Source organism: Loxodonta africana, chromosome 27 (genome assembly GCF_030014295.1).
Source record: "Loxodonta africana isolate mLoxAfr1 chromosome 27, mLoxAfr1.hap2, whole genome shotgun sequence".
NCBI classification, from domain to species: Eukaryota; Metazoa; Chordata; class Mammalia; order Proboscidea; family Elephantidae; genus Loxodonta; species Loxodonta africana.
Window position 1 is genome coordinate 10,094,038 of NC_087368.1, and position 117,519 is coordinate 10,211,556.

The 117,519-nt window shown below is 45.8% G+C and overlaps 1 protein-coding gene across 2 annotated transcripts; it reads left to right on the forward strand.

The window, feature by feature from the left end:
- The first annotated feature begins 31,823 nt into the window (after positions 1–31,823).
- SH3BP5 (SH3 domain binding protein 5) lies at positions 31,824–114,294 on the forward strand. 2 transcript variants are annotated; one of them, XM_003420927.4, is made up of 9 exons: positions 31,824–32,013; positions 33,934–33,996; positions 64,202–64,330; positions 98,588–98,752; positions 103,805–103,935; positions 106,083–106,125; positions 107,251–107,470; positions 109,954–110,214; positions 110,694–114,290. In XM_003420927.4, the coding sequence occupies exons 1-9, from the start codon at positions 31,873–31,875 to the stop codon at positions 110,906–110,908; spliced, it is 1,368 nt and encodes a 455-aa protein (XP_003420975.1). In that variant the 5' UTR covers positions 31,824–31,872; the 3' UTR covers positions 110,909–114,290. The 2 variants fall into 2 exon arrangements, with proteins under 2 accessions (XP_003420975.1, XP_023395800.1); XM_023540032.2 differs by lacking the exons at positions 31,824–32,013; positions 33,934–33,996; positions 64,202–64,330 and adding an exon at positions 70,590–73,361 and having other exon boundaries at positions 110,694–114,294.
- Positions 114,295–117,519: the final 3,225 nt, after the last annotated feature.

The following is a 117,519-nucleotide window of genomic DNA, read 5'->3' on the forward strand; positions in this document are numbered from 1 at the left end:
GATAGTGCAGGCCACACCCCAGGGAAACTCCCTTTACATTGGCTCTGCATAAAGGTGGTGTTACAATCCCACCCTAATCCTCTCAACAAAAAATTACAATCACAAAATGAAGGACAACCACAGAATACGGGAAATCATGGCCTAACCAAGTTGACACATATTTTCTGGGGGACACAACTCAAACAATATGTCATGATTGCTGGTTCCGGAGTCTTTGGTCTCTCAGAGATGCAGCTGACCACCAGTCCAGGTGCCACTGGGTTGTTACTCAACATTTATCTGCTGGTATTTGAAATACTGGTGACATAGCTTTCAGCATCATTCCCATTGCCCGTTGCCATCAAGTCAATTCCCACTCATAGCAACCCTATGGGACAGAATAAAACTGCCCCATAGAGTTTCCAAGGAGCGTCTGGTGGATTTGAACTGCCAACCTTTTGGTTAGCAGCCATAGCACTTATCCACTACACCACCAGGGTTTCATCACAGCAACACACAAGTCACCACAATACCACAAACTGACAGAGAGGTGGTGGTTAAAGTCAACTTAAAAAAAAAAAAGGTTACCTAAAATTTGGTAGGTGTCTTAATTGGGTTCCTTAAAAAGAGGGCCCAAGGCAAAGAATTTGGGGCATATAGTATATTTGAGAGGTGATCCCAAGAAGTAGAGTGGGGAAGTAAAATTTGGAAGGGAGAAAAGCTAAAAAGTCTAAGTTAATGACTAGGTTGCCACTGAGCGCACCTGGGGCTCCATCCTGCTAGGGTCTCCCTGGGAAACTGTGTAGGGCACACCCTCAAATTGTCTCACCAATGGGTCAGCACAGGGTGCTAAGGGGGAAGCCAGTATGTACAGGAAGTGTCCTCCAAAGCCGCAGGTGCCCTGGCAGATGGGACATGGATAATGCCTGCTTCAGTGCAGAGGGGCGGGACATGGATAATGCCTGCTTCAGTGCAGAGGGGCGGGACATGGATAATGCCTGCTTCAGTGCAGAGGGGCGGGACATGGATAATGTCTGCTTCAGTGCAGAGGGGCGGGACATGGATAATGTCTGCTTCAGTGCAGAGGGGCGGACTTACACTCAGTTGCTAATAATAAGCTAATCAGAAATAAAACAAATTATTTTTTGCTTTATTCGGTTAAAAATCTGACCAAAAGAGATTTGGCCTTAACCCTCGTCTTTCAACTTCTTCCTCTCCACCCAAACTTGTCACAGTCAGGGATTTTCATGGCTGGTTCTTTTAGCAGATTATGTCTGGTTTAGTTTCTCAGGGTGTGTTAATTAGAAACCCCAACCACACACTCTTCAAAGCCCCCATATTATTATGGATAAACTTTCCAACGCTTTGAAGGGGATAGTCAGAGGGTGTTCATTATTTGGGTGCCTACTTATTACCAAAGAGCCCTGGTGGCCCAGTGGTTAAGCGCTTAGCTGCTAACCGAAAGATTAGCATTCGAACCCACTCAGAGGCTTTGAGGGAGAAAAGACCTGGCAATCTGTTCCCATGAGGATTGTTGTTGTTAGGTGCCACTGAGTCGGTTCCAACTCAGAGCAACTCTGTACGACAGAACGAAACACTGCCCGGTCCTGCACCATCCTCACGATCGTTGCCATGTTTGAGCCCATTGTTGTAGCCACCATGTCATTCCATTTCATTGAAGGTCTTCCTCTTTTTGGATGACCGTTTACTTTACCAAACGTGATGTCCTTCTCTAGGGACTGGTCCTTCCTGATAACATGTCCAAAGTACATGAGATGAAGTCTTGCCATCTTTGCTTCTAAGGAGCATTCTGGCTGTACTTCTTCCAAGACAGATTTGTTCATTCTTTGGCGGTCCATGGTATGTTCAATAATCTTCACCAACACCACAATTCAACGGCATCAATTCTTTGATCTTCCTTATTCATTGCCCAGCTTTCACATGCACATGAGGTGATCGAAAATACCATTGCTTGGGTCTCAGGCCCACGTTAGTCCTCGAAGTGACATCTTTGTTTTTGAACACTTTAAAAAGGTATTTTGCGGTAGATTTGCCCAATGCAATACGTTGTTTGCTTTCTTGACTGCTGCTTCCCTGGGTGTTGATTGCGGACCCAGGTAAAATGAAATCCTTGACTTCAATCTTCTCTCCATTTATGATATTGTTTATTGGTCCAGTTGTGAGGATTTTTGTTTTCTATATGTTGAAGTGTAATCCATACTGAAGGCTATAGTCTTTGATCTTCATCAGTAAGTGCTTCAAGTCCTCTTCACTTTTAGCAAGCAAGGCTGAGTCACCTGCGTAACGCAGATTGTTAAAGAGCCTTTCTCCAATCCTGATGCCCTGATCTTGATGTAGTCCAGCTTCTCAGTTTATTTGCTCAACATACAGATTGAATAAGTATGGTGAAAGGATACAATCCTGATGCACACCTTTCCTGATTTTAAACCATGCAGTGTTCCCTTACTCTGTTCAAACAATTGCCTCTTGGTCTATGTACAGGTTCCTCAGGAGCACGATTAAGTGTTCTGGAATTCCCATTCGTTGCAATGTTATCCATAATTTGTTATGATCCACACAGTTGAATGCTTTTGCATAGTCAATAAAACACACGTAAACAATTGTATAAACTTAGTAAAACTCATCAAACTGTGAATTTTATAACATGTAAATTATAGACCAAAGCTGTTTAAAAAGGAAAGAGAAAGAGGAGCGCTGGGAATTGTGCCCTACCACAATATGTCTAACATGTAAGGAAATGACAAGAAAACAATTCCTGCTTTCCATGGAATAGCAAAGCTTGCTGACACTGGTGATGTTCACGGAGTTTTGGGAGGGCTTTAGCTCCAACCCTACATAACCTCTACAAATTAAAAAAAAAAAATTGCCTTGGAGTCAAGTCCAACTTATTGTGACCCCATGTGTGTCAGAGAAGAAAAATGATCCATAGGCCTCTGGATGGACCTGAACATCCAACGTTTCAGTTAGCAGCCAAGCACGTTAACCATTTGCAACACCTAGGGACTCCAGCCTTTACAAACAAACCTCCCCAAACACACACTATAGTGAAAAAAACTGCACTTGCTTTGCAAACGAACTTCAAGACAACTTGCAAGCCTCCCAACCTCCCTTCTAACAGATTGTTCCCCTAATACCATATTATAAGACAGCCGAGAGCAGCACTGTCCAATAGAAATATACTGGGGACCAAATATGTACTTCAAAATTCTCTAGTAGACATATTAAAAATGTAAAAAGAAACAGGGGAAATTAATTTTAGTAATCTATTTTCTTTAACCCAACCAAAATATTATTGTTTCAAAATGTAATGAGTATAAAAAAATTAAATGAAATGTTTTATATTTTTTACACTAAATCCTCAAAAGTCAGTGGGTATTTTACACTTAACAGCACATCTCAGTTTGGACTAGCTATATTTTAGAAGCTCAATAGCCACATATGGCTATTGGCTACCATATTGGATAGCGTGGGCTAGAGACATCCTGATTGATTGATGGTAATCCAAAAGCTTTAAGATTATGTGAAAAGAAAGGACAGTTTCATGCAAAGATCCACTACTAATTAAAAAACAGGAAGTAAAATAACCAAAATGTCCATCAACAGATGAATGGATAAACAGCATGTAGTATATACATACAATGGAATATTACTCAGCCGTAGAGAGAAATGAAGTCCTGATGCATGCCACAACATGGATGAACCTTGAAAACATCTGAGTGAAATAAGTGAGTCACAAAAGGACAAATCCGGTGTGATTTCACTTATATGTAATAAGCAAATACATAGAAACCAAAGATTTCTAGGGATTACTAGGGGTGGGAGGGACAGGAGCCCTGGCGGCACAGTGGTTAAGCTCTTGGCTGCTAACCTATAGCTCTGCGGTTTGAACCCCCCAGCTGCTCTGAGGGAGAAAGATGTGGCAGTGTGCTTGTGTAAAGATTTCAGCCTTGGAAACCCTATGGGGCAGTTCTAGTCTATTCTATAGGGTCGATATGAGTAGGAATTGACTGGATGGCAATGGGCTTGGTTTTTTTGGTGGGGTAAGAGGGCGAGGAAAGGGAAATTTGTATCTCGGGGCCACTGAGTTTATGTTAATGGTGGCAGAATGGTTTGGAAAGGGATAGCAAGAATGGTTGCATGACTTGAAGAATGTTATCAATGCCACTGAAGCGTACATGTAAAAATCGCTGAGCTGGTATATGTTTTGTGTATATTTTCACCACAATTAAAACAAAAGACAACGAGAGATATATGTTGATTCTGATCTATAAAAGCACATTCAGCTCTGTGGTTCTGACTTTATTTTTCACAAGGCCCTGAGTAATTTTTTTTATATGTACTCAATGAATTTCCTTTCAAGGTCTCGGCAGTTAAATTGTTATGGTAAGCACATACAGCAGGTGTTTAAAATTAATGTTGCACAGAAGCCGCTTTGAGGCTAGGACTGATAAAGCATGGATTTTAGCTAAGATTAAAGGTTATGTCCTTCAGCAGGAAACTGCATTCTATCATTGCAAAGGGACAGCCGTGAGGACCTACAGTAATACGGCGACCTGATTAGTGTAATTATTAAACTGTATCTGTCTGCAGCCATCTAGAAATTACAGCGTCCCAGGTAAAGACCGACAGTCTGGGAGCGTCTCCCGTGTCCAGCGTGGGCTTTTTGGTTTGGTTTGGTTGGAGGTGGGATAGAGGTTGTCCAGTTCTGGATGGTACAGCTATTTGAAGTACTGTCAAGATTCTTATTCTACAGATTCATCGGTGGATTCTAACCTGCTATTAATTGCTGGAGAATCTAATTTATTTCACAAAGTATTCATTGTCCAACTTTCACAACTGTACTTGTGGCTGACCACCCAGCTTTCTTCTGGAATTAAAATTGCTCTGCAGCTGCACCTGGAAAAATATTTCTTTCCACAGAAACACTGTAACTACGTCTACTCTTAGACCCACAAATAAGAAAAAAGCGCCTTTGTAAAGTCAGCAGGAAGGAGGGCAGGTGATGGTTAAGATTTCTCGGTTATTGTTGATTGTCCTTGGAAATCCCCCTTTGGTAATGCTGTCCTTTTGTTCTGCTCTTCCTTTCCCTGGGTTAAAATCGTGCCCTTGGCATGCAGGTGTTCTGATTGGGCTCAATTGCTTTTTTATCCATGTCTCTTTCTGGTCATTTCCTTCTCTTTTCCTCCCATACAATTCGATTCACGGTGGGGAGTGGGAGCAGTTGATATTAGAGTTACTGGGAGTATTAAGGATATTGTTCCATGGTAGGCCTCACACAGGGTGCCCTGTTGGCTCAATGGTTAAGCGCTCAGCTATTAACTGAAAGGTCATTGGTTAGAATCCACCCAGCGGCTCTGCAGGAGGAAAGACCTGGAGATCTGCTCCATAAAGAGTACAGCCAAGAAAACCCTATAGGGTAGTTCTACTCTGTCCTATAGGGGTACTATGAGTTAGAATTGACTCTACTGCACACAACAATAGGCCTCACACACGGCAGGAAGGGATAGTAGCTGTTACCTTGGCCTTCACCATTGGTCCCTGGGATTAATCCAGACCACCTCTTGCTTCACAAGTCATTTTACCCTCTTTGTTCTCTGACTCTGTAACTTCAGCTCCAGCTCCCCAGGCCTCCATGAACTGTTTTGAACATGAGTCTCTGCCTCAACCCACAGCCTTTTCCCATTCATGCATCGTTTCCAGCCCCCAGCACTAGGACGGGGAGTAAAAAACACTTCCTCACCCGGAATTAGCCAGACTGTGAATTCCTCCCCAGACCTCAGTAGATCCTGGCCTATGTTAACAGTTAAGGCTTAACTTTGTTACTCATGGTTGGAACTGAGTTCCTGCTTCTTCATTTTAAAGAATAGCTCTTCTTCCCAATAGTGGCAGGGTCTTTTTTCATTCTTGTTCAGTAAAGGAGCAACTTTAGTTCTGAGTGTTAAAAAAAACTCCTATCACCAACAAATCCAATCTGACCTGACCACCACCAAAAAAGAAGAGCTGGGAGCAGAATGTGTCCTTTGGATCTAGGATCCCTGTGCTGAGAACTTCCTAGACCCAGGGAAAGATTGATGCCAAGACACATAGAGATCTACAAGGAACGCTGGGCCCACAGGTATTGAAAGGAGACAAGGACCTTCCCCCGAGCCAGCAGAGAGAGAAAACCTTCCTGCAAAGCTGGCACCCTGAATTCAGACTTCCAGCCTCCTAAACTGTGAGAGAATAAACTTCTGTTTCTTAAAGCCAAAAAAAAAGAAAAGAAAGAAAGAACACTCCCATTGTGCTTGTAAATGCATGTCTTAGTTTACATTTTCCTGATTACAAAACCTCAGATAAGAACTTTAGCACAGGTAGTTTAAGTGTTCAGCTGCTAACGAAAAAGTCCGGGGTCTGAACCTACCAGCCACTCTGTAGAAGAAAGATTTAGCAGTCAGCTTCTGTAAAGAGTACAGCCTTGGAAACCCTGTGGGGCAGTTCTACTTTGTTCTACAGGGTTGCTCTGAGTTGGAATCAACTTGAGGGCCCACAACAATGTTTATTTGGGAGGAGAACCTAGGAAGCAGGAGTGAGGGAGTTGAGAGCATGAGACCCTAGAGGAGAAATAAGCCAGTGATAGGATATGGTGTTCCACTGGGCATGGGCAACGGGGCTCATTCCTGCTGAAAACCCTCTGAGAGACTGTGTGGAGTGCACCCAGAATTATACTGCTGATGGAATGGGGGCTGGAGTACTTTTCTACTGACTTTCCATTCCCCTAGTGGTTAACGGTTGCTCTGAAAATGTTAGCACCTCCCTGCCCTTAGGATTATTCTGTGTATGGGCTAAGTGAGCTACTGTAGCTTCAAAAACAACTGAACAAAACAACCCTGAGGTGGAGAAGTTGAGGTACTCCAAGGTGCTTGAGGTGGGTGCTGCCAGTGAGCATGGGAAGAGTTCACCTGGATGTAGCGAGAACTGAGAACGCTCATCAGGCTGCAGCGAGCACAGAGAACATTTACCCTGCTGCAGCAAGCATGGAGAATGGTCACCTGGGTGCAGTGCACATGGAGAACGTTCAACCAGACGCAGTGAACATGGAGAATGTTTACCCAGACACAGTGAGCATGGAGAACGTTCACCCAGATGCAGTGAGCATAGAGAATGTTCACTTGGCTGCAGTGTGCACGAACATTCACCTTGTTGCAGTGTGCACGGAGAATATTCACCTGGCTGTAGTGTGCACAGGGGATGTTCACCGGCTGCAGCGTGCATGGAGAATGTTTACCCAGACACAGTGAGCTTGGATGTTTACCAGGATGCAGCTGAGATCCCAGATGGGCTGAGGGGATGCAGCGTAGAGTACAAAACACATCTATTTCTATTCATGAACAGGAATATAAAGCCATCTTCCCCAAACCAAAACAAAATAAAAACCCGTTGCTGTCAATTTGATTCCAACTCATAGACCACCACTCAAAAATAAACACAAAATATTAAAAAATATCTCCATGACTTTATATGGAAAGGAAAGAGGCCCAGAAAAGCAAAGCATTATTAAAGAAGAAGAAAAAAGTAGGAGGCCTCACACTTACTGATATCAGAATCTACTATACAGCCACTGTAGCCAAAACAGCCTGGTACTGGTACAGCAGCAAACACATAGACCAATGGAACAGAATTGAGAAACCAGAAGTAAATCTATCCACCTATGGACAGCTGATCTTTGACAAAGGGTCGAAGTTCATTAAACGGGGAAGACAAAGTCTCTTTAACAAATGGTGCTGGCTCAACTTGATATCTATTTGCAGAAAAATGAAACAATCCATACCTCACACCATACACAAAAACTAACTCAAAATGGATCAAAGATCTAAATATAAAATCTAAAACTATGAAGATCATGGAAGAAAAAATAGGGATAATGCTAGGGGCCCTAATATATGGAATAAATAGAATATCAAACATAACTAAAAACGCACAAACAGCAGAAGATAAACTAGATAATTGGGATCCCCTAAAAATTAAACAGTTATGCTTATCAAAAGACTTCACCAAAAGAGTAAAAAGAGAACCTACAGACCGGGAAAAAAATTTTGGCTATGACATATCTGACAAGGATCTAATCTCTAAAATTTATAGAAAACTTCGACACCTCAACAACAAAAGACAAATAACCCAATTAAAAATGGGCAAAGGACACGAACAAACACTTTACCAAAGAAGACATTCAGGCAGCTAAAAAACACGCGGAGAGATGCTAGCTATCATTATTCATTGGAGAGGTGCAAATCAAAATTACAATGAGATACCATCTCACCCTGGCAATAATAGCAGTGATCACAAAACAACAAATGCTGGTGAGATTGTGGGGAGATTGGAACTCTTATACACTGCTGGTAAGAACATAAAATGGTACAACCACTATGGAAAACAGTACGGTGCTTCCTTAAAAAGCTAGAAGTAGAAATACCATATGATCCAGGTACATATCCTAGGGAAATAAGAGCTGTGACAAGAATAGAAATATCCACACCCATGTTCATTGACGCATTACTCACAATAGCAAAAAGATGGAAACAACTTAAGTGCCTATCAACAGATAAATGGATAAACAAAGTATGGTATGGTACACACCCACAATGATCTACTACACAATGATAAAGAATAATGATGAATCTGCAAAACATCTCACAACATGGATGAATCTGGAGGACATTATGCTGAGTGAAATAAGTCAACCACTGTCTTAAGCTGGGTTCTCTAGAGAAGCAAAACCAGTAAAAAGTATAAATATCTATATACCAAAGACAAAAACCAAATCCACTGCCGTCAAGTCGATTCCGACTCACAGCGACTCTGTAGGACAGAGTAGAACTGTTCCATAGAGTTTCCAAGGAGCACCTGGCAGATTTGAACTGCTGACCTCTTGGTTAGCAGCCGTAGCACTTAACTACCACGCCACCAGGGTTTCCAAAATGTATAGACAGGTTTATATAATGGAAATGGCTCACAGGGTTGTAGAGGCTGGAATGTCCCAAATCCATGGGTCGGTCTGGAAGCTTCTCCTGATTCACATAGCCTCAGGGGCCGGCGAACACAAGATCAGCAGGTCAGCAGCAAGGGTCTTGCTCCCAGGCTGCAAAGACCAACTTAATACCAAGATCAGCAGGCAAGACTGCAGGTAAGCTGATAGCTCAAGTCCCCAAACCAGAGGTCAGACGAACAGGAGCCAGCTGCAGGATCCAGCATGAGCAAAAGCCCATGCACCAGCCTTGCCAGAAAGACCACTTACATTCAAGGCAGGCCATACCCCAAACTGACTGGCCAATCGCAGCAGATCCCGTCCCGGAAGTGATCACATCATCATATGACTGCCAAACTACATCATAACTACCAAACCACTGAGAATCATGGCTCAGCCAAGGTGACACACAGCTTTAATGATCACAATCACAAAAGGACAAATATTGTATGAGACCGCTATTAGAATAGTTGAGAAAAGACTCACACACAGAAAGAAACGTTTTTTGATGGTTACCAGGCATGGGAGCGGGAGGGAGGAAAAATTACTAGCTAGGGAGTAGACAGTGTTAACTTTCATGACGGGAAAGGCAATACACAATATGGGGGAAGTCAGCACAACACGACCAAGGCAAGGGAAGACACTGAGAGGTGTGCAAGAATAAAAGGCAATGATGGTAAATACTATAACATTCAATCCTGCAACAACGGTAATAACAAACGGTAATTTACAAGTGGATACATGGGTAGATATGTATGCTGAATCGGTGTGGGATGGCGTATGGGAGTACACCCACGTGCACATATAGTTTTGGCTATGGATATTTCTACATACATATTTATATGTGCTGCACATATTTTCATATCTATAATGGAGAACACAGGGGACACAGTCATGGAAATATCCTAGACATAACCAAATACCTTGTGGGACTGAATTATGGGGCTTGAAGGCTAGGGACCATAGTCTCAGGGGATATCTAGGTCAATTGGCATAACAGTTCATAAAGACAACGTTCTACAACCTACTTTGGTGAGTAGTGTCTGGGTCTTAAAAGCTTGTGAGCAGCCATCTAAGATACAACTATTAGTCTTTTTCTGTCCAAAGCAAAGGTGAGTGAAGAAAACCAAAGACTCAAGGAAACAATTAGTCCAAGGGACTAATAGGCCACAGGAACCACAGCCTCCACTAGCCTAAGACCAGAAGAACTAGTTGGTGCCTGGCTACCACTACTGACAGCTCTGACCAGGACCACCATCGAAGGTTCCAGTTAGAAAGGGGGAAAAAAAAAGTAGAACAAAATTCACATTCTTAAAAAGGACCAGATTTACTGACTCAAAAGAGACTGGAGGAACCCCTGAGACTATGGCCCTCAGACACCCTTCTAACTTGGAACTGAAGCTATTCCCAGAGATCATCTTTTAGGGCAGTACTAGACAGGCCTATAAAATAGGCATGAGGAAAGTGCTTCTTAGAACAATCAACTATATGAGACCAAAAGGACAACATCTGCCCAAAAGCAAAGATGGAAAGGCAGGAAGGGACAGGAAAACTGGATGAATGGAAAAGGGGAACTCAGGGTGGTAATGTGGGGAGTAGTGACACATTGCAGGGATTGCAACCAATGTTGCAGAAAAATTCTTTTATAAACTATTGAATGGGAGACTCATTTGCTCTGTAAACCTTCGCGCAAACCACTATATACATGTATATATGTACACACACACACACACATATATATGTCTCCATGACCAGATATAACTTCTGCTGTTTCTTCATGTCAAGAAGATGGGATGATCAAAGGGCAGAAAGCTTATATATGGTCAGGTCTGGGCCAATGCAAGGAACCATTTTATGGAAGTTCCTTATCTCCCAGCTCCCACGAGTTCCTGGAATCCCTGAGTGGTGCAAACAGCTTAACACATTCAGCTGCACCTTGCAAGAAAGGCCTGGTGATCCACTTCTAAGAAATCATTCACTGAAAAGCCAATGGAATACAGTCCTACTATGACACAGATGGGATCACCATGAGACAGGGATCAACTGGATGGCAACTGGTGTTCGTTTTGTTGTGTGTGTTCGTTTGTGCTCCTAAGTTAAACGTTTCACTGCTATTCATAAAGCTTTCAATGGCTAATTTTTTTTCAGAAGGATATCATTGCTGATGTCAGATGGATCATGACTAAAAGCAGAAAATACTAGAGAGATGTTTACCTGCATTTTACTGACTATGCAAAGACATTCGACTGTGTGTATCATAACCGATTATGGGTAACATTGTGAAGAATGGGGATTCCAGAACACTTAATTGTGCTTATGAGGAACCTGAACATAGATCAAGAGGCAGTCGATCGAACAGAACAGGGATACTGCTTATTCAATCTGTATACTGAGCAAATAATCTGAAGAGCTGTACTACATGAAGAAAAACAGGGCATCAGGATTGGAGGAAGACTCATTAACAACCTGCAATATGCAGATGACACAACCTCACTTGCTGGAAGTGAAAACTTGAAGCACTCACTGAGGAAGATCAAAGGCCACAAACTTCAGTATGGATTACACCTCGACATAAAGAAAACAAAAATCCTCACGACTGGATCAATAAGCAACATCATGATAAACGGAGAAAAGATTGAAGTTGTCAAGGATTTCATTTTACTTGGATCCGCAATCAATGCCCATGGAAGCAGCAGTCAAGAAAATAAAGGATGCGTTGGGTAAATCTGCTTCAAAAGAACTCTTTAAAGTGTTAAAAAGCAAATGTGTCACTTTAAAGACTAAGGTGCGTTTGACCCAAGCCATGGTGTTTTCAGTTGCCTCATGTGCATGTGGGAAACCCTGGTGGGGTAGTGGTTAAGTGCTATGGCTGCTAAGCAAGTGGTCGGCAGTTCAAATCCACCAGGTGCTCCTTGGAAATTCTATGGGGCAGTTCTACCCTGTCAAGGGTCGCTATGAGTTGGAATTGACTCGATGGCAGTGGGTTTGGTTTTTTTTTTTTTTCATGCGCATGCAAAAGCTAGGCAATGAATAAGGAAGACCAAAGGAGAATTGATGCCTTTGAATTATGGTGTTGGTGAAGAATATTGAATATACCATGGACTCCCAAAAGAACAAACCAATCTGTCTTGGAAGAAGCCAGAATGTTCCTTAGAAGCAAGGATGGAGAGACTTTGTCTCACATACTTTGGACATGTTATCAGGAGGGACCAGTCCCTGGAGAAGGACATCATGTCTTGTAAAGTAGAGGGTCAGTGAAAAAGAGGAAGACCCTCAATGAGATGAATTGACACAGTGGTTGCAACAATGCGCTCAAACATAACAACAATTGTGAGAATGGCACAGGACCGGGTCGTGTTTCTTTCTGTTGTACATAGTGTCACTGTGAGTTGAAACCAACTCGATGGCACCTAACAACAACAAGAAGTTTAATGAGTGTCACTAGTTCATGTCAGGTAGAAAAAGATGGCTCTATTATTTCTCTTCATCAGAGTGGTTGAGGAAGTTGACCCAGAGGAATGGGGGGCTGGATAGAACCTTCCCTCTCCTGTGTGAGCTAGGCTTTGGAATATAAAGCCAAGGTGCAAGTTGGTTCAAACTGGGGCTGATGGTGCAGGTATTTCCACAGCAGAGTAATTCCCAGAGTGATGCCTTCAAAGCTAGAGAAGACTGCGGTAGAAGTGAGTTCTCAATGGGACAACCAACGCAAGTCTAGATGACTGCGAAGGGCTTTGGGAAGGTGCAGAGGAGAGTCTGGGGGGCTTAGCAGGGAGCACTTAGGGTACCGCTATGGGAAACACTTAACCATGTCAACAGATGACCTTCCTTAATCCTGAGACTTGAGAGTATTTGCTAAAATTTTGCTGCCAACCATAGGATTCCCAAAGCAACAAGATCATTCTTAAAGAGATAGACAGATATTCTGGAATCTGTCCTAGGATAACCCAGGAGTTTGGGGAAACTTCTTTATACTTTGTGGCATAGTTTAGCCTTTTCAATAAGGATAAGGTATACTCACCACTATTACTCTTCACAATAAAAAAAACCCAAAAAACAAAAACCTATTGCCATTTAGTCAATTCTGACTTATAGCGACCCTATAAGACAGAGTAGAACTGCTCCCGTAGGGTTTCCAAGGATCAGTTGGTGGATTCGAACTGCCAGCCTTTTGGTTAGCAGTGGAGCTCTTAACCACCGCACCACCAGGGCTCTGAAGTAACCTTAGTGCTCCCTTTTAGGAAGGAAAGTGTTTCTTGCTTTCTTCATGATAAAGCTACCATTTATTGTATTCAGAGTACGTACACAGGCCTTTAGATTAATTCGTTTATTTAATACATAAGTCTGCAAAGTAGATTCCATTATCATCAGCTGACAAATGAGGCAACCATGGCTCACAGGGCTTAAGTGACTTACTCACGTGACACAGCTTCATAAGTAGCAGCGCTGGGATTTTAAACTAGTTCATGTGCAGAGACAGAAATTTGGCTCCTGTTGTGATTATATATTCACCTTTTTATAGATCTAGGAAGACAGATATCCTTAAGGGGTCAGCCTGCACTTCTCCAAAATCATATAGCAAACAGTTCAGATCTCAGACTTTGGGACCAGACAATTTCTTTTATAGACCATCAGGGAGTAGAATTAGATACAAAATTGTCTCCCATCCTTCCTCACAGCCTGTGCTTAAATATTGTTGTTAGGTCCCGTCAAGTCGATTTTCAACGCCTAATGACCCTGTGTGACAATGTAGAACTGCCCCATAGGATTTGCTTTGATGTAATCTTTATAGGAGCAGATTGCTAGGTCTTTCTCCCACAGAGTCGTTGGGTGGGATCGAACTGACAACTTTACAGTTAGCAGCCAAGTGCTTAAAGGTTGTGCCACCAGGGAACCTTGTGCTTAAATATTAATATTTTAAAAACAATAGGTTCTGTGGGTGTGAGCATTTGTTTTTTGTCCTGGATGTAGGTCATAAGAATCTAAATGTCTCCCATAGAAAAATAACAAAATATTGGGACAAAGATGACATTTTGGCTCCTTCCACAAGATGCACTTACGTCCTGTTTACAAAGACGTGTCCTGTTTTTTTCTTTAGGCCACACATTTATACTTGCAGCAAATGTCAGAAGCTCTCACGAACAAGCTTCCTTGGAGAAGTATGGAAGAAGAGTTTGTGCACACACCCAGGAGAAAAGAAAACGCTGGCTGTTTGTGTTTGCAGGCTTCCCTACGAAGGGGAGAAGACTCCACGTGGTGGCAACCTCTACTTTTCTTTCTTTAAACTTTTAATACGGATTTCTGCTGTGCTCTGTTCAACTTCCCAATAAGCCACTAGGAAGAAATTCCTTATTAGCATCACAGTCACAAAGGCGCCCTGGTGGTACAACTGTGAAGAGTTCAGCTGCTAACAGAAAGGTTGGTGGTTTGAATCCATCCGGTGGCTCCATGAGAGACAGATGTAGTGATCTACTCCCATAAAAATTACAGCCTAGGAAACCCTGTGGGGCAATTTACTCCGTCACTTGGGGTTGCTATGAGGTGAAAATCAACTCAATGGCATAATGGGCTGGCATATAGTTAGTGCTTTGCGAAATGAAAACTCCTTAGCATTGAAAAAGACTTTAAAGGCCATTAAAGCTACAGTGGACATCTGTGGTTTTCACCTGTGTCCCCCCAAAATATCTGTCAGTTTGGCTAGGTCATGGTTCCCAGTATTGTGTGACTGTCTACCATTTTGTCATCTGGTGTGATTTCCCTGTGTGTTGTAAATCCTGTCACTATGATGTAATGAGATGGATTAGTGGCAGTTACACCGATGATCTACAAGATAAGATAGTGTCTTAAGCCAGTCTCTTTTGAGATATAAGAGAGAAGGGGGACCTCATACCACCAAGAAAGCAGTGCCAGGAGTGAAGCGTGTCCTTTGGACCTGAGGTTCCTGCACTGAGATGTTCCCAGACCAAAGGAAGACTGATGCATCACAAGGACCTTCCTCCGGAGCTGACAGAGAGAGAAAGCCTTTCCCTGGAGCCAGCATGCTGAATTGTGAGCTTCTAGCCTACTGGAGTGCGAGGGAATAAACTTCTCTTTGTTAAAGCCCTCCGCTTGTGGTATTTCTGTTATAGCAGCACTAGATGACTAAGACACCTGTCCACTTTGCAGCAAAACTTCTCAAAAGAGTTCTTTATATATTTGTTATTTCTACTAGCCAGCATCCCGTGCTTCTCTCAAACCTCTCTTGCCAGTGCTCATTCCCCTCTATGCCACTGAAATTGCTCTTGGTCAAGATTTCACCGAATTTGGTGGTCACTTCTCAATCTACCTCTCCCTCAACCACCCAGAAGCACTCAACACAGTGGACCACTCCTTCCAGCCTGAAAGAGAATTCCAGGGCTTTCATGAAACCACCATCTCCTGGCTCCCTCCTGCCTTACAGCCATTCCTTCTTAGTCTCTTGCTGACTTCTCTGCTGCTGATGGCCTCTAGTTTTTGAGGGCTCTGGGGCTCTTTCCATACCCTTTCCTTGGAAATATCACTTCCAGGCTTCTGACATTAAATACCATCTGTTTACTGATGACTCTCAAATTTGTGCCCTGAGGTCCAGGTTCAAGAATCTAACTGCTTACTTGACTTTGCTCTTGAATGTCTGACAAACATCTGAAACTTAGTACGGGCAAAACAGAACTCTTGATGCTTTCTTCTCTCAAGCTGTTCCTCCCCAGGTCTTTCTTTTCTCAGTTAAACTTATCACCATTCACCCAGTTGCTCAAGCCAAAGACTTAGTAAGTCATCCTTGATTCCTCTCTTTCTCTCATCCCATATCCAATGGCTCAGCAAGTCCTGTGGGCTTCCCCTCCTCAATGCATATACCAAATTCATCTACTTCTCCCTGTTTTCCACCTATCATCTCACATCTGGATTACTGCCATAGCCTCCTAACTGGTCTCCCTGTTGTCACTCTTCTCCTATAATCCATTCTTGAAGTGGATATTTTAAAAATAGAGGTCATATCATGTGACTTGCTGGTTTAAAACTCACCAATGGCTTCCCATCACATGTAGGATAAAATTTAAATCCCTCACTAAGACCTACAAAGCACCCCATGATCTAGCCCAAACAAAAAACCAAACCAAACCCATTGCTGTCAAGCCGATTCTGACTTATAGCAACCCTATAGGACAGAGTAGAACTGTCCCACCGGGTTTCCAAGAAGTGGCTGGTGGATTCGAACTGCCGACATTCTGGTTAGCAGTCAAACACTTCACCAGTGCGCCACCAGGGCCCTGATCCAGCCCAGGAATCAATAAACTTTTCTGTGAAGAACTAGGTAATAAATAATTTAGGCTTGTGGGCCACTTCTCTCCATTGCAACTACTCAGCTCTGCTGCTATAGCATAAAAGCAGCCATAGACAGTATTCAAGTAAATGAATGTGGCTGTGTTCCAATTAACTTTATTTATAAAAACAGACAGTGGGATGGATTTGGTCCAAAGGCCATAGTTTGCCCATCCCTGATCTAGCCCCTTCCTACTCTACCAACTGCATCTCATACCACTGTCCCCTTCACTATGGTCCAATCACACCAGCTGGGTAGTCAACCTCCCAAGATAGCCGCCACTTATTCTTTCCTTCCCTATATACACTCATGCCATGCCCTTTGAATGTGCTGGCCCTGTGACTTCCTTGGCTAATAGAATATAACAGAATTGATGGCCTAGGACTTTTGAGCTGAGGTCTTAAGAAGATTGGAAGCTTCTGCTTCCTGTCTTGGAACCCAGCCATCATGCTGAGAGAAACTCAAGTCACACGGAGAGAATCGAGGAGCTCTGGGCAATAGCCCTAGATGAACCTTCAGCTGACAGCATCAACTGGCAGTCATGTGAGTGAGACATCTTGGGTGCTCCAGCCTAGTCAAGTCCCAAGGTGACTGCAGCCCAGCTAACATTACGTGGAGCAGAAGAACCAAGAACTGCCCAGCTGGAGTTCAGTCATCCCACAGGATTGTGAGAGTTAATAAAATGGCTATTGCTTTAAGTCATTAAGTTTCAGGTGCCTTGTTCTGCAGCAGTAGATAGCTGAAACACTGGTCTACTTTCTGTTTCTTAACCCGCCTAGCTCATTCCCCATTAGCAACAACTGCTCCCTCTGTCTGGGAATATGCTTCCCCAGACCTTTACGTGGCTGGTCCATCTCATTCTCATTGTTCAGGTAGGCCTATTGCACTTTAATTTTCCCTTAGAAGCCAACTTTTCTTCAACTCCACCCATGAGGCTGAACCTCCAACCTCCCTCCCTCTCTTCTGGACTCCAGGGTCAACTTGTAATTAAGGCCAAGCCAATCAGTAACTCTCTTCCCCTTCCCCTCCCCCCTTTCAGTATTGATTCAAGAATGGGTATGTGACCCAAGTCAGTTCAATGACGGTCAGTCCCAGGAATTGGTAGTGAGAACAGACTCTTAGCTGAGGTTGTTATGCTGGTGTAACACAAGTCTGGAGCTTCTGGTGGCCAGTTATGCACCACAAGATGTATGAACAGGCCTGGGAATGGAGCCAACAAAGCAGAAAGCAAAGCAGAGAGATAAGAGTAAGATGTCTCCTAGAACTAGCCATGACTGAAGCTAGCTTTTCCTTGGACTTTTCAGTTACACGAGACAATACATCCCTTACCACACTTTCAACCCTCTCTTCCTTTGGGGCCCTGGCTCTATCCTGAAGGAGCCTTGGTGGCACAGTGGTTAAGTACTTGGCTGCTACCCAAAAGGTCATCAGTTCAAAGCCACCAGTTGCTCTGCGGGAGAAAAGTGTGGCAGTTTGCTTCGGTAAATATTTATAACCATGGAAACCCTATGGGGCAGCTCTACTCTGTCCTGTGGGGGTATCTATGAGCTGGAATCGACTAGGTGGCAATTTAGTTTTAATTTTTACAGGAGCAGATCACCAGGTCTTTCTCTCCTGCAGAGCCTCTGGGTGGGTTCGAACCGCCAAAGACACAATGAGATGCCACTTCACACCCATTGAGATGGCTACAAGAAGTCCTGGTGGTGGAGTGGTTAAAGCGATTGACTGCTTACCAAGAGGTTGGTGGTTTGAAGCCACCAGCAGCTCTGAGGGAGAAAGACGCGGCAGTCTGTTTCTGTAAAGATTTACAGCTTTGGAAACCCTGCGGGGTTGCTATGAGAAGGAATCAACCTGACAGCAGTGGGTTTTGGGTCAGGAAAACTACAATCAACAAACAAACAGACCAGAAAAATAAGAAGCGTTGGTGAAGATGTGGAAACACTGGAACCCTTATACGCTGGTGGTGGAATGTAAAATGGTGCCAACGAATTTGGCAGTTCCTCAATAAATTAAATATAGAATGACCATATGACTCAGCAATAATGCTCCGAAAGAACTGAAAGCAAAGACTCGAATGGATACTTGTACACCAAAGTTCACTGTCGCATTATTTACAATAGCTAAAAGGTGGAAACGACCCAAGAGTCCAGCAACAAATGAACGGATAAACAAAATCTGGTGTGTGTGTGTCTGTATATATATGTACACACACACACATACAATAGAATACTAGTCATCCATGAAAGGAATGAAGTACTGATATATGCTACAATGAGGATGAACCTCAAAAACATTATACTGGGTAAAAGAATTCAAACACAAAAGGTCACATATGGTATGCTTCCATTTATACAAAATATTCAGACTATGTCAACCCATAGAGATAGCAAGCCGACTGGTGGTTGCCAGGGGCCTGGGGGGAGGGGGGATGGGAAGTAACTGCTTAATGGGTACAAGGTTTTCTTTCGGGATGATGAAAATGTTTCGGAACTAGGCAAAAATGCTGTTTGTACAACATTGTGAATGCACGAAGTTCCACTTTAAAAGGATTAATTTTATGTGATGTGAATTTCACCACAATTTAAAAATAAAAATCTCCCACCCTTTGCCCATTAGGTCAAAGTTCTTTGCCCATTTTTCTTTCTATCGTTGTTATACAACAACATAATGAAAATATAGCACCAAGATCTTTGTGAATCATAACTGTGCAGCCCAGGGTACCCCTTCCAGCGCTGGGCCTTCTGCAAGTTTGAGAAGCACGCTTTCTCTACATTCATCTAAGCCGTTACTACAAATGTTGAAAATGATGGAGCTGAGAATCAAGTCTAAAGGAATATGTACAGTTTGACAGTGATTCATTAGCCTTTAAGTTTGGTTGTCCAATCAGTTACAAATTCCCTAACCTGGGTTAGCAACCATCCCTGTGTTTCTCAACCTTGTCTGCACAACGTTGTGTGATATCAGATAAATATCTTGCTGAAATATATAAGGGGTTCCATATTACTAGGTATTCATTCTCCCATTCCTGAAGTTAAGTAGAACAATATATAAATTAGAATAGGATAAGCCAGGATAGCAAATAGACTCAAACTGGCAATAGCTCAACACAGTGGAATTTTCTTTCTAGCTCAAACAAGAACAGCTCAGGGTAGGTACTGAGGTTGGTAGGTGTGCTCTCCTCCACACAGGTTCTAGGTTCTCTCTATCTTGTGGCTCTGCCATTCTCCAGGGCCTCATTGTCATCTGCATCCAACTACAGAAGAGGAAAGAGCGTTAAGGACCACATGTGGGAATTTTTTTTTGTGTGGGTTAGGCCTGAAAATGGCACATACTTCTGCTTACTTAGTCACAAAGCCAAAGAGTAAGTAAGAAAGTGCTCTTTAGCCACGTGCCTAGAAAAAGGAAGAATGGGTTCAGTGGACAACTAGGGGTCTCCACTCTAAGAAGCTGAGCGTCTGACACAGAATCACTAATAGACTGACTGCGTATCCCTCCATTTTAAAACCAAGCTTCTGCCCTGCCTACTGGATCAAAGTCTTTGTTCATATTCTCTCTAGAATTCTCAGGATCCAACAACATAATGCAAATACAATGTGAATAAAATAAAAATTGACGGCAAAGTGAAACTGCCGCCCTTGCAAAAGATTTCGTGAAGATTAGGAAAGCAGTTCTGGGGAACTGCTCTAACCCTTTACGAAGCCGTTGACAAATGAAGAGACGGCACTGTTAGATCAGAGAAAATCCACCAGGACGTGGACCAAAAAGACACTTGAAATGAGAAAGGCTTGAATATCAAAGGAGTAGGAGAGACACCTGGGAAAATTAACAAAGAGCTCAAATATTTTTGCCAAAATTATGCTGCTTATAGTTGTACTATGGAAGTAAAATCTTAATTGAAGTATTTCATATTATATGGTCATGCAATTTTATCAGAAAAATATGCCAAAAATTGAAAACAAAAACGGGTGATTAGACAGTTGAATTAGGTTTGGGGTTGTTGTTGTGGCCATACTAAGAATTAGCCGATTGCAGTCCTCTTGTCCAGCTTCTTTCCAAGGCTCAACCTGCAAATGCTGGTGTGCCCCAGAGCCTCATCCTGGTTCTGTTCCCGTCCACATCACCCCTCTCCTAAGTGATCTCATCCAGTCCCTTGGCTTCAAATATCTACCAGCAGTTGACTCGCAAATTCATATCTCATCTCCAGTCTCAGCCTGTTCCCTGAGCTTCAGAAATATATCCTACTGTCTATTCGACATCCTCCGCTTGAGTGTTTAATAGCCTCTCAGACTGAGGTGTCCAAAAACAGACCTCTTGATTTCAAACCTGTTCTTCAAGTCTTCCCACCTCACTAGGGAAAAAGCAGCATCATTCAGCCACCAAAATCTCAAGACCCACCCCTGATGCTTCTGTCCCCACTCACCCCCACATCTAATGGATCATCGAGTTTTGTTGACTCTACCTTCAAAATATATCCCGAGTCAATTCTACTCCATCTCCTGGCTGCCACCTTAGCCCAAGTCACCACATCTCCCACCAGGGCCCCTGTAACAGCCTCCTAACTGGTGTTTCTGTAGTTCTCCCCACAGCAGCCTCAGTGATTTTTAAAAATTGTTTTACCGTGGTAAAAATATATACAACAAAATATTTGCCAATTCAACATTTTTTACATTACAATTCAGTGACATTGGTTATGTTCATTGTGTTGTCTATCCACTATCCATTTCCAAATTATCTCACCACCATTAACAGAAACTCAATGCCCCCTAAGCAACGACTCCTCCTTTTTCCCTCCCTCCCACCCCTGGTAACCACTGTGGTCTCTACACATTTGCCTATTCTAGATACTTCTTGTAAGTGGGGTCATACAGTATTTGTCTTTTTGTGACTGATATATTTCACTCAGCATGATGCTTTCAAGATTCATCCATGTTGTAGCATGTATCAGGACTTCACTTATCTTTATGACTGAGTAATAATCCATTGTGTGTACAATCACATTTTGTTTATCCATTCATCTATTCATAGACATTTGGGTTGTTGCCATCTTTTGGCACAGTGATCTTTTAAACATGCAAATCAGATTGTGCTATCCTCAAATTAAATGTTTATAATAAAATCCAAACTCCCTCCTGAGGCCTCCCAGGCCCCACGTCATCCGACTTAGACCTACTCCTTGTACCTCATCTCACCCCGTCCTCCTCCTCGCTCACTCTGCTGTGGTGCCAAGGGCTTCCAGCTGCCTCCCTCAGGGCCTTTGCTGTCTGGTTGCTGTTTCCTCCAGAACATGGCTGCCTGACTCCTCATCACCCGAATCTCAGCGCGAGTGTCACACCCACAGAGAGGCCTTCGCAGAGCCCCCATGCTCCACGCTCTCTTTATTTACTCTGTTTTATTTTCTTCATAGCAATTATGGTCATCACTAGCTGAAACTCTCTTGTTGATGTATGTATTTAAATCTTTATCATCCCTTAGACTATAATTTCGACGAGAACAAGGACTTTGCCTGTCTTGTTCACTGCTGTAGCTTCATTGTCAGAGGTGGTCACACAACAGATGCTCAGTAACTATTTAGCAAATAATTTTTTTTTTAAATACAAGATAAAATAAACTTATTTTCCTAACTTTTAAAGTTTTATAAGATGAAGTCCAGGTAGAAACCTTTCTTCGTTATTTAATATGAAATTTTTGGTTTCCTTTACAACTGGGTGTATTTAAGTGGCCTTTTCCTGTATCGGAAACCCTGGTGGTGTAGTGGTTAAGTGCTATGGCTGCTAACCAAAAGGTCAGCAGTTTGAATCTGCCAGGTGCTCCTTGGAAACTCTATGGGGCAGTTCTTCTCTGTCCTGTACGGTCACTATGAGTCGGAATCTACTCAACGGCAAGGGGTTTGATTTTTTTTTTTTTTTTGGTTTCCTTATACCAGTTATTGTTAAACAGTAAAGATCTTCTGTCGTATGTATTTCCTTCCTTGACTGGACTAACAAACCTGTGGAATAAGGAAGTGAAGCAGGGCTGGCATGATTTGTTTTTGGTTAACCTGAGCTGGGTCACAGTGGTCCATCATTTTCCTTTCAGGGGCACAGGAACACCCTCCCCCCTTTAAAACCCATTCTAGGATCTTGTCTGTAATCTCTTATGCTCACTGGTTTGCAGTGTGAGGAAACCTCTCTCTTCTTTTTGAAGAGAGCATTTTTTTTTCAGCCCCAGGACTCTACCATTCTGTCTACAGTTCCTCTAAGACCACAAATCAACACTGAAAGACTTTCTCTGGCTTTTCTAAGTACTCTGGCCTGTTATTCATCTGGGTCAAGAGATTTGGGTTTAACTCAATTTAGGGCACAAATTAAGGTTCTTATTAGAGGGGAGTGGCCAGAGTGCAAGACAATTTGGCAACACACTGATGTCACCAAATAAAACCTCTGTAAAAAAAAAAAAAAAAAAAAGAGGCTCTGGTCCCTTTTCAAAGAATTAGCTTTTGTAGCTTGAATTCTTTTGAGAACCAGTCATCTACAGTTGAAAACTACGGGTTTGAAGTCTACTTTAGAATTATGCTCTCCCTTGCCATGCACCATGATTCCTGGCGTTGATGGGAAGAGAAAAAGAGTGGAGAGGCAGGCAAAGGGAACCAGCTTCTGCTCACCATCTTACCACAGGGGTGTCTTGGATGTGAGGAGAAGCCCACCATACTGAGATCAGCCCTCAGGAGAGGTCTCTCAGCAGGGTTCTAAGGTTAATTTGATAGCACATGCCCATTCTAAAGTGGTCGGCCTCTTCTCACATCTCCTCTAGACTCTTGCCAGGCAAAGAAATCTGATTTTTATGTGATACCTGCCGAGTTGTAACTGCTGATTCAAGTTTACAAAGTGCCATGCCAGCCAGACAAAACATGCCTACAAGACCGATCTAACTAGGAGCTGTCAGTTTGCTGTCTGTGGTCTAAGACGCCGTGGGAAGATCACAGATGAGGCAACGAGAAGATGCTGATGTCACCTGGTCACGGATACAAGAACATGGTGTGAGTGCTGATTCATTCTTCGTTCAGAAGAGCAGCTTCTGTTATACAGGAATTGACAAGCAGATGTGAAATTTTCTTTCTCCTATTTTTTAAATCTTGATGTTGTAGGGACTCTTCATTTAAAGGGCATCGAAATTTGACAGAAAAAGCATTAACTTCACAATGTTGAACCGAGATGTGATATGTCCACACAATGGAGTACAACTCAGCCGTAAAGAAATACGAAGCTCTGGTACATTCTCCAACATGGATGGACCTTGAAAACATTACGCTGAGTGAAATAAGCCAGACCCTAAAGGACAAATAGTGTATGATCCCACTTACAGGAAATATTTAGAATAGGCAAATGCAAAGAGACCAAGTTTATTGGTGGTTACCAGAAGCTTCAGGGAGTAGGGAATGGGGATGTCAACTCGACGGTAATGGGTTTTTGTTTTTTTAAAAAAATCTTTACAGGAAGGAACTCTGGTGGCACATTGCTTAAGGGGTACTGATTTTCTGTTAAAGGTGACGAAAAAATCTGAAACCAGCTAGTGATGATGGTTGTACAACGTGGTGAACGGGATTAACGTCACTGAATGATACATGTAAAAATGGTTGAAATGGCAAATGTTTTGCTATATATATCCTACCACAATAAAAACACAAAACAAACAAGCCAGTAAACGAAATCACTCTGGCCCTTCCAGACAGAAAGGTGTGTCTGATTTCTGTGTTCACACAGGGGTAATTCTGCAGCGTCAAGTGATCATTTTGAGTCACCAGGACAGAAAATGCTACTCTCTTCATCCATGGGAATGGTCAGCACTATTGTCGTGGACAGAATTGTGTCCCCCCAAAATATGTGTCAACTTGGCTAGACTATGATTCCCAGCGTTGGTTATCCTCCATTTTGTGATCTGATGTAATTGTCTATGTGCTGTAAATCCTAATCTCTGCCTGTGGTTAATGAGGCAGTGTTAGGTCATGTTAAAGAGGATTAGGGTGGGACACAACGCCCTTACCAGGTCGTAGCCCTGATCTGATGTAAGAGGAGTTTTCCTGGGGTGTGGCCTGTATTGCCTTTTATCTTACAAGAGATAAAAGGAGAAAGAAGAAAGTAGAAGGGACCTCCTAACACCAAGAAAGAAGAGCCAGGAGTGGGGCACATCCTTTGGACCTGGGGTCCCTGTGATGAGAAACTCCTAGACCCAGGGTTAGATTGATGACGAGGACCTTCCCCCAGAGCAGACAGAGAGAGAAAGGCTCCCCCTGAAGCTGGTGCCCTGAACTCAGACTTCTAGCCTTCAAAACTGTGAAAGAATACATTTGTTTGTTAAAGCCATCCACTGCGGTATTTCTGTTATAGCAGCACTAGATGACTAAGGCAACTATCCTTCCTGCCCAAAACTCACTGGAAGTGCTTTGAAGTCAGCAAATCTTTTTATTTTCTCTCATTTTTCCACTCCTGGGTTTTCAAGAATTTGGAGGAAATAACAAGTTGCTAGCTTCACAAAAAAGCCCAAAGAACATTTTGGACATAGTTGGAGATCTCTCTGCTCACCAGAATATAAAAAAGTAACACCCTTTGAACATAGCAGGGCTTTCTGAGTGCTTATTAAATAAATTAAAGTTTCTCTCCACACCTACAGGAATAGAAATACCCCAGTGTTTCACTTCTCCAAGGGGTACACTAAATAAGGGGAGGGTCTCTCTTTGTTGGAGACCTGCTCGTTTTGTGATTCAGGGAGGTTGAGGCCCAGATTGTAAATGTATGATATCAGTGAGAAAGTGGGGTTACAGGAGAGGTTGATTTTAATCCCATGAAAGAAAACCAGATCGTGACAAATAAGAACCCACTGTAGAGAAACAGATGAGCATAGACTCATCCTGCCAGACCCCTTTTTCCTCCTTCCACCCAAATCCCAGCCCACTGTTTCCAATGGCAACTGGGAGCAGTGCAGAGGCTATGACTCTCACCAAGGAACCATTACAACCTGACGTGGTGGGGCCGTGAACAAACACACACAATGTATTTTCCCCCAGTGTCTGGACTTGAACAAACTCCAAGGAGGCAATAAAAAGAAATCCATCAGGTAGCGCGGTCTCCAACAAAGCAGTTCTCAAGATTTTTGTGAAGATGGCAGGCATCCTATCTTCTTCCACAGCGTGCACCATGTGATCAGCCTCTGTCAAGAAAATGGTGCTTCAAGTCAATTCTGGCCCGTTACTGCGGAGCCGATTCCCGCTCACGGCGACACCATGTGTTACAGAGAAGAACTGCTCCACAGAGTTTTCTTTGTGTAATCTTTATGGAAGCAGATCGCCCAGCCTTTCTTCTTTAGAGCCGCTGGGTGGGTTCGAACAGCCAACCTTCAGGTTAGTAGCCAAGAGCAAACCATTTGTGCTACCCAGGGATGCGTTAAGCCACACCAGCAACCCATCATATAACCATGTCCTGAATCATTTACCATTGTTAAATTATATTTAAAGTCTTTTAAAACGGACATAAATGTACTGTGCCTGAAATACTCCACCAAAGGTCAACAGGGGTCTTGAGAGGGGGATATGGATCTTTTTCATGAAGAGGGAAGTGGAACATTTAAATTCAAATATATTTAAATAAAAAATTTTTAAATCCGCACCAGAGTGTACAGTTCCTCTAAGTCTGTGGTTCTCAAACTTTTTGATGCCAAAAAACCAAACCCACTGCCATCCAGTTGATTCTGACTCATAGCAAGCCTATAGGACGAAGTGGAACTGCCCCATAGAGTTTCCAAGGAGTGCCTGGGTGAATTCAAACTGCCAACCTTTTGGTTAGCAGCAGTAGCTTTTAACCACTCTGCCACCAGGGTTTCCTTTTTGATGCCAGGACCCTTTTATACTCCTAAAAAGGACTGAGGATCTCACAGAGCTTTTGTTTATGTGGTTATGTTTATAAGCAGTTACTGTACTGGAAAATTAAAACTGAGAATTAAAAAAATTTATTTACTAATTGATATAAAGTGACAATAATAAGGAGCCCCGGTGGTGCAGTGGTTGAGCGCTTGGCTGTTAACCAAAAAGTCCCTTGAATCTACCAGCCACTCCCTGGGAGAAAGATGTAGCAGTCTTCTTCCGTAAAGATTTACCGCCTTGGAAACCCTATGGGGCAGTTCTACTCTGTCCTGTAGGGTCACTATGAGTGGAAATTGTGTCAACGGCAATGGGTTAACATAAATATTATAATTTTATGAAAAAATAACTGTAGTTTCCAAAACAATAAAAACAGTGACAAGAAGGGCATTGTTTTACATTTGCAGATCTCTTTAATGTCTGGCTTAATTAACAGAAGACAGCTGGATTCTCCTACCTATCTGCTCCTGCATGTAGCTTCTGGAAAACTTGTGAAAGAATGAAAAAGAAAAAGGCAAATATTGTCTTGCTATTATTCACTTAAAAAAAAAAATTTTTTTTTTTTTTATGAAAGTAGCTTTGACTTGACAGATACCCTGAAAGGTCTCGGAGAACTTCAGGGGTCTCCAGTCCAAACTTTCAGAAGTACTGCTCTAGATCGATATGCCAGCTAAAATAAATATAAGCATTTACTTAATAACATGGCTTGCCTTCTTAGTATGTGTGGAGGTAGAATTAGAAGATGGCCCCCGAGTTTCCTGTCCCCTGGTTTACATACTACTGTATAATTTAGGGCATTTGTAAATACGATGCGATAGTCACTACCATGATTAGGTTATGTATATGGCATAATTAACTTTAGGAATGGGAGACTATCCTGGTAGGCCTGACCTAATCAGGTGGGCTCTTAAAATGGGACTGGGCTCTTCCTGAAATAAAAAAATAAAGAAGAGATCAAATCACAAGAGGGATTTGACACAAGCGAGGTCTTCAGTTGTTGTTTTCAAGATGGAGGGGGGCATGTGGCAAGGAATACAGAAGCTGAGATTGACCCCTGACAGTCAGCTAGGAAATGGGGACTTTAGTTCTATAACCGGAAACCTGGTGGTGTAGTGGTTAAGAGTTATGTCTGTTAACCAAAAGGTCGGCAGTTCAAATCCACCAGGAGCACCTTGGAAACTCTGAGGGGTGGTTCTACTCTGTCCTATAGGGTTGCTATGAGTCAGAATCAACTTGACGGCAATGGGTTTGGTTTTTTTTGGTAATCCTACAACCACAAGGAACTGCATTTGGCCAATAACCTGGATGAGCTTGAAATGGATTCTTCCCCTAGGGTATCCAGAAAAGAACACAACCTAGCTGACATCCTGATTCAATTTGTGAGACCCTGAGCAGAGAACCTGGCCATACCAGGCTTGAACTTCTGACTCAGAACTCTGAGATAATAAATGAAAACCATTGCCACCGAGTCAATTATGAGTCATAGAGACCCTATAGGACAGAGTAGAACTGCCCCATAAGGTTTCCAAGGTTGTAATCTTTATGGAAGCAGACTGCCACATCTTTCTCCCACAGAGCAGCTGGTGGATTTGAACCGCTGACCGTTTAGTTAGCAGCTGAGGGCTTTAAGCACTGCACCACCAGAGCTCCTCTTGAGCCTCTAAGTTTGTGGTGATTTGTTACTCAGCAATAGAAAACAGTATGTATTATTTAAAGTTTATTTTTAAATTCATAAATAATTACAAGCACATTCTTGTAATAAATGAAAACCTTGCTTGGGAACAAAATTTGTTCTGACCTTTCAATCCCAGCCAATCCTGGGCCGCTCCCTATGCCCGTTTCCGGGGGAACCACGCTTGGTTTCGTATAGATCCTTCCAGACCCTTTTCTATGCATTTATGTGCATATATATGTACCACTAGAAAATACGTAGTACTGCTCATAATTTATTTGTTTTCCTTATTTCGACCTTAGAAACCCTATTAGGATTAACACGATAAACTGGCCCAGGTATCCTAAAAACAAGACAACAGAAGTCTAAACTGATGTTCCAGAGCAGTTTCCCTATGTCCCATAGAGGCATTTTGAACCATTCCATTATTCGTGGATCAGTGCTCAAACAGAAATGTATGTTGTGGGCTGTAGTTTAAAACGGTCATGATGGGATTCCTCCAGCTGGGAAGCATTTAGAGTCAGGGTTGACCCTGTATTCCTCCTTTTTACAGCTGGGATGAACCTGCTCCCTTATTGGCTCAGTTCAAAGTCGCCAGAAATATTGGGGGCCCTTGTGTCCCCAGAATAAGCTATTCCTAGTCTTCATCCAGTCATAGTGGCCATTTTCTCCTTGGTACCATTCACTGTTGCCAGGTGTTCCTGGTTCCGTGCTCTGCTTTGAGTCTTTGCTCTTTCAGGACTGCTCTTCTAGCTTCTGAACAGTGAGTAATGTTTTTGCAATAAGGAATAATGCATTTCAGGGGTACTTATCAAGAGGCTCGAACTCCTATAATTTCTTACCAGCATTCAATCCTAGGGACCTATCGTTGCTTCCAAGTGTAGCAGGTGAAGAGGTATACAGTACTCCAGGGCAGCTGTTTCTGCTTCTTAGCCGTTAGTACTGCTTTTGTTATGGTGAAGAATACATGGTAGTGATGATGTTCCTGAGGTTCATATTCCTTTAGTTTTATTTATTTGGGCTGTAAGTACTGCTTTTGCAGTAAGGAAGAATGCATCGTACCATGTTTTGACAAGTTTCATGAAAAATAATAGAAAGGCTAAGAAGAAGGAGACTAGAATAAAATGTATGTGTAGTCATTGCCAGGTGCCTTCATGTTTTTATTTCTTGAAAATTTGCAAATTTTCAAGAAATAAAAAAAAAAAGAAAAGAAAAAATTATTTTCATCACTTACTCATATCGGTAGGATTTTCTACATCCGGCATCCACTGGGACATATGGGATCCTAGACGATGGGTATCAAAATCCATAAATCATAACAAAAATTCTAAGTTGGTCCTTAAATCAGCATGCCTTCCATTAGTGAGAACACAGGGTATCAACAAAAAATTCAAAGAAGAAAATCATTGGGTCACTAAGTTAAAGAGCAATGAACAGATAAAGGTGTGTGTGTGGTGGTGAGGAGACATGAAGCTGTTACCGGAATAAGGTTCTTGCCTCTCAGTGGTCAAGAATGAGCACGTAAGGCACGTAGTTTTCCACACGAGGAAAGCTTTATTGAAGAGGCTTGCAAGCGGAGATCAGGAGGGCCTAGAGCAATGCTTACCGTCATCTCACAGAACAAAAGACAGGCCCTGAGTTTTTAAAAGTTCTTGGGCGGGAAAATATTCATGTTTATTCATAGGCACAGGCTGGGATATGTTATCTAAGGTGTGCGCAGCAGCTTTCCAAGATGGCTCCTGTCCTGGAGGCCTCTGGGATTCATAGCAGGACTTATTATGGGGTGTCACACCTGCATAGTCCCCCGCTGTCCGGGTTCGAGTCCCCAGCTGGGGCTGTAGCCCCTCCCTGCCTCTGGTGGAAGGCCACAAAGCGGCCACAAGTGGATGTTCTTCGCATGTCCCTGGGCCTGGTTTTCTCCAGCTGCTTCTGAAAGGCAACTTTAAAGAAGTTTGCAGGCTATTTTTAGATGCCCTGCCCCATTGTTCTGTGAAATGGCTTTGTTTCTGTGCCCTGGCCCATTTCTTGTTACTTTGTTTGCAGATTTGGGGGCCCCTCTGTTCCTTGTCTTACTGAGTCTCTAGGTTCCACACTCAACCCCCTATTACCTCCCTTATAGTCTATTTCTCTTTTACTTGTTTCTCCTCTAACCACACCAGCCTCTTTGCTATTTTTCAAACAGGTACCCTTTGATCTCAGGACCTTTGCTCCCTGTCTTAGAGCCTCCACGTGAAAATCCAATTACCTACGAAAACATTCTCCACAGAATAGCAAGGCCTTTAATGGGTTCCAACCCTATAAAGCTCCTACTACAGTGATCTTTTCAGAACAAAAAAAACCAAAACACAAAATGCCCCTCAGAAACCTGCAATGTACACCTGCACTACCTCCCTAGGAAATAGGACAACTTCCTTTGACAATGGACCATAATGCTGGCATGTAGGGTGGTACTTTGCTCAAGGAGTAACCCCACAATTTAGCTTCTGATAAAACCGTCAGAAGTGGGTTTTCCAAGGTGGCTTTAATAATGCCGTTGTTAGCTGCTGTCAAGTTGTCCCCCAACTCTTGGTGACGCCATGTGTGTCAGGGTAGAACTATGCTCCACAGGGTTTTTCATGACTGATTTTTCAGAAGCAGATCACCAGGCCATTCTTCCTACTCCAGAAGCTCTGCCAAAACCGGTTCAGATTCATAGTAACAAGGAAGCCTCCACTGACAGGAGAGAGGTGGCTGAGCGTGAGGTCCATTGGCCAGAAATGGAACCTGGGTCTCCTGCATGAAAGGCAAGAAGTCTACCACTGAACCACCCATGCCCTCAAGACTTTAATGATAGGCTCTCAGAAAGCTCTGTTCTCAAGCAGGTTTGTTCTCACAGAGCCAAGGGCCCACAAGCCTCGGTGATGAAAGTGTATACTTCCTGATCAGTGGTGTTATCCCTGGAGTGCTTTGCTAAGGTTACCTGACCCTGTAGTCCTCCAACCTCACAGTGGCCCTGACACTTCATCATGGTGTAGACATGTCCTTTTGTTAGGCCTTTGGTGATGCCGAGTTTCCCAGGCAAGTGTTGGCTCCCTACCTGTGGGTTGGGCAGGAAACCTCGCCAGTTCATAACCCCTTGGCTAGAGTATGCCCATCAACAGGTCTTACAGTTGCTGCTTCCCTGAAAAGGCCGTACCAACCTACCTGAATGCACACTCAGTGAATTCTCGCTGCTTCACGGCTATTCAGGTAGGACCATCCCGTGAAAGCACATGTGTTTGGGCATGGAGTTCTGGCCAGGAGAGGCCACAGCCTGTGGAAAAGGAATCCATACGTGCAGCCCTACGCGTCTAGGGTGGATGTTTCAGTTCCCATTTCTGGGGAAATCTCCAAGTAGATACAACTCACAAGGTTTAGCCGAGGGGACAGGGGCTTCAGAGAGCCTTGAAATTCATGTAGGGTCACTGAGTACGGGACTGTAAAGGTAACTTCAGAGAGTGGAAAAGTCCCCAACTTTCCTCCCATCCTAAATCTGCCTTGTCGAGGAGGGAGAAAGCTACCCAGAAAACAGGTGGCTAGCGTTAGGTAGTTCGCAATGTATTCGTGCTGCTCAGTTAAAAGGGAGCGGGGGCTGTCCCATTTCACCTCCCTTGAGGTCTTCAGGAAGCTGGGGTTTTTGTGACGGACACCTGGGTAATTGCGACTGGCCCATGAATGGTGTCAGCGCCGCGCCGAGGGGCGGCCGGGCGAGGGCGGAGCGGGCGCCGCTGTCCTAGCGGCCGCGGCAGAAAGGGGGCGCCCGGGCGCATTTCCTCCGCTCGCTCCGCCTGGGCCGGACCGACCCGCATCCGCGAGCGGCGTTCCTGGGTGTCGACCGCGGCGGCTGCCGGGACCGTGCCGGGCTTGGGCGAGCCTGCGGCGGCCGCGACCCCTCGGACGCTCCGGATCCTAAGGCGCGGCTCGCGTTCTGGCTGCGGGGCCCGCACCCTGCCTGCATGGACGCGGCGCTGAAGCGGAGTCGCTCCGAGGAGCCCGCCGAGCTCCCGCCGCCTGCCCGGGACGTGGAGGAGGAGGAGGAGGGAGAAGGCATGGAGAAGGGGCTGGAGGAGGAGGAGGAGGTGGATCCTCGGATCCAGGTAGGGCGCGCGGGGGCCCCTCGGGCCGGGTTCCGCGAGGGCTGCCGTGGAGGTCGGCGTCTACACCTACATCCCGCTCCGCAACCTCTAGCGCTGCGGTCCGGGGCGAGACGAGAGGGTCTGAATACTCGGTTTCACCGTTCCCCACGGAGGGGGCTGCAGTGCTCTTTGGATGCGGCCTGACTATATTGCGGGGACCCCTGCAGGCCCCTGGCGAGATTTGGGGGTCCCCGCAGCGTACCAGTGGTTCGGCGGATGCACAACAAAGGGAAAAAGGGGGCGGGGGCGCCATGCCGGTATCGGGGTGCTCTCAGTCAGGCTAGTGGCGCCGCAGGCATTGCACAGCCTCCCGGCTCCGGGAGGAGGGTTTGCCCGGCCCGCGAGCCTGGCGGGTGGGCGTTGCCGCCCCTGCAGCGTGGACTGGCACCGGTGTCCTGGGTCCGGCACCCCCACCTGGCCAGGGTGCCCAGCCTGAGCTGCCTTCCTCCTCCTTTGATTTATTGTAGGGAAACTGGGAGGGTTTATTGTCGCCATTGGCTCAAACCTCCGCTTGGCTTGAAATGGGTTAAAGCCCTGCTTTTTTCCTTGTTGTGGGGTCGGGTGTGAACAGAAACCAGGCACAACTGATGAGCCGAACCGACGCGTGGAGGAGGCGAGGGGGCTGGCCTGGCCTTCTGTGCCTCCATTTCCTAGACCAAAAACCAAATCCATTGCCGTCGAGTGAATTCGGACTGATAGCGATCCCATAGGACAGGGTAGAACTGCCCCATAGGGTTTCCAAGGCTGTAATCTTTAGGGGAGCCGACTGTCAACATCTTTCTCCTGCAGAGAGCCTGGTGGGTTCGAACCGCCAACCTTTCGGTTAGCAGCAGCTCAGCGAACACTGCGGCACCAAGGCTTTTTCCTAGAGGGATGATTAAAAAACAATTTTCAAGCCGAAATGTGTGTGTGACAGCTTAACCTCTTCACCCCTAAGCAAAAACACAGCAAATCTCTTTTCCAAGACCCATTTTTTTTTTTTTTTTTACCCTTTCCATAAATCATTTTTTTTATATTGCTTGTAAGCAATGCCATGCAATCTCTGGAGCCCTACCTAACTGGTTTTTCAGTGCGTAGATCAATTAAAACCTCGTTAAACTAAGTGGCTGGGGTTTAAATGAATTGTTTTTGGCAGATTAGCAAGGTAAAGATCAGGGGGAAAAAATCTTCCTATTAGGAATGATCCTATTAATTAAAATCACTGGTTTGCGTTCTTGCTAGGCGATTCTGTTAGCAATAGCCTTTGTTTGCAGAGTAAAGAGGAGTTAACTTAAGACTGGGTACTTTTTACAGATGTTGGTTATAAATGTTTGTTTGAAGGACTGGGATTAAAGCTAGTATAGAAAGAAAAAAGGCTAGGCAGGTTAAATAATTGGCAGTTTTGGAAAAAAAAAATTTTCCTTGTAGAAAAACACTCAGCCGCTGATGAGTTAATGACAGAAGTCTTTCCTTGAGTTAAATCATTTCACTGGGCTTATATTTTTAGCATGTGCTGATTTCTTTTTTTAATTTTTTCTACAAAGTTCTCCTTCTCTAAGGCAGAGGTTACTGTTTGAATTTGGTAGCTGAACCCTTTGTAATAAGGTGGGTTTACCTGGAGGCACTTACCTGGAATAAATATTTGACTATCGGAAAAGACAAATAATTCCTAGACCCTTAAGTCATTTTTAAAAGAGATACCGTCAAGATAAAGTTTTCAGAAATACAGACATTTCATTTGCTCCTCCAGCTCAAACTCATCTGTTTTCCTTGAAAATTAAAACCACCTTTTCCGTCTTCCTATGAATTGGGCTGGGGTAGTTTTTCAGGTTATGAGCTGAATTTTATTGGAAACAGAAGCCTGACCCCTCAAATCTTTTTTCTCTCTCTTTTCTTCACTAGGGAGAACTGGAGAAGTTAAATCAATCCACGGATGAGATCAACAGACGGGAGACTGAACTTGAGGTACAGAAAGCTTGAAGGGGTGGCTGTCACACTTATTCCTGGCCAGTTGGTTTTGTTTTAATATAGCCAGCGGTTATTGTGAAGGCCCACCCCTGGGAGTTGAGCAATGGAAGTTGAGCAACAGCCTTGCTGTCTGTCAGGATGAAATACACCACTGAGCCCAACCAGTGGGCCAAACGCATGTGGATCCAATTTCATGTGTTGTTTTTCATTATGGAAGCTCCATGGGGCCAAACCAAGGGCTGTGTGGCATATTACACATGCTTAAAACCCAGACTTAATGTGTCTGTGGAAAAGCTGAAAGGACTGAGGGGAATATTAGTTGAAGTCTTTTTAATGAATGAGCTCATGAAATCTCTTAAATATTTTAGGGTGGTTCCTTCCATTTGTACTTGGAACTGTTTGGTGTTTCCTCAGACTTACACCCTTTTTTTTTACTTTGCTGTACTAATAATTCACTCCCCATTCCTTTCCACTTCCCCGCGTGTTTCTTTTTTGTCTACTTGTGTGTAGAATATAATTATCTTAATGGTAAGGAAAAGCTGTTTAGACTGAGAAAGGCCTTCCTGCTGGGAAGAGTCTTGGGAGGCAAGCTTGATTTGCATTTCGGGAGCATTTTCCAACCTGAGTGTAAATAGATTAGCATTCTTCACAGCTACCAATTAGTCCTCACCCCTATTTACTAGTGGTTGGTTTTACCATCCATCAGCAAATTTGAACAACCTCTGTATACAGTGACACCTGTGAGAGCTGGAACTTGAACGGAATGCATTGTTTTTCCGGGTCTCACAAGTTTTCCACCTTTGACAGGGTACAAGCCTACTACTCTTCTATCAGTCTCTATTAATGGAAAATATTTGAGTTTTTCTTGTCTGACAGGTTTCCACGTTACATGGGTTCTGGCTTTCATAGGTTTTACTGTATATCTGAAAGCCCGTGTCTGTTAGAGCTATAGGCATGCAGGGAGCCGTTGGGAGGACCTGTTTCTGTAGGAGGAGAAACAGCAAGAAAGGTCAACAGGAAGGACAGGAAATGTGGCCTTGTCACCAGTCCCTGGGTGCAGGAGATAGGAATATAATCTACCAAGAATACACTGGCAGCCATGATTTCTAACTGCATGTCCAGGCCCTGGAAATACCAAATATGAATGAAATCTGGCCTGAAAAGCTTGGTGTTCTGAGCTCTGTGAAGGGTTATCCATGAAACTGGCTGCCATTCTCCCCAAAATGAAGTAAAATCATTGTGTTTGTTTACATTTTTTTTTTCAGTTACGGTGAATTGAGTCTCTTTGTGATTTTGGACCATGGAAACCTCTCTGAATCTCAGATGTCTAATACACCCACTCCTCACTTATCGACATGGTTAGGTTCCAAAGATCAGGTCGTTATGTGAAAATCAACGATATGCAAAAATGGAGGATGACCACATCAGATCACAAAATGGAGGATGACTACGTCATTACCTAACTGCCAAATCACATCATTACATAACTGCTAAACCACGGAGAATCATGGCCCAGCCAAGCTGACACATAACCTTAACCATCACAGCCAGCATTATTCTCCTCTGGCACCTTGGTGTTCATTACAGCCAGGTGTATGTCACTGATGTGCAAAATAGTCTGATAGATTTTTTTTTACTGTTGTCATAAATGCAAAATGTTGGATAATGAGATAGTTGATAAGTGAGGAGTAGGTGTGTATTAAACAAGCAGCAACAACAAAACCTGTGCCAACTCTATAGGGCTTTAGAGTTTACCAAGTGTTTTTTACAAGCTTTATCTTACTCCACCCTGTTCCAGCAACCTAGAGCTAGGCTGCCCAAGATGGTAGCCACTTTCTACATGTGGCTATTTGAATTTAAATTAATTAAAAGATTAAAAATTCAGTTCCTCAGTCACTATCGCCACATAACAAGAGCTCAATAGCTACTGTATTGGGCAGAGCAGAGAACACTTCCATCATTAGAGAAAGTTCTACTAAATGGCACTAACCTGTACAGGTAGGGAAGGCAGAGCCTACCTCTTCTCTAGGTGAGATTGTGAGGCTCAGTGTCTCACAGTTCAGCAGTGTGGCCAAGCCAGGTCTCCCAGCCTAGACCCATGCATTTTCCAGATGCCCTCCAGCTTTTATATTCGACCACGCCAAAGAAATAGAAAAATCAAAAAAAGCAAATCAGTTGCTGTCAGGCCAGTTCTGACTCGTGGCGACCGCCATGTGTGTCAGAGGACAACTGTGCTCCATAGGGTTTTCAGTGGCTGATTTTTCAGAAATTGATTGCCAGGTCTTTCTTCCAAGGTGCCTATGGGTTGACTCAAATTTGCAGCCTTTTGGTTAGCAGCCAAATGCATAGCCATTTGTGTCACCCAGGGATTCTCCAAATGAATAGACAAGTTGGAAATTTTTTTTTTTCCTTTGCAAAAGATCGATTTATTCATTCAGCAATTATGTGCTGGGCACTGTTCTGGGTTATGCATAAGACAGCCTACATTCTGAGGGTACAGTTGGTTCTACCGGATAAATTCTTTTTAGCCCTGATTTCCGAATTCCATTTCCAAATACTCTTAAATATTTGTGTGTCACAGGAAGCAAGCAGGGCAGGTGTTTCCTGCTGTGCCCTGAAGAGTATTTGGTAGCCCTGTGAAGCGAGGTGGTGAGGGCTGGGCCATGTTGCTGGCTGGCTTTTCATGATGTTATCATAACTAAGACTGACTAACAACAGCACTGCCCGGTAAAACTCAAGCTACATAAATAATTAAAAATTTCCTAGTAGCCATATTAAAAAGCAAAAAGAAACAGGTGAAATTAATTTTAATATATTTTACTTAGCCAAGAGTATCCAAGAAAGCATAATTTTAAACATGAAATCAATATAAAAATTTGTTAATAAGCTATTTTAGTTTTTTGTGTTTTGGGTACTAAGTCTTCAGAATCTGGTATGTATTTTATACTTGAGCTCATCTCAGTTTGGACCGATGAGGCAGGGGACACAGGTCTCTGGACACCTGCCACATGGCCGGAGCCTGGAAGAGAGGGTGCGGGGTATGTGTGTGAGTGTGTCTCTGTGTGTGTGTGTGGTCAGGGGTCTGTCCTTTAGTCAAGCACTGGCACCACCTTTGTGCTGGGCGGTCTGTTGGCCATTGGGGATTTGTCGGGGAACAAGACAAGCAAAAGCCTTGCCCTCGAGTTTACATATCATTTGGCGTCTTAGTTAACCTGGTACTGCTATAACACAAATACCACAAGTGGGCGGCTTTAAAGAACAGAAATTTATTTGATCCCAGTTCAGGAGACTGGAAGGCCGAATTCAGGGCGTGGCTCTAGGGGGAGGCCCTTCCCTGTGTATTTCAGCTTTTAGTAGCTGCCAGCAATCTTTGTCATTCCTGAGCTTGTAAATACTTCTTCTCCCTGTGTGTGTCTCTGTGTCTGTTGTTAGGTGCTGTCCAGTCGATTCTGACTCATGGCTACCCCATGTGACAGGGTAGAACTGCCCCATAGAGTTTTCTAGGCTGTAATCTTTATGGGAGCAGATTATCAAGTCTGTGTAGATTTAAACTGCCAACCTTTTGGTTACCAGCTGAGTGCTTAACTGTTGTGCCACCAGGGCTCCTTCTCTGTGCCTAGTCTGCTCTTTAACTCAGAAGTGATTTGATTTAGGACCCACCTTACTACATGTGGCCTCATTAACATAACAAAAGAAAGCGCCTGTTTCCAAAGAGGGTCATATTTATAGGCATCCCAAAACAGAGTAGAACTGCCCCATAAAGTTTCCAAGGAGTGGCTGGTGGATTCGAACTGCCCACCTTTGGTTAGCATCTGAGCTTTTAACCACCACGCCACCAGTGCTCCAGGGATAGGGCTTAGGGTTTTCAACATAAATTTTGGGGGCCGATGCTGTCCATTACAGCTGGGGATGAGGAGTGGAGAGGCGGAAAATAATTACTAATTGTGATGACTGCAATAAGAGTGATGTGACAGAGACTGGGAGGGGAGTCACTTCAGGTGACACTCGGGAGAGACCTGAAGATGGGGGAGTCCACGTGCAAAGAGGGCACACAGAGTGAGCAGCTTGGGGTGGTCAAGGAGAGGGGTTGAAGGATGTGGGGCTGGAAAACAGGCCATTTTAATATAAAGGTTTCCCCTACTTTTCGAAAGCAAAGTGTTCCTGTGAAACCTTTCACACGCCGAGATGGTATAAAGTGAAGCACCAATTACTATTAATTTACATGGGAAACATTTTTGAGTGTTCTCAGACCCAAAAAATAACATACTAAGTAACACATAAAACCCTCATGAGCTCTCTTAGGCTTTCTTACCTTAGGGACACATCTTGCTAATGGGTGCACAGAATAAATCAAGATAAAGCGCAGGTGCTCACACACAGTTCAAAACTACCGCAACTGTGTGACTTGATGCTGAGATGCCTCGTGTATGCAGTTCCCTGGGAGAAGCTTGGTGACCCCACTCTCACTGCTTAGGGTGCGCACTGCCTCTTTAACAGCTAGCTGCAAAACCAACGCTGATCGCTACTTCTGCTTTTTGCCTTTTTTTTTGTAAAAGCCAAAATCCTCTTCCAATTTCGTTCGGTTATTGAAAACAGGTACTAATGTGGGTTTTTTTTTTTTTAAAGTGAACGTGTATACTTTCAGAGCCTCTGGGGAGAGGGCCTTGCTGTCCATCCATTTCTTTCCCTTTGCTTTTGGGTTCTGATATGGAATGTTCTGCACCCTCTCCTGACTTTGTCCGATTCTGATTAAACTGAATTGGTGAGCAGGTTTGTGGCTCATCCACTCCTCGAATGTGGTGTCACTGTCTCTGGGCAACCACAGACAGGGTGTTCCTCCTGGTACTCACGTTCACCGTCCAGTCCTCGTCTCAGCTGTTTAGATCTGAGATGACCGAAAGACTGCTGCGTGCCGGCCACCTGCCATGTTGTCACTTGCACATCTGCCTCTTTCTGCTTGCGTCTGGCCTTGTTTGCGCAGTGCCGGGGCCCCTTTAGGAGCCCTGGTGGTGCAGTGGTTAAAGCACTTGGCTGTTAACTGAAAGGTCAGCAGTTGGAACCCACCAGCTGCTCGGTGGGAGAAAGATGTGGCAGTCTGCTTCTGTAAAGATTTACAGCCTTGGAAACCCAATGGGGCAATTCTAATCTGTCCTGTAGGGTCGCTAGGAGTTGGAATTGCCTCAACGGCAGTGGGTTTGGTGGCCCCTTTGCACTCTGATGGATACTGGGAGGAGCGGGCCTCTTTAAGCTTTTCAAGGGAATAACCTTTTAACCAAAGGGCTAGCCTGGTGTTTCAAATTAAGATAATAATGTTATTTTCCCACAGACACATTGATTAATCAACTCTAATTATTAACCCATCAAGTATTTATTGAGCACCTACTGTGTGCTAAGGACAGTTTTAGGTAATGAGGACGGAGCATCAGACACAATGGACAGGAATTGCTGTCCTCCTGAGAGTGGGGGAGGGAGGAAATGTAATGAACAAGATAAATGATTAAAATACACTGTGGGGCGGGGGTGGGAGGAGACAAGATACTTAGGGAACACTGAACTTCTGTTAAGGGTGATGGAAAAATTGGGGACTGGTTAATGGTGATAGTTGAGCAACATGATCCCCCAAAAACCCCAAACCCATTGCCATCGAGTCGATTCTGACTCATAGCGACCCTATGGGACAGAGTTGAACTGCCCCACAGAGTTTCCAAGGGGCACCTGGGGGATTTGAACTGCTGACCTTTAGGTTAGCAGCCATAGCACTTAACCACTATGCCACCAGGGTTTCCAGCAACATGATAAATGTAATTAATGTCACTGAACTATACATGTGATGATTGTAGAAATGGCCTATGTTTTGTTACCTATATATTTGCCACAATAAAAAAAGAAAATTTTTTTAAAATTGGAAACAAATATACTAGGGAATGTGGTGATATGTGTGGAGGAGTAAAACAAAGCAGGAAGGGTCTCAGCAGGTGGTTATTTTGGGGTAAGAGAATGCCGTGTTTAATATGGTGGGCAGGAGAGGTTTCCCTGAAGGGGATGTCTGGAGAAAGACCATCAGAGGAAAGTGAGCCAGTGAGTCTTGTGGCCCTGTGGGGGAAAAGTATTCCAGCCAGAGAGAACAGCCAGTGCTAAGGGGAGAGTGGGCCCTGGCCCGTCTGAGAACCAGCAAGGGGGACCATTGTGCTGGGAGTGAGCTGAGCAGTGTACAGAGGGAAAGGAGACGGACTGAGAGAGAGAAATAGGCCATTCAGGGGTGTAACAAGCGTGCCAGGTGAGGTAACAAGTGAATATACTGATGCAATTTTAAGATGCATGTTATATAGAACCATCTTTTCTCAAATGTTGGCTGAAACAGATGCAGCACAGAGAATTTCCAGCTCTCACTGTAATTAAGATTTGCAGTATTCCACGCCAATTATTAACTGTTTATTAACTGTGTTTTCATTTTCTCCCTTGCTTGCTCCAAAAGGCAGGCTCTTCTTGGGCGGTGAAAATGGTCAAAGGGAGGAGGAGGAGAGAGGACAAAGCAAAGCCAGGTTAACCACATACAGCCCATCCGAGTAACCCAAAGCTGACTTTCCAGACTACTCTTCCCCAGGGAGGTGGAGGCAATTCATTGAGAATGTTTGTGCTTTTGCCCTCACTGCTTGGGCGGGGATGGTTTCTGGACAGATGGGCAGGGTGATTTGAAAAATTATTTGATTCTAGACATTTGTGTTCCCCAAACTTGTGTAAAGCCCACCCACAAAACCTCCCTTTTCCCTCCTCCAGCAAACAAACAAACCAAAAAAACCCAAACCCCCTGCCCTCAAGTCAATCCGACTCATAGCAACCCTACAGGACAAAGTAGAACTGCTCCATAGGGTTTCCAGGGAGCACATGGTGGATTTGAACTGCTGACCTTTTGGTTAGCAGCTGTAGCTCTTAACCGCTGCCACCAGGGTTTCCTTCCCAGCTCCAGAAAGCCTGGTTGCCTAGTGGTTAATTGCTACCGCTGCTAATCAAGAGGTCGGCAGTTCGAATCCGCCAGGCGCTCCTTAGAAACTCTATCAGGCAGTTCTACCCTGTCCTATAGGGTCACTATGAGTCGGAATCGACTCGACGGCAGTGGGTTTGGTTTTGGTTTTTTCTCCAAAAAGCCACAAAAATTTTCTTTAAAAAAAAAAAAAATTTTTTTTTTTTTTTTTGAGCTTAGACTCTCTGGGGGTGAATTGGAAGCAGCCTGGCCTGGCTTTAATGAGTTATTAGTACAAGTCAGGGGAGGGGAAAAATCCCATTCTGAAAGGACAGTGTTGTAACTCCTTGGCACTTTGTCCTTCGAGCCCTGCGTGTGCTGGGAGGAAGGTCCTGTGAGACTTCGGCCGTGTTTTAAAGCGAGTGCTAGGGAATGCTGAAAGGATAAATGGAAGGGGACAGTGAGGAGTAACAGTTCCTTAAAGCTGGCACCAAATTCAGGGCCTGGGGGCAGGTTGCCGAGCTGGCGGGGAGAGGCCTAACCTCCTAGACACAGGTGAGATTTAGTGAAAGTGAACATTGGACCTAGACATTCTTGCAGCAAGCGCTGTTCGCCTCCTTTGTGCTGAGTCCTGAGTGCGGCTGGGGGACTACGGCCTCCCGCGTGCTTGTCCTGGGTGAAGCCGGGGGAACCACGTGCCTCCTGTGTGCTAAGTCCTGGGTGGGGCTGGGGGACCACGCACCTTCTATGTGCTTGGTCCTGGGTGGGGCTGGGGGACCACGTGATGTGCTCAGTCCTGGGTGGGGCTGGGGGAACCACGTGCCTCCTATGTGCTAAGTCCTGGGTGGGCCTGGGGGACATGCACCTCCTATGTGCTGGGTCCTGGGTAGGGCTGGGGGATCACGCACCTCCTATGTGCTCGGTCCTGGGTGGGGCTGGGGGACCAGCGATGTGCTCAGTCCTGGGTCTAGCTGGGGACCATGGTGGTAACAAGGCATGAGATGCACTCTTTACCTCCAGGGGTGTGCCCTGTCCCCGATGCACGCATGCAAGCGGGAGATAAATGCTGCAAGATGGAAGGGCAGGGCCCTGGGAGGCCAGCTGAAGCGCTACTGGAGTCGGGGCATCAGCGTTGAGGCCTGAAGGCCCCAGATTGTAAGAGAGAATCAGTTAGTGTTCAGAGTAGTCTGCACGTGGAGGAGGAAAATGCTGATATTACAGAAAGCCTCTGCAGCTTGAGAGTGCTTGGGAGAGGGGCATGGTTTATAGGACTCTTTGGTGATTGGCTGATCATAAAGATAAACACACTTGAGGTCTTTAAAGTTTGGCCTCTGAAGGGTAGGACTTAGTGCTTTGGCGGTTCCCCCCACCCACTGCTGCCGGAATGTCAGGGGGCAGTGACCTTTGACCCAGCTATTGCACCTATAAGAATTTATGCTAAGGAAATAGCTGGACAAGGATATAGGCCCAATAATGTTCATTGCAGTATTGTTTAAAATGTTGGTAAATTATAAATCTAAATGTCTATCAGCAGAAGGTTGACTCAACAAGTTCTATATACACGTAATGACTGAATAGGATCTAGGTCTAAAAATGATGACACAGCTTGTTATTAACAGAGAAAGATGTTGAAATGTAGAAACTGGCTCCAGAAGAGCATATGTATAGTATGATGCTATTTTAAAAAGTATGTTTCTACACATAAAAAAGTCCAAAAAAGATTACGCACCAGTCACTGTACCTGGGAGGTGGGGAAAACAAAACAAAACCAACCTGTTACTGTAGAGTCGATTCCGACTCAGTGACCTTATGTATCTGGGAGGTGAGATGAGTGGTATTTATTGTCCTGACATTTTTCTAGGTTTTGAATTTTTTTGTACTGAGCTTGTATTAGTTTGTAATCAGAAAAAAAGAAAAAGTCAACGCCACGGGGAAGGGGGTAGGTAGGAAGAAGGCAGTGATCTTGCCTTTAGGTTACATGGATTAAGATCTGAGTTCCGCTGACTAATTTGAGGGCCCTTGGCCCCAGGCTCCTTGTCTGTGAACTTGGGGACGTGATCCTTGTCCACATCCCTGGGTGGACCGGAGGATGGAGAAGATACTGCATGAGAGAGTGCTTTGAGAGCCGTAAAGTAGAGTGAAGGTGAGGGTCCCCGTCTGGCTGGCTGGTGTGGGGGAGCTGAGGCCCCGCTGGGTACGGCATGTTGGGAAGGCTCCCACAAGCTGCCCACTGGGGCCAGGCCGCCCATGGGGCCTAGTGATGGCTCTGTTCTCCTCCCCCAGGCTCCCACCATGACCTTTCTTTGTCAGAGAGACTAGCTCTGGGCACAGGGCCAGAGAGGGCTTGTGCAGGCCGGGATTATGGTGAATGGACTCTCGCAGTCACTGGGTTAGCAGGGCTTTCTTCCAGGCCTGGCTGCTGGGGTGTGGAAATGTTTGTTTCCCTGAGTGAGCTCTGCTTGGTCAGGGTGTGTCTTCTCCTGGGATTTGTCTGGCACGTCTTAGGTGCTCAATAGATGTTTGAGTGGCTGAATAACAACAGATGGCCCCTTAATAGCTGTGTGACCTTGGGTCAGTTACTTAGTCTCTGGCCCTCAGTTTTTCATCCCAGTGATGGCACAAGGTAAGCCATGGGGTGAGATGAGGGCTGTGGTGTGTGGGCACTTGCAGGAAAGTTTTGTGGTCCATTCTGGAATGTCTTTCCTGCCGTTTTTGTCTCCTGCTCTTCAATAAGAATGATAGCTAGTAATAATAGAGTGCCTGCTATGCGTCAGGCCACACTTTCCCACGTTACATAAACTCATTGAATCCTCAGACCAACGTTGAGATAGGTACTGTTAGTCTGTTGCCTGCCGTCAAGTCGATTCCGCCTCATAGCAACCCTATAGGATAGAGCTGCCGTAGGGTTTCCAAGGAGCGACAGGTGATTCAAACTGCTGACTTTTTGGGTTTCAGCTGAGCTCTTAACCACTATGCCACCAGGGCTCCTAGTACTATTAAAAAAAAAAAAACTATTAGCATCCCCCTTTTGCAGATAACAGAACTGAGGCATAGAGAGTTCAAGTGTCTTGTTCTAGAGCAGGGTTTCTCAACTTTGGCACTCTCTTTGAAATTTTGGGCTGGGTGTTTCTTTTTTGTTAGAAGCTGTCTGTGCACTGTAGGATAGGATATTTTTAGCAGCATCACTGGCCTCTACTCATTAGATACCAGTAGTACCTGCCCCCCCACTTGTGACAACCAGACGTATCTTCAGATTTGCGGATGTCCCCTGGTGGGAAAAGTCAGCCCCAGTTGTGAGCCAGTGCTCTAGAGCAATGCCACCAAAGTATGGTCCTCACATCACCACCATCAGCGTGACCTGGGAACTTGTTAGAGTTGCGGAACCTTGGGCTCCACCCCAGACTGACTCCACCCCAGGAGTCTGTTCTAACCAGCTCTCCCTGTCTCATGCGCTTCAAAGCACCCATCCTCTTCTCTAGCGCATATTCATCAGGCTGTATTATTGACTGAGCCCCTGGATGGCAGGGACTGGGTCTTTCTGTCTTGTGTCCCCAGCATCTCATTCAGTGCCTGCACTCATGGGTACAGTGAATGTCAGAGTGAATTGATGTTAATTTACTGAGGGTCAGAATCAAAGCCACTTGCCCTTATGGACTGGTGACTCTAGGCATTGTCCTACATGGTGTCCTACAAAGCAGGCAGGGCCCTTTTTCTCAGTACCTGCTCTGGAATTGCCTCCATTCCTCAGACTCTTCCTGAGCAAGGCCAACCCCGGGCACAACTGCGGTGTGTTCTCATTCCCTCGTGGATGTAAGATTCTGCCCTGCTTGGGGATGTTTGCATGGTAACCTTTCACATTGAACAAGGATGACATGTGGATGCGGACAAGCCACCCTGCCCAATTTAGAAGAAGAAACATGAGGTTATAAAACTATTATGTGTATAAAAAAAAAAGTATATGAAACTAAAAAAACCCATACAGACAGTAAAAGAAATGTGTGTCTGTGCAAAGGAAAATTTGAGAATAGTCATTCATAATGTCCACAAACCACAAACTACTTGTTGCCATTCAAGATGAAGTAAACAACAAAGTAAGAGTTTAGAAACTTTTTTTTTTTTTAGCAATTTGGTATGGCTGTGACATCCCAGTGGCATTTTATTTTTCTAGTTATTTATTGTATTTTACAGAAGTGTTGGTTCATAACGGGCTGGGAAAAAAAGAACCCATCACCACAGACAGTTGGAGAAGCACAGCTCTAGAAAACTGTATCCTCAAACGCCATCAATGGTTATGGCTTAGTCGCTGGGAGTGCTGGTCAGTTTTTTTCGTTTATCAGCATTTTCTGAATTATTTACAAATGAACATATTTTATGTTTTCATAGGCAAGGAATGGGGAGGGGATGGAGAAGGATGGCCTGTTTTTTTTTTTGAAGATGGCTTTGTAAGCCAAGTAAATGCATTTCTATGGATGGAATTTTAGGAACTGTGAATGCTGGTGGGAAACATCTCTGGATCAGGAGTCCTGCCTTAATTGTAGCTAAACCTTGTTGTCCGTGGTTTGCTTGGTGAATGGCTGTATTGTTAAGCTCTTGTAGTAATTCATGAAAGAATAGAAAGTGCTTCTTTAAAGGCATTTTAGTATTGTCTATAGTCAAGAAACCCTCATTTATACACTTACAAAAGAAATCACCAAGACTTTATAGTGGAAAACATTCTGAACATTAAGAATGATTAGATACTCAAACTCAGTTATTATATATAAATAGTGTATTTAAGTATTAGCATCATTTCTAAATGGAAAAAGACTTGTGAACACACACAGGCTTTCTTGTACAACCTCATTCACTGTAGCCATGTTAGCAAAGTGACGTTAGCATGGGGTGTTGGCTAGAATATAGAAAAAGCTATTTAATATTGAAATGGACTCTGTTGTCTCGAAAAAATTAGATTTGCTTTCCTTTTAAGCTATAAAGATAAATAAGATCATACGTAAACTTTCTTGGCCTCTCAGCTGGAACCCTTGCTATTGTAATACAGCAAGCAGTGTCTTCTATGACAAGATTGCACCCCCAAGTTTATCCAGGATGCCTTCCCTCTGACTCTGAGGTGTCCATGGGTGTTTCCACCTCAAAAGAAGGCAGGCTATGGGCTTGACAGATTCGTTGCTGTCTCAGTGGTGGATTTTCCAGTTGCTGTCAAGTCGACTTCAACTCAAGGTGACCCCATGCGTTGCAGAGTAGAAGGGCACTCCATAGAGTTTTCCGTGGCTGATTTTTTTGGAAATTGATCACAAAGCCTTTCTTTCAAGGTGCCTCTGTGTGGACTCAAATCTCCAATCTTTTTGTTAGTTGCCAAGTGCTTAACTGTTTGCACCACACCGGGACTCCTGGGGATAACAATCTCCAAATCCCCAAGTTGACCCTGAATATCAAGGGATACCCTTCAGTACTGAGAGCTCTGGTCCCTGTGGACTGTAGTCTTTTAATGCTGAGCTGTTATTATTCCTTTGGAGTAATTATTTTAGGGGCTTTTAACGTAGTGGTGGGGTGTGTGTATGTTTTGGCTGAATGAATTAAACATCTATTGAACCTCATCCTTTTGGCAGGCATCCCAGGTATCTTCGTCCAGCCCTCCCCATTGAGAATTACTTAATCTGCCTATGGCCACATAGATGTTTCTGACAGTGAAGGCTCTTGCTTTTATGCAATGCATCTTAACCAAGAGTCTTCCGATAATTTGCTAAAAGCGGCTCTTAGAGAGCTCAGAGAATTTGGCCCTTTCATTTCCTTAAAGGAAGATGGAAAAACATTTTGTTCTATTCTTGCCTGATTTTTCCTTTGCTGTGTTTTGATGGATTATCTAAGAGATATTAATGTTTGCTCTGACAGAAAGAAACTGCCAGTGGGGAGACAATGAGAGGGATATCCGCTGTTTATCATAACTGCAGCCAAGCCCACTTAATATAAACTGTTTCATTGTTTGGCATCAAACTCAGCCTCAGCATGATAAGTGGGGTTTGGTTGTCTTCGTCCACTCCACCCTTTTGTTGCCAGCGTGCAAAAGCGTTCAGCTTTGTTTTGATAGATTCGAAGCACATAGATTTAATGTTTTCTTCCCTGGTTTTCGGCATTATTGAAAGAGATGAAATAAGGGTGTTGTCCTGTCTCATTGTTCTAGTTACCATTTCTGCCCAACAAATTACTAAAATGTAATGGCTTAAAAGAATCATTTTGTTTTGCCCATGATTTTGTGGTCAGGAATTTGGGGACAGCTCAGCTAAGTGGTTCTCAGTTGAGGAGTCTCGTGTAGTTACAGTCAGATGTCATCTGGGGCTGTGGTCATCTGAAGGCTCAGGTGGATTGGATGTTCAAGCAGCTCTCACTCACATGTCTGAGAAGCTCAGCTGGGTTGTCAACCAGAGGGTCCACATGCGACGTTTCCAGCATAGCCCTCTCAGGTAGTCTGACTTCCTACCTGGTGTCTGACTTCCCTCAGAGTGAGCATCCTAAGAAGACCAGATGGAAGCTTCAAGGCCTTTTCTGATTGAGCCTTGGAAGACACCTAGCATCAGTTCTATTGGTCCAAGCCATCATGAGCCCACCCACACTCAAGAGGGATTCATAGACTAACCTCTTGATAGGAGGAGTGCCAAAGAACTTTGAGGCCGTGTTTTAAAACCTCCATACTCAAGGTGATGATGTAGAGATAACAAATGGCCTGTTTTATGACTAGCAGGACACCTGTTTGCATCCTTCCTTCTTTCTCTTTACTTGTGTTGATTTCATAAACAACCACGCTTCATAGCACCTCCTTGAGTCGCTTGACTGGTTAACCAGCCAGCAGAGCAAGGGCTTTGTTTAGCGCTGCCAGTGACTCTTAAACAAGCCAGCAACAGTGAAAGCAAGAGGGAGCAGTTTTTAGCAATGCCGTGGGTCTTGCAATGGGAAATTATTTGTGGTCTTCCCATTTCTTAAAACTTCTTTCTGAGGGACAATTATGCCACGACTTTAACGCCTATTAAAATGAGTGCAGCCTAAAGTCAAAGGTATGATGTCTAGGCAGACACTTTTTACATTTAGAGGGGGAGGATTCTAAAACTCCTTGAACAAGTCTTGACATGCTGCTTGCTTTCTCTGTGACTGGTTTTGCTAGCATCTCCACTGGGGAAAGAGAACCCTGGTGTTGCTTTCATTTGCTAGAAGTTGGATCTGTTCCCCCAGCTGGAACTTGTTAAAGAAGATCATTTTAATGCTATGAAACTTGGGGGTCAAAAAAAGCATAGGAAAACTTTTTGGGAGACTACGGAGACTAAACCACATAGCATATGGCAGTAGAAAGGATGGGTTTTGGAGTTTGGGAGAACTGGATTTGAATTCCCCTCCTGTACATCTTTGAGTCAGAATCGACTCGACGGCACTGGGTTTGGATTTTTGTTTTTCCTGTGCATCTTGTGGTACAAGTGGTTAAATGTTTAGCTGCTAACCAATAGGTCGGCAGTTTGAATCCACAGGCCACTCCTTGGAAACCCCATGAGCCAGTTCTACTCTGTCCTATAGGTTTGCTCTGAGTTGGAATGGACCGGACAGCCATGTGTTTGTGCCTCTTAGCAGTGTAGTCTTGGGTAAGTTTTTTTTTTTTTTTAATCTTTTCTGATTTTTAATACCTATCTTGCCAGGCTGTTAAGGATTAAATTAGGCGATGTTTGTGAAGTGCCTGGCATGGTACCTAGCACATAAAAAAAAAATATTGGTCCTTTCCTTCCTACCCTTTGCTATTTAGTAAATAACTGCATCTACATAAAAATAGCTGCCATTTATTGAAGGCTTATTGTGCTAAGTATTGTGCCAAGTGCTTTATATAGTTTAGCCTGTTGATTCTCATAACACCCTTTGCAAATGTTGATGAGAAATGGAGGCATTGAGAGATTAAGGAAATTCTCCAAGGTCACACAGCCAGTCAGTGGTGGAGCCAGTGTGAATCCAGGAGTCTGAGGCCTGAGCCCATGTGTTTAAATACACCCTGTGTTTGGGGGGGGGTGGGGCATGGAGGGTGCACATGTGGAAACCCTGGTGGCATAGTGGTTAAGAGCTATAGCTGCTAACCAAAAGGTTCTGCAGTTTGAATCCACCAGGCACTCCTTGGAAACCCCAGGGGGGCAGTTCTACTGTGTCCTGTAGGGTCACTATGAGTCCGAATTGACTCGATGGCAATGTTTTTTTTTTGTTGTTGTTGTTTAGGGACACATGTAAGATTGAAAGACCAGGTTTTGCGTCTTTGCCCAGACCCTAACCAGACATACATCCTTTCCTAAGTAGATGGGCATTCTTGGGAGAGGACCTTTACCTCCTTGGGGTTTCAGTTACCTCATCTCTGGAATGGTGGGAGCATCTAAGCCAAATGATGGATAAAGTCTTTTCCATGTCCAGTGTTGTATGATGCTGAGATTTTGATTTTAATCTAGCCGCATGCTGAATGAATTCTGAACCATCCGCCATCTGGATGAGAAAGGGTCAATCTAGGCTGCAATAGGTTTAGTATTTTATTTTTGAAGCAATACTTGCACACAGTTAAACAAACAAAAGCCAAACAAACAAAAGAAAACTGAGCCCTGAGAAGTTGTAACGAAAAATGAAAGTCTTTTGCCCACTCCGGCTCTACTCCGAGGAGCAACTGCTTCTAACTCTTCTTTTACCCGTTTCTTCTGGTCCTTTCCTCCATATCTTTAGTGTTAGAGCAGTGGGCTTTGGCTTCAGTTCTTTGGCACCCTGCGCCCTGGTTTCTTCCCATTCCTATGAGATGCAGTCAGGGGAGAGGTTATCCAAAAGCCAGCGGGAGTGAGACAGCTAGCTTGCCTGGAATGCTGGGGTGGGCGGGTGCGTGCTTCCCATGGCAGCTGTGCTAAATGATCTCGAACGCTTCCCAAGGCTGAGCCAGATTTCCCTTCAAAAACTCATGGTAATTATAAAATGGACCTTGTATGTAATACCAGCTGGGGTGGCACTGGTGAAACAGCCCCTCCAGTAAATGTGCCCATCAATTGTATAATCCATCTGAAGGCCAATGACTGAAGTTCTGGAAAAAAGTGGGTCTTGAAATTGAGGAACTATGTTAAGCCTCTTGATGGAAACCTGGAAATAGCTCACTTGTGGTTGAGCTCAGTAAAACGTGGTGGTTTCAGCAATTCTGCTTCTTACACAAGAACCCAGTGGGTTTAAAAACATGCCACTGATAAGAAACCACCGGGTCCTGTCACTATTTCCCCCTGTGTGTGTGTGGGAGGGGGTGGGAGGGTGGGGTGGGAAAGGTATTGTTATGTAATGTAAGTCCCTCCCCCAGGGCCTTGTGAGGACGGATCCCTGTGCCTGAGTTTGAAGGCCTAATGGTTTTTTTCCTGTGTTTGTGGTGCTTTGGACCTTGGGCTATTTAAACCTTTTTTTTTTTTGTAATTGGTTAAATTCCACTCTGGTGGCTATTGCCTATGTAACATCAACAAAAATGATGAATCGGAAGCAAGTCTCTTCCAACTGATAGACATTCTACAAAATAACTGGCCCATATTATTAAAAAAAAAAAAAAAATCAAGGTTATGAAAGACAAAAACCCAGAAACTATCTGGATTCAAGGAAACTAAGGAAACATGACAACTAAATATAACCTGTGAGCCCTGGGTTGGATCCTAGACCAGGAAAAAAATTGTTTTTCTTTTACTATAGAACACGTTCTGTTAGTTATCTAGTGCTGCTAAACAGAAATACCACAGGTGGGTGGCTTTAACAAACCCAAATTTATTTTCTCACAGTTTAGGAGGCTAGAAGTCCGAATTGAGGGTGCCAGCTCTAGGGGAAGTCTTCCCGACTCTGTCAGCTCTGAAGGAAGGTTGTCCCTTCCGAGCTTCTTCTCTTGGGCGATGTTCCTGTGGCTTGGCATTGCTCTTCCCTCATCTCTGTTCTACTCGTTTGCTTGTTTAATCTCTTTTATATCTCAAAAGAGATTGACTCAAGGTATATCCTATAGTAATCCTGCGTTGTTAACATAACAAGGACAACTCATTTCCAAATGGATTATGACCACAGGCATAAAGGTTAGGATTTACAACACATACTTTTAGGGGATGTAATTCAATTCTTAACACATTAATAGAACAATGGATGCAATTTGAATAAAGTCGTAGATTAGGTTACTAGCACACCCTGTCCCCACTTATCACCATGATTAGTTTCCAAAGACCAGGTCGTCTTGCGAAATTGGTGTTATGCAAAAATGGAGGATGACTACGTCATTACATAACTGCCAAACCACTGAGAATCACGGTCCAGTCAAGCTGACGCATAACCTTAACCATCACAGCCAGCATGACTCTCACCTCGCGCCTCGGCATTTGTCACTGCCAGATGTACATCATTAATGCACAAATCAGTTGGACAGTAGATTTTTCACTATTGTTGCAAATGCTAAATGTCGGGTAATGATATAGTCGGTGAGAAGTAGGTGAATTGTATCAATGTTAATTTTCCGATTTTGATCATTGTACTCTTGTTACATTAAGAGGATGTTCTTGTCTTTAGGAAATACAAGTTATTCTGGGACGTCATAGTTATCTAGTGCCGCTGTGACACATATATCACAAGTGGGTGGCTTTCAAGGACAAATTTGTTATAGTTCAGGAGACCAGAAATCTGAATTCAGAGTGTGGCTCTAGGGGGATGTCCCTCCTTGGCTGTTTCAGCTTTTGAGTAGCTGCCAGCAATCGTTGTAGGTGCATTTGTCTTGTCTTGCCTTCCCCTTCTCCCTGTGTGTGTCTCTGTGTCCACTCTACTGTTTTTATAACTCAGAAGTGATTAGATTTAGAACCCACCCTACTGGAATATGATCTAATGAACACCAGAAAGAAAACCCTGTTTCCAAACAGGAGTATATCCACAGGCATAGGGGTTAGGATTTCAATACATATTTTGGGGGGAAACATTTCAATCCCTAACATCGGTTAAAGGGACACCTGTCTGCATCTTAGCCTTGTTTTTTCTTAAGTCTGAAATTGTTTTAAATTAAAAAGTTATAAAAACAAAAACCAAAGAGCCTTTTTCCCATCCCCAGACCTGCCACCTGCCTTATCTCAGCCTCCAAGTCACAGCACCCGTTTTTTAGCTCTAGAATCTCTATGTTTGCTAGTGCTTCCAAAAGAAAGCTGCATGGACCCAGTCTGGTGGATCAGATGGGAAGGCCAGCCATCATGCTGGCTTGTTCTGGCAATGGAATTTGGTGCTCACCTTGTTTGGAGACATTCTATGGTCAAATCAGAGGTCTAAACCAGAGCCCTCTGCCTAGGAGGAAATCAGTTCTCCTTAGGTCTGAAAAGGCTCTACCCACTGCTATCGAGTCAATTCTAACTCATAACGACCCTATAGGCAGAGTGGAACTGCAGCATAAGGTTTCCAAGGAGCGACTGGTAGATTTAAACTGCTGACCTTTTGGTTAGCAGCCGAGCTCTTAACCACTATGCCACCAAGGTCCAAGACCCTTGTTAACCTCCAAAACCAAAAAATTCCAACTCATAGCGATCCTGTAGGACAGAGTAGAACTGCCCCATAGGGTTTCCAAGGCTGTAAATCTTTACAGAAGCAAACTGCCATATCTTTCTCCCATCAAGCAGCTGGTGGGTTCCAACCACCGACCTTTCGGTTAGCAGCTGGGCACTTAACCACTGTACCACCAGGGCTCCTTTGTTAACATCAAAGGAGGGAAACTTGCAGGAGGAAACTGTGATGACCGCCATCTTTTCTTTCTGTGTGGTGGAGGAAGCCTCTTGGTTCAGAACCAGGGCAGTCTGTGCGGTGCTGTGGGAAGAGGCCTGGGCTGGGGAGCAGGAACAGGATCTGGCCTCATCACTGGGGCTGTCGAGATGTACAGGGCTTGCCCAGGAGGCCAGAGTTGATGGGGGCCAAGCTGGGTTTAGGATGCTCTGCACACTGTACCAGAACCCACTCACAGGGCCTAAATAAAAGGGAGGATTTTTGTCCTATAGGGTCGCTATGAGTGGGAATCGACTTGCCAACAACAGGTTTATAGGAGTGTTTTGTGGAGGTCGAGAGGAAGCATTGCTGAGTCTGATTGGGAGAACATACCTCCTCGTTTGCCCCAACAGCCCTGGTTTATGTCATCATCCCAGAATTACTATTGTGCCCCTCTCACTCTCGACAGTGTCCTGGCTTGATTGGTATGGCCATGTAATTGCAGGTTTAGAATCAGGAACCCAGATAATCTCCTACCGCCTCCCGTCTGGTGTCTCGGAATTTTCTCCACATTTGCTTTCTTCTCTGTCTGTCTCCCTTTCCCTTCTCTGGCTTCCTCAGCTCTGTTGTCTAAGAGAGGGTCTTGTATCAGGAATGTGGCAGCAAGGTTCTGCCCTGTGGGAAGGGACAGTCCTCACAAGAGGAAGTAGCAGGGTTGGTAGGCACCCCAAGAGGCCTCTGCTACTGAAGTCAGGGCTCAAGGGGAAAAGAAAAGGAATCCGAAGGGAGGGGAGTCAGGCCCTCGGTCTGACCCTGGTTTTTTCTTTCCTTTCCGTTCATGCTTCCATCACTTTGGAACTGTTTTAGCCATGTCATCCTAGTTGAAAGGATGAGACACTGGTGTGGAATTGGGCCTGCATAGTGATAGGGCGTGTGGTGGCCCTGGGCAGGGCTGGCTTGAGCTCTCTGGCGGTCTTTTGACCTTGGCCTCCCCCTTTCCCTCTGTTTTCTCCTGGCTCCTACATGCGTCACCATGCCTAGGCCTTTCTGGGTTGGCTCATTTGGCTCTCTCTGCTGGTGCCATCTTTCAGTTTCTGTTTCTGCTTTGAAATTCCTAAAGGTGGAACCTGATTGTTCTGGCTCCCCTTTTCACAGGGCAATAAAAGGTGCTGCGTCTGGGAACTGGGGCTGAAAGAAGAAAAACCAGTCAGGGGCAGAGAGGGAAGGTAGCCAGAGAGCCTGAGGAGCCTGATCTGATGTCTCAAAGTGGAGAAACCTGTTGCCGTGGAGTTGAGCCTGACTCTTGGCAACCCCATGTGTGTCAGAGTACAAGTGTGCTCCATAAGGGTTTCAGTGGCTGATTTTTTGGGAGTAGATCCCCAGGCCTTTTTTCTGTCGTGCCTCTGGGTAGACTCAAACCCCCAACCTTTAGCTTAGCAGCTGAGCACTTAACTGTTTACACTGCCCAGGAATTTCCAAAATGGAGAAACAGATGAAATCCCAGGGTCTAGAGGCTACACCTGTGCTGTCCGGTGTAGTAGCTACTAGCCAAATGCAGCTGTTTAAATTATAATTTAAATTAAATAAAAAAATAAATTCAATTCCTTGGTTGCACTAGCCACAATTTAAGTGTTCATGTAGCCACATGGGGTTAGTGGCTTCTATATTGGATAGCACAGATACAGAACATATCCATCATCGCAGAAAGTTTTAGCGGGCGGTTCTGGAGAACACTTACTTCCTTTTTACCCAAGCACTAGTAAAGTGGTTTCTTTGTGTGTTTTCGTAGCTGCCAGAAGTGTACTTAGAGAGTAGATTGGATGGGCGATAAGAGAACTTGATTTGTGGTAAGCTTGAAAACTCTCAGTAAGTCAGGATGTTTCCGGTGGTGCCTTTTGTCATGTAACTCTAGAATATTCCTGCTAACAGACTTTAACAATTATTCTAGGGCATGATTACTTCCCTAGCTTCAGTTGTTTTCCTGCGGCTGTCACAATTTTTGTCACATCCTAGTACTGCACGTACTATTTATTTCCTGTTTTCCGTTAAATGGACTCACTTACACCTTAGTTTATTTGAAAAGGAAATTTAGTATCATGACTATAGATGGAGAGCCGTAAAGGGAAATAAAGTTTTTAAAAGCAAGCTTTCTATTGAAGAACGATATATATATTTGCTGGACAGTTTGTGACTTTAAGGAAGTAACGTTATTTTGTTTCCAGGGATGTATTGTTAGGGTTACCGACTTCCATCAGGTACATTTTACCGACTTCCATCAGGTACATTTCTCTGTGGAAAGCTCTGAGCCTGGACTAGCTTCCTCTTTCTTAAAACGGAGATTCGCAAATGTAAAGAATTGTTAAAGCTATAGCAGCATCTAATAGAGGCTTTCTCTGTGACAACATCAGAATGATTTAAAAAAGATCTGAGAAAGAATGACTGCTCACTGTTGTTGAAGACACACTGGCATTTGTTTGCCAGAGGTCTTTGCAGGGCAGGCCAAGGGGCGGGTATGATGTGGTGCCACGCATCTGACCTCGGACTTCTTACACTTTAGCAATTATTAAGTAGCCCAGAGAGCTTTTGTTTTTGTTGGTGATATCTGTTAATATTTGCCATACACTTACTCCTCACCTATTAACTGTCTTGTTATCTGACATTTCACATTTATAACAGTAGTAAAAAAAAATCTATCTGCCTATTTTGCATATTAACAACGTCTATCTGGCAGTAACGTATGCTGGGGTGTGAGGTGAGAGTAATGCTGGCTGTGGTGGTTAAGATTATGTGTTGGCTTGGCTGGGCCGTGATTTTCAGTGGTTTGGCAGTTATGTAATGAGGTAGTCATCCTCCATTTTGTGATCTGATGTGTTCATCCTTGATTTTCACATAACACCAATTTTCATATAACAGCCAGGTCTTTGGAACCTAACCATGTTGATAAGTGAGGAGTGGGAGTGTTAGAAATTAAAACTAAGAAAATGTAAAAATCTATATTTTACAACAATAAAGAAAAAAAGAGAATTTATAAATCTGTATTATCATTAACAATGGCAATATAAACTTAAACTACATGTTAACATAAGTAATAGATTTTAATATTTTTCCCAACAAAAAAATTAATGAAAAGAAAATTGTTTTCCACTTTTTGCTAATCCCTGGCTCAGTAGAAGAGAGCTGGAGTCCCGTATCCGCTTTTGCATTCTCTGTGTTGTGATGTCACATGTCACGCCCCCTCTGGAAAATGTCAGCCAGCATACATGAGAGAATGAAAGTGTAAAAGGCAAAGAGCATCTTAGCTTATTCTGAAAATGGTTTTAACATGAAAATCTCTGAATAGATCTTGGAACCCCCTGGTGGTCTCCCGGACCACACTTTGAGAGCCACCAGTGATGTGAAAGTCACGTTGGACCAAAAGCCTGAAGACCTATGTTTTTGTCCAAAGCCTGGCGCTTTTTTTTAAATCTAAAGCCCTGTGACCTTAGGCAGAGCATTTCACCCCCAGGGCTGCAGTTTTCTTATCTGTAGCCAGGGATAGTCGTTCTTGCTGAGCCTGTCTTTTGAGGTTGCTGTGAGCTTTTTTTTTTTTTTGTGAGGCTCACATTGTTAGTTGACAATGCCTGTGAAATCTTTCCACAAAGGGAAAGTGGTGTATCTATAAATCGTATCACTAGAAATCCTTTGAAGTTTGGTGCCGTCTTTAATTTGTAGGACGTTATTTTAAAAAACCAATGTCCCATCTTAATCTCACTTGGTTCTGGGACAAGTTTGTGAAGGGAACAGGCTGACATTCTGGGTTTTCAAGTGAGGTAATTGAGGATAGGTGAGTGAATTGGGCAGAAAACGGGCTGGTCCCCAGCGAGGTGCCGCCTGGTACTGTTCCCAGGGGATGGAAAGGATGGAAGCTGGTGCGGCTGGTTGGTTCAGCTGGAGTTGTTACCTCATGCAGGGCTGTTTCTGACACACTCATACACTGCAAAGGGGAGGGGAGCTGCCCTCAGCAGTTCTCTGCTTGAATGAATTGGCCTCAGTCAGTCTGACTCACCTAATGCATGTGACACACTTTGCAGATGCGAAGAGCTGAGGCTTCATCCAGGCAGAGTGAACCCTTTCAGAATTCCTTCCAGGGCTGATCTGAGAAATCAGCTGGTAAACAGCACTGGGGTGGTGAATGGCTTGTTTTTCTTGCCTGGTAAAAGGTCTGCTGGGTCTCCAGAGATGCGTTCGTAGTTCACAACGGCTCCCGTCCCTGAATCATTTAATGTAGGGAAAACAGTCACTTCTTCCTCCCTGGACGTTCCTGGAAGCCACCCCCACCTCTAATCTTGGAAGGCACATTGCTTTGTAGTTGTAGGAGCCAAAGAACCATGGTCAAGTCTCTTCTTTAACTAGGAAATAAGTCAAAAAACCAAGTCCAATAGTGGCGTGTTGGCTTTTTAGGCACATTTAGGACAGATTTTAAGGAATGCTTTTTGGTGAGATTGAATTAAGTTCCTCAGATTCTGCTCCTTAGAAACATGGCTTTATCATCGGGGCAGATGCCCTCCAGAAGTTGACTGTGTTTAATTCCAGTGTTTGGCCATAGTGTGGCGTATAGATGGGCCCTTCCCTCCCTCTCTACATCAGCATGACCACCTTAAGGTGTATCTTTCAATCCCACTTTTTTTTTTTTTTTTAAAGGCCAATTCAATTGCAAGTGACAGATACTGATTCAGCCTAGCTTAAACAAAGGTGATGGGGACAGTGCTGGTGGTGGTTGGGATGTGTGACTGCCCTGGTGCTGAGACATGGAGTACCGGGCCAGACTTTAAGGCATGGATGGCTTCAGAGACTCTAAGTGTCATTGGAATTCGATTCTCTCTCGTTTCTTCTCTGCTGCCTTCTTTCTGTCAGGCTTTCACCCCATGGTGGCAAAATGGCTGCCATCTGCTCCAGGCTTTCATTCCATTCTCCCAGCCATCGCAGCGGAAAAAAAATTTCTCTTTCCAGAGGTTTCAGAAAAGTCCCAGAATGAAATCTCATTGATCCTGATGGGTCACATGCTCCTGCCTCAGTAATCACCAAGGCTAGGAGTATACAGTGTGATTGGCCAGGTCTAGTTACCTGACCATGTTTGGGACCAGAGTTGTGCCACTGAGGACTGAGAGGTTGGGTGAGGCCCGAGGAGTATGAAGGCTGTTACCTTGGGCAGGCGGGGAAGATTTTGATGCTGAAGTCTGTGGGCTCCCACAGCCCAATACTTAGGGCAGTTAATTGTTACTCGAATAGCTGTTATTTTCTGCAGAGTGGTAAAAGAACTGTTGGCTTCAATTCATCAGGAAGAAGACCGCCTCTGTGCGTAGCTTTTAACAGATCTCGGATGAATAGGCTTGTTGGTGGTTGGATGTCTGTTAATCATGCATCCTCATCCTTGAAGCATAGCCTCTTTTACAGAGGGAAAACCTGATATTAAATCACCCCTCTGGGGTTCAGTACTCCTCGATGGTCACATGTTAATACAGATAGTTGCGGAAGGACGTTGACCAGGCTGGTGGTGCCTGGACCTGCTCGTCAGACTCGCCTGAGATGCCTTTAAAACTACTCTGCAGGCAGTTTACTCTTTTGTAAGACCCTTATCTGATCAGGTACTGCCTCTGCTTAAAAATCCACCGTGGCTCCTGTCACGGATTGAGTTGTGTTCCCCCAAAATGTGTGTCAATTTGGCTAGTCCATGATTCCCAATGTTGTGTGATTGTCTACCATTCTGTCATCTGGTGTGATTTTCCTGTGTGTTGTAAATCCTACCTCTATGAAGTTAATGAGGTGGGTTTAGCGGTAGTTGTTAATGAGGCAGGACTCAATCTACACAAGATTAGGTTGTGTTTTAAGTCAATCTCTTTTGAGATATAAAAGAGAAGTGACCAGAGAGACATGGTGTCTTAGTTATCTCGTGCTGCTATAACAGAAATACCACAAGTGGATGGCTTTAACAGAGAGGTTTATTCTCTCACAGTCCGGTAGGTTAGAAGTCTGAATTCAGGCCACCAGGTTCAGGGGAAGGCTTTCTCTCTCTGTTGGCTCTGGAGGAAGTTCTTTGTCATCAGTCTTTCCTTGGTCTGGGAGCATCTCAGCGCAGGAACCTCGGGTCCAAAGGACGCTCTGCTCCCGGCACTGCTTTCTTGGTGGTATGAGGTCCCCATGTTTCTCTGCTCACTTCTCTCTTTTATATCTCAAAAGAGAATGGCTTAAGACACTATCTAATCTTGTAGACATCATCAATATAACTGCCACCAACCCATCTCATTACATCATAATACTGGGATTTACAACACAGAGGGAAATCACATCAGATGACATAGTGGTGAACAATCATACAATATGAGAAATCATGACCTAGCCAAGTTGACAGATATTTTTGGGGGACACAATTCAATCCATGACACATGGGGACTTCATACCACCAAGGAATAAGAGCCAGGAGAATAGCGTGTCCTTTGGACCCAGGGTCCCGCGCTGAGAAGCTCCTCAACTGGGGAAGATTGATGAGGAGGACCTTCCCCCAGAGCTGACAGAGAAAGCCTTTCCTTGGAGCTGGCACTCTGAACTTCTAGCCTCCCAGACTGTGAAAGAATAAGTTTCTGTTTGTTAAAGCCATCCACTTGTATTTCTATCACAGCTGCACTAGATAACAGAGACAGCTCCTCACGGCCCTTGTGGTAAAGTTCAGATGCCTTAATTGGCATATGTCTCTTACTATGGCTCCAACACCCCCACCCCCCGCCATGTTTTGCTCCTGTTATTCCCTTTCATATCTTCCTCCTCCGCGCCTCCTAATCTGGAAATCTCCCTTTCTTCATGGCCTGGCTTGCATGACACTTTCCTTGGGTGACCTTCCCAGGTGTGTCTGTTGCACAGTGTGTATTCTTAGATCTTAGTGGTAAGACGTGGTGTCAGTGAAAAAGAGGAAGGCCTTGATGAGATGACACAGTGGCTGCAACAGCAGGCTCAAAACATAGCAACGACTGTGAGGATGGTGCAGGACTGGGCAGTGTTTCGTCCAGTCTTACGTAGGGCCACTCTGAGTCAGAACCTAGCAACAAGTACTTATCATACTACATTGTAATTATTTATTTACAGTTTGAGCTTAAATCCTGCCTCTAACATTTCCCAGTTTTGTGACCTTGGGCAAGTTACCTATCCTCTGTGCCCCAGCTTCCTCCTTGTGTAATAACAAACAGGTGGTTATGCCGACTCTACAAGTGATGGGCTTAAAGCGCTCATGATAGTGCCTGTCAGATAATAAGTTGTCAGTTTGCTCCGCATCCCTCTCTCCTCGCAAGGGTGGAGTTGGTGGGTTGTAGTCACTGGTGCCCAGAATTGATGTGTGCCGTTGAGTCGATTCCAAGTGCTAGTGACCCTCTAGGACAGAGTAGATGCCCTGTAGGGTTTCCTAGGTCATAATCTTTGTGGGAGCAAATCGCCACGTCCTTGTCTCCCACGGAGCCACTGGTGAGTTCAAACTGCCAACCCTTTGGTTGGAAGCCGAGCATTTAACCATTGCACCAGTCTTGGCAAATCAGATGTCTCCAGGGGCTGGACAGGGGAGCTGAAGGAGTGAAGTGGGCAGGGGAGCTGAAGGAGTGAAGTGAGGAGGGGAGCTGAAGGAGTGAAGTGGGCAGGGGAGCTGAAGGAGTGAAGTGAGGAGGGGAGCTGAAGGAGTGAAGTGAGGAGGGGAGCTGAAGGAGTGAAGTGGGCAGGGGAGCTGAAGGAGTGAAGTGGGCAGGGGAGCTGAAGGAGTGAAGTGGGCAGGGGAGCTGAAGGAGTGAAGTGGGCAGGGGAGCTGAAGGAGTGAAGTGAGGAGGGGAGCTGAAGGAGTGAAGTGGGCTGGGTGTGCCTCACGCAGGAGGGTGGCGGGGACCTGAGGGGGCAGTCCTTGTCTAAGGGGGCATCTTCGACTCCACTCCCAGCTGATGGTTGCCAGGTAGGCATGGGGACCCAGTGTTGCCAGATCATTGGATTTCTGTTTTTAAATGAAAAATTTGAGAATCCACTTTTTGTTTTAAAAATGTGTATTTCCCTGACATTTACTATACAGCCTACAGGCCAAGTGTACTCAGCCTGTTGGCCCAGAGGCTGCTGCTGTGGGGCCATTTTCATCTTACAGAGGAGGCCCAGGGTGATGATGGGACCTGCCCTGGGTCCCATCCTGCCTGGTTTGGCACCCAGTCTCCTCACTCACGGCCTGGGCGCGGATGGTGCTGTCCCGCCTACCACCAGGGTGGTGGCCAGGAGGGTTCCGCTCGTGCAGGTGAATGCATTTTGAAAGACAGCTGCCTACACATGTGTAACGGGTTATTCTCATCACATCAACTCCCGCTTTCAGTATTTTTTAATAGGATCCTGGGTCTCTTTTTATACCAGGAGGAAAAATTGTGTGTATTTATGGAATGCCTACTATCTGCCCATGTCCCTGAGTGATGCAAATGGTTAATGCGCTTGGTTGCTAACCAAAAGGTTGGCGGTTTGAGTCCATCCAGAGACACCTTGGAAGAAAGGCCTGGCAACCTACTCCTGAAAGATCACAGGCATTGAAAATCCTATGGAGCACAGTTGTACTCTGACACACAGGAGTTGGAATTGACTCAAGGGCAACTGTTTTTTTTTTGTTTGTTTCTTGTTTTACTGTGTGCCCAGGTACTGTTGGGGTTTTACATTTTCTTTCTCTTTTATTCCTCTGACAGCCCTCTTTATGATATCCTATTTTATAGGCAATAAAAATGATTCATAGAGAAGTTACCTGCTAAGGGCCTGACAGAAAGAGGTTTTACCAGGATTGAATCTGTCCGTCTGATCGGAAGCCTGGGCTTTAGGCGACATGACACTCCCCACTTGTCACGGCAGGGCTCTTGCAGCCAAGCCTGGTAGTACCTTCTGGGGCTTTGCTGTCCTCTGAGCAACCTGAGAGGCCTGGAGACTGGGTGCATCTGTGGCGTTTCCCCAGGAGAACAACTGTAGACTTCTCCTCTGTCTTCAGAAGCTATCGTGGGTGACTCCAGGCCTGGCCAGACAGGACAGGGAGATGCAGGGCCTGGGGGGAAGGGACCAGAGCCTGTGTGAGAAGTGCCATCTGCTCACAAGCTGAGAAACTCCCATAGAAGCAAAGGCCCTATCCCAAGGACTAGGCAACATTTTCAGACCCGACTAGCCAGCCCATGACGTGATATGACGGGTGGACTGTATTAGAACAGCAGATCGGAACCTCCCTCACCTCTGTTAGCACCCTGATGGCCCAGGACCAGCCAAAAAGCCATTGCTGTCGAGTGGATTCCGACTCAGAACAACCCGGTAGGACAGAATAGAACTGCCCCGTAGGGTTTCCAAGGAGCGGCTGGTGGATTTGAACTGCTAACCTTTTGATTAGCAGCCGAGCTCTTAACCACCACACCACCAGGGCCCGGTGGCCCCTACAATTCAGTGTTTAGGAATGTTTTCAGACAGGGCCTACCTCACAAGTACGTAGGTAACTTTCTGTCCCATGGAGTGACACAGTTCACCAGCAGGTAAAACAGGGACAGGCCCATGGCTGGTGATCACGTGTTGTTCTCTCTGAGCATCTCTTCCTGCCTCTCTGAAGCACATGTGCTGATACACACATGCATGTGCATGCGCACCCACACACACTCTCACACATACACACCTATACATTAGTACATACACATCCACACACACGCGTACATACATCACACGTGCACACACATTCGTACTCCCACGTGCACATGCTTATACACACATGCACATATCACAGATGCATGCGCACAAACATGCATGCACTCATATACCTCTTCACTTTCATACCCACACACATACACTCACACGCATACACGTACATGTGCACACATGTACACACACATGCACACTCATATGCATACAGGTGTGGCTGCATCAGGCAAAGGCTAAAGGGACAAGGATCAGGGGATGTAGCTCTATGAAGTACCGTCTGACCCTCCAACACGTCCTCTTAGCCCTGGGACTACATTTCTTCTTGTCATTTTTTTCTCCTTTACCCCATAAATTTGATTCATTGACTTTGACGATGCGTTTAAGCCCGGCTCTATCCACTGGCTGGTTCTGTCCTTCCAGACTCTTGTCTAGGCCCAGGTTGTTAGTGGCTGCCTTCAGGATGGGTGGCCACACTTACCTCCTGGCTGTTCTCCACATTCCAGACCTCTAGATTCTTTCATTTTCTTGCAGACACCGTTCTCCTTCCTCCTCCCTCGGTGGAGGGTGGACTCTGCTGCCTACTGGGGACCCAGTATTCCTCTCCCTCCCCCAAATGCCCACTCACACATCAGCCTCCTATGTGGATGTTTCTGGAAGTTTCCCATGAGTGTCCCTGGACCCCTATCCAGCCTGGCAAGGGTCTCAGCCTCTGGGTTCCATGGCTCCTGTCCCACCCCATCTTGGCATTGACGTCTCTGGAATGAGGTACTAAGACCTGTCCCACCCAGCAGACTGCAAGTGCCCTGAAGGTAGCAGCCATGCAGAGGTCCAGCACAGGGTCTGGCACGTGGTAAATTCACACTTGTGTTTAAGGCTCACTGTGTCATGTGGTTGAGGACTTTTTGAGAGTGTAGGAAATAATACTATCATCATGACCTGGAGTAGCCAGAGATGGGTGGACAGGACATTTTCCCCCTGAGGATCTTGACAGAGCTTTTTAATCTAGACTATTGTCCACTATGGGAGTCATCAACCATATGTGGCTATTTAAATGTAAATATAATTAATTAAAATTAACCCACAAATTAAAAATTCCATTCCTCAGTCGTGTTAGGCACATTTCACCTGCTCCATAGCCACATGTGGCTTGTGGCTTACCGTGCTCAACAGCTCAGCACATAGAACGTTTTCATCATTGCAGAAAGTCCTATCAGTGGTGCAGTGTTATTCGCTGTCTTGTAAAGGTGTTACTTCAGAGGGTTTATGTGTTGGTGGACGTCCCTGAGTGGTGCAGATGGTTTGTGCTCGACTAACTTAAAAGTTGGTAGTTCGAACCCACCCCATCAGCACTGCAGAACAAAGGCCTGGTGATCTTCTTCTGTAAAGATTACAGCCAAGAAAACCCTATGGAGCACTTCTACTCTGTAACACACGGGCTTGCCATGAGTCAGAATCAACTTGACGGCAACAGGCTTGTCTCTTTTTTAGATATTGGAGGAGTCCTTGGGTGGCACAAACAGTTAAGTGCTCGGCTAGTAACTGAAAGATTGGTGAATCGAGTCCACCCAGAGGCGCCTCAGAGGAAGGGCTTGTTTTTGACCTATTTCCAAAAAATCAGCCATTGAAAACTCTGTGGAGCACAGTTCTGCTCTGACACGCACAGGGTCACCATGTGTCGGGATCCAACTCTATGGCAACTGGTGGTATATGTTGGGTAAAATCCCTCCTCGGTGTTTCTGGTTAGGTAAAGCAGGTGTTTTCAGATTCCTTCTTAAGCCTGAACTGTGTTTCCTCGATTTCTCCTGGCTGCAGGACGCTCGCCAGAAGTTCCGCTCTGTCCTGGTTGAAGCAACGGTGAAACTGGATGAACTGGTGAAGAAAATTGGTAAAGCTGTGGAAGACTCGAAGCCCTATTGGGAGGCACGGAGGGTGGCGAGGCAGGTAAGGCAGCCTCCAGACCTCTCCCTACAGCTACCCACCTCTCACTGGCATTTCGAGTGTGCCTTTTAACGCTTTATCTTCTGCTGGAGGTTAGAAGTGCAGCTCTCGTGCGAAGGGCAACGGCCATGACGTTGTCAACAGATATGTTTGAAGTCAGCCCCATTCATTTTCCTTCTTCTGTCATCAGCCTTCATTCTAGCCGTCAGTCCTGTTAACAGGGTGCGGGGTCCTAGCATTTGGATGGCTTTGTGAGTGGGCGCTGCCCTGCTGCCTGAGTTGGTGCCCGGGTCCAATTCCCAGGAGCCGGGGCAGCTTACACCAACATGTGAATGTGTCCAGAACATCACACTTCTTCCTTTTCCCACTCCTAATGATCGTGTCAGGAAGCAGGAAGAATACTTGCTTCCTTCCTTGCATTCTCCGTATTGTTTGGGATTAATGGATGGTGCAAACTGTTAACATGCTCAGCTACTAACCTAAAGGTTGGAGGTTCGAGCCTACCCAGAGGCCCCTCGGAAGAAAGGCCTGGTGATTTACTTCCTGAAAAATTGTGTTGTTGTTAGCCCTTGAAAACCCTATGGAGCACAGTTCTATTCTGACATACATGGGGTCGCCATGAGTTGGAACCGACCACAGCAACTGTTTTTTTTTCCTTTTGAAGTATTGGTTCTTTTGTCCTGAGAACCCAAAAAAGCAGCTGAGGAACTGAAGCCAAAATGGAGGCAGCAGTGGAAAGGGTGAGAGGATGCCCTGCTGGGGCTGCTTGTGCCTGCCCTTTTCTCAGTCTTCAGGGGACCTGTGGTCAGGCCGTTGCTGGGGGCTGCTTGGAAACTAGGTCTGGTTTCAGAGTGTCGTCTCTTAACTGCCCTGATGTGACTCAGTGTGCTGACTGTGTCTCCTCCTCACCTCTGGATAGCCAGGCCCTGGGCTGGGGACTTTTCACAGATCTCAGCCCAGTCAAGCTTCCCGACCCAGCGTCTCTTCAGCGTGAATCACCTACCCAGTTGGCTTCTATAGCGTGTCTTGAAATAAAAGCCTGGATTTCCCAAGAAGCTGTAAGCAGTTGGTTCAAATTGCAGTTTACTAACAAATGATCAGTGTCTTTGAACTCACTATTGCCTCTGTTTGGCATCCTCTCAACCCAGATATTTGCATGGTCCATGCCCTCAACTCTAGGTTTCTGCTCAAATGCCACTTTACCCATGAGGACTTCCCAGGCTATTGTATTTAAAGCTGTAACTCGCCACCCACCACCTCTGCCACCTCTAGTCCTCCTTTTCTTCCATAGCACTTGTCACCGTCTGTCCTGTTGTAGTTCACTTGCTTACAGTAAGCAAGGTTCCATGAAGACAGGGCTTCTCTCCACTGCCTTTTTGCCTACAACTTGTTTCCTGCCTCATAACTAGCTGAGCAGAGTGTTGGGAACATGACTGGCAGATCCAGCTTCCTCTAGGTTGGGTTCATTTAAATTCAGTCTGGTGAGTGGGTCCCAGACTGCCTGTGACACATCCTGGAAGTAGGTTTCACACCACTCCCTTCTTTCCAGCACCCCAGTCCTCTCTGATGGGAAAAGAGGCAACTGAGGTTGGAGGGAACTGGGTTGGGAGGCTCCCAATCTGCCAGAAGCTGGATTGTGGCATCTCTCCTTCCTCTCATCCCTTCACTTGGCTGGTGAGGGCAATGATCATGACAGTTACTGAGTCCCATGGGCAAGCCACTGAGTCATGGAGTCTAATCAGATAATACCCGGACCCCGGGGGTGATTGACTGACTCATACTCAACTGGCGGTGTCCAAGATTCATGTCGAGGGCAGTCTACCCAGTTTTATGTCTTCGAATCCTCCCTGTTGTAACCTCCTGCTGTCTTGCAGGTGGGTCAGGCAGGGCCTGTGGCAGAAGGTCCAGAGTGAACCCTACCCCTTAGCTCCAGGGGACCTTGTTAGTCTAAAGCTGAGGAACTGGAAGTCTGCTCAGAGGATGAGGCTGGGCACTGATGTTCCAATTTAGTGCTGTGGATGGTGGGGCATTGGGCCAGATGGATGAGCTGGTTTGTGTACTGCTGTTCCTCTCTGGCCTTCTCCATGGGGCTGGGGGTGGTGTCTGTCTCCAGCTGCTGCCAAGCGGGGCTTCCTGTTTTCTTCTCCTGGTGTTATCCCACCCCTTCCTTTTTATATTTACAAATCCTCCTGACTGTGTATAGCAGGGATGGCCTCTGATAGATTCCTTCAAAGCATTTCCTTCAAGTAGGTATGGTGAGTGAGTGAGTTGTGTTCTCAGAGCCTCGGCGGCACTGTCTTTGAAACAGTGAGGGGTGTGGGACCAGGCTGGGCTACCTTGTGACGTCAGTGTGAGGACCTGTATGAGATAACGTGTTTGACAATATAATCCCTGCACAAGCTTGGGTTTCAGCCTCATTAAGAAAAATTTGTTCTAGAAAATAGACAAAAAGAAGAAAATGAGGCCCTTCACCTTCTGACGTACAGACTTCCCAGTCTTTTTTGTTTGTTTGCATGTTTGACAGAATTTATTTTGAGAGCAGTTTTGTGTTTACAGAGAAACTGTGGAGAAAGTCCGGAGATTTCCCTCGTACTTCCCTCCGTCCTGCACGTCGCTTCTCCTGTTAACACCTTATCTTCCTGTGGTACATTGGTTTCGACCAGTATTGCCGCATCGTGATCAACTGAAGTCCGTAGTTTACATTAGGGATCACTCTGTGTCATACAGTCCTATGGGTTTTGATAAACGCTTGGAAACAGAAGTCACTCTGTAGTCGTGGTGTTATGCTGTGTCTGGGATGCCCATCTCTGCCCCTCTAGAATCTCAGTGGAGCAACAGAGGGGAAAGCCTCCCCGACAACTTGATTTTCTGTAAAGAGTTTACAAACATTCGTCACTGTCAGGCCAGTGGAAATTGTACCTGCTCATCAAAAATCATATTCACTTTATCGCTTCTGATGTCAACTCCTTTTCTTGCCAGTGAGTCAGATCTAACCCAGTGCTCTTGGAAACCAAGTCCAACTTGCTCAAATTCTGCCAAGGGGAATAAGAACATGACATTTAATTTTTTTTTCCCCCTGGGCAGGGAGGGGACAGGGAACTGGCTTTGATTTATTTAAGGGTTTTTGTCTGTGGGCCAGAGCTTGTTTTTACAGCTGCTCTAACATATCTGCCGGCCCCTCTGGCCTTCGGTGTATGGTGGGGGAAGAGTTTGACAAGGGGGCGGAGCCCATGCGACTTGGTCAACTTGAATGACAGAGTGTTTCTTGCTTACTTGGCTCCCTGAGTTCTAAGCAGATCTCGACAGTGGCCTTGGACCTGTTATTTCATCATTGCCAGTCCCAACCCTTGTAATTTTTAAATGGTTGGAATATGTCAGAAGAGAACAGAGTCCTTTTTGCAAACCTGAAGGGCCAAATGCATAAATGCGAAGCAATGAGGGTTTTCCAGTGCAGTGTGTGTTTACGTGGCCCTGTCAGTCCATGTCCTGCACTTGACCTCCTTTGGAGAAGTAGGTGGGTGGGGAGACATTTGAAACTTGCAGAGTGACTTAGCTATGGGACAGCTGGTAAAGCTTGGCCTCTGGAGCCAGACTGCTGGCTTTAAATCCCAGCTCACCACTTAACGACTGTGGGACCTTTGGCAGATGACTTAATCTCAGTGCCTCAGTTTCTTCTTCTATAAAATGCAGTTGTGCCTCAGCTTTTGCTGTGAAACAAACTCCCCAAAACAGGCAGGTTTTCTGAGCTCGGCCAGACTCAGTTGATCTTAGCTGTGGTCAGTCATACATGTACAATCAGTTGGCTGCTTGGCTGGGGGCTGGCTGCTCTTGGATGGCCTCGTGTGTCAGGCCGTTGGCTGGTTGTCAGCTGGGGTGGCAGGGATGACTGGCCCCCATGAGTCTCAACATCTGACAGGCTAGCCTGGGCTGCTTCACATGGTACATGAGGAGGGAAAGCCCTTTTCAAGCCTCTGCTCTGGTTTTGTTTGTTAAAGTATTATTGGCTAGAGTAAGTCACATGACCAGTCTCAATTCAATGGGTAGGTAAAAGTAAACTCCACCTATGAAGCACCTGCAAAGTGTTAATAGCCATTTTTTTCCCCCCAGTAAAAAAAAAAAAAATTTTTTTACCAGATGATTAAATAAGTTAGTACCTGTAAAGTATTTGGATCATAGAAAAGAAATGTAAGTTATTATTCCAGATTTTTCTTTTTCTATCATTGTGCATCTGTGCTACCTTAAAAACAACCAGCCAACTGTGGCAAAAAACCTATGGGATGGGCAGAAGAAGAAAATAGACCTCCTGGCTGGGAGGGGAACCTGTAAGAAGGAGAGTTGGTAAGGGCAGAGAGTGACCCCAGACAGGCTGAGTATATACTGAGTTGCTTGTGAGGATACAATCTGCCAGAGAAGCAAAAAACCATGAGGAGGGTGTAGCTGGCTTGCCCTCTGACTGATCAAAAATGTTCCTTAAACCCAAACAGATAATGTGTGAGGGTCTTGAATGGATGGGGAATCCTGTTTCCAATGACATAAACAAATACGTCCTTGAATTTCTTGTGTTCATCATAGAGGAACAGGTGTGCTAGTCTTGGTTTGTTGGGAAATTCTGGACGTTGATTTTGTTTGCTGAGGACCTTCTGTAAACGCAGAGTGAGAGGCCCTGGTTCTGCAAAGGTGGGACATAAACTCAAGGATTTACCAGGTATGGGGTTGTTACTGTATTTACTTGTCCAGTGATTTTTTTTTTTCCCTCTAATTTCTTTATTCTTTCATTCAACAAATGTTTATTGGGCACCTAGAAAGTGTCAGGCACTGTTCTCGGCAGTTGGGGTACGTCAGAGAACAGAACAGACCAAGATTATCTCCGGTGGAGCTGACCCCCTTTCAGCAGTCTTGTAAAAGTGCATAGGATGGGATGTTTTGGGCCAAAGTGGAGTCTTCATGTTACTGATCTGGATTAAAGTAAGTGTGTGTGTGTGTGTGTGTGTGTGTGTTCCATGTGAGAAGTAGAGACTGTGGAACGATGACAGTGGGCTAGCACTTTGGCAAATACAAACATCTCAGGGTATTTCCTGAGCATCTCCTCTTTGTCTGCCCTGGCCATCGTGGGCATGAAATGTGGTCTGTACCCTCCAGGAGCACCGTCTACACACATGGAAGGAAGGTGGTTTTATGGCAAAGGTAAATATCTACCAAGCAAGGAACCAAGTAGGAAGTTCATTTATTTGAACACTAAACCAGACAGCACAGGGTATAGACAATGTGTGAAAAGAAGCCAGTGGGGTCGAGGGTGCTGGGTGGGTGGGTGGAGGGGGGCTGCCCACCAGGAAGGTCCATGGGGAAAGGTGCCCCTGAGCCCCAAAGCACAGGAGGGAGTCTGGATGGAAAGAAGAGCAGAGATCTGAGGGAGAAGCCAGTGTGAATGCAAACTCTGGTGAGGACATCAGCTCCAGGGTTGGGGAAAGGGAGGCCTGGGGAGCTGTAAGGGCCAGATGGCAAAGCAGTGGTGTGGCCAGATGAGGGAGGCCTTACAGCCTCAGCCTGGCTTTCAGACTTGGTTGAGAGGCCAGAAAGCAGCCTCTGTGGGCTCTGGAGCAAGGGCTTATCCAGTGTTGGAGTTGATTAGGCATTGATGCCATCTGAGGAGAGCAGGTAGGAAAAATTATCTACTTATAGGGCTATAGAAAGTTTTTGAGCTCATCTGTACAGTTATTTATCTGTGCGTCCCGAGTGATTTGGGGCCCTCTGAAACTTCTTCCTCTCATGGCACTCTGTCCCATTTCTCCTGGGACGTTCCTTCAAGTTCCTTCCTCAAGCCTCCCTTCTTCCCAGTCAGCAGTATTAACAGCAGCACCACTCTCTGAGTGCTAAGTATAGTGTAGAGGCTGTCATTTGTTTTCCCTTTTGTTCCCTTATTACACTCGAAACTAGAGCCCAAGGACTATTACATGGGCCTTTATGTAAACGTTTCTGGTGCTGTGGCCTAACCTGAGAGAAGAATATGAAAGGAGGCTGTGCCCACCTTAGTGGTTAATTAGCTGTAGAGATGGAATTGTAGGGAGCGCTACCGTTTTCGCCTGGGGAGGGTGACCAGCCAGTGGGACACTGAGAGTCTGGAGTTCACTCTTCAGTCTGTTAAAGTTGAAGTAACTGGGTACCTTGATCATGAGGAATGTTATTGGCTAGAACGCAGGGGGAGTTGGTGGTAGGGAGTTGGGAGTCAGTGATGGAGGTGACAGTTTACTGTGGGGAGAGCTGAGGGTCATAGGTTAAGGATGAAGGAGGGGGTAAGGAGGAGAGGGATTTTTAACACTTGCTGTGTGCCAGGTACTTTCCTATGCCCTTTGCATCCATGAGGAAGCTCCTTTTTTTTTTTTAATTTTACAGACTTGGAAGCAGGCTTAGAGGGGTTGAGTAGGTTATTCAAGTGACTATCTACAGTCCTCATTTATTGAGTGTATACTAAGTGCCTGGGTCTGTAATAGGGAGGCTTGGTGGCGCAGTGGTTAAAGAGCTTGGCTGCTAACCAGGTCGGTGGTTTCAACCCTCAGCTGTTCCATGGGAGAAAAATGTGTCAATCTGCTTCCATAAAGATTTACAGCCTTGGAAACCCTATGGGGTAGCTCTGCTGTGCCCGATAAAGTCACTGTGAGTTGGGATCAACTCGATGACAGTGGATTTGGTTTGGTGGGGTCTATTTTTATAGTAGTAGGTCTTTTATGTACATTATCTTATGTAATCCCAACAGCAAGGCTGCAAGGTAGTATTATTATGCCCATCATACTGAAGGGGGTAATAACTGAGGCCAGGGACAGGTTACCCAGTGAGCAAGGTAAACACGTGTTTAGGGCATCAACAAAACAGGGGCACCAGTTGTCCAAAGCAAAGACCCATAGATGCCAAGCAGACAGGACACAAGGAAAAGTGAACACTGCAGTGGAAGAGAACTGACAGGGCACTAAATGAAATTGATACCAGCTCCAGTGCTTCATGGGAATGTGCCAGCCAGAATTAAAATTCACACAGGGTCACAAGAGCACCAGTGTGCGAGGTTGTTTAAACTATGAGGCCCCTACCACTTCAGCGCCTTTGTTGATCTCTGTCTCCTATGGTTCCCTCTCTTGTAATTGAAACTCCTTATCTTGGTGGGTGTCTTGGGAGTGTACTGTTTTTTTCTAATAAAAGATGGGGGTAGGCCATTGAGTCTTAACTCTTGCTACATCTACCCAATATGCAACTGGATCCAACATGAGCGGTTACTGGACAAGGGCAGATTATATGACTAGATAACAGTTCTCTGATCAATTTTGAGAGAACCACCTGATTGATCCACATCTGCTGATCCAGTGTCCCTAACCAGGAGGGCCAGCAATGCTGTTTGCCACATACAAACACAAGGGTATGCCCTTGTGCATGTCCTGGTAAACAACCAATGGGAACTCCAGTCCCAGCTGATGCACAGAAGTGAGGGAACTCAAAGAAGCCCACCATTGCAATGAATTCAATCAAGTTAACTTTTTAACTGTATTGCATTTACATACAGAGTTATGTATTAAATTTTGTAAACAATAATATTTATAACTTTAACTTTAAAAATATATTTGGCATACACGTGGACGCAATCTAGCATACATTTAATATAATACTAACATGGGTAATAATTTAATAGTAACATAGCAAATGTCCAAAAAATACTGGAAGTGTTAATATTTATCTAACACGAAAATTTTAATTTATATATCAAGTGAGTTTCGTTTCTGGTCTGTTGTGTGGGACACAATGCTTATTGTTACTCTGTATACGTGAAATCACTGAAGAATTTGTAAGAGGGAAGAATAGAAAGAAATGTTTTTAATTATATTAGAAATGAAAGAGGTGAAAGACCTATCTAAAAACAAAATAGTAATTTGTTATAATATTTGTTTTCTGATCATTAAATTTCCTTTTATAACATTTTTTTCATTTGTTCATTTATAACTGTAGCATTTATTACAAACAAGCATCAAAATAGAAGTACGAGCCGTTTAAAGCAAAACTGGTATAAAGTCAGCTTTTCAGTGTGGGAGATCAACAGAGTCTTACATTGATTGTTGAAACAACTAGGTTCACTGAGTCGTTTTCTTTGTTGTAGAGTATGTGGAATATTCTTTTTGTAGAAACTAGTATACAGTAAACATCCTAGTACCCTGCATCTACTAAAAATTTTATAATCCAGTTCATCTCAGTCCACTAAAATGACATACGCCACTTTTGAGTTCAATCACTAATATTATAGTTGCATTTGAAAAGAAGTTACACCATGGATAACTAAGACACACACACACATGTGTGTGTATATGTATATGTACATATAACTCACGTATCCTGTTTGAATGCGTGGGTAAACAGAGGAGGGGGCACCACAGATTATCGGTGTCTAGGGCCCTCACGTGCCTTAATCCGACTCTGATTGAGGCTTAGGAAGGTAAATATCATGCCCCAGACACCACAGACCTTGTAAGGACAGCAGCTAAGGTTTAAACCCCAGTCTACCTGGTTCTAGCTGCTGACTGGCACCTGGCATGTAGTCAGCATTTAGTGACAACATGAAAGTGTCAACCACACCCTGACACATCTGAGGAGAACAGTTAAGAAAAATTATCGATCTGTAGGGCTACAGGAAATTTTTGAACTTATCTGTACCATTATGTATCTGTGCTGTTCCCTGTTTTCTGCTCTGGGATAACTGAGAGGCTCTTGTTTGGAGTAATTTGGGGCCCTTTGAAACTCCTTCCCTTCGTGGCGCTCTGTCCCAGTTCTCTTGCTCCATTCATCCAAGTTCGTCATGCCTCCCTTCTTCCTCCCTTCTTCCCGGTCACGTTCGTTTCTGCTGAGTCACCCACCCGCTGTGCCTGAGTGGCAGTTTTTATTGGAGGACTTCGTGTGGGGAGGTTGGGTTGTTGACGTCCATCCCTGTGGCCCTGGCCACGCTCCCCGTCGGTGGCCTCAGGCCAGTTCTTGGGAACTGCGTGCGTCATTGCTGCTGTCCAAGGTAAGGGCAATTGCTGAGTGACGGGCATCTGTTCCAAAGCAGAGCTGCTGGTGATTTATGGCGAGAAAGCAGAGTGGGCTCTTAACTCTGTCTTGCCTGGAAGACCTGGTACTGCCTTGCAATCCTGGTTAGGGATTCTGGGGAAGAAGTAGCTGTATCTTGGAAGCCTAGAATCTTGAATAAGGAACCCTGGTGGCACAATGGTTAAGCGCTCAGCTGCTAACCAGAAGGTTGGCTGTTCAAACCCACCCAGCTCTGTGGGCGAAAGACCTGGAGATCTGCTTCTGTAAAGATTACAGCCAAGAAATCCTATGGGGCTGTTCTACTCTGTCACGTGGGGTCACTATGAGGCGGAATTGACACGATGGCACCCAACAACCCAACAGAATCTTGAGTTAAGCTGGGGTCAGTAGGGAGAGAGGCGGAGTGCTCCGGCGAGGAGGTCTTGAGCCTCCAGTCAGAAGGGTCCTCCCCTGTTTAGAGTTGGCTGCACCTCTTGCTTGGCTGGCTCTGCCTCAGGCATTTTCTGCTTGGGGTGGAGTAGGTAGAGGTAACTCTTGCTGATCTTGAGGTTTTCTCTTCCTGTTTCTTTGTCCCCTTAGCCTTTCTCTGGGGTGTGGCTGATTTCCCTTCTTGTGCTGTTTGGTGGGCCATGTGCTGCCTGCAGCTCACTGATGTGGTTTGTTACCACAAGAGGCAGCGGTTAAAGGGAAAGCAGGCTGGAGTTTTGTTTATTTCTGAAACCTTGATGCTCCTTAGACGTTTCTCTCTCTTTTAAAGATAGACATGACTGTCCGAAATTGTTTATTGGATATGAATTTTACAAGCGTTGCTTCTATTAGTGGTAACGGTGGAGCTGGAAAGTCTTGCACATTCTCCAAGGGGCACAGCGAGAACCACCAGTATAGTGTGGTGGAACTTGTGGCCTTTCCCAAAGCCACGGCCCTCACAGCCTGCAGAGGTCAGCCTGCATAGCCCCCTGTGCCTGTGCTTGGTGATCCACTGGGTGTCAGGGTTTCTTTTCATGGTTTTATGGAATAATTTCCTCAAGGAATTTGTACCTGGAATCTTCGCTAACCCAGGACTCCCACAGCCCCACAGTGATGTCTAGCTTGCTCCTCAGCAGCAGACGCTTTGAAGAAACTTCAGAGGGTTAACACCACCGTGGACAGGCGTGCCATAGGTCGCGCCCTGAGGCATCGGGTGTCTGTGGCCACCACAGTGCACAGATGAGACATAACCTTCTTGGCCTTGTATCCCAGTCTGTGTGTCTTAAAAATTTTTTTTTAAACCGTTAGCTATTTTTAATAAAATTATCCCATTGATGTGGATACCCCCTCTCCCCCTCTGGAGGAAACCCTGGTGGCATAGTGGTTAAGAGTTTGGCTGCTAACCGAAAGGTCAGCAGTTCAGATCCACCAGGCGCTTCCTGGAATCCCTATGGGTCAGTTCTACTCTGTCTTGTAGCGTCACTATAGTTGGAATCAACTCGATGGCAACGGGTACGCGAGTCCCCTCTGTGAGCAACAAGGCGCGCCCTGGAGGAGCGGCAGGGTCCCGAGTCCCCTCTGTGAGCAACAAGGCGCGCCCTGGAGGAGCGGCAGGGTCCCGAGTCCCCTCTGTGAGCAACGAGGCGTGCCCTGGAGGAGTGGCAGGGTCCCAAGTCCCCTCTGTGAGCAACAAGGCGCGCCCTGGAGGAGCGGCAGGGTCCCGAGTCCCCTCTGTGAGCAACAAGGCGTGCCCTGGAGGAGCGGCAGGGTCCCGAGTCCCCTCTGTGAGCAACGAGGCGTGCCCTGGAGGAGTGGCAGGGTCCCGAGTCCCCTCTGTGAGCAACAAGGCGTGCTCTGGAGGAGTGGCAGGGTGATTCATTTCTCAGCTGAAGAAAACCAGGATGTATTTTTGCTACCAGTTTGCCAACAGAGGAACAGCCGTTGAAAACCCTGTGGAGCACAGTTCTACTCTGACACACACAGGGTCTCTGTAAGTCAAGTCAATTCTATGGCAACTGGTGCTTTTGCCAGGAGAGGTAGGCCTTTTTATGTTGCTGGGCAACAAGGTTTAGTCCCTGTCCAAAAGGTGATGTTTCTCTTCCATTCTCTTGGCTCACCTTTCTGTTCCCGTTCCTGGCCTTGGAGATACCCTCTGCGCACCTTGCTTTCCTTCCTTTCTCTTCACCCTTCCTTCCCCACCCCTCCCAGCTGTGGCTGTTCATATTCTTTACCTCCCCTTCTGTGCAAATCTACCCTTAAGAGAGAACCTGGCCAGTTTATTCACACTATGACTGAAGAAAGATTGAAAGTCTCTCTGGCCTTTGTCTCTGGGACTGCTTATTCCCAGCTCAGGGCTTATCACACAGCAGGAGCTTCTCCGTGTGTGTGTGAAGGAACCACACCCGTGTTAGGCTGCCATCACCCATCACACTGGGAGGGACATTTTTAGAAGTCCAGGCCATAGATAGGGTTTTTATTTCTGAGTGGTGGTGTGTCATCCTGGTGTTTAAGCCAAAGGTAGGGTTAGCAGATAAAATATAAGATACTCAGCTAAATTGGAATTTCAGATAATTTTTTTAGTATAAGTATGTCCCGTGTAGTATTTGGGACATACTTACACTAAGAAATTTTTTGTTGTTTATCTCAAATGCAGATTTAACTAAGAGTCCTATGCTTTTATTTGCTAAATCTGGCAGCCCTACAAAGGAGGGAAGTTGTGGTGTCCAGGCATTAGCAAGGTAGAGAGAGTAGTTCTGGGGTCCGATGCCCGGGTTCCTGAATTCATGATGTGTGGTGCTCTGGGAGGATTCTGACCCTCGCTTTGCCATTCCTTAGCCCGGAGTCTTGGGCAGGCGGTGGTGTTGCGTGCTGTCGAGTTGAGTTGATTCTGACTCATAGCGACCCCATGGGACACAGTAGAACTGCCCCACAGGGTTTCCATTTGCAGTAACACTAATTTTGACCAAACCTGTTGCCGTTGAGTCGATTCCAACTCATAGTGACCCTATAAGGCCGAGTAGAACTGCCCCATAGGGCTTCCAAGGAGTGGCTGGTGGATTTAAACTCCCGACATCTTGGTTAGCAGCTGTAGCTCTTAACCACTGCGCCACCAGGGCTCCCAATAATTTTGACCAGTCTACATTAAATTTTGAAAGACTTCTCAACACATAAAAATTAGTCATTTCCTGAGCTTGTGCCTGTCATGGCTACCATGTCCAGAAGTTCTTCAGTTACGTCAAAAGTTTCATCAGCGTCACGAATAAATACAGCCAGCTGGGTGGTGTTATTTGTATCAGTGCTCTCGGGAGCTGCAGTGGAGAAAGCCACAGATGATTGAACTTTTTCCGGCAACTCACCCTGCAGGTTCTCAGACCTCGTCAACTTGCTGAGCAACAATATTACCAGTTAGTCTTATGTTCACAAATGCTTGTTTCTGTTCAAGGCACATAATTTCTGCTGCAATCAACAGACAATTATTTTATAAACTCACCATCTGTTAAAGGTTTTAATCTTTAATCTGTAATCCTTACCGAAGCAGATTGCCATGTCTTTTTTCCCTTGGAGCTGCTTGTGGGTTCTAACCGCCGATCTTTCAGTTACCAGCTGAGCGCTTTAACCACTGCACCACCAGGATTCCTTAGGCAGTCATAAGCGAGTACATGCGTGGGAGTACTCAGTACACTGAAAAGTACTCAATGTGCTCATGCTGCTGTTCCAGCTACTTCTAAGCCTGGTGTTTCTAGGGAGATAGGGAGTTTCTAAAATAAGGATCTGTGTCTAGGATTTCTCCTATCCCTGCTGACCCTGACTAACCCTGACTCCTGTCTGATCAGCTCCATACAGAATTCTGAAGGGTTCCATAGGAAGCCACACCAATTGGGTCTCTTCTGAAGAATCTTCTAGAATCCTCAGCTGTGCTTTCCCCTGGCTTCTCTAGCTACTGCCTAGCTTCTAGCTTTCTTCTCTTCCCCATGCCTGAGTGCCTTTATTAGTTTTTTGATCATTTGTTTTTTTATTCATTTTTCCATTGAAAAAATTTTCTAGGCACTGGGGAATTTACATTCTTGTAGAGGAAAGAGCACCTCTTTGCTTTAATTGAGGCAACGATCAGCTATGTTTGGGAAGCCTTGCTTTGTACGCTTCACTTTGAAGAAGTGGTTTAAAAAAGATAAGAACATCTACTCATCATTCCTTAACAGTCCTAGTGTATTTCCCAGCCCTTTGGCAAAGTACCACACACATGGGAGAGAAGGTGCTAAACTTTTTTTTTTTTTTGTAATTTCTAAAAATGGTAGATAGCTGACATCTTCTAAGGTGCTCTCTTTCTTTGAATTCGAGTCTCTTGATTTCAGGGTCAGGCCATCTGAACAAGGTTCTCTTTATACAGAGAAGACTAGGAGTTATTTCACACTGACCTGGGCACTCAACCAGGGTGGTACAAAGCACCTGTAGTGGGCTCTTTTGAGAGTAGTTGTTGAAAAGAAATCATGAGATGTAAGGCACTGTATTAGTTTTTCTAGCTGGCCCCATCCCAACACCCAAGGTCACAGGACAATATACAGAGGAAGTTTTACATCTTGAGATTCTGGAACTTACACTCCTGTGCTCAAAATGATGGCCTTATCTTATGTTAAGTAGGAATTTGGCTGCAAGTAGCAGAGGACTCAAAAACAATGGCCCAAGCACACAAGGATTCATTCTCTCACATAAAAGAAGACTTGAATTAAGCAGCCTAGGATCGGTGCCATGCTTTCATGGTCCTCTGAGACCCAGTGTCCTATATACTGCTCTCTCCTAGTATGTGAGTCCCATCCTCAGAGTCAACTCATGGTCCAAGATGGCTCCAGGAGCTCCAGCTATTACATCTGCATTTCAGGATAGGAGGGAGAGAGAAAAGGAGAGGAATATATGCTCCTTCCATTATAAAGGGTCTCCTTGGAAACCCCAAACAACACTTCTGCTTCTGTTTCTTTGGGCAGAACCTAGTCACGTAGTCACACATAGCTGCAAGGGAGGCTTGGAAGTACAGACTATCAGCTAGCTAAGCAGGGTTGTTTCTAAGGATGAAGGGGAGAATGGATATTGGGAGGCACCTGTCACACTCTGCCACGTCTGTACTCTGGTTTATCTGACTGCTAGGCTCTGGTTGAAAGAGTTAGTGGTGGGTATATGTGACCCACAAAGCAGGCACAGGACTCCTTTGAGCAGGGAAATACAGGAACCACCCGCATGTCTCTGCTACATCACTTCCTTCCCTTCATGGTGTGTGGAAACCTTCCTTTGCCTTATATCATGTTGGAGACTGTGAGGAAATGCTAGCGTCCTGTAAAGGTGTAAGTGTATGTGTTTTATCAAATCACAGAATCCATTTGTACTTTCTCTTAACAAATACTCATTAAACGACTCATTTCCCATTGCCACTTCCATGGCGTGCAAGCCCTTGTGTCTTACCTAGACTGTTGAAATAGCCTTTCAGCTGGTCTTCCTGCCTCCTAAAACCTGTGGCCATGGAGTCGACTCCAACTCATGGCGACCCCGTGTGTGTCAGAGTGGAACTGTGCTCCACAGGGTTTTCAGTGGCTGGTTTTTCATAAGTAGATTGCCAGGTCTTTCTTCCAGGGTACCTCTGGTTGGACGTGAACTTCCAACCTTTTGGTTTGCAGCCAAGTGCATTAACTGTACCACCCAGGGACTCCTTCATCCCTCTAGTGTACCCCCTCTTACTGCATCTCTCTCTACTGCCTCCTCCACCGAATTCTCTCACCATAGTTAGTTCTGCTGGTAGTTGGCTGTGCTCGGAAAGTGCAGCGCAGTTCTCCTGTCTCCAGTATCAAGCCGAATCTGAGCACTGGGTACAAGCCTCTTGCCTATGGCCCGTTGCCGCCGCCGTCTCTGGCTCTCTGAGCTTCTCTATGCTGTGCCTCAGTGTGCGCCTCCTCCCCTGCCCCGGCCCGGCCCGGCCCAGCCCGTCCCTCCTCACAATTACTGGGCACATCCTGTTTTCACTCAGGATGTCCAAGTACACCATGGACCGACTGCTTTGTGTCACTACGTGTTCTGTTTCCTTTGCCTGAAATATTTACCCCACCAGACTGACTAGCTGCATGCTATCCAAAACAGTAGCCTTTAGCCACACATGGCTGTTTAAATATAAATATTAAATTAAACTCAGTTAAATAAAAGCCACCTTGCCAGTCACACTTACCACATTTCAAGTGCTCAGTGGCCACTCTGTTTGGTGGCTACCATATGGGACGGTGCAGATCAGAGCATGTCCATCACCACAGAAGATTCTAGTGGACGGTACTGTTTCGCTTTTACCCTTCCTTGAAGGCACAGGTCAATTGTAACTTCCATGAAGCCTTCCTGCAGCCCCTCTCCCTCACTAAGCTTTCCTTCAGCTCTGATTCTTTGAGAATGTGGTGAAAGTCCCAGACGCCACCCTTTGAAAACACTGTACAGGCGCATGGTGCATAAATTATAAAAGTAATTGCAAGGTATTCGCCTGCTCCCCTTGGAGACAATCCAGGCTAATTTTACTAGTTACTTTTTTTTTTAATAACAGCTAACATTTATGTTCTGCTTGCTACGTGCCTGTTCTCAGCCCTTTACAGGTGTTAACTCACTTGTTCCTCAAAACAATGAAGTAGGTTTCGTTTTTTATCTGCATTTTGCAGATGAGGAAATGGAGGCACAGAGAAGTAAAATAAATTGCTCAGGCTGTAAAGTCAGTGAGTGGCCAGGCAGCCGGAGCTCCACGTCTTTATTTCTAACCTTTACACTATGGATTACAGAGCCCTGGTGCATGGTTAGATGCTCTGCTGCTAACCAAAAATTTGGTGGTTCAAACCCATTCGGTGGCTGTACAGGAGAAAGACTTGGCAATGTGCTTCCTTAAAGTTACAGCCAAGAAAACCCAGTGGGGCAGTTCTGTTGTGTCCAGTAGGGTCATTGTGAGTCAGAATTGACTCAATGGCACCCAACAACAACAGCCAGGTTAAGAATCCCACCCAGACAGTGAGCTCTTTGGGAGCAGAAATTCCATCTTATCCTTTCTCCAAATTCACGATGCTTGGTGAAAGTGAAATGAGTGCTTGGTGAAAAGAGGAATGCCTGGAGTTAATTGAAAGAGTTACAGAAATTTAGACATGATAGTCTCAGCCTGAGACATTTGGATTCTTCCATGCGGGGTCTTATTCTTTCTTCGTGCCATTGGCTACAATTTCTTCCTGGCTCCTTGGGGCTGGGAGAAGTGCCTGGGTCCCTCAAATCTGCTTACAGCGTGACAATACCAGGTGGGAAGGAGGGGATTTGCCAGGAGCCCTGGCTCACATGGATGCCAGCTTGTGCCAACCTCGCCTCCCCACACAGGGGGCCCAGCTGCTGCCTTGGCGATGTCAGACGGCGATACCTGTCTTTTGCACAGATCCTTACTTAGGTGGCTTGAAGGGGCCTGGGCTCCAGTGGGGCAGAGGGACCCCTGGATGTATGCGCTTCTGTGCTCGTTGCTCTTCCCAGCAGCCTGCTCTGGCCAGGGTCCACGGCACAGTGATGCTGCCATCTGTGTACCTGCATTGCAACAGAGCCCTCAGCGTTTTGATGTGCCCTGCTAAACGGGGACGCGTGCTGTGGTGCTCACTCTTATTTGTAGTAATCCCACACTTTCACCTGTATCCCCCTGACCTTGGATTCTTTTGGAGATCTTCTTGCAGGCAGTCATTAAAATTAAGGTAAGTCACCCATGTCATTTGCTGACCCAGAGGCAGGAGATGGGTTGGAGGAGGGGAGTTTGACGTTTCAGCAAATCACTTATTCCTTTGGCTGTGCTTAAGTGTACCAGCCAACAGATGGGGCCAAATGGCCCAGGGAAGCCTGAGCCTGGAGAAGCGGGAAGGGTCAGTGGATGTCCCTGGCTGATGAAGGACTTAGAATAGCACCAGCTTCCAAGTGCAGAATCGCCACCAGCCTGGTGGTGGGGGATTTGCAGATGTGCAAAACGTGGTCACTGCCTTCAGGGAGTTGGCAGTTTTGTTGTTGTTGATTGTCTTTGAGTCAGTTCCGACTCTTGGCGACCCCATGGATGCAGAGTAGAATTGTGCTGTGTAGGGTTTTCAAGGCTGTTCTTTGGGAAGCAGATTGCCAGGCCTGTCTTCCTAGGTGCCTCTGGGTGGTTTGAACTGCCAACCCTTTGGCTAGTAGTTGAGCTCTTATTGGTTTGTACCACCCAGAGACTCTATGGAAATAGTAAAATAATTCAAGCAATAGGTTGCCAATGTGTTTATAGTTTTGGACATTTTCAAAGTGTTTTTTTTCACATACTCTATCTTAAATCATGGTAAATGTTGTTGTTAGCTGCCATCAAGCCACCTCTGACTCATGGGAACCTTTATATAACAGTGAAACATTGCTCAGTCCCACATCATCCCCCGATGGTTGCTGTGTTTGTATCTTCCAGCACTATATTGGATAATGATCCTGTTTTGATCCACAAGGTTTTTATTGGCCGGTTTTTGGAAGTAGATCACCAGGTCATTCTTCCTAGTCTGTCTTAGTCTGGAAGCTCTGCTGAAGCCTCTCTACCATGGGTGACCCTGCTGGTATTTGACATCCTGGTGGCATAGCTTCCAGCATCACAGCAACACGCAAGCCATCACAGTATGACAGACAGACAGGTGCTGGTATAACATGGTACGCTGCTCAAATAAATGCAGAAACTTCGTCCTGTGAATTGAGAGAGGGTAAAATTTCACCTAGGAATGAATTTCCTGAAGACCCATTGGAACCTGGACTGCATAGCATTCAGCTTGGGGGAGGCGGGGTGGGTGGAGTGGGAAATTATTATGATCTTGAATGGCGTTCATGCTACATGATTTAGTGTATACAATTTGGTGGTTATTCAGGTGAGTTTTCACATCCCCATATAGGTGTGGTTCCAAGTGCCAGTGCACCAGAGACATTTATCTGATTGTGTGAGCCACAGGAGAAAAAAATCACAAGGTGCGTTAAAATGATTGGCCACAGGGGTTATCATTTATACCCAAGCTTGGTACCTTAATTAACAAATGTTTCTTAAAACATCTGCAATGTATCGGCCACTATGCTGCCCATACCCATTGCCGTCGAGTTGATTCCCACTCATAGAGACTATGCTAGGTTTTAGGAATTAAAAAATTCAGTAACACAGCCCAGGTGCTCATCAGGCTTCCTGGGACAATAGGGGTGATGTTGTTTTAAAGACGTTTTAGAAATTCCATGCGCTGCGCACAAAGGAAGAAGCCCGGGTGCTGCAACCATTACCAGCTCAGCTGCTGACCAAAAGGTTGATGTTTCGAACCCACCCGGGGGCTCTGCGGAAGAAGGACCTGGTGATCTGCTTCCCTGAGATTACAGCCTAGAAAACCCTATGAGGCTGTTCTGCTCTGTCACAGGGATCACTATGAGTTGAATCAACTTGAAGGCACCTAACAACAGCAGCACGCACAAGGGAGGAGGTGCTGGGTTACTGGTTTTTTTTTTGCCGTTGCTGCAGCACCCTGACTTTGGGGTCCTGGGGCTGGAGGACTGACCAGGCGTCCCTTGACTAGCACATGTAGGTGGCCTGGGGTTGAGCTGCCCTCTGCCCTCTCTCCTCCCTGAACTCCCTTCCCAGGCATACAGACCAGGAATAGAAAGCTTGGAGAAGCCCCTTCCCAAGCATCTCACCCCAGGGACAGAGTGGATCGGTGGTAGGTGTTTTTGCGTGGAATGGCCTTGTCTTCCTGCCCCTGTGAATGTCAAGCCCTCAGGAGTGAAGCCAGGCACTTCTGTGATGGGCTTTCTGGCAGGAGACTAGCTGTGGCCCATGTAGGGCCGTTCTCCAGGTGAGGGGCTTCTTGCGTAGATGTGGCCGGGGAGGGGAGGAGCCGTCCCCAGACACTCCCTTCCATCATTTCTTTTGAGTATCTGTTGTTTCAGAGACCTGAAGAATGTTAATGACTTCTAACCCATTTTTTTTTTTATTGTGGTAAAATAAATATAACCTGAATTTTGCCATTTTAAACTATTTTAAATGCACAGTTCACTAGCATTATATTTACCGTGTTGTACAACTATTAGCAGTATCTATTTCCAAAACTTTTTATCACCCCAAACAGAAACTCAGTACCCGTTAACAGTAAATCCCCATTCCCTCCTCCCCCAGCCCCTGGTAACCACTAATCTATTTTCTGTCTCTATGCATTTGTCTATTCTAGATTTCTCCTATAAGCAGGATCATACAGTAGTTGTACTTCTGTGACTGACTTATTTCATTCAGCATGATGTTTTCAAGGTTCATCCATGTCGTAGCATGTATCATGACTTCATTTCTCTTTATGGCTGAGTAACATTCCATTGTGTGTGTGTATCACGTTTTGTCTATCCATTCATCTGTTGGTGGACGCTTGGGTTGTTTCCACCTTTTGGCTATTGTGAGAAGTGCTGCCATGAACATTGGTGTGCTCTCGTTTTTTGTGTGCCTGCTTTCCAGTCTCTTCTTAGGTATATAGATACCTAGGGGTGGAATTGCTGGGTCATATGGCAATTCTGCGTTTAACTTTTTGAGGCACTGCCAAACTATTTTCCACAGTGGCTGCGCCATTTTACATTCCCACCATCACTGGCCGAGGTGAGTCCGTTTTTTTGATCATGTTAGGAAGCGGTCTCCACCTGGAGATGAGTGAGCAGAGGACTTAGGTCCAAGAGTTTGGCCCAAAGCAAGTGCAGCCGGGCAGGCAGGTAGGTGGTGAGAAGGGGTGGATGCTCAGGCTGCCCCTTTGCTCCTAGTCCAGAGAGTAAGCCTCACTGTGACATGCTTACTGATATCTTACTCTGACGCTGGTTGTCCTCATAATGTTTAGGTTAGTTTTTTAACAGTCTAAATGTGATTTAAAGGAGTTTGGGCCATTATTGAAGGAGCCCTGGTGGCACAGTGGTTAAGCACTTGGCTGCTAACTGAAATGTCTTTGGTTTGAACCCACCAACCGCTCTATGGGTGAGAGATACGGCACTCTGCTTTGTAAAAATTTACAACCTGTGGGGCAGTTCTATTCTGTCCTACAGGGTTTTATTAGTTGGAATTGACTCGACAGCGAAAGGGGTCGGTGGAGCATATTGCTTGTGGAATGGTGGGTGCCTCAAGAACTGGTCAACCACAGACTGTTAATGGGTCTTCCTGCGTCAGCAGAGCATGATCAGGACCTTCCTGAGCAAATGGTATATCCAGATCAGCCTGTTGCTGTCGGGTTGATTCCAACTCCTAGCAGCTCTGTAGGACAGAGTAGAACTGCCCCACAAGGTTTCCAAGGCTGTAAATCTTTAGGACACAGACACCACCTCTTTCTCCCGTGGAGCAGTGGTGGGTTCAAACTGTTGACCTTTCGGCTAGCAGCTGTGCACTTCAACCACTGTGCCACCAGGGCCCCTCAGCAAAATGGTATGTAGGAACCAGGAATGAATCCTTCTAGACCAGGATGGGGGTGGAGTGGGGATAGAGAACATATCAAAATCGCCTGGGAGAGACTTACGATGGAAATGTGTGCTCGACTCTGTGCTGGCACTGTGGGTGACAAAGTATAAACCCCAGTTCCTGCCCTCGAGAACCTTACTTCTGCAAACTCCCGTGTGTTCAGCTGCTGTTGGGCAGTGCTAAGCTATCTTTGAACCAGATTCCCTGTTAATTTTTGTTATTGTTGAAAATACACCCAGCAGAGAACATTGTATGTACACCAGTTCTACAATTTCTACATGCACAACTCAGTGACATTGGTTGCATTCTTCAAGTTGGTATGACAAGGACTTTTTATTAAATAGCCTAGGAAGGGGGGCATAAGGATGAAGATATGGTCATTCAACAATTGAATCCAGATTGGCGTAGTGGAGAAAAGATTCTCAGAAGATGGGACATTTGAGAAGGGTTTTAAAGGATGAATAGGAGTTCTCTAAGTGGAGCCGCGGGAGAAGGGTGTGCATTCATGGCAGAGGGAATGGCACGTGCAAGAGGAGTGAATGCTGAAGGCATGGCGAGTTGGTTGGGCTTCACTGGGTGCGAGGAAAGTGATAGGAGATGAGGATGTGAGCCTGTGCTGTGGCTCGAGTTTGTTAGGGGTTGGGAGAGTGTTAGGGACAGGAGTGCTACCATCAGATGTGCACTCTAGAAAGACCACCAGGTATCCTAAATCAATTGTGTGACACTAAATTTATGCTGTGTAGAGTTTAAATAGGGTCGCCATGAGTTGGAATCGACTGGATGCCAAAAGGCTTTTTTTAGAGTTTAAATTGGCCATGTGAGATTGAAGCTGGGAGACCAGTTAGAAAGTCGTCAAAATAATCCAGGCAAGAATGGATGCCAGAAACATCTGCTGAGGTTTCCTTTGAGTTCATTCATCCCTTGGTTCAGAGCTGAGGGGTGGGGAGGGATTAGGCAGGGCCTGTCAAGCTTTTGGATGCTTTACAGAGAGGTCTTGGCCAGAGAGAGGGCTCAGTGGAATGGATGTGCGAACAGTGGTGTGGAGAGACTCTAAGAAGCTGAGAGCAGCGCGGTGGGTTTTGTGGTTTCCCACTTGAATCTAGGCAATCAGTCCTGCAAGGCATGCCGTTGGAGAGGTGGAATCATATGGAAGCCCCTGTTTGTGCTTTTTCTCTCCAGGACGTCAGAGTCAGGGGATTTGGTTTTGGGTCCCAGTCTCCTTCCCTTTCTAGCTGTGTGACCCTGGACCAGTGCCTTAACCTCAGTTTCCCTGTCTGTAAAATGGGCACCACAATGCTTGCCAGCAGGGCTATAGGGTAGAGTCTGTGGGATAACATTTTAAGCATCTGGCACATCGTAGGGATGTAATTAACACCCTCGTCCTTAATAAAACACCCTTGTTCTGGCTCCTTTTATAATCCTTCCATCAGGGCAGCAGAGAGGGTGGACTGTAGGGAGGGGTGGGCTTACCCAGGTGCCTGCAGCTTGGTCTTGGCCCTCTTTGAAAGTGCCTTGTCCTGCTTTGTACTTACCAGTGGAGTTTTTTTTTCCCCCTCTGCCTCTGCTGGGGATAGAGAAAGAGCTGAGGGCTTTAAATCACAGCAGAAGAGACTGAGATTAGGGATGAGTGGTTTGGCTGCTAACAGACTGTTAGAGGCAAGTATTGGGCTCCCAGGTTTTCGATGTCTTTTAAAGATTGACTGTGGGCAAGGTGGGCTTTTAGGAATCAGGAGCCCTTCCAGTCTTGTAAACCCGCCTCTCACTTGGGCAACATTTTAAGTCTTAATCTCCCCTCATTGCCAATCTCAGAGGTATTTCTTGGTTTTTGTTTTCACCTTAAATTTTATATTTAACGAGGACCACCTCTGACAAACATTTGATTTCCCTATTCAGTGCATAGCTTTTTCTTGAGCTTTGTGATTGTGTAGCAGGCAAATAGCAAAAGCAATAGGTGATGAACGAAAGGCTTCAAAAAACATTCCTTTAAAATTTTTATTATGCAATTTTTCAAGCATATGCAGAAGTGGATAAAATAATACAATGAACCCCCATTACCTACCACCAGGGCCAACAAAGATTAACATCTCGCCAGTCATGCTTCATTTATCCTCCAGCAATTTTTTTCCTTTACTCTGTTAAAGCAATTCACGGGTATCATATCACTTTGCCTGCAAATACTTAAATATTTATCTCTAACAAATAAGACCTTTTCTTTAAAAAAAAAAAAAACACAAACCATTTTCACACCTAACAAAATTAAGTTATTTAATATCATCTAATCTTTTTCAGATTTTTCCAACTGTTTAAAAATGTGTTTTCTTACAGTTGGTTTTAAGCATTTGATGGGAAACAGCTGTTATTATTTTTTACAGCTGTTATTTTTGATTAGATAGAGTGCGGTACTTTCTTTTTCCTTCAAATTATGCTGTTGCTCAACCCAGTAACATAGTTTTGAGTTTAAAGAAAGAACTATGTGGTAGATAAATAGCCAAGTGCTAGCTGGTTAAGAAATGCTTTAAGAAACAGTTGTGTAAACTTTTTATCATGGAAGGTTTGCAAGCATATACAAAAACAAAGATAATAGTAAGGGCAGAATAGCTCAGTGGCTACCTATCCTGCTGATTAACTGTCCCTGTTAAGCCAGACACTGCCTTGCGGAATATCTTCTTGTAGTTTCTGTTGTAACTGTGTATCCTCAGTACTGTAACAGGCTCCACCGGAGTTAATAGTGACCTTGGCATTCCAATCTGAGAAGTTTAAAGACTCGTTCAAGGTTGTAGACTCAAGACGGCGGCCATTGTTGGTGCCTGGGATGTAGCTGGTCCCTCCCAGTTCTCTCCACACATTGCTTTGTGTCACAGTGGCTCAATTGTCTGGTCAGTCAATGCCAGTTCTGTGCAGGACATTGGGATGCTTCTTTTTTTTGGCCTTACGGTGTGTTCAGAGCGGGGGTTGCTGGGGTTGAGAGTTACAAAGGGCCCTCTTTGTCCGTATGGTGCTGATGGGACCATCTCTCTAGGGAGTAGACCCTTGAACTCTGGCAGCTCTATTCACGATCCCCAGGTAGAGAGGGCTGTACCCACAGAGAGAACCAGGGATGGCAGGGGGAGCAGAGCTTGCTAACGGCATCTGATGCCTTCAGGTTCTTGACTCCCTGGCTGTGGCTGAGAGGTGGGGATGTTATTTCTAGCTCTGGCGCCCCAGTTCTTTATACACCCACCTCCCCACTCCCCCAGCAGCTACTCATTAGCCACAGAGGGCTGTCATGCGGCGTAATTACAGAGTGCAGCTTCTTTCCATGTGCAGTGTGCCAGCTCTCCCTGCCCTGGGCCATAAAGCAGCAGCTCCACTCCCTCAAAATGGCAGGCAATGATCGTGACCTGGGTCCGCATTGTGTACGCCAGTGGGGGGATATCTATAAAACCTGTCTGCGTTGCATACCACAGGGGGAGGATGAAATCACTTCCTTGGTTGCTGTGCGTGCGTGTTGGAAGACCTCGAGCCTGGGAGGTGCTAATGCTTCATGGGCCTTGGAAATGGGGAGGGGGGGGAGGGAAGGGAGGACAACAGAGACAGAACATAAATGTGGAAGCGAGGAACGCATAGCCCTGCTGAATTTGAGGAGACCCACCACAGCAGAGGAGCTGTGAAGAAATTCAAGATGGTGTATATGGTGCAGAGAGTGAGGGGTATGATGTTGGGGGTGGGTGTGTGGCTAGTGGGGCATAATGGAAATTGGCCTGGATTAGGGTTGGTCCGACATCAAATTTGTCCTTTGGGGCAGGCTATTTTACTTGTTAGGGTCTTGAATTTTCATCTGTAAAATAAAATGGATTGACACAGTGGCTGTAACAATGGGCTCAAACATACTTACTATTGTGAGGATGGCATAGGACCAAGCAACATTTTGCTCTATTATTATACATAGGGTGGCTATGAGTCAGAAATGACAACGTTTAACAACAACACATTGTCTCCATGTCCTCGAGCCCATGAGACCCTGTGATTTGGTTTTGTGGGTTGGGGTCTCCATTTGGTGGTGGCTCCTGGGTGGTGGTCCCCTGCCTTAGCCCTTTCCCTCCAGCCTGGCCCCAGGCTCCTGCCAATTGGTAACAGGTGGACTGCTTCTCCACACTGAGCCAGCATGAGTGTGTGTAGGAGTGAGAGAGGGTGAGGAGGGGTGTGGGTGGCCCTTTCTGGCTGGGGTGGGCAGGAAGAGGCTTGGCATCCATTGTGTCCCTGCAGCAACAGGAAGGATTGGATTTGGGGTCCTGCATGGGATGTGTCCCACCAAGTGTGGCTAGCTGGCTCTCCATGTTGGTGGCCACTAATTGTGAAAGTTTTATTAGCATGTGAAGGTTGCAGAGATGAGCTGGCTGACCAGACCTAGCCTGCTGATTTGGGCCTAGAGACACCCTGCGCCAGGGGGCAGTACAACTCCTGGGAGCCCCTTATAGCTGAATTGGGGCAATTCTGAAGGGCCACAGATGGTGCCAACCTGAGGCAGAGTGATAAGTCCACACGAGTGGAACAGGAATCTGTATCATGTGGCCGGGTATGTGTGCCTGTGTCCAGAGTTGGCTTACAGGCTGGAGGCTAGTTCACAAGAGAGACAAAGATGGACTCCATCTCGAAAGAGGCCCTGCCCCCAACTGAAACCTGGGTTAGACTCACGCCTGGGGATCATCCTGCCAGAAACTGGGTCCCAGCACCCTATTGGACAGGCTGGGCCTTCCCCACACCCAAGGTCTCTGATCACAATGTACCCTCAGGTTTGGTTATTATGCTGGATTTGTGTGCATATTATTTATAATATAAAGCAGGAATGACAAGACTGCTTTGGTGAATATGAATTAAGTTGGAAGTTATGAATGACAACTGAGATTTTTTTTAATCACCCTTCATTTAAGTGTTTGTGCAGTATCTAGGATTAAAAACGGTGTGATGGGGTCAGACCTCTAACTTCACAAGAGGGAGGAGAGAGGATCAAGGTCAAGATCAGCCCAAGACTGATTTCTGTGAAGTGGAGGTCAAACATACCTTACCAATTCTGATCCCAGTGTCCTCTCTGCGTCTCTGTTGGGTTTGATCATTCGTTGCAGTGGCCATACAGAAATCACAGACCATACTCACAGTTATGGGGTTTATTAGGGAAGTAACAGGCTCAACTCAGGATACAGTTCTTTGATTAGGACAGCTTCTTCTTGGGCGTGCCCACAGGCAGACCTCTCCGTCGGCCCCTTGGCCGCTTGGCCTGGCTCTGCCCTGCTCAGGCAAGAGTTGCAAGTTTCTTTAGGTCTGCCACCAATTGCCCAGAGTCACACCACTCCGCCAGCAAGCCTACTGCCTGAAGGCTCTGAAGGCTCGTAGCTCTCTTGCTCTGTGGGTCAGTATGCTCACTATAGAGCCGCCTTGCTCTGTGGGCCAGGAAGCCCACCACGCTGTCTCACACCAGTCTCCTGATCCTGCTGCCTGCATTTCTCTGCTGTACTTCCTGTTGTCTCTGGTTTTACAGCTCTTTTTCTGTCTCCTGAGTCTAGGAGGTTCTCAGCACAGGGACCCTAGGTCCAAAGGATGCGCTCCGCTCCTTGCTCTTCTTGTTGGTAGTGAGGTCCCCTTCCTCTTCTTCTGGAATTGGGTACCTTTAAGCCTATTGGGATGGCAAAACTGACCAATCCCCTTGTTAGGTTTCCATATACCTTATTTGCATGGCCTTGCCCTCACCTCCGACAAGGGTCCCATGCACTTTATTTGCATTATTAGTAGGCTCTCCAGTCCCCTTGGTGGGCCACAAGCATCTTACTCGCATACCCCCACCCAGTCATTTTGTGAGAGTCACAAGACCATGAATACCTTCCATTAACCTGTTGCCATTGAGTCAATTCTGACTCAAAGTGACCCTATAGAACAGAGTAGAACTGCCCTGTAGGGTTACCAAGGAGCAGCTGGTGGATTTGAACTGCCAGCCTTTTGGTTAGGAGTTGTAGCTCTTAACCACTACCCCGCCAGGGCCCCATGAATGGCTAGAAGGGCCATATTAAGTAATTCATTGACCGCACTAGGGCAGAACTTTGTGATATTGTAAGTATTCTACGCCTGCACCATCTAGTACAGGAGCCACTAGCTGCAGGCGGCTGTTGAGCACTTGAAATGTGGCTAGTGCAATTGAGAAACTGAATTTTTAATTTATTTACTTTTAGTTAATTTAAATGTAAATAGCAACATGTGGCTAGTGGTCCCTGCTTTGGACAGCATGTTGTTGTTGTTGTTAGGTGGCGTTGAGTCAGTTCCAACTCATAGTGACCCTATGTACGACAGAATGAAACACTGCCCAGTCCTGCGCCATCCTCGTAATCGTTGTTATGCGTGAGCCCATTTTTGCAGCCACTGTGTCAATCCATCTCATTGAGGGTCTTCCTCTTTTTTGCCGACCCTCCATTTTATCAAGCATGTTGTTCCTCTCTAGGAACTGGTCCCTCCTGATAACATGTCCAAAGTATGTGAGACGAAGTCTGGTCATCCTCGCTTGTAAGGAGCAAGCTGGACAGCATAGTTCTAGAAAATCATAAGTAGGTAATGATGAATGATAATAGGGTTTTGTTTTCATTTTTTACTTTTTATTACAGGAAATTCCAAATATATACAAAGTAGGGGGACTAGTATAGCAGACCCCCGTATGCTTATCATCCAGCTTTTACAATTAACAAACCAGAAAAGCAATTACTGTTGTGTCAGGCCAGCTCGTGGTGACCCCATGTGTGTCATGTGTAGAACTGTGCTACATAGAGTTTTCAATGGTTGGGTTTTCGAAAGTAGATCGCCAGACCTGTTAGTTAGCAGCTGAGCACGTTAACCACTTGCACTAAAAAGATCTACTACCCGGGATATCCCATTCCTTGATTAGGGCGAAGAAGACCAGACATAGCGTGACCAGTATGTTCTTTGTCAAGACTTTGCAGTCCTAAGTAGGTGGTATTTAATTGAAGTTTAGAAAGTAGGGTCAGGGTTTGAGTCTTGACCCTACTCTTGGAAGCCATGTGATCTTGTATAATTTATTTAACTTTTCTGAGCCTTATAAAGTAGGGATAATAATTGGACAGACCTCATAGTGTTAGGGTTTAAACCAGACACTGTACTCAGAACACCTTATGTACGTTATCTGAGACAGAGTAAGTACTTAAACGTAACTGCTCTGATTATTCTTCCTTGTTATCTGTATCTAGACTTGTGGGTCTGTTAGTTGTCAGGTACTAGGTCAGTCTAGTCTTGCAGGGTCTCTCCCTAACCAGCTAGAGTACAGCTTTGGGCAGCCACGTGACTAGACCCCTCTCCTTAACCCTTCCCAGAGCTAACTGGCCAGTGTGTTGGTGAGACCTGCCCGGGGCTACAGGACAGAAAGAACAGGTGGGAGGCAGCAGTCTTGTGCATGTTGAATTCCCACCTGGCCCTTGGCTTTCTTGCTGCTCCTCTTCCTGTGTACTGGTTCCGGGTACACTGTCCAGTGGCCCAGTGGGTAGGTCAGTGCTGCTGTTCCCCAGGTTGCAGAGACTTCATGGTTGACCAGAGATAGCCCCAGACCAGGGTTTCCTGGTTCTCGCTGGCCACTAAATAGCTGTGTGACCACGAGCAAATCACCTCACCTCTCTGGGCCCTCCTGGAACAATAAGGCACTTGAGCTGTATGGTCTGTAAATTCCCTCCTGTTGACCTTGAACCTTTGTTAGATGTCTCGGTGCACTGGTTCCTTCCTGAGCCCGTTTATGGGCTAGGGTGGAAGTCGAGTCAGAGGGAGGAGGGTCATGAATGCGGCCTCTCCCTCTTTTCCTGGCAACCTGGACAACGGCAGGCCTCTCTGTCCCCCCTTTGTTGGTGATACTTTGTGGAGCACCCACCCGGGCCAGCGTCTATGGAAGGTCACCTATCAAATCCATCCATGAGCAGCCTTTTAAAATTCTCTCCATCAGGCTGTTTCCATGAAAGCCATTAGTATCCATGAGTCATGGAAATATTTAAAAATATTCTGTGTTGCATTTTACAGCTCAAACCAAGTTCAGCTAGCATTTTCCTCTGGTGTATCATAAGCAGAGCCTCAGTTCTTTAATTTGCTAATTGGGTTTTTCTGGTGTGAGCAAACTACCGCGTGACTTGTTCACATGATGGAGCAGGTGTGAGGAGCCCTTATTCAAATAATGTATTTGTGATAGGGCTGGTTCCTTTGTTAGGGCTTGAAGGTAGAAACTATTGCTCGTGTCAAAGATTTTGAGGTCTCGTCTTTCACGCGATGGTGAGAAGCAGATAGCATAGCTCTCTTTGGGATTGCTAATCTGGCTTCTGATTTTAGAAGGCATGTGTTCTAACACCAGGAAGCAATCACAGAGTTACATTCTCCTCAGATAGATGGAGTATGTGAGGCTTGGTGTCACCTGTTTTTCTGGGGTCTAGCCTGGTGCCTAACACACAATCTGTATTCAGTTAATGTTTGACATGGCCGTCAACAGGGAAACCTCTCCCCCTTCCAGCATTCTCGTGAACTTTACACCCCGTGACTTCTCATGTCTGTCTTGTAGTAGAGTTTGCGATGACTATGTCTGTGTTTCTGACTGAATGGAGCATCATATTTAGGTGGGGGAGCCTCCCCTAGAACTTAGCCTCGTGCTTTGTTTCCGTCAGGTGCTTAATAAATGTTGAATGAATGATACTCTGCTGGGGGGAGGGGGGAGGGAGTAGAATGTCCCTGTCCTTGTGTGTCCCTGCCTGGTCCTTCCTCGTGATTGTAGCTTTAGGAAATGCCTTACAAAGAGGCCATGAGCTTTGGGATTCTTTGGGAAGCTCCAGCTGTTTGGTTTTTTGGGCTTAATAGTAGTGAAATGATATATAGGGGTCAAGATACTGTGGGCCAAGTACCTTGGGGCTTTTAACTGTTGGAGATATTCAGAGGTGGCTCTGGGCTGTGAACAGTCAGAAAGAAGCTCACAAAACTCTGACCTGACTGATCCACAGTGGCCTGCTATAGTTACTTCTCTCAGGTTCGTTGTCGAGGGGAAGATGTGTTATCATTTATGTTTAAACTTGTCTGATTATAACAAAAAATCCCTAAATAACACTGGCAGAAACAGGAGACTTAATTTTTCTGTCCTGTAAAAAGTCAGGAGGTAGGCAGTTCAAAGCAGGGACCACCATCCTTAGGGTCTTGCCTCAGGATCCAAAACAGCTGCTGGAGTACCAGCCGTTATATTCATATTGCAGGGAGCAGGAAGGAAGAAGGGTGGCAGGACAAAAGGAGCCCTCCTGGAAGTCTCACTTAGTATCCACTTACATGTAATTAGCTAGAACTCAGCCAAGGGGCACTAGCTGTAGTGGGGGCTGGGAGGTAGGGTCTTTACCAGCACATCGCTTCACCCTGAGCTATAAAGGCTCTCTTACCAAGAAAAATGGAGTGACTAGCCACTGGTGCGGAACAGATGCCCGGCACGTACTGGATGAGTAAGTGGGTGACTGATGGAATCATGCCATCTGGTTTCTCTGTGTTAAGTGCAGACGGAACCTCTCTTTAGTAGGATGTGTGGTCTGACAAGGAATCTGCCGAAACTTCTGAAACTCACCAGGGATTTGACAGAGAGCATGTTCTTCTGAAAGGCCACTTCAAATGGGCTTCCTCTTTCCTTCTTTGTTGAGGTCTGGTCCCTTATTCTGAACTCATCAGGTGCAGGTTGTGGGCTATGGAGAAGTGCTGGGCCTGTGGTACGGCAGCCATGTTGAAGTCTGCATCAGAGAATGTCTCCTTTATTGTCTGAAGAAAGAAAAGGTTCACAATTCAAGCAGAGTCCATCCTTAAATATTGCTGAATTGAAATACTAAAAATTCCTAGCATATCAATCCATCAGTCCTATGGTAGAAAATGTCGTGATCCTGTGGGATTAATAATTAATAATAGTCTCCTGGAGTTGGTGGAGGGCGGAAGCAGCTTTTAAAGTGACAGGTTCTCCTGCCTCCACCCTTTCCTTGTAGCTTGTCCAGGCAGATCTCCGGCCCTGGGGCCATTCTCACAAGAAAGGACCATCCATCCATGGGCCTGGGGGCATAGTGGGGCAGGGTACAAGTTAGGTTGCTAAGAGTACATCGTGCTCTTGTTTCTTCTCAGTGGGTGTTCCTTGCTCTAGAGGGCAGGCGTCATTGTCATTGTGCCCACTGTGCGGCTGCAGCACACCTTAACTGAGTGGCTGTGAAGCCACAGCAGGCAGGTCCCTGGGCCACTTGGGTTGAAGCTTTAGCCTGACATTCAAGGCCTTCACTCGTGAGTTCTGTGACAGGTTTGATCAAGCCTTTGTCAAGTCTTCTGTAGATGTTAGCTTCGTAATACCGTCTTCATAGCCTCAAGTGCTTCCTCCTACCCCCCATCAGCCCTGCATTTTCACATCACTTCCATCCTTCAGTCCTCACTTAAGGATCAGCCTCCTTTAAGAAGCCTTCCTTGATGCCTTCTACTGGAAGTAATTTCTCTTTCAAACCCTCTCACCATATTTCCTCCAACTCGACAGCAACGGGTTTTTTTTGTTTTGTTTTATGGCCCTTAGGAAGGAGCCCAGGTGACACAGTGGGTAAGTGCTTGACTGCTAACCGAATGATCGGCAGTTCAGACCTACCAGCCACTCCACGGGAGAAAGACGTGGCAGTCTGTTTCTATAGAGATCACAGCCTTGAAAGCCTCGCGGGGCAGTTCTGCTCTGTCCTATGGGGTTGCTAAGGGTCAGAAACAGACTTGAAGGTAATGGGTTTTATGGCCCTTTGGCATGCAGCTTTGCACCACAGATTTCTAAATGTGTACTGCCTGCTTCCACCACCTGTCTGTCGGTACAAACTGACAGAACCCTCCCACTGTGGCTGTTGTGTTGCTATGCCACCAGTACCTCAGTTACCAGCAGGGCCACCCGTGGTGGACAAGTTTCAGGAGAGCATCCAGACTAAGACAGACTAGGAAAAAAGGTCTGGTGATTTGCTTCCAAAAATTAGCCAATGAAAACCTTATGGGTAACCACAGAACAAGGCAGAGAAATTGAAGTTGTCAAGGATTTCATTCTTCTTGGAGCTTCATCTCCCTGACCAGGTGGCCATTGCCTCAAAGGTGGTAGAGCCTAGGTTTGGCCTGCAGTTGTTAGGGGCCGTTGGTTCTGACTCATAGCAACCCTATGTACAATTCAATGAAACACTGCCTGGTTCTGTGCCATCCTCACAATTGTTGGCTATGTTTGAGCCCATTGTTGCAATTACTGTGTCAGTCCATCTCATTGAGGGTCTTCCTCTTTTAACTGACCCTCTCCTTTACCAAGCATGATGTCCTTCTCCAGGGACTGGTCCCTCCTGATAACATGTCCAAAGTACATGAGAAGAAGTCTCATCATCCTTGCTTTTGAGGCGCATCGGCTGTACTTGTAAGACTGATTTGTTTGTTCTTCAGGCAGTCCATGGTATAGTCAAGATCCTTCACCAACAACATAGTTCAAAAGCATCATTTTGTCTTTGGTCTTTCTGAAAGATAGGGAGTAGCAACCATGTGCCTGGAAGGCTGTTCCTTTCCCTGGGGGCTGGTGTGCTCCAAATCTGGGATTTTCCCCTTTGACATCTTCGCAGTGTCTTCAGCCTGTGGTTCCTGAGGACTTCCTCTAAGTCATGTGAGAGTTGCTCTGGTGATGGGTGTGGGTCCCTGTTGTTCCTCCCCTCTTGAGTCAAAGGGGCTGCCCCGTGGGTGCCGCCACCTGGGGCTTATGTAACTGACTTATGGGTCTGGTTAACCTAGGGCTGCTGCATTGGGACCCTGCTGGGGGCCAGCATTTGGAAATGGCTTGCTAATCCTCTGCTCCGGAATTCAAGGTGGATCTGCCCTGAGAGTGGTGACAGCAGTGTCTTGTTGCTGATTTCTGATGCAGTCACACGGCCAGCCCACTCTTGGGAGTGTGGGTCTACTGTTTAAAAGAAATATAATGTGAGCCACATACGCAATTTTAAATTGTCTATTCCAAACCAAACCCGTTGCTGTAGACTCATAGCGATCCTGTAGGACAGAGTAGAACTGCCCCAAAGGTTTTCTAGGGAGTAGCTGGTGGGTTCGAACTGCTGACCTTTTGGTTAGCAGCCACGACTTTTAACCACTGTGCCACATTAAAAAGAATAAAAGGAAACTGCTGAAATTAATTTAAATAATATACTTTTTTTAACCCTATATGGAATCCCTGAGTGGTGCAAACAGTTAACTCGCTCTTATGTTAACCGTGAAAGGTTGGAGGTTCCAGTTTGCTCAGTCGTACCTTGGAAGAAAGGCCTGGCAGTTTATTTCAGAAATATCAGCCATTGAAAACCCCGTTAAGAATAATCAAACTCAAAGAAATTGAAGCATAAGGTTTATTCTGAGCAGTTATTCAGTGTGCATACAGGGAGACCATTCTGATTCCGAAAAAAGCAAATGGCTCCAAGTAGGCTAGTTACACTGAGGCCTGTAAAGAGAAGAGGAGGGAGAAGAATAGAAGATCAACCATTGGCCGATTTTAACATGATTGATTGAACCCCGCCCTCCCCCTTTTACTGAGATCAACTGATATCAGGTCACTAGGTGGTCTCTGGCCCTCCACTCACCTCCAGCCATGATACCTTTTGAAATGTGAATTAAGCAAGCCTAGCTTCCAAACGAGAAAGAAAAGATGAGCAACTTTGGGTGAAAAAAGTGCTGGCAGGGTTAATTTTTGGTCAGGAAGTTTTACAGTTAATATTTGGTTTCGTGGGTAAGAAAGACCTTAAAATCAAAGTAAGATGCCTGTTCCTGGTTTTTCTCTTTGACAAGCCAGCCTATGGAGCACAGCTCTGCTCTGACACACGTGGAGTCTACCATGGGTTGCCATCAACTGGACAGCAAGTGTTAAACCCACTATCTCCAAAACATCATTTCACTGTGTAATCAATATAAAAACAATTAAGGGGAGGTATTTTGCATTCTTTTTTGTACTTTAGTCTTATGGTGTGTTTCACACTTAAAGTATATCTCAGTTTGGGTAATCCCATTTCAGACGATCAGTAGCCATGTGTGGCTGGCAGCTGCAGTATTAGCACAGGTCTGGACCTGTGGTCAGCTACGATTTATGTTGTTTTCTCCTGAGAGCGGGGGCTGTGTTGTTACAGTTAGGTCCTTCCTGGTGCCTACCTGGCCGCATGCTCGCCCATCACTGGTATTGGTGAGTGTGAGTTGACAGAGGCCCATCTGGCAGGATGAGCACACAGGGTTGGGACTCCCAGGACCTGGAGTCTGTTCACAGCTCCACTTTGAACCAGCTACGCCATCTTGAGTCAGTCCCACGGTTTCTCAGAGCCACAGTTAGAACAGGGACATTAGACCATCATCTCTGGAGCCTTGCTGGTTCGGACATATCATAAGCTGACCTGTGGATCTGGGCAGGAAAGTACTGGGCACACTGGCCCCATCATGAGTGAGAACCGCTCTGTGAAAGGCCAAGGTTGGCTGTACCTGTCTCACGAGGGCAGGTTGCCATCTTTGCACCTGACTGAGAGCTGGCATGCTGACCTAGTCCGTTGGGTCCCAGACTGTAGAAATGACCCACCCAGCATTTGCAAGGACCTACTGCTGTTAGGCCTGTGGTGGACTGGGCACGTCGCAAGCCTTGGGGCGCTCATCTTTTGGTGGGGGGGTGATGGCCATGGGGAGCCACTGTGTTCCCTGAGGCCTCACAGAGGTTGTTTCTCATCCAGGCTCAGCTGGAAGCTCAGAAAGCCACGCAGGACTTCCAGAGGGCCACTGAGGTGCTCCGTGCTGCCAAGGAGACCATCTCCCTGGCCGAGCAGCGGCTGCTGGAGGATGACAAGCGGCAGTTCGACTCAGCCTGGCAGGAGATGCTGAATCATGCCACTCAGAGGGTATGAGTCACAGGCGCGCGCGTGGGGAGGGGGGGCATGTCTGTGCCTGTGTGCATGTGTCTCCCTGCATGTGTCTGTGTATCTGTGCACCTCTGGGTGTTTGTGTACCTGTGGGCGCCTGCCCGTGTGGGCACCTGCCAGTGTGGGCGTCTGCCTGTGTGGGCGTCTGCCTGTGTGGGCGTCTGCCTGTGTGGGCGTCTGCTGGCATGGGCGTCTGCCACGTGGGCACCTGCCAGTGTGGGCGTCTGCCAGTGTGGGTTCCTGCCCGTGGGTGGGGTGCATGAGTGCCCTGCATATCCCTCTTGTCATCTGACCCTGTCTCCCTGTGGGCTTGGGTGAGCTCTGTGTGTGGTGGTTTTGCCTAAGCAGAGGTGACAGACTCACAGGTCCATTGCCTAAAAACGTGGTCACAGTCACAGGCTGGCTGGGCCTGGTGCTGAGCCACATTCATGGATGGTAGTGGCCCAGTGACAGGCTGGCTGCTCCTCCCCTATCTTGCCCGATAATCCATGAAGGTGTTAACTATGGCCTTGGCTTCCCAGAGCGAATGGGTGGTTCTCCAGGGTGGGTCCCCACTGAGCCCCAGGGACAGGCTGGGTTTAGAATCCCAGAGGGAAGAGCCTGATGAACAGCCCAAACCACTTAGGGTGTGTGCTGCTGGTGGGAAGGTGGTGGTGGCGGTAGATTTGACCAGGACCTAATGGGCCCTCAGGCCTGGCTCCTGGGGCTGGGCTGGGACAGCCAGCAGGTGAGCAGGAAGAAGATGGTATGTAATCTTTACCTGCTACTTGACATGCTGGGTTATTGTTGGCTCTTTGCCAGCTACCATGACCTCCTCTCCCATCGCATTGCACAGAATGGGAATGGTAGGGACCGCTGCTTGGCTCAGTGGGACTTGGTTACCCCCGGCCCTGCCTAACTCCCTGGGTTTCCGAGGAGTCAGCAGAATGTTCCTGGATGTATCCCGCTCCTCTAGGCACGTTGCTGTTGAGTCGTGGTGGCTGTGGAGTCATTTTCGACTCACGGAACAGAGTAGAACGGCCTCGTAGGGTTTTCTAGCTGTAATCTTTATGGAAGCAGGTCACCAGGTCTTTTCTCCTGCGGAGCCACTGGGTGGGTTTGAACTGAACTGCCAACTTTTCCTTTAGTGCTTAACCCTTTGCGCCACCAGGGCGGCTTCCTCTAGGCATGACCCTGGGCTTCTCCTGGGATGCCCAGTCCTGTGTTCCCAGCATCCCTCAGTACCAGCCTGTTGGGTCCTTTGTCCCCACCACCGATGCCTATGTCTAGAACATGAGTGGCTGGAGAACCAGTGTAGGACTGTTTGCCATAGGGTGGGTGGGCGAGCTGACACATGGCTTCAGCAGGCCCAACTAAGGCCCTGGATGGAGGGGTGATGTACAGGGGGTAGGGGCTGCATATCTGGTCTTGGTAACTCCTTGAGGCTACCTATGGGGCTGGAATAGCAATGTCAGCAGTTAATATCAGCAGACTTTCCCTTTTCAGTGACACCAGCCGCAGTGGCTCAGTCCTGGGGGATCTGAGAATTAAAGATGGCTGTGAGCTTCCGTAAATAGACAGCCTGTCACGCAAATGACTTGAAGTCAAATCTGTGTTGACCTTATGCCACTTCTGAAGCCAGAGACCCTTTTGGTTTCCTGTGCTTTGTGGCCTTAAACCTCCTTCCCCCTGGTGGACATGATGCTCATAGAACTAAACCCAGGCAGGAAACAGATTTTCTGGGTCAGCTCATGAAAAAACAAAGCTTGGAAATTTACAAGCCAAAGCCTGAATGATGTGAATAGGACAGAAGAGAAAAAAAAAAAAAAAATTTTTTTTTCAGAGTATTTTCTTCCAAGAAATTAGCTAAAGGCCTGCCTTTCCTTTTTATCCTCTCTACTGAAGCCATAGAGTCTAGAGATCCAAATCAGCCTCTAAGAAATCATTTTAGAAGTCAATTAATCTGTTCTTTAAAAAATGAAAACATATTTCTGCTTTGGATATATATATTTTTTAAGTCCTGGAGTTCCAGTGGATGGTGGGTGATCTCAGGGTGGGATCCTGGGTCTTAGGGAAGGGGCCTCTGGAGACATCCACACTGTATACCAGGGGGCACCATTCACACCACTGTTTTGGGGATGATGCTTCTTGGAATTGTGCAGTGTACAACCTGTGGGGCTGGGATCACATGGTGCTGCAGGGTTCTGGTGGAGGCAACCTGATGTGTGCCCTTTCTAAGACCACCGAAGGGAGGGCCTATTCACTTGGTTTTCTTGGTCCTGGTGTAAAGGATACAGATTAGTAGGTATTCTGGGTGACAGACCAGGGGTTTCCACCCTGGGCTGCTGTTCTTCCCTGGCTTCCTTCCGAGTGGCACTGGCCTAAAATACTTCTCCTTGAACTGATGAGGGAGAATGGGAGTATAAAGCTGACATCAGCAAGAGGCAAAGCCTGTGCCAAAGCTTTCTGTACCCCTGAGTCATTGATAAACGTAGCCTACAGGAAGCACTTTCTCTGAATTTGGTAGATGATGCAGAATATAGTTCTTCGTGCATCTGGACACGCATACATTTGGCTTCAAAATAGTGTAGGTGGCTGTGAACCTCCAGCTGGATTTAGCATTTCCCCAAACAGGCTCATGTTGCCCTTTCCCAAAGCCTCATGGGGCTGGCATGTTTGGCTGGCTGCATGCTGCTTGATGAAGGGTCTAGAGATATGTCCTTGCCTTGTCTGATTTCTGGATGCTCCAGGAAGCCTCTTCAGAAGACAGCGTCATCTTACCTTCTTCCAAACAAAGTACTATTTACCCACTGCTGTCGAGTCAATTCCGACTCGTAGTGACCCTATAGAACAGAGTAGAGCTGCCCTATACAGTTTCCAGAGAGCGCCTGGTGGATTCGAGCTGCCAGCCTTTTGGTTAGCGGTTGTAGCTCTTAACCACTGCGCCACCAGGGTCTAGTAAAAGAAGATTCAGAGCTCGGAAAGGCCAAGGGCTGTCTTGGGGAGGGGGCAGGAGTTTGGGCTGCGTAATTTCCCCCAGGGACAGCGGGAGAACACTGGGGTCCCTATCCTTATTGCCCAAGACCATCGATGTGTCCCTCCCCAGCCCCCACAGGCTTCCTATGGTGGCATTGGCCAGCCACACTTAGAGCCACAGCTGACATATTAAGGAGAATATAAATGATGCCAGAAGCCCAGTTCTTTATTAGACCACATGTCACACCACCAACAGGGCAGAGGAAGGCTTCTGCGCTCAGTGCTGGGGGCGAGGAGGGCTTTGGGGGTCGCGCTGCCTGAGCCTGCAGTTAAGAGTGGCCACCCTGGGGACAGGGCTGTGTCCCTGCTGCTCGCTGTGGAGGGTTGGGCAGCAGAGGCCCCTCTAGCCTTTGTTAGGGAGGTGGTGTCTTTTCATCCCCTAGAGAGGAGGGCTGACGTCTGAGAGGGAGGAACTCGCTCCTCTGAGGTCTGCTGAGAGAGACCAGACAGAGGAAGGGGAATGTGATTCGGAAACGGAGAGGAGAGAACTGTTTATGAATGGCAGGCAGTAGGTGGCCCTGGAGAGAAAGGAACATAGTCAGCCTCTTGCCTGGTCCCTGGAGTGGAGATGGACTGGGTGGGTAGATGTGAGGCCTGGTCAGGGCTTTCCCCAATATTGGTGGCTAAGTACCGCCCCGTCCCGTATCATAGTGAGAAGCAGTCTTCTTGGGCTCCCCTCACCCCGGGACGGGATAAGAATCAGAAGACCATCTGAGCGAGCTCGTGGAGGTTCTGAGAAGGCAATGAAGCTGCCTTCCCCCGGGAAGTGGAGGAACCTGACTTTGGCTCTCCCTGCCTGCCAGGAGGGCCTTGTTCTGAGCGTTGTCTTAGGTGAGGGAGGAAAGAGCCAGCACTGTGTCTCTAGAAATGTGCCTCTGAAGTACTTTGTTGTTTTTGGCCATTGATTGTTGGTTTTTTAACTCATTTTTATTAACAGGTGTCTTAGTTTCCTAGTAGCTGCTATAATATAAATGCCACAAGTGGTAGCTTTGAAGAACGGAAATTTATTTGTTCACGGTTCTGGGGGCTAAAAGTCCAAAATCAAGTTCTCAGTTGTGCTGATTCATCCCTTGTTGGTAGCCTCTGCCTTCCTTGTTCCTTGACATCTGTCTCCCCCGTGTGTGAGTACATATGTGCGTGCGTGTGTATGTGTGTGTCTATTCTGGTCTTTTTATAACTCAGAAGTAATTAGGTTTAGAATCCACCCTACAATAGTATGACCTCATTAACATAACAAAAGAAAACCCCTGTTTCCAAACAGGGTCACATCCACGGGCATAAGGGCCAGGAAATCAACACATAATCTTTGGGAACACAATTCAGTCTGTAACAACAGGCTCAACAAAATGTCTCCATCAGAACTCTGGTCTCCTGGTCATGAGTTTTTCTGACCCTCAAAATTTGATATGAATGATTTGTATTTAATTGTGTAAATGTAAAGTTTGACCCCTCCGGATCGTGGATTCTTCTGTGCTCAGCCAACTAACCCAGGATACTTGGGTAGGGGGCAGACAGCTGAAATTACATTGCCTTGTTGTCTTGATAGCTGTTATGCCAGGTTTTGCTACGTCTTACTGTTTGGGTTCTTCCAGTTTCTTGATGTCTCATAAGTGCCCACCGGTGATATTTGGTCTGTTGTCTGCCCTTCAGCCCTTGCGCCCAGGAGGGAGCAGGAGGAGCGCATGGCAGCTACTTAAAACCCTAGGAGGCCCAAACAAAAGAAAGCAGACATCAACTGAATCAGAAAATTTTTCAGTATTTTCTCTGATTTTCCTTTTTTCCGTGTTTTCTCTCCCCCTCTTGCCACCCCAATTTGGTTATTTAATCTTACCTGACAAAGCTTTTTCAAAATAAGTCAATAGGGAAAAAAAAATAGAACTAAATTTATTTGGCAGTCAGTTTAATCTGTCTTAGTCTGCCCACTAATTTTCTGAGGAAATTGTTTTTTAAATGATAAAAGTAATGACAGAGGACTGTTCTGGGTGGGGCTGGGCTGACCTCTGCTGTTGTTTGAAGGTCATGGAGGCGGAGCAGACCAAGACCAGAAGTGAGCTGGTGCACAAGGAGACAGCGGCCAGGTACAATGCCGCCATGGGCCGCATGCGGCAGCTGGAGAAGAAGCTCAAGAGAGCCATCAACAAGTCCAAGTGAGTCTGGGCACAGCCTCCTCTCGGGCAGCGGCATTGTCACCCCCCACCCCGTACCTCCTCTACCTGTTGTGTGCCATATACTTAGGGAACAGCCTGAGCAAGTCCTTGACACAGACCCCAGGGCCTGATTGGAGCCCCTGCCCAGGCGCCCTCTGCCCTGTAAGGTTCTACATGACCGCCCAAGTCAGAGGCAGGAGGGTGCTGAGGGGTGGGACTGTTCTGGGTATGACTGACTTGGGAGATACAGGAAAGCAAATGGTTGTGTGGCCCATTGGCTGAGGCCTGGCAGGCACTGTTTACCCAATAAGCAAGGTACTCACAATGTGGTGAAACCCAGGTGAAATCTGCACTACAGATTCGTAAGTAAACGCAATTAAGCCGTGCGTACCTTGCTTACTGTAAGCTGGTGTATACCGTGCTTACTGGTTAATCCACCCCTGTGTCTGGGGCTGGGCTCTGGGAGACGCAGGAGGTGCCCTTGGCTCTGCAGCTAGCAGTTTGTGCAAGATCTTGCCCCTCAGTTTACCTGTCAGCATAATGGGGGTGAACACATATACAGTGGGTCAACAGCTAATGAAATGCCGCAGACTCGTTTCAGTGGAGTTTTTTTTCAGACTTTTACATAATTTTACACAGTCATGATCATGATGAGCAAACAACTTGTATGTCCTCTCTTGGGGACAAGCCATCCGCTTCATTCACAATTGCTGGGCCTCCAAGCAGAAGGGGCAGGACTGGGGATGACCCAGACCCAGCAGGTGCAGATGACCCCGGAGCCCACAGCAGGGGCGTGTGGGCAGTACTACTAGATTTCTGCCAGGCAGCCAGGGGGCCAGGCAGTGGGAGCTTGGCAGAGGCCTAGCCCTCCTCCAGGTGAGGGGAAGAGGTGCTGCTGACTCAATGGGGAAGACCTTGGATCTTCAAGGAAGACTTTGGTCTCCCTGTGCTCTGTAGCACCCCCCAGTATCTTCCACCAGTCTTATCCCCATTGATTTCTGTCCACCTTCCTCCTACTCACACACACACACACAGGCCCTCCACTCACCACTGCACACACATACATACCCATTCTTCAATTATCCTTGTTTAAGAAAAAAAAAATGCCTTGTGATCAGATTCTGTGAACCTTCCAGGACCCCACACTTGGGAGAGTGTAGGGACGGATCCTAACAGCCTTGGGTGGCTCCTTCCTGCCTGCAGGATGAAATGTACATCTGTGCTTTCCCTGTGCCCACCCCACCTCCCCACTCTTGCTCTGGCCACTTACCTGTTCCCTAGCCATGGCATGATCTCGCCCCACCTCTCCTTGTCTCTCAGCATGCGGGCTGATGTCTGCTCCCTTTGGTCACTGGAAGCCACTGTGAAGCCCACCCCCTTCCCACTTTCCAGATTTTCTATACCTGCTGACGGTGGTTCTTCAGTGTCCTCGTTATCCAACTAGATCCTCAGGGTGTGGGACTCGGGAGCCTCGTGGAGGATGGGCAGCTAAAGAATAAGGCACTCATCTGCTGTTAATGCTCAAACCCCAAGGCTCCTAAAGCAAGCCGGGCTCTCTGCTGGATGACCCGAATCCAGGGGACTTGTCGAGTGTTTGTGTTTCTTGTCCTCTCTTGTGCTCATGACCTGGTTGGGTCTGCAGACTAGTTGGTGCTGGGTGCTGAATCAGACTGTCCAGGAGGACCAACAGGAGACCCCTCCTTTGGTGACCCTGCTGGGCTAAGTGAGGGGAGGCGTGATGCTGGTCAACCTCAGCAGAAGAGGATGGGTGTTTGAGCAGCCCCCTTCCCCCAGCCTCACTGCTCTTCATCCTTAGAGAGCCAACCTCTTTGGGAGAAGTGACTTGGGCCACCTTAGCTGCTCGGCCCTCCCGGTGTGGCTTTGAGCAGTGCACAGGTGTGCATGCATGTGTGTGTGTATCTTGAGATGGGCCTCCCATCTGTGTGGCCCTGGGCTAAGCCCAGCAGCTCTGTCTGGCATCAGTGTCTGTCGGGTCTCACCTTCACCTCACTGCCTTGTCAGAGTTACTAAACCCTGGAGGGATGACAGGGCCAGCTGTTGCCAGCACCTCTGCTGCCCCCTGGGGCTTTATTGTGGTCACTGTATTACGTTGCCCTTATAACGGTTTTTCCTCCCATCTTTTACAGGCCGTATTTTGAACTCAAGGCAAAGTACTACGTGCAACTTGAGGTATGTATGGATTTGGCTTGGTCACTGATGGAATTATTTTCTGTCCCACTTTTTTATGTAGTATGCTTTCAGATATGGAGCCCTGGTGGTGTAGTGGTTAATGCGCTCAGCTGCTAACTGAAAGGTCAGTGGTTTGAACCCACCAGCCACTCCGTAGGAGAAAGATGTGACAGTCTGCTTCCATAAAGATTACAGCCTAGGAGACCCTATAGGTGTCCTGGAGGGTCACTATGCATTGGAATTGATTGGACAGGAGTGGGTTTTACTTGCTATAAGAGGAAGTTGGAGAGAGACACATTTTTTCCTGCGTTTTTAGGCTGCAGGTGGTCTTGGTTGGTGTCTCTGAAGCTAAACCTGCCCTTCAGTCACTGTATTGTACTAGGGCAATGGTTCGCCAACTGTGATCCCAGGACCAGTAGCATTAGCATCACCTGGGAACATTTTAGAAATGAAGATTCTGGGGCTCCATCCAGCGCCCACTGAATCAGAAACTCTGGTGATAGGGCCCAGCAACCTGTGCTTTAGCAAGCCTTCCAGGTGACTCTGATATACACTGAAACTCAAAGCCAGACCCATTGGCGTTGAGTCGATCTAGCTCATAGCGACCCTATAGGACAGATTAGAACTGACCCACAGTGTTTTGAAGGCTGTAAATCTTTACAGAAGCAGACTGCCATGTCTTTCTTCTGTGGAGTGGCTGTGGTTTTGAACCGCTGACCTTTCAGTTAGCAGCTGAGTGCTTTAACCACTGTGCCGCCAGGGCTCCTTTTGATGCACACTAAGCTTGAGAACTGCTGCACTGGGGACCAGATGGCTAGATTGTGTATTCACTGAGGTGTTTGTGTGTGTGAGGGGGCTTATTCCCCGAGCAGTAGTTTCTGGATCTTACAGCTTGAGTTTGTCACCCTGGATGGGGTTGGGTGAGGAGGGAGGCGGTGGCTAAATTTACCTGGTAGATTGATAGCTGAGATGTGAATAGAGAAATCAGGGCGTAGGTTCTCAGTCATGTCTTGGGAAATTGTTAGAAATAGACCGATGGGCAGATGTGCTTAAAACTGTCATTTGAAAACCCTCGTAAGGCCTGTAGGGGGAGCCTTCACTTACTGAGCCTCCTGTTCCCACCAGCAACTGAAGAAGACTGTGGACGACCTGCAGGCCAAACTGGCCCTGGCAAAGGGCGAGTACAAGACGGCCCTGAAGAACCTGGAGATGATCTCAGATGAGATCCATGAGCGGCGGCGCTCCAGTGCCATGGGGCCCCGGGGCTGCGGTGTCGGGGCGGAGGGCAGCAGCACATCCGCGGAGGACCTGTCAGGGAGCAAACCTGAGCCAGATGCCGTTTCTGGTGAGCAAGTGGGGAGGTCACACACAGCCTGTGTGGGTCAGGCCAGGTCTGCCTCTAGGGCTGCCTCATTCCAGGGTCACCCCATCTCTGGCCATCACTAAGGGTCTCAGCTAAGCAGGCCTGGGGGCCATTTCCATTTGTATGTTTCATGAACACTGTGTCCACCAAGATATTACTAATACTCCTCAAAGTCAATTCTGTGGTCAGGTAAGTTTGGAAAATGATATACTTTCACACCTGAGATTCAAGACTCTTGAGAAGCCCTGTAGGAAAGAAGAGTTGTCTAAAAATAGAGACTTTGGAATTGGATTTGATTCCAGTACTGGCCTTCCCATCATTACTGGTGCATGATACGGGTAAGGGCTTAACCTTAACCTTGTACCTCAGTTTCCTCACCTATAAAATGGAGAGTATGACAGTACTTAAAACTGACTCATAGAGACCCTGTAAGACAGAGAACAACTGCCCCAGTGTTTCCAAGGCTGTGATCGTCACAGAAGCAGACTGCCACATCTTTCTCTGGCGGAGTGGCTGGTGGGTTCAAACTCTTGACCTTCCCTTAGCAGCTGAGTGCTTTAACCACTGCACCACGAGGGCTCCTTATGACAGTACCTACTACCCACTGTGGAGAGTGGTGGTTAGGATTAAATGAAATATTACCTGGCATCCAGTAAGTACTCAGCAAATGGTGGCGTTCATTGGTATCTGACCATGGAGACCTTTTTCCTCGCCCTCCCAGGGCCGCCCCATGGAAAACTGATAAAGAGTGTGACTTGACTCCCTCCTTTAAGTAATCAAGAAAATTCCTCCAGCAGTCTTTACACACTTCCTTTTCCTTTCCAGTGGAATCATCCCTGTTGGCTCTTTCTCAAACTCCTTCCCCAGGAGCTCTTTAATTCACTCAACAGACATTTAAATGCCAGGCCCAAGATAAAGGAAAAGCAAACTATAACTCGAACAACAACTGTGTGTGTTTTCATATACATTGTCTCAGATACCCTATAGGGAGAGGAACATGAAGCTCAGAGAGGCTGAGTAACTTGGCCAAGGCCACAGAGCAAGCAGTGAAGGCAGGATTTGCACTCGGGTCTGAGCCCATTTTCTGCCCCAGTATTGCAGTACTTCTAATTTGTGGTCATCTTCTATGGAATGCATAGCCCTGGTGGCACAGTGGTTAAGAGCTTGGCTGCTAACCAAAAGGTCCGCAGTTCAAATCCACCAGCCGCTCCTTAGTAACTCTCTGGGGCAGTTCTACTCTGTTCTATAGGGTCGCTATGAGTCAGACTAGACAACACCGGGTTTGGTTCGGTTCGGTTTTCTATGGAATGCTACAGGCTCTTTTTTAAAGATAAGGGAGGGAGAAAGGGGAGCAGGTGAGGAAAGCTCTAATAACTGGGATCCGATGTAGGCTGAGGAGAAATAGTTAAAGGCTGAAGAGGTGTTAAAACCATGGGAATGACGTTTCCCTGGGCCTTGGTAATTCTGGTCCACAGAATAAGGCACAAGCTACAGAGCATTGTTAAAGCATTTTGTCCTCTTGTGGCAATAGTGATGTAGGAAGGAGCCTGGCGGCCCAGTGGTTAAGTGCTTAGCTGCTAACTGAAAGGTTGGCGGTCTGAACCCGCCCAGCAGCTCCACGGGAGAAAGACCTGGTGACCTGCTCCTGTAAAGATCACAGCCTAACAAACCCTATGGGGGTGGTTCTTCTCTGTCAGAGGGTTGCTATGAGTTGAAAATTGACTTGATGGCACCTAACAACAAGTGATGTAGGTAGGCTCTGAGTGTGTCTTTTATGGGATCAGAAGTGACCTGGAAGATAACAAAGTTTATAGCATATATTCCATGCAGGGCTGTTGCTCCCAGCAGCCCTTGCCTCTACTGCTCTGGAAGAAGGAAGCCCTTAAGTCTGACCGGCTTTGCTTGGGATGCATTGCATAGGGCCGACCCCTCTTCTCTGCGTGTGTGGATGTGTTTGGAGGACTAGGGTAGAGAAGAGGTCCTGATCTGTGACTGAATTAATCTCCTACCTTATAGGCTGTGTCTGGCTGATCAGAGGCACTGACTTCTAGGGCGGGGGCTAGAAAGCTGTTGTGAGCCCCTGAATAGCTATGGGCTCCAGCTGCTTGCCTCAAGCTGCTTCCTTACAGGCTCGGGAGGGGTCCCGTTCCTTTTATGAAGGCACCCACCGTGGCCGATCCTGCAGTCCCTCCTTGCTGCCTAGCAGCCTGCGAGCAGCATTCTCTCTTTGGAGATGTTTAAGGAGCTAAAACAAGCTGCTGTTGATGTTGACTCCTGGCGACCCCGTATGTGTTAGAGTACAAAGTACACTATAGGGTTTTCAGTGGCTGATTCTTTCAGAAGGTTGCCAGGACGTTCTTCTGAGGTGCTTCTGGGTGAATACGAACCTCCAACCTTTGGTTAGCAGCCGAGCATGTTAACTGTTTGTTGTCAGACTCCATGTGACGGGTTTTCTCTCATCCTAGTGGCCTCAGAGGCCTTTGAAGATGACACCTGCAGCAACTTTGTGTCTGAAGATGACTCGGAAACCCAGTCTGTGTCCAGCTTTAGTTCAGGACCAACAAGCCCATGTGAGATGCCTGACCAGTTCCCTGCGGTTGCGAGGCCTGGCAGCCTGGACCTGCCCAGCCCCATGTCCCTATCAGAGTTTGGGATAACATTCCCAGTGCTGGGCCCTCGCAGTGAATGCAGTGGGGCCTCCTCCCCTGAATGCGAGGTAGAACGAGGTGAGTTGCAACCTTCCCCCAGCCCTGCCCCAACCACATGACTCACTGCCCGGCCAGTCAGATCTTTTCACTCTTCTACACCTTTCCCAGGGCTCAGGGCCCCAGGGCCGCATTATTGTCTGCGGTGTGCTGTCAGCGCTGCTCGTCCTGATGGGCTCACAGTGCTTTCTGGGGCCTCTGGCTCCACTCCTGACTAGCAGAGCTTAGGTTCTGGGTCTCCTCAGAACAGCCCTCTTGGCAAGCACTGGTTGTGGAGGTCTGTTTTCCAGATGAGTGCCACAGACTTTGCCCTTAGGATTCTAAGAGAAGGAATGTGGATGGTGCCTTGAGAACTAATAGATCTGTGAGGGAGACCTCCCTCTGATGTGCAAGGCTGGGCAACACTGGGAGAGTCTAAGGGCTGAGCTGGATAATTAGTTTGGGCCCAAATGACTCTTGGAATTGTCAGTACTCACTTGGTAATCTTTCTATTTCTACAGGAGACAGGGCAGAAGGGGCAGAGAATAAAACAAGCGACAAAGCCAACAACCGGGGTCTTGGCAGCAGCAGCAGTGGTGGCGGCGGCGGCAAGAGCCAAAGCATCGCTGCTACCGAGGGCCAGGCCTTGGAGAAGCGGATGAAGCAGCTCTCCCTCCAGCGCTCCAAAGGGAGAGACGGAATCTTTGCCAACATAAAAATGGTGCAGATCGGCTGATCCACCCAGGGCCCGGGCCACATGCTATCAATATTTATACATCAAACTGTGTGGAGGACATTGTGCCAATAATCATTTAATATATGCCAAATCTTACGCGTTTACTCTCAACTGCACTAATGAAGTTTCGGTGACCCTGAGGTCTGAAGATTCTTCCTAAAAGCTCTTGGGCTGGTTTTTCAGAGTGGAGGAGCTGTTACAGGTGGATTTGTGACCGGGCTCACCGCCTTTGTGGAACGTTCCCTGTAACGACATGGTGGAAGCACTGACTTGTTCTTACGAAAGAACCTGAGCCAGGAAGGGGGCTGGGAGGCTAAGCCAAACGGGTCGACAGCTTGCTTCTCATTGCCTTCTCTCACCCTCAGTTCGTTTGGGAAGCTGGGGAGGTGCCCTCCTTTATGTCCCAGGAGAGCGACATGAAATCTTTAAAACTCAAGTACTCAAAGCACACCTTCTCTACCCTTTGAAGGCTAAAAAAACAAAAAAAATCTAAGAATTGGATATTTAGGCCAAGAACACAATTTTCATCACCTCTGGTGTGGCGGGGGTGCTTTTTGAAAAGCGTATGTGCTGGGACACCCACCTAGACGCTTTTACAAACATTTTCTAGAAGGGTTACCATGAGCTGCACTTTTTAGGAGGGGAAAGGTGAACACCAGTGTGGGGTAGGGGGTGAGGGTGGCAGGGACATAGCGTAGAAGTGGGCCTGTGGCTGTGGGGGAGAGGTTCCACAGCATCAACCTTACCCGACCAGCCAGGGAACTCGTTCTCAGAGAAGTGCATGAGAAGAACGGTTGCCACTGTTATATCTAGACTGCCAAGGTGTTAATTTCTCTGTAGGTTGTAACTTTAAAAATAAATTATTTAAGGGTTATGCTGCGCTAGTATTCCTTAGAGGAAACTGTTCCTTAAAAGCTAGGAAAGGCAGTAGGCATGTGCCGGCAAAGGCTGTTAAACAGAAGCAATGGAGTCTGTTATGCTAATAGTAGTAAGCGTTAGGGCAGCTTTTCTTTCATGTTTTCATGGTTACACATATTTAGAGCACTGTATTTTATTTGTCCTTTTTGTTAAGAAAATCTAGCATTTCTAAAAGAAAAAAAGAGCCACCTCCCCATTTCAAGTTGTCTGTTAATTTTCACAGCTTGTATATTTTTGTCATTTGTAAATCTCTTCATACTGTAGTGATTTGTCCTTTTTTATTGACTGACACAGTATCCTGATTACCAGGTTATTTTGTACTTGATACCTTGAGTGTAATAAAAACAGCTTGAGAAAATGTCTTCCTGTGACTTCAAATGAGAAATCCCGAAGTTGCATGAACCTTCTATTCTAGGCGACCGTCTTACCGTAAGAAAAAGCATGGAATTCATGGTGATTTGTTTCAGTTAAGGTCCTGGATCCTAAGAATTTAAGCCCCTGTTACCAAGGTTTGAATTAGCATTCTGCCTTTGCTGCTACTGAAGCCGAACAGCGAGGAACCACGGTGGCAGGGAAGCAGAGGTAAGGCAGTTACGGGAGGAGAGGCTGCGCGTTGCCATCTCCCGGGGAGCTTCAGGAGCTTCAGAAACTCTGCTGTCTGGGTCTGACCCCAGAGACTGCCTTCACTGACCTGGGGTACACTTGGGCACGGGACCGCTAAGGCTCCCCGGGTGATTCTAATGTGCTGCTGTGGGTCCTTTTCTAGGGAAAATGATCTGAGTGCTCGAGTTTTCATCTGGGCACATCAGATTCAAGCGTGCTGTGGGAAAAAAGTGAACGGCTAGCCAACAATTATGGTTAAAAAAAGACATTGATCCAGAAAACAGAACCATTTACGGTATCAAATATAGGTGTTTTACCTTCAGTTAACAGTTCATCTAGAAAAGTTCACAAAGAAGCCCCTTTTGGTATAGTTAAGTATAAGAGAGGGACTGCACAGTGTACTAGGATTCCAGTGACCCTATTTTCAGTCCATTCAGTTCTGAAAATCTCCTTGCATGGTGACTTCTACTCTGAAGACACACTTTCTTGAATTACCGTTAGCAAAACCTATTCCCTGCAATTGAAGCATCACTCATTTTTTCCACTCGAGGAAAAACGTCTATAAAAACAGCCAAACTTGGCATGGTTTAAAGTTGCTATGGTGTTTCTCAAACTGTATGATCTCTAGGCCTGTTTCTAAAGTTGTAGGTCAGAAATTACTGTACCTGTATTTTTTTCAGCTGTTTTGAAGGTAAAAAGGAGAAATATACATGTTGGGCACACAGTAATCAATCAGTAACACAGGGTCGCTATGAGTCCAAAATGACTCGACGGCATCTAACAGACAGCCGCTAATGACCATAAACATCGTATCTGCCGCCTGAATGTCCTCTGGTGAAGTGTCTGTTCACATCCTTGGCCCATTTTGTGACTGGCTGTTTGTCTTTTATTGTTGAGGTGAAGTTTTCTATATATTGTAGAGATTAAAGTTTTATCAGATACTTTGGTGTCAAAAGATTTTTTCCAAGTCTGCAGGTTCTCTTTTTACTCTCTTGGAAGTCTTTTGATGAGGATAAGTATTTTTTAGGAGGTCCCAGCTGTCTGGTTTATCTTCTGGAATTTGTGCTGCTTTAGTTATGCTTGATATTCTGTTTATGCCATAAACAGGGGCCCCCAGCATTGCCCCTGTGTTTTCTTTCACGGTCTTTATCGTTTTAGGTTTTACATTTAAGTCTTTGATCCATTTTGAGTTAGTTTTTGTGTATGGTGTGAGGTACGGATCTGTTTCATTTTTCTGCAAATGGATATTAAGTTTTGCCAGCACCATTTTTTGAAAAGACCCTCTCTTCCCCAATTAATGGACTTTAACCCTTTGTTGAAGATCAGCTCTCCATAGGTGGATGGATTTACTTCTGGGTTCTCAGTTCTGCACCATTGGTCTATGTTGTTGTACCAGTACCAGGCTATATTGACTACTGTGGCTGTAGAGTAGGTTCTGAGATTGGGTACGGTGAGTTCTCCTACTTTGTTCTTCTTCAATAATGCTTTACGTATCTGCTGGTTCTTTCCTTTCCATAAAGTTAGTTTTTCCATAAAGAATGTTGTTAGAATCAGGATTGCATTGTATCTATAGCTTGCTTGGGGTAGTATTGACATTTTCGTAAATTTAAGTTTTCCTATACATGAGCATGGTATGTTTTTCCATTTATGAAGGTCACTTTGGTTTCCTGCAGTAGTGTTTTATAGTTTTCTTCATATAAGTCTTTTATGGTTTCCAAGGAGCCTGGTTGATTTTAACTGCCAAACTTTTGGTTAGCAACCAAGTTCTTAACCACTGCACCACCAGGGCTCCTTTATGCTCCTAGTTAGAGTTATTCCTATTTTATCTTTTTGGGGGGTGATTATAAATGGCATTGTTTTCCTGATTTCCTTTCTGGAGTTAGTGTAGAGGAATCTTATGTTGATCTTGTACCTTGCTATTTTGGTGAACCCTTTATTTGTTCCAGTAGCTTTCTTATGGATTCTCCGGGATTTTTGTTTTTTTGTACTTTAGATGAAAGTTTACAGAGCAAACTACCTTCTCATTAAACAGTACATGTATTGTTTTTATGACATCAGTTAACAACCCCACAACATAAACTAACACTCCCTTCTCGACCTTGGGTTCCCCGTTACCAGCTTTCCTGTCCCCTCCTACCTTCGAGCCCTTGCCCCTGGGCTGGTGTGCCCCTTTAGTCTTGTTTTGTTTTATGGGCCTAATCTTTGGCTGACGAGTGAAACCTCAGGAGTGACTTCATTATTGCACTAAAACGGTGTCCGGGGGCCATACTTTCAGGGTTTCTCCAGTTTGTTAGGCCAGTAAGTTTTTTTGTGTGTATGTTAGAATTTTGTTCTACATTTTTCTCCAGCTTTGTCTGGGACCTTCTATTGGGACCCTGTCAGAGCAGTCAGTGGTGGTAGCCAGGCACCATCTAGTTGTACCAGACTCAGTCTGGTGGAGGCCGTGGTAGTTGTGGCCCCATTAGTCCTTTGGACAAATCTTTCCCTTGTATCTTTAGTTTTCTTCACTGTTCCTTGTTCCCAAAGGGGTGAGACCAGTGGAGTATCTTAAATGGCTGCTCACAGGCTTTTAAGACCCCAGATGCTACTCAGAATGTAAAACATTTTCTTTATAAGCTATGTTATGCCAATTGAGCTAGATGGTCCCCGAGATCATGGTCCCCACAGACCTCAGCCCAGCAATTCCATCCCTCAGGGAGTTTGGATGTGCCTATGGAGCTTCCATGACCTTGCCTTGGACAAGTTATGCTGGCTTTCCCAGTATTGTACAGTATCTTACCCTTCACCAATGTTACCACTTACCTATTGTCTATTTTTCATTTCCACCCCCACCCTCTCGTAACCATCAAAGATTCTTTTTGTGTGTAAACCTTTCCATGAATTTTTGTAGTAATGGTCTCATACAATATTTGTCCTTTTGTGATTGACATTCCACTCAGCATGATGCCCTTCAGATTCATCCATGTTGTGAGATGCTTTGCAGATTCATCATTGTTCTTTATCATTTTGTACTACTCCACTGTGTATAGGTACCATAGTTTGTTTATCCATTCATCTATTGATGGGCATCTAGGCTGCTTCCATCTTTTTGCTATTGTGAACAATGCTGCAGTGAACATGGGTGTGCGTACGTCTATTTGTGTGACGACTCTCTACTTCTCTAGGATATATTCCTAAGAGTGGGATTGCTGGATCATATGGTATTTCTATTTCTAGCTTTCTAAGGAAGTGCCATATCATTTCTCAAAATGGTTGTATCATTTTGCATTCCCACGAGCAGTGCATAAGAGTTCCAGTCTCCCTGCAGCCTTTCCAACATTTGTTATTTCCTGTTTTTTTGATTTACGCCAGTAATACTGGCGTGAGATGGTATCTCACTGTGGTTTTGATTTGCATTTCTTTAATGGCTAATGATCACAAGCATTCCCTCGTGTCTGTCAGCCGCTTGAATGTCTTCTTTGGTGAAGTGTCTGTTCATTTCCTTTGCCCATTTTTTAACTGGATTTTTTTTTTTTTGGGTGTAGAGATGTTGGATTTCCCTGTAGATTTTAGAGATTAGGCCTTTGTTGGATTTGTAATAGAAATTTTTTCCCAGTCTGCAAGTTCTCTTTATACTCTTTTGGTGAAGCCTTTTGAGGAGCATTGTTTAATTTTTAGAAGATCTCTGGGATTTTTTATGTATAGGATCTTGTTGTCTGTGAACAGGGATAGTTTTACTTCTTCCTTACCTATTTTTATGCCCTTTATTTCCCATTCTTATTGCTGTAGCTAGGACTTCCAGTACGATGTTGAGTAAGAGTGGTGATGAAGGGTATCCTTGTTGGGTTCCCATTCTCAGGGGGAATGCTTTCAGTCTCTCTCTGTTGAAAATAATGTTGGCTGTTGGTTTTATGTATATGACCTTAATTACGTTGAGGAATTTTCCTTCTATTCCTATTTTGGTAAGAGTTTTTATCATGAATGGGTGTCAGACTTTATCAAATGACTTTTCAGCATTGAGATGATCATGTGATTCTTTTCCTTTGTTTTATTTATGTGGTGGATTACATTGATTTTCCAGTGTTGAAGCATCCTTGCATACCTGGTATGAATCCTACTTGGTCATGATATATATATATATATATATATGTATGTTGTTGGATTCTATTGGCTAAAATTTTGTTGAGAATTTTTGCATCAATGTTCATGGGGAATATTATTCTCTAATTTTCTTTTTTAGTAGTGTCTTTTCCTGGCTTTAGTATCAGGGTTATGCTAGCTTCATTGAATGAATTCGAGAGTATTCCTTTGTTTTCCATGTTCTGGAATAGTTTGAGTTGTACTGGTGTCAATTCTTCTCTGAATGTTTGGTAGAATTCTCCAGTAAGACTGACAGGGCCAGGGCTTTTTTGTTGTTGTTGGTGGTAGTTTTTCTTTCGTTATGGGTCTATTCAGATTTTTTACCTTAATTTGTGTTAGTCTAGGTAAGTAGTGTGTTTGTAAGAATTTGCCCATTTCCTCTAGGTTTTCATATCTGTTGGAATATAATTTTTCATAGTACTTTGTTATGATCCCTTTTATTTCAGATGGTTCTGTTGTAATGTCATCTATCTACTTTTTTTTTCTTCTGTCAGTTTGGCCAGTAGTTTGTTGATTTTACTGATCCTTTCAAAGAACCAGCTCTTAGTCTTGTTTTGACTGTTTTTCTGTTTCCTGCTTCATTTATTTCTGCTCTAATCTTTATTATTTCCTTTCTTCTGGCGGCTGTGGGTTTATTTTACTGCTCTTTTTCTATTTGAGTTGTATTGTTAAGGTGCTGTTTGAGTAGTATCATTACAGTGTTGATTTTGGCCCTTTCTTCTTCTTTGATGTGTGTTCACTGTTATAAATTGACCACTGAGCACTGCCTTTTGTTGTGTCCTAAAGGTTTTGGTATGTTTTGTTTTCATTCGTGTTTGATTCTAGGAATTTGATTTTTAATTTCTTTTACCCAATGGTTTTTAAGTATGTTGTTCAGTATTTAATTTTTTCCCTTGTTTTTACTGTTATTGATTTCTAATTTTATACCACTGTAATCTGAGAAGATGCTTTGTATTATCTCAATATTTTTG

Bases quoted from the DNA above. Each gene is read 5' to 3' on its own strand.
- SH3BP5 (XM_003420927.4), top strand. From the start codon at position 31,873: ATGGACGCGGCGCTGAAGCGGAGTCGCTCCGAGGAGCCCGCCGAGCTC. The intron at 33,997-64,201 runs GTACAGAAAGCT...TCCTGGCTGCAG, and splicing joins GACGGGAGACTGAACTTGAG to GACGCTCGCCAGAAGTTCCG. The intron at 107,471-109,953 runs GTGAGCAAGTGG...CTCTCATCCTAG, and splicing joins TGAGCCAGATGCCGTTTCTG to TGGCCTCAGAGGCCTTTGAA.